This window comes from Pecten maximus, chromosome 4 (assembly GCF_902652985.1).
Source record: "Pecten maximus chromosome 4, xPecMax1.1, whole genome shotgun sequence".
In the NCBI taxonomy this organism is placed as follows: domain Eukaryota; kingdom Metazoa; phylum Mollusca; class Bivalvia; order Pectinida; family Pectinidae; genus Pecten; species Pecten maximus.
Window position 1 is genome coordinate 38,342,382 of NC_047018.1, and position 144,179 is coordinate 38,486,560.

The 144,179-nt window shown below is 37.2% G+C and overlaps 3 protein-coding genes across 5 annotated transcripts; 2 read left to right on the plus strand and 1 right to left on the minus strand.

The window, feature by feature from the left end:
* Positions 1 to 26,558: 26,558 nt before the first annotated feature.
* Positions 26,559 to 51,349, plus strand: LOC117326026 (probable low affinity copper uptake protein 2). 3 transcript variants are annotated; one of them, XM_033882607.1, is made up of 5 exons: positions 26,559 to 26,675; positions 44,328 to 44,385; positions 45,422 to 45,491; positions 47,856 to 47,970; positions 49,695 to 51,349. In XM_033882607.1, exons 2-5 carry the CDS (start codon positions 44,380 to 44,382, stop codon positions 50,005 to 50,007), a joined length of 504 nt encoding a protein of 167 aa, XP_033738498.1. In that variant the 5' UTR covers positions 26,559 to 26,675; positions 44,328 to 44,379; the 3' UTR covers positions 50,008 to 51,349. The 3 variants fall into 3 exon arrangements, with proteins under 3 accessions (XP_033738498.1, XP_033738499.1, XP_033738497.1); XM_033882608.1 differs by lacking the exon at positions 26,559 to 26,675 and adding an exon at positions 29,577 to 29,597; XM_033882606.1 differs by lacking the exon at positions 26,559 to 26,675 and adding an exon at positions 35,880 to 36,117.
* A 6,428-nt stretch (positions 51,350 to 57,777) lies between these two features.
* LOC117326028 lies at positions 57,778 to 101,199 on the minus strand. The gene is made up of 6 exons (XM_033882612.1): positions 100,578 to 101,199; positions 68,961 to 69,034; positions 66,038 to 66,177; positions 65,425 to 65,580; positions 64,425 to 64,498; positions 57,778 to 63,986 (listed from the first exon to the last, which is right to left on the minus strand). Exon 6 carries the CDS (start codon positions 61,534 to 61,536, stop codon positions 59,395 to 59,397), a length of 2,142 nt encoding a protein of 713 aa, XP_033738503.1. The 5' UTR covers positions 61,537 to 63,986; positions 64,425 to 64,498; positions 65,425 to 65,580; positions 66,038 to 66,177; positions 68,961 to 69,034; positions 100,578 to 101,199; the 3' UTR covers positions 57,778 to 59,394.
* Positions 76,253 to 79,004, plus strand: LOC117326029. The gene is made up of 2 exons (XM_033882613.1): positions 76,253 to 77,765; positions 77,918 to 79,004. Exon 1 carries the CDS (start codon positions 76,316 to 76,318, stop codon positions 77,402 to 77,404), a length of 1,089 nt encoding a protein of 362 aa, XP_033738504.1. The 5' UTR covers positions 76,253 to 76,315; the 3' UTR covers positions 77,405 to 77,765; positions 77,918 to 79,004.
* Positions 101,200 to 144,179: the final 42,980 nt, after the last annotated feature.

Consider the following 144,179-nt stretch of genomic DNA (forward strand, 5'->3'; position numbering starts at 1 on the left):
CCAGACTTGGATAATTAGTCTACTGTAATATAGCACTTTAAAACCGACCGACCGATTCAGTTCGAAATTTTACGGGAAGCATAACGCTGAGATATGCGATTATCTCACAACTCAACAAATGTGAATTGTAACGGGGTCCGCTAAAGAAGTTCACAACCCACCATCTCATCTCCAGTCGCTAATGAATTTTAAACAAACCATGATAATGTTCCATTATATAGCATGTACCTTGAAGCAGCAAATTCCATCGAAATCGAATATCTTAAATTCCCACCAATCAGAAACTAAAAAATCCAGAAGTGAACGTCACAGTTGTGTTAACAGTGCCATAATTCACATCCATATCAGGTTTCATCAAAATCGGAAAATATTTGCATTTTGATCAATCAGATGTCTCCAAAAGATCACCATTGCAAACCAAGCTATTCAAAACTGTTGTCATCGCGTAAGGCATCCTTTAAAACCTTTGGTATCAATTGTCATCTAAAGAAGGACAATACATATTTCCAGGAGGTTGACAATGGCGGCAATTTTTAAATCCAGAAACAGAAGGATCAATCGTGTTTGTAGTGTTATAATACACAAACAACCCGTATTTTACCACAATTTGCAAATAATGTTTTTTTCGGTACTAGTTGATTGTTTGATATTCCCACTGGAGTACGCAAAGGCACTCACAATGTAGTCGACCTATTTCAGTCATAATCAAAATTAGTAATATTTAAATTTCGAAACTACAAAACGGATTGCGCCGTTGTGTTTATTGTGTCATATTACACCAAATTACCGATTTAAGTAAAACCGAACAAAATCTGAGATTTCTATTGACAACAATTTTGTGGACAATGTCCGCGTTTGCTTCTTCTTGGACCATGTCTTATTCTTATCCATTCCAGCAATTTTCATTTTAATGCGTCTAACAGAGCAAAAGTTAAATGTTTAAGCCAATCAGAGGTTGTGGTGGCCATCATCGATGGTTTTCTAGAAAAAAAAGCAAGGTTGTTGAAGGTGTCATTGATATTTTTTAAGAAAAGAGACGGAAACCTTTACGGCGGAAAACTGACTTGATGATTAGCAGGGTCAGCAGTGTCTTGATATCACTTCCATAACATATTCTATATTGTTATAGGCGAGCGACCATTTTACTATCACGATGGAAATTTTGTTATTATCAGCATCAGTACTTATTTTTGTTTAATAGATATATTACACGAAACCCAGACAAAAACAGTGTGGCTAGGCAATGTATTATTAAAATATTCCTGCGAGCCGGAAGCTGTTTATGATTCAATATAATCCTGTGTAATATCTGTTATGATTCCTTCTCTGTGTAATGTGTTATTCTGCATTTGATAACGGAAAATTAAAATATGGCGGTAAAATACAACATTTAAATTATGTTGGCATTAGTATAAACAATAAACATAACGAACAGAGAAGGACGACAGAAACCGGAAGTGTTATTTCAACAGGAAATGGGCAGTGGGACGCATGCTGGGTACTTACTGTGATCTTCTCCGCTTCTTCATGCTCTTTTTCTTATGAAAATATCGCGCACCAATTAAGAAAGCATACACAAGGAGTTTGATAAATATTTATTAATAACTATAAAACCGTACAATAAAGGACAGGTGATATTCGTTCAGGTGTTTATATAAATCGGCCATACTTACACATACATACCTTTCAGCTTTCTTCTTTTCGTCATTCAAAACAACTTTTATCGTAGAAAATTAAAGTATAGGAAAGATGGAAAATGGAAAATCAACAATAATGAGATCTATACATGTGTCCGTTACACGGAAAGAAAACGTATTTTTATTTCCGAAAATCTAGATAATATATTGATAACTTTATCTATCTCCTACTTGATAAAGTATAAATGGTTACTTGTTCTGTTTAAACACGTCAATGCCAAAGCATGCAGTGATGCGTGTTTGCTTAATTGTTAAACTTCATTGAAAAAAACATTAATTTGCTTTGACTCCAGATAGGAAGCAGCAGTTGAAAAATATACCACATTGATGTTTCAGCCTGAACATGTAACGGAAATATGTACACATTTGGTGGACAGTGGAGACATGCAGGGAGACTCACGTTTTTCCGGACTTGATATAAGTGTTTTCATATCCATCTTTTTGAATAAAAAGTAAGAAAATTCTTGTACTACAATATGTTTAGATATCAGAAATGGATATTGAGGGTTGTTATGCCTGCGTCAAACTATCATTGTATTTATAAACCACTACTAATAACTATTAACTATTACTATATCTATCAACTATAACCATAACTTTTAACTATTACTATACCTATCAACTATTACTATACCTATCAACTATAACCATAACTTTTAACTATTACTATACCTATCAACTATAACTATAACTATCAACTATTACTATAACTGTCAACTATTACTATCAACTATAACTTTAACTATCAACTATAACCATAACTATCAACTATTACTATAACTATCAACTATAACCATAACTATCAACTATTACCATAACTATCCACTATAACCATAACTATCAACTACTACAATAACTATCAACTACATACTCATAACTATCAACGATTACTATAAATATCGACTTTAACCATAACTATCAACTATAACCATAACTATCAACTATTACTACAACTATAAAATATTACTATAACTACCAACTATAAACATAACTATCCGCTCTAACCGTAACTATCAACTATAACCATAACTATCAACTATAACCATAACTATCAACTATAACCATAACTATCAACTATAACTATAACTATCAACTATAAAGATAACTATCAACTATTATTATAACTATCAACTACATACTCATAACTATCAACGATTACTATAAATATCGACTTTAACCATAACTATCAACTATAAAGATAACTATCAACTATAACTATAACTATCAACTATAAAGATAACTATCAACTATAAACATAACTATCCGCTCTAACCGTAACTATCAACTATAACCATAACTATCAACTATAACTATAACTATCAACTATAACCATAACTATCAACTATTATTATAACTATCCACTATAACCTTAACTATCAACTATAAAGATAACTATCAACTATTACTATAACTATCAACTATTACTATAACTACCAACTATAACCATAAATATCCACTATAACCATAACTATCCACTATAAAGATAACTATCCACTATAACCATAACTATCCACTATAAACATAACTATCAACTATTATTATAACTATCCACTATAACCATAACTATCAACCATAAAGATAACTATCCACTATAACCATAACTATCAACTATTACTATAACTATCAACTATAACAATAACTATCAACTATTTCTATAAATATCGACTATAACCATAACTATCAACTACATAACCATAACTATCAACTATTACTTCAACTGTCAACTATAGCTATCAACTATAATCATAACTATCAACTATAAACATAACTATCAACTATTACTATAACTATCAACTATAACCATAACCATCAACGATTACTATAACTGTCAACTATTACTATAACTGTCAACTATAAACATAACTATCAACTATAACCATAACTATCAACTATTACTATAACTGTCAACTATTACTATGACTATCAACTATAACCATAACTATCAACTATAACCATAACTATCAACTATAACCATAACTATCAACTATAAACATAACTATCAACTATAACCATAACTATCAACGATTACTATAACTATCAACTATTACTATGACTATCAACTATAACCATAACTATCAACTATAACCATAACTATCAACTATAATCATAACTATCAACTATAAACATAACTATCAACTATAACCATAACTATCAACGATTACTATAACTATCAACTATTACTATAACTATCAACTATAAACATAACTATCAACGATTACTATAACTGTCAACTATTACTATAACTATCAACTATAACCATAACTATCAACTATTACTATAACTGTCAACTATAACTATAACTATAAACTATTACTATAACTGTCAACTATTACTATGACTATCAACTATAACCATAACTATCAACTATAACCATAACTATCCACTATAACCATAACTATCAACTACATACTCATAACTATCAACGATTACTATAAATATCGACTTTAACCATAACTATCAACTATAACCATAACTATCAACTATTACTACAACTATAAAATATTACTATAACTACCAACTATAAACATAACTATCCGCTCTAACCGTAACTATCAACTATTACTATAACTGTCAACAATAACTATCAACTATAACCATAACTATCAACTATAACCATAACTATCAACTATAAAGATAACTATCCACTATAACCATAACTATCAACTATTATTATAACTATCCACTATAACCATAACTATCAACTATAAAGATAACTATCAACTATTACTATAACTATCAACTATTACTATAACTACCAACTATAACCATAAATATCCACTATAACCATAACTATCCACTATAAAGATAACTATCCACTATAACCATAACTATCCACTATAAACATAACTATCAACTATTATTATAACTATCCACTATAACCATAACTATCAACCATAAAGATAACTATCCACTATAACCATAACTATCAACTATTACTATAACTATCAACTATAACCATAACTATCAACTATTTCTATAAATATCGACTATAACCATAACTATCAACTACATAACCATAACTATCAACTATTACTTCAACTGTCAACTATAGCTATCAACTATAATCATAACTATCAACTATAAACATAACTATCAACTATTACTATAACTATCAACTATAACCATAACTATCAACGATTACTATAACTGTCAACTATTACTATAACTGTCAACTATAAACATAACTATCAACTATAACCATAACTATCAACTATAACCATAACTATCAACTATTACTATAACTGTCAACTATTACTATAACTATCAACTATAACCATAACTATCAACTATTACTATAACTGTCAACTATAACTATAACTATAAACTATTACTATAACTGTCAACTATTACTATGACTATCAACTATAACCATAACTATCAACTATTACTATAACTGTCAACTATTACTATAACTGTCAACTATTACTATGACTATCAACTATAACCATAACTATCAACTATTACTATAACTGTCAACTATTACTATAACTATCAACTATTACTATAACTGTCAACTATTACTATAACTGTCAACTATAAACATAACTATCAACTATAACCATAACTATCAACTATTACTATAACTATCAACTATTACTATAACTGTCAACTATTACTATAACTATCAACTATTACTATAACTGTCAACTATTACTATAACTGTCAACTATAAACATAACTATCAACTATAACCATAACTATCAACTATAACCATAACTATCAACTATTACTATAACTGTCAACTATTACTATAACTATCAACTATAACCATAACTATCAACTATTACTATAACTGTCAACTATAACTATAACTATAAACTATTACTATAACTGTCAACTATTACTATGACTATCAACTATAACCATAACTATCAACTATTACTATAACTGTCAACTATTACTATAACTATCAACTATAACCATAACTATCAACGATTACTATAACTATCAACTATTACTATAAATATCAACTATAACCATAACTATCACCTATTACTATAACTATCAACTATAACCATAACTATCAACTATTACTATAACTATCAACTATAACCATAACTATAAATTATTACTATAACTGTCAACTATAAACATAACTATCAACTATTACTATAACTGTCAACTATTACTATGACTATCAACTATAACCATAACTATCAACTATAACTATAACTGTCAACTATTACTATAACTATCAACTATAACTATAACTGTCAACTATTACTATAACTATCAACTATAACCATAACTATCAACTATTACTTCAACTGTCAACTATTACTATAAATATCAACTATAACCATAACTATCAACTATTACTATGACTATCAACTATAACCATAACTATCAACTATAACCATAACTATCAACTATTACTATAACTATCAACTATAACCATAACTATAAATTATTACTATAACTATAAACTATTACTATAACTGTCAACTATTACTATAACTGTCAACTATTACTATAACTATCAACTATAACCATAACTATCAACGATTACTATAACTATCAACTATAACCATAACTATCAACTATAACTATAACTATCAACTATTACTATAACTGTCAACTATTACTATAACTATCAACTATAACCATAACTATCAACTATTACTATAACTATCAACTATAACCATAACTATCAACTATAACTATAACTATAAACTATTACTATAACTGTCAACTATTACTATGACTATCAACTATAACCATAACTATCAACTATTACTATAACTGTCAACTATTACTATAACTATCAACTATAACCATAACTATCAACGATTACTATAACTATCAACTATTACTATAAATATCAACTATAACCATAACTATCACCTATTACTATAACTATCAACTATAACCATAACTATAAATTATTACTATAACTGTCAACTATAAACATAACTATCAACTATTACTATAACTGTCAACTATTACTATGACTATCAACTATAACCATAACTATCAACTATAACTATAACTGTCAACTATTACTATAACTATCAACTATAACTATAACTGTCAACTATTACTATAACTATCAACTATAACCATAACTATCAACTATTACTTCAACTGTCAACTATTACTATAAATATCAACTATAACCATAACTATCAACGATTACTATAACTATCAACTATAACCATAACTATCAACTATTACTATAACTATCAACTATTACTATAAATATCAACTATAACCATAACTATCACCTATTACTATAACTGTCAACTACTACCATAACTATCAACTATTACTATAACTGTCAACTATAAACATAACTATCCACTATAACCGTAACTATAAACTATTACCTTAACTGTCAGCTATAATTATTAAAGAGGCTTACCCGCAGACGGACCGGTAAACGGCACATCTCCGATCACTAAATAAACTTCAGTACACGTTTCTATGTGACAAAATTAGAGGCTTTCCGACTTTATTTCTTGAAAACAATTACAGAATATGTATTTAAAAGACGTTTTAAAACTCAACCTGAGAGGGAAATGTATGGAATATAACGGCAAATCTTCTTTGTAAATCTCCGCTGCCGTTGAAGTTATCACTGTGCGGCACTGTGCACGTGCTTGTTTCTTTGATGTGTCAATCAAATTAGACTCCACTTTATAGCGGGGACTTATTGCGGGTTGCGATTTAATAAATAATATTTAAAAAATGAGGTTTTAATATCACTTTTCAGCGTTTTATAAGGAAAATAAAATGAAAAACTCAACAATTCAAACAATATGTCATGTGTAAAAAATCTTTTTCTATTAGCCAATTTTTCTGATCTCTCTGCGGGCAAGCCTCTTTAACTATAACCACATCTATCAACTATTACTATAACTGTCAGCTATAATTATCAACTATAACCATAACTATCAACTATTACTATAACTGTCAGTTATAATTATCAACTATAACCATAACTATCAACTATTACTATAACTATCAACTCTAATTATCAACTATAACCATAACTATCAACTATTACTATAACTGTCAACTACAACTATCGACTATAACTATAACTATCAACTATAACCGTAACTATCAACTATAACTATAACTATCAACTATAACTATAACTGTCAACTATAACCATAACTATCACCTATTACTATAACTATCAACTATTACTATAACTGTCAGCTATAACCATAACTATCACCTATAACTACAACTATCAACTATTACTATAACTGTCAACTATAACCATAACTATCACCTATTACTATAACTATCAACTATTACTATAACTGTCAACTATAACCATAACTATAACCTATAACTATAACTATCAACTATAACTATAACTGTCAACTATAACCATAACTATCACCTATTACTATAACTATCAACTATTACTATAACTGTCAGCTATAACCATAACTATCAACTATAACTATAACTATCAACTATTACTATAACTGTCAACTATAACCATAACTATCACCTATAACTATAACTATCAACTATTACTATAACTGTCAACTATAACCATAACTATCACCTATTACTATAACTATCAACTATTACTATAACTGTCAGCTATAACCATAACTATCAACTATAACTATAACTATCAACTATTACTATAACTGTCAACTATAACCATAACTATCACCTATAACTATAACTATCAACTATTACTATAACTGTCAACTATAACCATAACTATCACCTATTACTACAACTATCAACTATTACTATAACTGTCAACTATAACCATAACTATAACCTATAACTATAACTATCAACTATTACTATAACTGTCAACTATAACCATAACTATCACCTATTACTATAACTATCAACTATTACTATAACTTTCAACTATTACTATAACTATCAACTATTACTATAACTGTCAACTATTACTATAACTGTCAACTATAGCTATCAACTATAACCATAACTATCAACTATAAACATAACTATCCACTATAACCGTAACTATCAACTATTACTATAACTACCACTATAACTATCCACTCCATAAGCTCCATGTACATGTAACCCCCTCGTCGAATGTATCGCGCGCCCAGGAAAAACCGGAGATAATCCCCGGAAACCTGTATCCGACATGGCTGGAATCGATTATCTCCGACTGCGATATATTCTCCGGGCCGACACAGGGACCAGTGTAAAACAACGAAAATCAAACACTTGACTGCTGCTAGAGAATGACCAGTGTAAGTACGTCCCCTAATTGTATATATAACCGTAGTCTATAACCGCACATACACTACACTGCTATACCTCAGAAACTTGTTTGTTTGTTTTTGTTTAACGTCCTATTAACAGCCAGGGTCATTTAAGGACGTGCCAGGTTTGGAGGTGGAGGAAAGCCGGAGTACCCGGAGAAAAACCACCGGCCTACGGTCAGTACCTGGCAACTGCCCCACGTAAGTTTCGAACTCGCAACCCAGAGGTGAAGGGCTAGTGTTAAAGTGTCGGGACACCTTAACCACTCGGCCACCGCGGCCCCTACCACAGAAACGCGGGGATATTTAATTAATCAACTTTTGATATAACTATATTAACTTTTTCCATAACTATCAACTATAACTATAACTATTTACTGTTATAGTTAAAATATTACTATCAACTATAAATATTAATCAATTCTTAATATACATTTAATTATCAACTATTACTGTAACTATTCACTGTTATATTTTAACTATTACTTTAAATATTTACTATAACCATAACTATCAACTATTACTATAACTTTCATCTATTACTATTTCTATTTACCGTTATGATTAAAATATGACTATAACTATTAATAATTACTATTACTATCAGCTATCACTATAACTATCAGCTATCGCTATAACTATTACATATTGCTATATGAAGAAAATAGCAGATCGAATTATTAAGTTGAATACGTTTTATAAAACTTCTATAACCCGATATCCATATAAAGACATACAGTGTGATCCCCATACCCTACCCCATCCCTTATACACTGGCAAACGACAGTTAAGATCTAATTGACATGATCAGATATCATACACTGTTTACCTAAAATTCGTTTTTGAACATTTACTTTCATATTTACCTGTTTAATTAGAAATTTCTTCAAGTCCGGGCGACCGCATCCGTCGATGGACGTGAACAGCACGAGCAAGTGCGCGTTGTGATCATGTCAGGTCACGCGTTTGTCGACCCACCTGGACGCTGTTCTTTTATTTGGACAAAGCGATTCGTCTGCTTTTAATACAATATTTCAGGCATATATTTTGACGGACCTGCAGATATCACATTGAAAGCCTCTGTCAAGGTTCGTCCGAAATAACAAAAAAAAAAATTTAAAAAATGGTCCGTTCTTATTTCATAAACGGACAACTCTAGCCAAACTGGTTCAATCGTTTGAACCGCAAAAAGGAAAACGGCCCAACATACCTGTACATTGTACCCGTTTACCCGACGACTGACGCGAATAGATGCCCACCAGCGAGACCATGGCGATATCGTTAAAAATGCTACATTTACCCCTTATATTTTTTATTCTATAATAAATAAACCATAAGCCAAAAATATTGTAAAGGTCAAATGACATTCTACCGTATTGCCGCAAACATTTTTATCACTTGATAAAAATAAGATGCATTGTAAGAGGAACTCACTAGCTCGTTGTATCTCACAAACTTACAAAATAATTAGAAACGAGATATACAGCGTGTTCCATTTAGCGGAACGTTCCGGTTGTGCCAACTAGGAACGGGTTCGCTAAATGGTACATGACGTTCCAATCACGTTCTGCGCACGCGAAATCCAACATGGCGGACATAATAATGATTGCGTCAGCGTCCTATACGTTTTTGTCGTTTTTCAACGAGGACGATGACGATACTGTAGAAACAGCAGCGGCGGTTTGTAATATAAGAAACGAACGTACCCGAATTTCTTTTTATGTACTGACCATTGTCAAATAGTATGATGAACAGGAGTTTCATTATCATTTCCGAATGACCAGGAGTTGTTTGAATTTCATTTTTTTTTTTTAATTTCATTTTCTTTTTAAATTTCATTTTTTTTTTATTTATAAATCTGCTGGCATGATAAATGCTGCAATCAAGCATATTCAAAGTTTCAAAATTTCAACAAAGATGTACAGCCAGAATAATATGCGATTAACTAACAAATAAATTATTATCACTATAGACTTCCGACCCTATCAGACACTATCCAGCATATCTGATTGTCCCTGGATGTTTTGAAATCTTAATAGATCTTATTCATGGCACTGGTAAAGTGCCGGTCTATCATGAGCAGGGCCGCAGACCGTTTCGATGTCACTGTCAGTAGTATCGCCAGGACTAAGGCGCGAGTCATCATCGCCTTAATGGAATATGATGAAGGAGTTCATCGTCTGGCCAACTGGTAAATAACACACAATCTATCTTTTACGATGCCATCTACTTTCACTTTTGAACTTGATAGAATATAATACAGTCAGACTTCGTTAACTCGTACTCGGATAACTCGAATACCCCGTTCAACTCGAAGTCTTACTCCGGTTCCGGCAAAAATCCTTTTTCTTAGTAATAAAAACTCTGATAATTCGAAAAACTCGGTTATTCCGAAGTAAAATATTGGTCGCGATATTATAAAACCTATGTAAAATGTACCGGTTATCCCGAAGTTGAAAACATCATTTTCAATTTTAAACAAAATGTGTCAACAAAATACTCATCGTACGTCTTGGTTAAATTGTTTACAATTTCGTGCACGGGAAATATCCAGTTTTTGTTTTGTTTTGTTATTAAATTACCTTTAACATATCTATTTTTACTGTAAAACCCGTCTTTATTAAGATCCAACAGTATTGATGTTGACAAACAGAACTTACATAATCCCTTTGATGATTAAAGCAGTGCGATAATTATACCCAAGTTACACCCAAGCTGGCGCCTCTGTACATCTGCCTAGCTATATAGGTTACCATGTGCGTTCAGGCGGAACTATCCGACACACCTGAAATCACAACTATGGCCGGGTAACGTGTGAATTAATTCCAGGACTTCGTTTCTGATCGAACTATGATAAACTGTGCATTTCCTGCTGCTACTGCACTTGTCAACACGTGATCTGTGCCGATACATTTGTGTATGTATTATTTGCCGCAGACTTCGTATATTGTTTTTTTTATGATTTTTAACGATAATATAATTTTTGTACCACGACAGAAATTATTTAAATAGATTTTAAAGTGATGAAATTTTGTGTTAATCTTCTCGTCTTTCACTCACTTAGAAATGGCATGTCGGACACGACTCCCAATCACAAATATACTGACTTACTGGATTTCAAAACGATATGATAGTATTGTATCATATATAATTTACTTTTTAGAAATGTCGTGTCTAGCATAAATAATAAATACGATTTTTTATAATTAGTATTTGGAATCAAATAGGCGTGTTTCTGTTAAGGATGCGTTTTTATGCAGAGATGTAAATGATTTTTATAGATATAATATACCAACACGTCTACCTTGAAACTCGGTTAACTGAAAGACTCGGATAACTCGAAGTTTTTCACGATCCCGACGACTTCGAGTTAACGAGGTTTGACTGTAGTTTAAAATGGTCATTTAAATCTACTTACGCGGCACAACGCCGCAAAATAGGCCACAGTACATAGTCCTCGTCCTCCTATGCCGTTTCAGTCAATTCAAAACAATGCGGGTTGAAAGTTCACAAGAGCGATAACTCCTGCAGGTGCATTCGATCGACACAATATTACTAGGTAAACCTTGTCACATTCAAATTCGATGTAGCTATTAACAATTCCAGTTTAATTACCGGCAAGTGTTTCGACAGACTTTTTTTTTAATCATCTGGATATCAGCAAAATCGTTAAGGAAGAAAATGATAGTAAATACAATAATAGAACATTCTGTTGTAAACGGTCTAATATTGTTTTTTAAGACTGGCCAAATCCAAAGACTCGCCCCCTTTCTTCAAATATCTGGTTTCATATTTCAATATACAATATCATTATTTAATTTACTAAATGTTAGTTTGATCAGAAATAAAACTATCAACAAGTCATTCCTAAATGCCTCAGAGTAAAAAGAAATGGTTTTGGCTAATGATCATTCCAACGGTGATTACAAAAACGTTATACATAAACGTTTATGTAGGTGTTGAACATCACTGCTCCAACATTGTGATTGGAAGTTTCTGATAGATACAGAAGCATCGCCAAACATGTCGAGAAGTAAAAAGTATTAATAAGCCATGATATTTAGAGATCTGAGGTATGTTTGTCTTCTCCCCTTAAAAATACCTTTCATTATATTTCACATTTAAATTAAATTTCAAGGAACTCGACGACAGAAGGTCCAGGAAAAGTTCAAGAGGAAACATGTTTTATTTTAGAAATGCTTAATTTAAATAGACAGAAATATTGGTCCATTAGTACACGTGTATATGTATAGTCAGACTACCTTTGGAGGCAGAGGAGTAAGATCTATTCTCTGACCCGTGCTTTAGCCCTGGACAGGACTGACCAGTACAGCATATATGCATGTACAGATGCATGTATGTATGTATGTATGTATGTATGATATATACACTTTAATGAAGTATCCACCAAAGAAGAGAAAAAAAATTAATTTTATTACCCCTATTATCAATGAAGCCAGATTATTTCTAATCTGCCATCAATCTGTACAAAGGGACGAAATGTACCGAAACATGTTTTATTTTAGAAATGCTTAATCTAAATAGACAGAAATATTGATCCATTAGTACACGTGTATATGTATAGTCAGACTACCTTGGAGTCAGAGTAACAACATCTATGCTCTATCTCCGAATAAAACTGCATTCATTTATACGTGTGTCCAGACCTTTCATTTTCAACACCACATCATTCATCTATAAGGTGAATGCTTTTCCCGGAGATGTTGGTGCCATTGACGGGACGCACATTTCCATAGCTGAGCCAAGTATTCATAAAACCTCTTACTTCAACAGCAAAAAAAATCTATAGTGCTACAGGTACAATAACATTTTTTTAAAATAATGCTTTATTCATACCAGATTAAAAGAACTTTCTTTCAGTTCGGCGTTTACGTATCTTTTTTTCTAATCAAAAGTTGCTTGGGTATTCATTTTCAACGAGGTTCAATGATACGAACATGTTTTTAACCCAAATACATAAAAGAAATGAAACATGAACACCTGCTTTTAATGTACATTTTATATCTGTACAGACAGTGGTTGACCATATAGGATGGCCAGGCTCTGTACATGACGCCAGGGTTTACAAGACAGGCGCGGTTGGACCCAATGAGGATTCAATGTAACTTGGAAATTACCGTTAACATTGCATCTTTGACCCATATATATATACGTATCAGTATATCTACTGTTCTGTGTGGCAAGTGCGTATGCGTGTTTTGGGTAGCCACACGCATCCATGTCGCACGCACGGCGGGCCGTCCTAAAACTGTGCCTTTGCTGTTAATAGGACGTTAAACAAAATAAACCAAACCAAACTGTTCGGTGTACTTGTGTCGGCTTGTGTCAAGATGAAGAAGTGGACTGCTTCGAAAATGTCAACTTTAATTTATACATGAATAGGGCACAAGTAATATAAAATAAGATAAATTTTCTTTGATAATTTTACTTTTATGCCAAAATTATATGTGATGTTTTACAATAAACAGGATATGAATGAATTTAAAATGTTATACCAATATCAATATGTCTACAGCAATCATACATGGTACCAAGTTTACAAATGCAATTGTATTGTGACAAGACTCGCTAAACTGGTAATTTAAGACACAATATGTTAATACCAAATATGTGTATGTTTTTTCGTATAAAAAAATGCCACAATTTCCATTTTTTGGCACCAACCAATGTAAGTGGTTTGAAATTCTCCATTTCTTACAGGTATAACTTACATTAAAACCAAGCAAAAGACCAGTTGGTTGCTATCTACAACGTTAGCCTAGTTAACGTTAACGTCAAGGTGTTGAACGAAACCGTCTGCGCAGGAACGTCGTCTACTCGATATCAAATCAATAACTTATGGATACGTTTAGGCATTTTTGATTCATTTGACACACAGTGCACTGAAAGTATTATAAATTTTGATCATTATTTTCACACGCTTTCATTTCTCCCGTGTTTGTTGACAAAAAACGCACTTCGCCCGGATATAGCCTAAAGAATAGAGGCGTAAAATCCGGCAAAATAATAACGATTTACGTCGTTGAGTTCGCCATGAAAGCTGAGAATACCTTAAATATTATGCAACATGTACTAATGCAAATTCATCGTTTTCTGTTGAAATTCGACTCAAAGATCTTTCAACGGCGGCCATATTGGTTCCAACATGGAACCCTCAAATGAAACGTGCCAGACGAACCGGTTCGTTCCAGCGGAACGTCGCATTCCATTTACCGGAACGGCCGGTTCGAACTGGAACAACTGGAACGTTCCGCTAAATGGAACACGCTGATAGACATATTAAAAAACGATAAATGTACATACATGTATGTCTAGGTCTACCTTTGATTAGATGAATGCAATCACAGGGACTCGGCACAATGTCCAACCCACGTTATATATATATGTAGAGTATAAGGGTTTTAGGTTGGAAATTCGTGCCAAGTCCCTGTGGTTGAAATCAGTGCTAGTAAATATCTACGTATAATAGAATATAAAAGATTTATCTACATGTACGTTCTGTGACAATATCTCACAGAAGCAAGCATACGCGAACATATAGCGGATGGTTTCGCTATATCTCATTGTCGCGTTCGCGGCAGTGCGACAATGCGACGAGAAAACAATTAATTAATGTTCCTTTGCTTAACTCTCTGTTCACGTTTTTCTGTCGTTGTTGTAGAAAAAATATTTTGTCTTCCTTTTTACTTTTCTCTCACAACCGCTTCAGGAATGAAAACTTAAGATTACGAAAGCCTATTGATAGGAAAGCATATTATATTTAGAAAAAAAAAAAAAACATTTTCAAAATATTCCTAATAGGGTTTCGTTATTACTCTTGATTTTGATAATTATCATGTTCCTATGACATTAGATTTGTGTATGTTCAATTTATTTTTCTTCGTGCTTGTGTCCTGTAACGAGAAAGCTCAAATACTAAATTTTATCAGCTAATATGATATTTATGATATATTTTGGCCAAAGTGTAGTATTCATTTGTAGTTTGAACCAAACAGCATATTTGTATTTATCTGATTGCATCCAGTACGATTATCAGTGTTTCCGATACTGTTAGGAACAATAGTGACAATTAAAATATTTTGGAAATGTTTGTTCCTTTAGTAATTAATTGAACAAATATTCAAAAGGACGAACAGCTGCTGATGTTACAAGTACAGAAAATGATAACCATATATTAAAGTCTTTGTTTGTTCAATATCTTTAGATTGACGTGATTAATTCATTGGATGAGTTTGAGTTTTAATGAATTCACATTTCTATACAGGTGCGCTGAAACGACAGGGGAGATAACTCCCCCTAAAAAAAAAAAAAAAACAACAATTATTGTTTTAATATTTCTATTTCCATGCTAAGATCATATTTTATTTTTCATTAATGTAAAATTATCATCTATTAATGCTGAAAAGGTTATTTGATTTCATTAATGACATTTATTTTTTTCAAGAAATGTTGTAATTAAATATTTTGGCGAAATAAAAATACCCAAAATAAAAAGTCTTACTTGCAGGTAAACTTTCTCAATTACACTGGAACATCTCCGTGTATATCTACAGAGAACTGTACTAGCTTTATCCACATTTTCAAATAGTTTTTTTTTTAAATTACATGTTTTCTAAAGAGTCTAGATTTTGAGAAAACTAGCATGGAAAGCTATTGATTTAAACATATTTTATTTGCAAATACATCATGTATACAAATGGGATCAGACACAAGTTTAAAACTTATAATCCGTCTTCTCCCGTAAAACATAAACGATTAAATATGCATATGACCCCAAAATAATAATCATTTGGCAACAGATAGTGGTGCAAAGATCACTCCTGTTAATTTTTAGTTATAAGCAATTTCAAAAACTGGTGCATTTTCAATTTCAACAAATCTTATTGATATAGAAAGAAAGGCAATATGATTAGACATCAGGCATAGCCTATCTAAGTCTTCTCTTTAGTAACAACAGGTGGTAAGAAATACAGACAAATATGATGTATATGTACACATTGATATGACAAATTGACTTAAGGGGAAGTAGCTCCTTTAAGTTGTTAGACTTATTCAATGTTGTTAAGGAGAGTAACCCCTTTGGCTAATGGTACTTAATTTTAAATACTGGACTATTATGTTATCAGTGAATAATTCAAAGCAATAAGATATTAATATTCATATAAATATACTGTTAAACATAAATATTTGGTGATATTGAATTTATCTCCCAAACTGGTTCATTTTACCTTCCTGAAGATAACATTTATTCAACCATTAACAATACTATGTCCAGTTTCTTCTTTCCTGCAACACGAAGTCTCGGTCCAATATGGGCCACCTCACCTAGCCTGCAGTTGCGATCTAAGGAGCAATGAATTCTGGGAGGGATTAAAGAGAGCGAGGACAGCGGCAGATACACGTATAATTCTAGTTCTACATCAAATTATTCATTGGATAATTCAATCGACAGGTTTATTTTTCACACATTTGCAATTTTCAAACCAAAACAAGATGTTTCTAAATATCTCATCATTTTGTTACTTCGATTTAGTTAAACGATAAAAACCATCAAAATTTCAAAATGATATTATAAATTGATTCCTTAAAGGGAACAACCAACCAATTGAAAAAATATATTTTTGAAACAGCCCCTGTGTATAGAACGTTGAGCCAAGGATAAAATGTCTGGCAGCCACTGATTGGCCAGTATGTTATGAAGTGAGAAAATAGATATGTAGCCTGATAGGTAACTATCAATAAGAAATGTTGATATAAATTTCTTAAGTCCGATTGGTTTTTTTCCCAAAAGTTCACGTCATAATAGTAAACAGGTAAACATTTAAGATTTATGAGAATTTTTACTGCGAAATTCACCTATTTTCAAAATGGCTACCCTGGAGAAAATTTGAGCTGAAGGACCCAACTTTTTTTTTTGATTAGGTGTTATATCAGACCCTAAACTTTTGTTATAAACCATAATCGTCATATTCAATTCAAGAATTTGAATGAAATAATCCAAAACGTTAACACTAAGGTCTATGGGAAAACAATTGGTTGGTTGGTCTCTTAAACATATACCCGATTCTCTTCTCGGATATAAGAGAGACAACTCTTACATACTGGTATACGGTACATACAAAGTATCCGTGGTAACGCCACATGCAATTGTATTGTGATGTTGTGTGTAAGTACTTGAATATTAAAAAAATATATTGTTTAAACTAACAGAAATGCACTTAAATTCCACTCGATACCCATTGGGTAACAATCTCTCTCGCTCGCTCCTCCCCTGGATTGAAGGCTCAGATACCGCCACCATGAGGATGTAAGATGATCCTTTGATATACTCGGACTTGGTACATTTGTACGTGTACTTGTCTCTCCTTTGCAATCCTTAAAACAAATATCAGCTTTGTAGTTATTTGTCAGATAACTTATTGTCCTGAGTTTCCTCTGACCCCTGACACCAAAATTGGACATTCTGACTGATAAATATCTGGTGTAGTTATCTACATGTATCTGTCAGAATGTCCAAGTCTGGTGTCAGGGCCAGAGGAAACTCGGGCTAGTGTTTCTATGTACACCAATCTAATAGTGAATGTAACACCAGGAGTATCGAGGATGTCATTTAGGAGAGGAATTGATATAAACTTATAGCTTGTTTTCCAAACCTACTGATAGATGTAAGTGTATTGTAATGTAGTGTGTTAGTGTATAAAAAAAAAAACCATAACATTAATTGTATCATCAATACAAATTTTAAAACACCATGATTTTTTCGTTAATTTTAATAGGACATTGTGTAAGATCGGGATCAACTGTCGTATTTAGAAGGGTAATAAGGTAGTATTTGCTTATATGGAGATTTTTCCTATTTTCATCTTTCGCTATGGTGAATGTTAATTTTTCATGTATTGTATAAGTCGCCATACAGATAAAGTCATGAGAGTACCTGCACACGTGATCGACAGAGTCAATGAACTACTTATTACTTCAAGATATAATTTCATTGATATACAAATGTACTAATATCTTAAAGTTGTTCTGGTAAACGGCAGTACACGTTTTTGTTTGGTCTGCAAGTCAATTGTTTTTGTTTAAATCAAATATTGCGTTCCGGTGAAATAAAGGAAGGAATATGTAGCGAGGTCAACACACTCATCAAACTTGGAAAATAAATTGCCTGGATATAATTTCAAAAGCTCTTATAATGATGGATGGTATGGTCGCCCTACATTTCAACCCCGTGGTACGTTAAATTTAAATTCAAACAAATAATATTCGCATTGATTATATTCAGTATATCCGAAATGAGAATGCAGACAAAAAATTTAGATACTCAACATAAAGAGCAGAGCTTAAATGAAGAGTGCCGAATCCACTGTAAAATAAAACGACCATAAACCATGAATACCTTATTAAGACAATTCAATGCTTAACTATCAGGCAACCAAATTTTGAAGAAAAAAACAACAACAACAAAAAAACAAACAAAAAAACCAAAAAAAACCCGGTTTTACATTCTCTGTTAATGCAAGGCTTACTGTTATGGTATCAGGAGGCAGTACTTAAATGTAGTATGTGCCTATACATTTCTTTTTGTGTTTCCGAGATATTAAATCCAAATGTGATTACTACCTGTCATTGTATAACTTAGGATATAATTAGTTTAAACGATATTTTATTCAATATTTACATGTCATATATATGATACATAATAATAAAAGGATTCAGAAAAAAGTATGAAAATACTTATTTAAATCTGTCTCCTTAAATAATAGATTGGCGGGTGACAACACTGTATAGCCATTTATTAGTCAAATAGTATAACTTAAAAACAAAACTATTGATGAGAGAGAGAGTGAGAGAGAGATATAGAGGAGGGAAGAGAGAGAGAGAGGGGGGGGGGAGGGGGAGGGGAGAGAGAGATAATTATAATTATTATTTCTCATTCAATTATAATCTCCTTAATTACAAATTGTCCAAACTGGTTTATCTTATTTAGACACTTTTGTTCAAATATTCATTTTAACGGTTTGGGTTCTCTCGCACGGTACATTTTGTTGTTGTTGTTGTTGTTGGTAGTGGTTGTTGTTGTTGTTGTTGTGGTGGTGGTGGTGGTGGTGGTGGTGGTGGTGGTAGTGGTTGCTGTTGTTGTTGGTAGTGGTTGTTGTTGTTGGTAGTGGTTGTTGTTGTTGGTGGTGGTGGTTGTTGTTGGTGGTGGTCTTCATCTTCCTTGAACAACCGTTATACTTTAAGATATTCTTCGTAATTCCGGATTTGCGTGTCACAGCATTCCAATCTCCGAAAAGGAGATAGGAAATCTAAACCGCAACCCTTGGGATATAATGATAACTTATAAAAAGGAAAACTCCACAAGATAATTGAAATCTAGTGCGAAGTCTCACCTAGGACACGGTAGCTAAGAGCGACTGGCAATATCTTAATGGACATTTTATCCGATGCCGATGGCCATCGTTGGTCAGGTAAGTGTCACTTGATCATTCCCGACACGAGAGCTCGTGGTACAAGTACTTCCTGTTCACGGATGACTAGGTAACTTTAAAACATTAATTCCAAACTAGTAAGGTTAACGTCCTTTCTTTTAGTTAATTGACTTTCTTTTTATTGTTTTCCCCACTAATCTCTTTGGGTTTTTTTTGGTCCCACCTAAACGTTAAATTCTTACTACATTAGCCAAAACACATCTCCCGTCAATGAGGACTAAGATTATTTTTCCGGATGAAGTTACATTAGTTTGACAATATTACATATACAGTATAGATTGACATTAGCATTAGCAATTCGCGGTTAAATCACTTACATCATGGACATAATCGTGAAAAGCAACATATGAAAACCAATACGTATAGATAATCACATGAAATCCAAACAGAAACTTGCATATAAAATATTAATCTTCAAAATGTATGATATAGTAGGGGTCTGAGTACTGTGGAAAGGACAAAGCTGGCAACTCCGCCACGAGCGAAACGGTACCCCTACCTCACTTCAATCGACTAAAAACACATCTATTCTTACTGACACGGCGCACATTCATCTTAAATCTACTGTGTCACTAACAACGAATTTATACGTAAAACACACACTTTTCCGTAAAAACATCGCCAAATCCCTCCTTCAGAACACCATTTTGCAAATTCCTCCCTCAGACTGGCCAGATTCCTCATTTACATACGGAGTTGAACAGTCATGCGGTTATATTCTCGAGACGTCTCCGTGTGCATTTTCACGTCAGTTGACAACCCAAATATTGTCCTGAAAACGGTTAGACTGTTGAAGAGTTTCGTCAAACTAACGATGATAATACATGTTATATAATTCTTGATAATTCATTTACTTTAAAGTTACTCAGGAAAAGCAAACGAAGTCTGAGTGCCCACTTCGCAATCACATGTAGACACAGGCCCTTCATACAGTGTACATACACTGTACTTTCAAATGTGATTATCGAATAATTGAGGATGACTTCTAGACGCATAGTTAAAATATTCTTTGTATTATTGTCTATTCTCGTAGTTTTTCTCCCATGTTTATCTCCTGTATAACACATATTATGTAAGTTATTGATGAAATTTCTTATTAAGTTGATTAAATTTATTATAAGCATGTATAAATTATATATATATGTATATATACGACTTCCACTATGATCATGTCAGGATATCAGGCCGACCATCACTGCGCCATTGAAACGTTCTTTTTAGAACGCCGATGTGGCGCAGCGGTATAAGATTCGGGTATTTCTGGCTAGGCGACTGGGTGCCGTAGATCGTGAGTTCGAGACCTGGTCAGACCACGAGTCATACAGTTGTCTTCCTTCGTCAGTGGTGTTACTATATATACATATGAAAGTCTCCAATTACCGGTTGTGCTCATCGGCTTGTAAGATCCAGCACTACTCTAATAAACTTGCTGTAGGACTTACAGAAAAAAAAAAAAACAAAAAAAAAAAAAAAAAAAAAAACTGAATATTGAAAATGAGAAGAATGGGAATACCTCCAGAGAGTATTTTTCAAGAATTTTAAAGCATTTAATAAAAGTTTTAAATACTTGTCATCTAACTAAAAAAGGTAGAAGTCTAATTATTGAAATTATTAGTCATAGCAAATAAAAATTAACCGGTTGTATAACACTGATTTTCACACTATAGTCAATTATCAATTCTTACGGTATGTGAAATGTCACAGACCTCTGAGCTAGTCTGCTATTTTGTATGGTCAAGTCAGAGGCCACCGGTTATTAACTTAAAGGTAGAGTTTAACATACATATATGACAAGTCAAGCGTGAAAACAAAATATTAATAAACAACTCTCAGTAATTACCCCGTCTGAACCTGGCGAACACATTTATAGTTCTAAGCAGGATATCAGCGATGTAGCTACCATATTGGTGTTTTGGATGTAAAAATTCGCATTGAGTGATGCGGTAGGTTAAAGATGAGCGTTACCTTTAGACGGATGTGATCGTATTTTATAGTAGATTGAAGTGAGGTGGGGTGCCGTCTCGCACGAGGAAGAGTCGCCTCCCTTGTCCTTTCAGCATTCCAAGACCCCTGCCATGCCTGTGGAAATCCCCACTCCGACAAGACGTGAACAATTACTGAGCACAGAGCGGAAAGGACTGACGCATATTTTATTTCGAATTAGCGTGTGTAAAATACGAGGGCTGATTGATATGTTGTGAGCCTCAAATTGAAGGATTTGAATTTTGCCGGACATATTGTATTACTTTTTTTTTTACATAATCCCCTTCAGTATCTTTATACTTTTGCCAGCGGTGTTTAAGGGCCTCAATACCACTTCTATAGAACTTCTTTTCTTGGCTGTTCAGAAAGTCATCTAACGATGCATGACGTCATCATCGGACTGAAAGTGGGTGCCTAAAATAGCGGTTTTCAGTTTTGGAAATAGATGAAAGACTGATGGAGCGAGATCAGGTACAAATGAGGCCGGTGCTCAATCAATTTAAAGCCACGATCGTGAATGGCAGCAATGGAAATGACAGACTTGTAAACAGGAGCATTGTCCTGATGGAATAACACACCTTTATTGAGCTTTCCGCGGCGCTCAAGTTTAATATTTTCCCGTACCTTCCTCAGAAGTGAATCATATATAGTATGTGCCAATGATTTTTTGTCCCTTTTGGAGAAATTCTATCTGCAGAATACCATCTGCATCCTAGAAAACCGAGGCCATAACCTTCCCAGCTGATGGAACAATGTCTGCCTTCGTTGGCGCGGGAGAGCCAGGGTGCTTCAATTGATTCGATTGTTGTTTGGCCCCTGGGTAAAATAATGGACCCATGTATCATCCATAGTGACCAATCTCTGAAGAAAGTTGGCATGATCTTCCTCAATAAGGTTAAGATTAACACGCGATAATGTGCGCCTGGTGTGCTTCTGATCAACTGTCAAAAGTCTTGGTACCCGTCGGGCCGAAATCTTTCTCATTGCAAGATCCTCGGTCATCATGTACCTGTGAAATGCCAACTCTACTGGCTATATTTCTTTCTGTGACTCGTCTGTCAGTCATAACAACATCATGAACTTTATTGACCATTTCTTGGCTTGCAACATTGACAGGCCTTCCCGTACGGGGGGTCATCCTCAAGGCTCTGTCGGCCGTGCTTAAATTCCGCTATCCACCTTTTCACTGCAGCATATGAAGGGGCATCTTTCCCTAGTGTTGCTACCATATCATTACGATTTATTATTGATATCCTTAGGTATTAAACCTTTTTTATGCAAATATTGGATCACTGCTCTTTCACCGATTTGTCCATTTTGCAAAAGTCGCTTGTCTTGTTTTCTTTAGAGTGCTACCTCGTCGATATAAACTAACCAAATGAGACCAGTCCTTAGGTACACGGCCTCATATAGTCAGAGAATAGTAGGACTTAAAAATAACTTCTTTAGTACCTCCTTCAATACGAGGCTCACAACATATCAATCAACCCTCTTATGTGCAGCCGATTCATATTTCACCTGAAGTAAGTAATTAGACTGCCATTGTTGTTTTTTTTTCTTTATATTTTCCTATCTAACGCTTTTTAAAGAAATAAGATTGAAATATAAATGCAGTCGCTTTAACGATGGCTTATTTTCTTTTTTTTTCAATGAACTTTTTTATCTTTCTTTTGATAAGTCTCAGAATTAAACCTTTGCAACCTCATGAAGACAATAAACTACAATTCAAATCCCAGAAGATAATGGGGGACCGGGATTGGCGATAACAAACTTCATCTGTCACAACCCGAGTTAAGCTGTCTATACAAAACACACCGACTGTGACAAAGTGCATCGCTTGATAATCAGGAAGTAGTTAAGTTACAATTCTGACGCGATATCGAGATGATGTGTACACGTATGGTGACCCATACTGCATACCTACACATTTTCGCGGCGGTTTCATTTTCGTGTTTATCGCAAGATGATTCTACTGTGTAAATTCAACAATGTAGCAAAAGTTCCAGTTTAATATATACATATATATATAGATATATTGCAAACGTGCAGACAAAATAATTGTATTGAATACATAAATAACCGGAGATAGAAGTCACGTACTTTGTTTGTACGATCCTCAGTAGATATTGTAATTTTGTGGAATGAACATTTAATGCACAATATGCTGAGCGGAGCGCGGTGGAAGTTTTAAAATGCTTTGTAATCCAAAATGATCGCTTTGGCATAGTAACTAATTGTATATATTTCCATACGATAAAATTTGTTTAAACGGAATGAAAGCAAATGTTAATAAAGATAATGGCATTTTTGTCCAAAGTAGGAAAATAGTTTACGTGGTGGGATCTGGAGTGTGACTATTGAGTTGTATTTATCAAAAAATAATTTGATGTCATACAGTACAAAGCATCTTTGTGTAAATCGTATTAGATACAAATCGATGAACAAAGCTAACATTTCCGGTATTGTATGTCAGCTTCCTCAGGTTGTTTGTTTAGTATAATGTTGTAATTACTTTTAAGTCTTACTCGTGGCAAACTATAAAAATTAATCTCGGTAAAATATCTGTACTCTGGGGTAGATTCATGGATACTTTTATATGTTGATAAATTTGAGAACAATGACAGCACACTGGGGACCCTATTTATTTGGCCTTTTGTACAATTGGGTCAAACTGATCATATTTCGACAGTATACATTTAAGGATTGATTGTCAATTTTGTTGCTTGCATGGACTGATGAAGGGAAGTGAACCTCGTGCAAATGAAGTGAACTGCGAAGCAGTTCATGTACCATTTGCACGAGGTTCACTTCCCTTCATCAGTCCATGAAATTGACAATCAATCCTTATATTTACGTTAACCAAATTAAAAACTTCGCCACCAGATTGCAAAATTCGGTCACAACGGTGTGACGTAAGTATGTCATTTTGTAACATTGTTATACTTATCGTACATGTGTGCACAGTAGTGGAACAGCAGACAGTCAGCTATTCTAGTCGCCAAGGCAACACAAAATATAGTCCATACACGTTTTGATTATTACGATGTTGATACACATAAATACGATATGTTCAAGGTAAAATATTCATTTATAACAAATATTTATGATATTGTATAATAAAAACTATATACCCATATAGATACGAATTTAAAGTGCAGTGTTGACAGTATAGTATGTGTGTGATTTGGTCACTCGAGACACAGGGACTCGGTTAAAAAAATGAGCACAAGTTTAACGTGACGACAGCTGTTCAGTGAAATATCACAACATTAAAAACAGAGTTTTTATACTCTCTAAAGCCTTGAAAAATGGATTTTGTAAGGTTTTATAATTTGAGTGAATGTTGGATTTTTAGTCTTTCGATTATTTATAGATGTCATATGTTACTCAAAATTTAACGCCGAACCCCTGTGACCGTATGTGATGCAGTCTAGCCTAATAGCCGGGATATGCAGAGCTCCAGAAAAAGTGTAACAATGTGGATTTTAGTCGCAGGTTAGCTGATGATGTACATTGTGCTCTTGAAATATTGGATTTCATTGTCGTACTGGCGTTTTGGGATGTAAATCCTGATAATAGTAAGTAAAGAAACATTGATTTGAAAATCGCGGTATTCGACAGCTGGAAACTTGTGTCCTCCATATGTTTAGATTGAGTCAAATTACGACAATAATGTGTCCCTGTGCTCGATATAGCATACTGCTGCTACAGTTTGTTTTGTGTTGTTAAATAGTGTTAAAATTGAGGTTTATTTTCTGTGACCACTAAAATGGTATCAAGCATGGCATTCGAGATACAGCTAACGTTAGACCTACTGCGCTACGTAGGTCATGAGCTCGGTGCTATCGGGAGTGTCAGTGTTCTGTCATATCCTGTTTTCTAAACTGTCTGCATTATACTGGAATTTTTATTAGCATATATACGTTTATAACAATGTTACATAATTCACAAAATGAAAGTGCATTCAAGTCTGAGGCGGTACAGAACTCGATCGCCATTGTAAACTCAGTGAATGTATTCACACGCCGGCAAGAAAGTGATTCGTCTCTCAGAACAGAAGCACACGACCCATAATCTTCAACGGGAAATGAAGTGATCTGAGTTTACTATGTTCATTGAGGCGGAGCGAAGTTTAAATGTAAATATATATAAGTAAATGTTTTCGTGACCTGATTGTCTCTTGAAGCGAGGACCCATTGTATATTGTGAAGGTTGAACTAAGCATTTCACGGATAGAGGAATGCTGGATATAAACAGTCTTATAGGTATGTATACATTTTATATATAATTACAAATCTAAAAAATATGTTCGTATCTTATACTGTTACTAATCGTTACTGTCATTGTAAAGACGAAAAGCCATTGATATTCTCAGACTGTATTTCTCATCTGATGATGTCGAAAGAGTGTTTTTCTAATCATATCAAAATATCACTTACTCAACGTATTAATCATTTAGTTGGTATATATCGTTGTATGTTTATTGATAGGTACGTCAGCTTTCTCTAAGGGCATTGTGTCTCCATTGTTAAGCCATTTACGTGTTTGTGTGTGAGGAATTTGCTTTACAAGGGGCGTAGCCGAGAAACATTTGTAACACGTCCTACATTGCAGCTTCCATTTTATTCTCCAAACTAGACATAGAAACAACTTATGTTGAAGGACACACGTTATGTAATATAGTAAGCAAATATACAGAAATGACTGATTCCGGGTATCAAATGTGGTAAATAATAGATATACATGACAGAAAAGTAGAACATAATGGGGATATTATTGTGAACATTACACATTGTCGTAAATTAACGCCAACAAAGTTGTTTCATAATTGTATTTAAACCTTCACGTGATAGCAACACATTTATTCACTTCTTTTCCACACCTTTCAAATCTGATGCCTTACATAATTTCTTTTGTTGACTCTTATTCAGTTAAAGCCTGCATCGATGATGTTTTTTTTTCTAGTCACGTACAACATATGATAGTTGACGTTTTTACTTATGTCTCTGAAAAATCAATGCATTTTGTATTTGGATATATTTGATTTGACAATGCTGACTTTAATCCGAGAGTCGTTTGGTGTGTTACCTTCATACACAAGTAATTTATAACATTTTCCAAGATATTTTATCATCCTGCCATCATTTATATATCATATAATCCCGGATTTCTCTTTTAATACAATTAGGCAAAAATACATCTTATCTTCCTTATTGGTTGATTTTGACAAGTGGATAATTCTAAACACAATGATGGATCAACCATTGACAACGTCCTTTTTCTACCGGCGCCAACTCATGCCTATAGACAATCATTCAGAATCAGTTTGGTAGAAAAGTAGACACAAATACTACTTTGTGGTGATTCGTTTTAATAACAACATCTGCATCTGGTAGTTTTACAAAATGGTAATATTTGCTTTTTTTCAGTCTTTTGTCAGTCGTCGTATGTCATAAGTCGTGCATTTTTAAACAATTTGTATTTTTAATTTCTTCTCAATAATCATTAAGCCCAGGGTCATGATATTGGTCCAATATAATGCTGGGGTAAATGGCTACCACGTTTGTTCTAATGCATATTCTTGATCTACGTTCATAGAAGTCAAATGTGTTAAACTATTTAGATAACTTTATCAATAGCTAATATGTCTAGCAATGTTCAGGTTTGTTTAATTTATATTGTTTAACGTCTTACCAACAGCTAAGGTCAGTTAAGGACGGTCTCGCCTGTGTGCGGGAGATATGCGTGTAGAGTATGCGTGAGTCTCAGGACAGTTGCGGTATGTTCGTGTTTGTCTCCTTGTGATAACGTGACATTGATGCCAACTTGAATGTGCCACTTGAACGAAGCATATTGCTGAACATACCCAGTAGGGTACCTCATCCGGTCACAATATACTGACAACGGGCGAACAAGTCGTCCCAGTCCTAAAATCCTGAGCGCGAAGCAGGAGCAGAAACTACCATTTTAGAGACTGTATGCTAGGTATATCTCTGCCAGGGGACAGAACTATAAGTTTTCTTCACAGGGGCTTACGCTGAACTGAAGGACAGCATTGAGGCAGTGTCAAGGAAGACATTAGGAAGAAGCAAATTGTAAGAAAGAAGAGAAAGCGTAATATATTAAATTTAGTCGCTGCTTGTGATCATTCATTGGGCCAACAGGTTCAATTGTTACGCCCTACCCTCAAGGCAAACAATGGTAACGGTATAAGGTTAAGGCCATCGGGGATGAAAGACTGCCATGTTTGTTCAAATGAATTACTTTGATCTACTTTCAAGTCCAAAGGGTTAATATTTGCTGAAATATTTAAGTCTTCCCAATAACCCAGAGGCATAAGGTTATGATATTTGGCCAGTAGCATGTTACATGATTGGGTTGAATGTTTGTTCAAATAAATAACCTTAGCCTACTTTCAAGGTCACAGTGTTCAAAAGCGTTAAAATATTTGAATAACTCTACGTCATATAACCAAGAAGCCGATGGAAATTATATGAGGCCAATAACATCCTTGTATGTAGGGATTTCAAGTTTGTTCAAATAAAATTACCTTGACCTATTTTCAAGATAGAATGGTACAAGATGTTTAAATGTCTTCATGATGCTAACGAATGACTACGATATATATATATACAAACCTTGATCTTCTTTCAAGTTCATAAGGGCAAGATATGTTAAATCTCTGTTTGAAAGGAAAATATCATATATCAGTTTAACTATCAAAACTCAGGTGACCCATAAAGTCCACGGGATCTTGTTGGTGTGATGTTACATAACACCAGTGTTTATAATACTTGTATTGCTTCAGTCAGAATATATGTATTTCAAAACACCATTAACGATGCGTTCTGTCTGATCAGTAACAGGTACTTGTTGGAAACATAATGATCTTATTATTATATAAATGGAACATGATGCAGTCAATTACAGAAATCCTAACCGTTATTAGATCTTCTTCAATTCTGTATTCCCTCATACACACTGGGGTATGTTTTACTAAATCTATCTCGTAACATCTCAGATAATATCCCTTATCTTTGTAATCTATTGAGTTCGCAACATGTGTAAACTGCGCAGGTATATGCACTGCAGGTCTCTGATTCATACGAACCCGGGTTCAACTACCCAGCCATTAATTATACAGCACGCTACCAACCTAATGGATTCACCCCGCAGCTTGTCAACAGGTAAATGGCGTCTGTAGTGTGCAATTTCTGCATGTGAGGTAGGATGTGTGATATAACTTTTGTATTATTGAATTATATTCTTTTTCTTTATTCCAAAATGACAATATACGGTTTCTACAGAAGCAGGTTGATAACGAATAACGACGAGATTTACGGCTGCCGTCATTACTCGTTGTATTCGGCTGTGTGATATGGAAACGGATAGTTTTGATCATGCACCCAAGTGAGCCGTGTGTATCGTTTTCACAATATCGGTTAAACATTTATTTTGGATGTCACTATATACCGTCTGGGGAACTTATCAAACCGAGACTAGTGCTGTTACTCTAGTTTTGTAAAGGTCAAGATTGTAAACTGGAAGAGTCAAAATGGTTTCCCTCAATAACATATTTTGTGAATTATCTTAATGAGTATAGTTTCTCACTCACCTGGACTGATTTTTACAGACATATAGCTTTTGTTTCATTTGATTGGCTATCTAAAATTAACGATCCAATCAACGTTGATATAACAAATGATTAAACAATGGGCATGGCCTAGTAACAGGATAATCTATAGATATGAACAGGTAAGTTTGTTTCCTACGTCAGTTTTGATCGTTATGAAGTTGAAGTGTTGACATGTCGCATTTTTAAGCTACCCACTAGAGACGTGTTATCCGACTAACTGTAATCTGACCATTTTCCCGATGTTGCAAGAAGCCTACTACTGACAGTTCAACGACACGATATATATTAAATAATGCACCAAAACAAAAACATTATCTGTGTGTCGATTGAGAATATCCTAATCGACATATCTTGAGCGGTTTGTCGACAATAACAATTTTCCAGAAATTTGGTCGTTTCACTAGGCTGGTGAGTTGCTAACATTAATTCTATATTGGGTGTATTGACAGACGAGGCGAGTACATGTGACTTTATCTAATGGCGTTCTGTATCGGTACTGGAACAGTACTTCTCTGCGTCTGGTGTTATTATTCCTCTGCCAGTGAAACACGAGATAATACAGGTTTTTCTCAATCCGTCTTGTACATACATGTGTATGTTCGTACGTAACGCCATAGTTTATCAGTGCTTAACGAATTTCTTGAGGGATTTCGGTCAAATTTGTCACGTGACAACGGACCAAAATATCTAGGATAAGTTCGAGCTGCAGGGATTTTGGGTCAAGGTCAAGGTCAAGAAATCCTGGACAATGAATACTCGAATAAACTTAAAATGTCGAGGACCTGCCCAGGATTACACGAGTGAACTTTATATGTCGAGGATCGGGACCGGTACTCGAGTAAACCTTGTATTACAATGACAGGCCTTTGAATACCTAGCAAATCTGTATCGCTATCAAACCCCTTTCAATCAAGCTTAGACCATTATTAGCATATTAGTGATAGCAAGCTCAGCTAAAGTTGAGTGTATGTCGTTATTTACATGGATGAAGAAAACATAGCTACTAGTGTCGGCAGAAATTAAACTGGCCTAACCACGTTTTCCTCATTTCGTGCCATTTTTTGGGGGTCAAAATATTTGTGTTTTGTGCTACTAATAGCTTTCAACTTCTATTATGTGCATTTGCTACATCAATTTAGTGTGATAGGAGAAGTATCTTGTAAGTAGACTGGATGTCAGGATAGGGGAGCTGGACTTTTGTATTGATTGTTCATTGACATGTGATAATTTAATGATTATTTGAATTGAATTGAATTGAATTGAATTAATTCGAATTGAATTGGATTGAATTGAGTTGAATTGAATTGGATTGAATTGCTAGAACATACGAGTAGAAAAACACGACTGAGGAAGTGGATCGATCGGAATATGATGGACAGGTACAGTAAATCTAAGTTACATTAGATTCCGGCTGATATTGCCATTTCTCTAAGTGAAACTTTACTAATAGAAGTTTTATATAACACTTTGATTTGAGATTTTGTGTTGCACTTCTAAAATGCTTATTGTTTGAGACCTATTAACATTTAGCCATAACATTTAAAACACATTTGCATAATATTATAAATCTATGTTATGCTAATCATATGAAAGCCCTGGAGAGGCATTTCTATTTCAGAACGAATTTGCTAGCGTTACTACTGATTTTTTTTATTCTTTGTTATTAATCAATAGTTTAATCTTGTTTGTAAAAAGCCTTTTTATTGGTTTAGATATTTATGTTATCAGTCCATAATGTAAACAAAACCGTTTGTAACGTCGCGTTTGATTGGCTGATACAGTAGCGTAATAATTTCTAAAAGGAAAGAGTTTGTTAGTAAAAGTATATTTCCACAGGGATCGTGTAGTGTAGATTACGTCATAAGGATTAACCTGAATATATTTTTTTATGTTATGGAGCTGGAACACACAAAACAACGGCGTGTACTCTTATCATCAACCGCTTATGAAGAGTAAAATCCGTTGTTTGTATTAGTATGATATTTTCAATAGTATCATATTAACAAATAATCAGTGCAAAATAGCTTTATTTACCAGCAGTAGCAACTTATTAAAAAAAGTAAATGAATGAATAAATTATTAACCGTGTTCGTAGGAAACCTTAACACCTTTTTACGGTAATTCCCAAATAACAAATAAATTATCACAATAATGATAATAAATAAATAATAAAAAGTAAGGAATATGTAATGATTACTAAGTGTTAACTTGGGGTTTCTCTCCAGGGCTTCCATACGATTGAGAAGTTTGTGATTTTGGGACAGTATTTGTTTTACCTTGCCACTTGTCCTATTCTATATTATGCCCTGTATGTGTCTGTAATCCCCTTATCGAATGTGGATGTACCGATCTGTTTGTGAATGTCTGTGTGTGTCTCCTCTGTTTGCCCATAAACTCCGGGACGTGAAATCTCATCCCCATTGTTTCCCCACACAGGTTTACCTGGTATCTTGTAAACTCAAATTCCTTGACATGATGTTTTTTTTTGCCCGAGGCTTTTTAACAGAAAGACCTGTGTTAACCAGTCAGACGATATGTCGGTCGATCGTTGGGTACTTGTTAATCCTTTTACTATTTTATTGTGGAGATTTTAGCACAAAGGGATTTTCTTCGTTTCTATATCAATATACGCTATTTTCCAGGGGGAATGACGACTTTGACTAGTTTTGATACTTTTCATTTGCAGCAGTTGTGTTTAAAAAAATCTCTATGATGATATACATGTATGTACAATGATGCACAGCCCGAAACTCACTGTGACAATAACCTGATGTCCGTATATATGAATATATGAATAAACTGCAAAAATATATGACAATGCATACATCATGTGTGAGATAATTCTACCCAGCTCTTCATCAATATTGTTTTAACCAATCAATATAAAAATATGTTACGTCATACGTTATCCTAAATGCCAGCATAGGTAAGAATATTTATGCTTCATAGCAGGAATGGCCATTTTGTGAGGTATATAGATATACAATACTACGAAAACAGGTTCAAAAATAATCTGGAATTAAGTACAATGTATCACATAATAATATTTTTTACACTTTGTGATTGGATAAAATAGTGTCATTGATTCCCGATAAAGTCATGTTGACCGGCCGCGCAAAAATCTTGTTGATTGGATGTAGCTAAAAATAGATTAATCACGAATTACTTGCCCTTGGTATTGTCCAACAGTGTCAAGTATCGTGCATGCTTTTGAAACATGACAAGCAATATTTTTGACAGTTAGAATATGAAATTATCATAAGATTTAGTGTATTGAATATATTTATATGTATTAATTTACTTTTGATCGTTTAAAAGATATAATCAAAAATACAAATACTGCACATAGCAGTCTTCAAGTGTTGCTTGCATTCATTGAGTGATTATTAAATATCAAAACAGTCGTTTTGTGGTAAAATTATTGTAGTCTTTTGATTTCGGTTGATGCATGGTTTTATCAACCAGAAAATATCAACCTCGGATTATTTTATTTTCAGGTTAATACAACCATGTATCGACCGTATCAAGAGGCTATAATTGTCTTATGTCAGATATGATCCAATTTTCCTCAATTCTCTTCTAAAACATGTCTAAAACATGGTCACGTGGAGGTCAATATTTTGTGACATCGACCTGATGTTTCTTTTTTAGAAACACCGAATCAATGTGGCATTTATGATGCCATAATCATTGTGACGTTTTGCAAACAAGTCTCATATCTGATATAAAAGATAGTGACCTTTGATGTGGTCTTAATATGGTGTATACCGACCTGGTAGAATCTAAAATATTAACTAAGCAAATGTTTCATTCTACCAGGTAAGTATAACACCATATTAACATCACTAAAGGTCAATAATTGATAAGTGTATAACAATAGAAAGGTACATGTTCATAAAATATTTGTTGAAATGAGTGCGTGAAAAAATAAAGTCTGTAAATATAAGTGGAGGGTTTGTGTGTGTAAATATTAATATCAATGAATAATATGGTTACATACGTACGTAATATACAGACGATCGCTCCATTAAATCTCATGTTGATCAATACTGTGATAACATAAGGTTATTTTAGCCGCCCACCTTCATTGAAATCCAAGGATTACCTTCACTGTTTAGCTTCACTCTGCGTTTAGGTTAAGCAAGCATAAAATGCATTAAGATTGATATATTTTATGTACAATTGTATAAGTAGATTATTCTCGATTTTTTTCATTTAGCTGCCTTTTAGTTATTTTCGAGGTTCCTTTTTACGGTTTATGCAATGTATATATAGACAATGACTTGACATACGTAATAATTAACCAGTGATGCAGTAATTAACCAGTTATATGGACAAGCTGCTGTATTTGAACAATAGGAAAAGATGAGTTTTCAAAACAAGATATTGATCGTTATAAAGAGATGCTATAGAGAATATAATGAGCTAAGTAAGTCATCATGACACAATGTTAAGTGGTTTGGATGAAAATCTAGGTCATCATAACGATAAATTCGTTCAAAAGGGCGAAGCAAATATGATTTTTTCTCAATTAACAAGAAAACTAAAAACACATCATCTGACTTGTTGCAGGATAATGATATGTATAGGCGTGTGATTTCTAACTTTAAGATCAAGGGAATATATTCTTTTTTGTGGAGACCCAACGAATAAATGCTAGGGGTATTGATCCAGCTGATAGCGAGTATACATATCTCCTTAAGTAAGCAATTTAACTCTGTGATTATGTCAATTATCATACCTCAATGGAAAGTAGACTAACCTATAGCAAATTGCTTTTACCTTTTTATTGGGCGGGTCTACTTTCCAATGAAGGGTTCCCAGACGGTTCTTTTCTTGGATGTATTATACATACAATCATTTTACAAACATTATCATCCATCACACATCTCTACCTGTACTTGAAATACATATTATGTATTAAGGGGCTTGACGATCGCTTCCAACTACAAAGCCATAAACTGTTAACGTTGTTCTCCCTTGATTTTTTGAATTTTTGATAGTAATCAACATCTAAAATCAGCTGGGTTTATCAGTAAGTTTGAGCTATAAATGATATCACATTTTTTTAACACGTAGTTAAACATCTGGGTTAAAATATAAAAAAAAATACATGTGTTAGTTTTCATTTGTATTTCCTAAATTGCAATGTCCGCAATTTTGTTATATCATATTATATTATATCATATTATATTATATTATAAAGGAGCATTAATATGACCTTTCATAAGATCAAAAGAACCAAAAAATAAGATAATAACATTGAGGTCCCAATTTTACCAAATCCGCTGCACATGTACATAGGAAAACAGTATTTTGTCTTCAACATTTGTTTTTTGTTCTTATCTCAATAGTACTTATCACATGTATATTAAGGGTAAAAGAAATTAGTTGTAAAATATAGATATCGTCTTATTTCTCAAGTATATATCTCTATCATGCTTTAATAAATGTTTACCAATATTGACATAGGATAGCGTTTTCTGCTTTTATAATCATACATGTATATTATTTATAATATTAATCAATGATATAATTTAACATTTCAAAAAAAATATGAATTGCATAATTTATATTTCACAATTTGCACCCGTCTGATTCTAATCTATATCCGTTTAGCACTGTACAGAAACGATTTCATTTTGTATACGTAATAGTATATATAGGAAATCAACAATCCACACTTACTTTAAGTAAATATTTAGTTCACCATAAGAAACGGACAGAAATTTTACTTAAGTTTCCCTTATTTGCCGTGTTAACTACTCACACATTCATTCATTCATTTTCTTGTATAGAAGTACACATCGTAATACATCTTCAGGATTTAATATTTATATATACATTCTAAGAATGCAAACGACATCAAGTGAAATGTCGATTTCTGTAGCTGGCTTTAAAATGTATATTTCATACGTGATTAGGTGTCACAGGTTGGCGATACCGGATTTAAGTGTTTTTTTCTACGTCTCTTGTCGTTGTGACTCTTTAACTACATCTGCCAGAGCTTATACAGTGAGCACGCACGCCATCGCATTGGATGTTAGGTCACCTGAATTCATTGTTAGAAGGTAAGGATTTCTCGCATTGCTATTATTTTAGTTAATCACTGCTTGATTATTTTCAATTTATTCTATCATAAGGTTGTAAGTATCGACGGTTTTACTACCTGTAGTTAACACGGAGCGTTACAGAATTCAGAATGATGACTTTTGTCAAATACATAAAATTCCTGTTCTTTTACGAACTCTAATTTATTTATTAAGAATACTGTATATTTCCATTACAGAATTCAGAACGATAACTTTTATCAAATAAATCAAAATTATTTTCTTCTCAGGACGATTATTCATTCATAAGGAATTCTGTATATGTTCGTACCCGGACCACTGTGTAAGTGCATAGATGAGAACACATTAGCCGCTTGCTTCTCGATATACGGGATTGTGTGTTAGGTGCCCTATTCTACACGACACTTTCCCATGCACAAGTCATGTCACATTCTAGGCCCCATGTGTTCAATTGGGTCACATACGGCTTGCTTATCTATTGTGAATGAATGTTGCCAAATTAAATGAAAGTGATTTGGATATTTACTAGAAAACGAACGTGTTTGGAATATCTATTAAATCGGATGTGACAAAAGTATCTATAAAGCAAACGAATATTTACTGAAACCAATGTAACTTTATTATCTGTTGAAGCGGATCTGGCCCCATAGGCTACTGGAAATGAGGATAAATTTTTTTTATCTGTTGGAAATGAATTGGCTGGATTATTTACTGAAAACGGCAGTTACTTGATGATCCATTGACAAAGAATGTTACAGGATCATTTACTGAAAGCGGAAGTGATTTGATTACCTACTAAGAACGACTGGATTATGTACTGAATAGAACATAGCTGGGATTATTGCATTTATTTATTGGAATTTATTAACTGATAAAGGGGTTGATTGATCGTTGACGATTCACTGTGGTTATCTGCTGTTAGTTTCCTGTTTACCTCCTTGAACATGGTTATTTATTCATTGTTATTTGTTATTTCCTATTTTATTTGTTTATTTTTGCAGTGTGTGTGGGTAGGCAACTCTTTAGTAGTTTCTAATCACCTGTTGTTCAGAAATATTTTACTAAAATCATTACATCTTTGCAAACTATTTGTATTAGATATCACATTGAAGTAGTTTTAAGATTAATTTAAGTTTTACGAATTAAGAATGGTCATAGATATTTAATGATTGAAAATGAATATGGGAAAATAACTACATGAGAAGCAAAACGTTTAATAGAGAAATATTTTCAACGATTACATAATAAAGATAAGAAAGTTTATAAAGTGCGGCATTTTTGTAGAAATTGTGTTATGTAAATAGGTACATGCGTTTACTTACATCCATATGTACTTGTTTACCTAAACGCAACACAATATCAATACACGAAAAGTGGAAATTAATAGTTTAACAATACGAATAACTTTGCTGACGAATAGTCTCGTTTCTCAGCGTCTTTTCCCGCGCTATGTTGGTTGACAGAATATGATGTCATTTTTATACAATCCAAAGTTGCATTTAATAATAAAGGTTTTTCGTGCTTCTTAAACTCCGTGTAGTTGCATGTTGACTTCATTTTACTACATATATACAGATGTATACCCAAAGATATAGTAATGGTCTGAATAAATTTCAGACAGACCAAATTGTGTAACGTTTAAAAGCACTTGATCAGTTCAATGTTGTGCGTGGGTTTTTTCGGTAGAAAAAAAAATGCAAAAAATATGTTTCTGTGATGTGTACTTATGTAGGTAATGCATAAACCGTGTCTTCTCTGACCTACAAATCTAGTTATGTATAACAAAGTATGTATAGTGATCATGTTTGAATTATGTGAATGAAAAATTGAACCATAAATTTGACCGCGTATGACTATATCCGATATAATGACAAATATATCATATTTACATTTAAACATCAAAATATTAGTTGATTTTATCAGAATGTTTTAATACTAATGTGATATTCATTCTACACACGGCATTGTATTTTGGTGATAAATTCCCAAGCAGGATCCCATCTTAAACACATGGCACATCAAACGACAATTTATCCGAATCCAGGTAATAAAAATTCCGTCACGTGACACAGAGTATGGCTGATGACTACGCCATACAGCAGTAACATCTGTACTAGGATTATAGTCCCCAACACACTCCGGCTATTGATATAAACTTATATGTAGGTGTTGATACAACGAAAACCAGGTATTTTCGAACACCTGCATACGTTTGTTTGTTTTCTACTGTAAATATAGACGTTCAATGTATTTGATAAGTAAACTATGTATTTATAATGAAAATGAAACACATTTGTGTTATATGAGTAAAGTTCTCTTCAACGTTCGTTTGACATTCATATTTGTTTTTCATCTCACAGTTTGATTCACGTAAGATCATATATTTAAAGTTAGAGCTATATAACACTATACAAAGTGAGGATTATATCTACCACTAGACTCAGGGTGGTAACGTACCACTATATAGTGAGGATTATATCTACCACTAGATTCAGGGTGGTAATATACCACTATATAGTGAGGATTATAATCTAACACTAGACTCAGGGTGGTAATATACCACTATATAGTGAGGATTATAACCTACCACTAGATTCAGGGTGGTAATATACCACTATATAGTGAGGATTATAATCTACCACTAGACTCAGGGTGGTAATATACCACTATATAGTGAGGATTATAACCTACCACTAGATTCAGGGTGGTAATGTACCACTATATATAGTGAGGATTATAATCTACCACTAGACTCAGCTAGGGTGATAATATACCACTATATAGTGAGGATTATATCTACCACTAGACTCAGGGTGGTAATGTACCACTATATAGTGAGGATTATAATCTACCACTAGACTCAGGGTGGTAATATACCACTATATAGTGAGGATTATATCTACCACTAGATTCAGGGTGGTAATATACCACTATATAGTGAGGATTATATCTACCACTAGATTCAGGGTGGTAATATACCACTATATAGTGAGGATTATATCTACCACAAGACTCAGCTAGGGTGATAATATACCACTATATAGTGAGGATTATAATCTACCACTAGACTCAGGGTGATAATATACCACTATATAGTGAGGATTATATCTACCACTAGACTCAGGGTGATAATATACCACTATATAGTGAGGATTATATCTACCACTGGACTCAGGGTGGTAATATAACACTATATAGTGAGGATTATATCTACCACTAGACTCAGGGTGGTAATATACCACTATATAGTGAGGATTATATCTACCACTAGATTCAGGGTGGTAATATACCACTATATAGTGAGGATTATATCTACCACTAGACTCAGGGTGGTAATATACCACTATATAGTGAGGATTATATCTACCACTAGACTCAGGGTGGTAATATACCACTATATAGTGAGGATTATAATCTACCACTAGACTCAGGGTGATAATATACCACTATATAGTGAGGATTATATCTACCACTAGACTCAGGGTGGTAATATACCACTATATAGTGAGGATTATAATCTACCACTAGACTCAGGGTGATAATATACCACTATATAGTGAGGATTATATCTACCACTAGACTCAGGGTGGTAATGTACCACTATATAGTGAGGATTATATCTACCACTAGATTCAGGGTGGTAATATACCACTATATAGTGAGGATTATAATCTACCACTAGACTCAGGGTGGTAATATACCACTATATAGTGAGGATTATATCTACCACAAGACTCAGCTAGGGTGATAATATACCACTATATAGTGAGGATTGTAACCTACCACTGGACTCAAGGTGGTAAAATACCACAAGATAGTGAGGATTGTAACCTACCACTGGACTCAAGGTGGTAAAATACCACAAGATAGTGAGGATTTAAATCTACCACTAGACTCAGTTAGAGTGGTAATATACCACAATATAGTGAGGATTATAATCTACCACTGGACTCAGGGTGGTAATATACCACAATATAGTGAGGATTATAATCTACCACTAGACTCAGGGTGGTAATATACCACTATATAGTGAGGATTATAATCTACCACTAGATTCAGGGTGGTAATATACCACTATATAGTGAGGATTATAATCTACCACTAGACTCCGGGTGGTAATATACCACTATATAGTGAGGATTATAATCTACCACTAGACTCAGGGTGGTAATATACCACTATATAGTGAGGATTATAATCTACCACTAGACTCAGGGTGATAATATACCACTATATAGTGAGGATTATATCTACCACTAGACTCAGGGTGGTAATATACCACTATATAGTGAGGATTATAATCTACCACTAGACTCAGGGTGATAATATACCACTATATAGTGAGGATTATATCTACCACTAGACTCAGGGTGGTAATATACCACTATATAGTGAGGATTATAATCTACCACTAGACTCAGGGTGGTAATATACCACTATATAGTGAGGATTATATCTACCACTAGACTCAGCTAGGGTGATAATATACCACTATATAGTGAGGATTATAATCTACCACTAGACTCAGGGTGATAATATACCACTATATAGTGAGGATTATAATCTACCACTAGACTCAGGATGGTAATATACCACTATATAGTGAGGATTATAATCTACCACTAGATTCAGGGTGGTAATATAACACTATATAGTGAGGATTATATCTACCACTAGACTCAGGGTGGTAATATACCACTATATAGTGAGGATTATAATCTACCACTAGACTCAGGGTGGTAATATACCACTATATAGTGAGGATTATAATCTACCACTAGACTCAGGGTGGTAATATACCACTATATAGTGAGGATTATAACCTACCACTAGACTCAGGGTGGTAATATACCACTATATAGTGAGGATTATAATCTACCACTAGACTCAGGGTGGTAATATACCACTATATAGTGAGGAATATAATCTACCACTAGACTCAGGGTGGTAATATACCACTATATAGTAAGGATTATAACCTACCACTAGACTCAGGGTGGTAATATACCACTATATAGTGAGGATTATAATCTACCACTAGACTCAGGGTGGTAATATACCACTATATAGTGAGGATTATAATCTACCACTAGATTCAGGGTGGTAATATAACACTATATAGTGAGGATTATATCTACCACTAGACTCAGGGTGGTAATATACCACTATATAGTGAGGATTATAATCTACCACTAGACTCAGGGTGGTAATATACCACTATATAGTGAGGATTATAATCTGCCACTAGATTCAGGGTGGTAATATACCACTATATAGTGAGGATTATATCTACCACTAGATTCAGGGTGGTAATATACCACTATATAGTGAGGATTATAATCTACCACTAGACTCAGGGTGGTAATATACCACTATATAGTGAGGATTTAAATCTACCACTGGACTTAAGGTGGTAATATACCACTATATAGTGAGGATTATATCTACCACTAGACTCAGGGTGGTAATATACCACTATATAGTGAGGATTGTAACCTACCACTGGACTCAAGGTGGTAATATACCACAAGATAGTGAGGATTATATCTACCACTAGACTCAGGGTGATAATATACCACTATATAGTGAGGATTATAATCTACCACTAGACTCAGGGTGGTAATATACCACTATATAGTGAGGATTTAAATCTACCACTAGACTCAGTTAGAGTGGTAATATACCACAATATAGTGAGGATTATAATCTACCACTAGACTCAGGGTGGTAATATACCACAAGATAGTGAGGATTATATCTACCACTAGATTCAGGGTGGTAATATACCACTATATAGTGAGGATTATAATCTACCACTAGACTCATGGTGGTAATATACCACTATATAGTGAGGATTATAATCTACCACTAGACTCAGGGTGGTAATATACCACTATATAGTGAGGATTATAATCTACCACTAGATTCAGGGTGGTAATATACCACTATATAGTGAGGATTATATCTACCACTAGACTCAGGGTGGTAATATACCACTATATAGTGAGGATTGTAACCTACCACTAGACTCAGGGTGATAATATACCACTATATAGTGAGGATTATAATCTACCACTAGACTCAGGGTGGTAATATACCACTATATAGTGAGGATTGTAACCTACCACTAGACTCAGGGTGGTAATATACCACTATATAGTGAGGATTATAATCTACCACTAGATTCAGGGTGGTAATATACCACTATATAGTGAGGATTATAATCTACCACTAGACTCAGGGTGATAATATACCACTATGCATAGTGAGCATTGTACTCTACCACCAGAATATAATATCTATATAAGGAAAGAGTTTTGACAAATAAGTAAGTTATCATGAGGATTTCTACCAATTACAATTATATAATTGTCTATTTGACAGTTTGTTTGTCTTTTCTTATTTTCGTTGAAATTTCTTTCTACTAAAATGTTATATAAACTCCTCGCGGGAGTATATTTTACCTGTTTAATATGTTTTACACGTGACGCTCTGTGGTGGTTTCTCATTTAATCCCGGATTCTGTTCTATTAAAAGGTATGCGATACATTTTCAGATGCAATTTTGTTTAAATTCATATAAAAAAAAACCGGGGTACTATGATATCATGGTGGGAGATCAAATTGAGTTTGATATAATATATACGTGTTCTGTATGCTAACTAGCGGTGTGTGTTGTGTCTTGCAATACCAAATACGGGATTTTTAGGTTACCATGTTTAGACCCTATGTTTCACAGGTTGTGTTTACTGAGAGTTTCTTGTCTTATACGGAAATATAGCCAAAAAAATGTATTATGCATTTCACATATTGAACTATAAGGGGATATCAATTTCCATTTAAGTAGGAGAAACTCTGGTGCAGTGCCATGCGGCACCTTACGTACCATCACCGCATTTGTCATTATCATTCATCTGAGGGATCTACATTATCAAGTAGAAATGTATATACCGGTTTTTTTCTGTTTAAATATATTCACATTACGTTCAGTTTCAATATTTACCTGTGCTCGTTGAAGGTATGCACACTCCTCTCAGAACAAACGTTCTATTGTTAGCAAGGGCCACACTGCTGCAAATTGTTTAGGCAAACAGGAAGATATACTGATAGGCTGTCTGTGTACCAATCTTTTGGGTTTGTGTTATACATAATTAAATTTCCTTAATAACTTCTGAGAATAAATAACTGATGTGCGATTGCATAGGTACCACAAAAATCTCTTAATAAAAAGACTGAACTATACCAGCAGGAAGTATCTGATTATGGAAGATTTATTAAAGCCAGATTCGTCTTAAACATGACCTCAGTATATCAAAGGGAGGGGTGGTGGAATCCGACCTCAAATGTGATTTTGACAAACAGTGATCGAATTCGTGCTTCAAACTTTGTCCTTCTTACTTTATTTCTTTTCTCTCAGATATGAAGGACTATTATTACACAGCATCAGTGTTTCTTCAATGTCATGGCAGTGTACAGTAAAATTGCCCAATTCTGAAAAATAAGGCACATATTTTAGATGTGTAAACATAACCATTAACTCTATATATGATCTATGCAAAAGTATAAAAATTTGTAATCTATACAACATTTGCAATTTTTATTACAGCTGTAAAGGATCACTAAGCTTGAAATTAAACATCTCTATCCCTAAGACAGAATTAATCTTGTTTGACATATGTTCATCATAAAGGATTTTTTTGCTAGCTTTCCTCGTCTGCTACACAGAACTTTTTGCTGTAAATAAAACTAAATTTCCAGTGTAAACACACTTTCGGGAAATCTGGAAATTTATAATTTCGAACCCATTTTTTAAAACAAATGTGAAGCCTGTATATACTACTTTACAATAAATGACACCACAGACTATTCTCTATCGGCCGATTTTTGCCATATTTAATTTCAAGGCAACCTACAGGGACAATTCACATCTTAGCTGTATAACGAACGTGGCAATTTCAATTTATATACTGTGAATTTTGCATTTTTTTGACGGTAACAACCCTGCTTTCCTCACCTACGGTATTGCCATTCTGCTACATGTACAATTGATTCTATTGCACAGGCTATATAGTAAAATTATGATCGGTACATTATGTATATCGTGTTTGAGAAAATAGTATTATGTTACATAAATGTCTAAACGCAGTTTTTTTTAATTGTTTTCATTTGTTTTGTGCGTTCTTTTTATGTCTGTGTGTTATTCATACACAGGTGTTGATGCCTTTTGATGCCGTGACGTAGATGATCAGCCACTTACTTCAGGATGAAGGTACGTATGTAATGTCCATAACAAGTACTTCAACTAAAAGGGGGAAATGTTAGCATTTATTTATATGACTATATCATCCTATTTAGCTGCTGTACTCCCACTTTTATGTATGTTGCACAAAGAAAGGACACTTTATCACTTTAGCAACGTTGTTGCTGAAGTAGAAGACACTTTCTGTACGGAACATCTGGTGGCTTTCCCCTTGTACTTTATACTTTCTTCGATTTTGAGTTAGAATTATAGTTTCGTTATCATATCTGAATTATCTGTTGTTTTAATTATGTTAATTTTCTATATGCTACATAATAAATATGGCTACTTTAAACAACAAATTATCAATTGTTTGATGATGGCAGAATAAAACACAAGGTTTAGAGCAATATGATAAATAGAAATTATACGCCACAAGTTTGTGAGGATAAATTAGCATGTTTTGTGTCAGCGGCTGTTCTTTTCACAATATATGTTAGGGTGTAAGGATATCACCTAAAGGGAAATGCCGCTTATTAGTATGCAAAACATTTCGGAAATGTGTCGAAATATTGCATTTTTTCAAATCATAACGAATTATAGTCAGCTTATGATTTTCGGAGCATTAAATGGATAGAAATTTATATAAAATGAATTATCACAAAAACAATGCAAGTGTTAACCAATCAAATCCTATTGAACAACGTGATTTAAAATTAGTCCAAGCCAAAGGTCATCGTGTCAACCAATCAATACGCATTTAGAGATGATTACACGTTTGGTTTCAACTGAATGTTATTCGATATTTGTTATGATTATACCATGCCTTCAGAATCTAATAACACTCACCAATGGTGGTAGAAAATCCTTATCGTCTTTGCCTCTATCTCTAGTATTTATGTATCTTCATTTCACTGAAAGTCTCTCCGCCAGGTATGTTTTCTCGTATTTCTGTTTACATCTATCTTGTTTTCGATGTTTTTATTACCTTAATTTCCATTAGATCTGTATATATAGCTTTATTTTGATTTTCGTTATTTTTATGACTTTGTTTCTTGTTGTCCAGATGACAATGTCAACCAACACCAGTGGGGAGACGGTGATCCTGAGGATCTGGGACACTGGTACTATTCCAGGTATACTTCACATGTAACGTCATAACCACGTCATAACCACGTCATACGCATCTAACAAATGTGGCTATCTCTCTCTCACGATGTTATATGGGGGACATATATTTCCACACTGAAGAAACACAATTGGCCATACAAGGTTCTACTAAAATCTTTCAATGTTGTAAAAAACAAAACCAAAACAACAAGATAAATTCAATATAACTATTCATATAGAATTTTTCAGTAGCACAGAAAGGAGGGGTGGTAATTTAAACTTTTCTGCGGCAGTCAGTGATAAGGCTGATATTTTGCAGGAAGATACTTCAAGGTTAGCTACATATGGTATGCCATTCAAAACTTCAGAAATTTCATGGGTCTAAGCTCAAAGGATATAAATGCAAGTTTCATTTTTTTCGGGCTGATGCAAATCTAATATTGGTGTATAATGATACTTTCTTAAAGTATCTGTTAAATAGGTATCATTTTTAGAAACACAAATTGACAAAAAATGAAACAAGGTAGCAATGATCCTTGGAGGGTGATGCTGTGAGTACATACCCAATGATCTGATCAACCCGACCTAAAGCCCGACAATAAGTTTAGTTGTACTTGTGTTCAATTTTATCGGGGTATTGTCACTTGCTCCATCGATGGGCACATTTAACATTGGAATAGATGTAGTTCTGGCATATTTTCTGCTTGGGTAAAATATTACATAATTATTTGGTCAGTAATACTTTCAGTGTCTACTGAAAAGATCTTATTGGAAGGGAAATGCGTTACACAATACACCACGCCCTTCTTAATGGTACATGGCAAGTGGGGTTCTCTTATCATAAAACTCGTCTAGACACAGAGGTTGTTTGTATGTCTTATGCAGCAAAAATATCCTAGTTTCGATTGCAGCTCTTAATCATTTTTAAACGATACGAAAATAATATATGTTTTGCTCAAACGTTATTTATAAATACATATATTTTAAAATGTATATATACCTGCCGCCAAAGCAGAATAAGAAAAAGACTCTCTTAACCTTGAGTATCTTGCTACTCGGAACAATACAAACACTATGTTGTCTTGATGGTAGTGCTGTGGGTGGGCTTGTATTGAATTTTACTCTCGGATGTTGAAATTGCGGTCGCAACCTCGGAGTCGTATTCTTAATATTTAAATGAGCTATCACTCTTTCCTGACTTCCACATCCAAGTTTCACGATTCCTACCGAACGTCTGCCCAACACATATTCAGTAACAATTATAAATGACATCCGTCCCATTTGTGTATGCTCCATGTGACAAATGTTGTAAATTAATTCTAAATTAACGTCTGCAGTTTCACGTAATCAGATGCGTAGAATGTGAATATATAGAGGTTACACAACGAGTGGTTGTTGGATATGGAATTTATTTCACACGAGTGAGTTATTTTTTCAAAGTTACAAAAGACACGAGCTTTAGCGAGTGTTTTTTGCAACTTTTAAAAAATAACTTACGAGTGTGAAATAAATTCCATATCCAACAATCACGAGTCGTGTGACCTGTTTCTACCACAATAATATCGGCTTGAATCAAAGGGAAACGTGGCCAAGTATAATTTCGCGTATGCAAATAAAGTGTACCGGTGACGTCCGGGACCCGGTGATGTGACGTCATTAGATTATTGATGACGTCAATAACAATTGCAGCTTGGGTCAAAGTCCCACCGTGTTAGCCAATCAAAATGCGTACAGAGTTTATACCACGTGTGGTATAAACAGATTGTTAATCAACAGCTGTAATGATTAACTGATGGTCTGAGAGTTGAATAACACAGGGTATTGTGGTAGAAATTGTATTAAATGCTTCCTTGGTATCCTTACTTATTTACTGTTCTGAAATCATTAATTTTGAATAGCGGTGAAAGTTTTTTCGTTTGATTTAATCACAATTTAAAATTCAAAGTTGTGTACACTGAACACTATATATATACTGTACATAAAAAGTTGGGCAGGGCTCTGTTTATACTTTCGTGTTAAGTATGTACGCCAACTTCATAACGTTTAAAATATGTGTGCTTCATGGAATAATGAACAACAATAGCAGACACATAGATATAAGTATAAATATTTCCATGGAGCGTGTATATTATTTGGGCTGTTTCTAAATTATGAAATTTAAAATCAGATAACCTTAACTATCTGTTATAAACATTGATTTCTGTTTATCTTCTACAGGTGTTGATTTTGTTTGAGTATGGTCATTAGGCCACGATTTAAGTGTACATTTCTAGGTCTGATTCTTACGTCACGATTTATGCGTAGATTTCCAGATCTGGCTCCTACGTCATGATTTACATGTACATTTCCATTTCTGGTTCTTACGTCACGATTTACATGTACATTTCCAGGTCTGGTGTGTGCGATGTTGGTGTCTGTTATCCTATCAGTCCTGCTGGAGTATATCCACGTTATAATGAAATTCACATTAGAGCAAAACGGTGCCGACAAACCAGTCAAATACAGGTAAGACTTGTTTAGTTGAGTACAGGTATGTTATCCATGTCTACATCTGAAAGACATGAATAAATTTATAATTTACCCCAACTCAATAAAGTTTTAGGCAGCCACCAAGTCCCATAGTAACGATGGAACGATATGTCTGTCCTGTTAATTTGTTTTACGTAACGAATCAATACGTTTTTATTACATCTATGAAACACTATGTACATAAATATATCAAATTAAAGTAAAGAATAAGTACGCCATATTTAAAGGGAATAAAGAGTTATGGGCACGTCATATTTACATAGGGTAAAGAATGGGCACGTCATATGTACATGGAGTAATGAATAAGTACGTCATATGTACATGGAGTAATGAATGAGTACGTCATATGTACATGGAGTAATGAATGAGTACGTCATATTAACGTGAAGTAATGAATGAGTACGTCATATTTACTTAAAGTGATGAATGAGTACGTCATATGTACATGGAGTAATGCATGAGTACGTCATATGTACATGGAGTAATGAATGAGTACGTCATATGTACGTGAAGTAATGAATGAGTACGTCATATTAACGTGAAGTAATGAATGAGTACGTCATATTTACGTAAAGTGATGAATGAGTACGTCATATGTACATGGAGTAATGAATGAGTACGTCATATTTACGTAAAGTAATGAATGAGTACGTCATATGTACATGGAGTAATGAATGAGTACGTCATATTTACGTGAAGTAATGAATGAGTACGTCATATTAACGTGAAGTAATGAATGAGTACGTCATATTTACGTGAAGTGATGAATGAGTACGTCATATTTACGTAAAGTGATGAATGAGTACGTAATACTAACGTGGAGTAATGAATGAGTACGTCATATTTACGTGAAGAAATGAATTAGTACGTCATATTTACGTAAAGTGATGAATGAGTACGTCATGTTTACGTGAAGTAATGAATGAGTACGTCATATGTACATGGAGTAATGAATGAGTACGTCATATGTACGTGGAGTTATGAATAAGTACGTCATATGTACATGGAGTAATGAATGAGTACGTCATATTAACGTGAAGAAATGAATGAGTACGTCATATTTACGTGAAGTAATGAATGAGTACGTCATATGTACATGGAGTAATGAATGAGTACGTCATATGTACATGGAGTAATGAATGAGTACGTCATATGTACATGGAGTAATGAATGAGTACGTCATATGTACATGGAGTAATGAATGATTACGTCATATTAACGTGAAGTAATGAATGAGTACGTCATATGTACATGGAGTAATGAATGAGTACGTCATATGTACATGGAGTAATGAATGAGTACGTCGTATTTACGTGAAGTAATGAATGAGTACGTCATATGCACATGGAGTAATGAATGAGTACGTCATATTTATGTAGAGTAATGAACGAGAACAATGTACGCCATATGTACATGGAGTACCGTGAGTTCGTCATATTTTCATCTAGTAGAAACGAAGTACAACATATCGCATATTTAACATAGTAATACTGTAAGCAGACGATGCATTTACACGAATGTTACTACAAGAAGCGACGTAAATGAAGCCTTGGTAGGTTGGGTTGGATAGGGATGTCAAATATCACAATTGCAAAACATGGAAGTATAATTAACTTATTTTTGCCTTCTGTTCCTTTTAGAATATAACACTCTACACGTATTCAATAATTGTATCATGTTCTTAAATTTGATTTTAACAGAAAGGAAAGGTCGGCTATCTGTAGTGACTCCATGAAGACACAGATAATCGTCACAATATACCACGTGGTGCGGGTCGCCGTTGGCTACTGTTTGATGTTGTTTGTGATGACTTTTAATGTCTGGATTTACACGGCCGTGGTTTTAGGTTCTGGGACTGGATTTTATCTTTCGCATACGTTCCCATGTACGGGTGATGCACCTACAAAGGACTGCGAAGCAGATTCGCCTATCCCGCTGTCAGTGCGACACGAGGATGATATAGACCTACACCTTCAGGAAGAGGAAACCTTATATGTACGGACGACACGATGATTGGAGTGTCAAATAACAATGGACAGGTTTAAGAGATATTTCGTGTTACAGGTTTCTGTGACCGACATAAGTGTGGGTCTAGCGTACGAAGTGAATCCCGTCATCTTTCAGGGCGATAAAAGGCGCAACATTATAGGTCTGTAAACCGCAGTAAGTGTGTATTTAGATGAAGGCCTAATATGTACATTAACCAGACAACACCTTTTCGATAAAAACATTTGATTTCGAAAATATTCCTACAGTTGGGATCGTCCGAAATTAAGAGGAACTTATCTACAGGACAATTTGTACTAGTGTATATCCTACGTTAGCTCTACTTGCGATATCATTGAAATATTTAAATAAAACATTGATATGGTCGAAGAGAAAATGGCCACACCTACAGGTTGAGCAATGACAGAATGGTTCATTGACTGGTTGTCACGCATGAAAATAAGAGGGAGGAGTAGTTAAAATGTATGCGTTAACGACCAAAATGCATGAACTTCATCAATCTCAACATTTATGATATTTCTGTTTCTCACTGCCTCCTTATCATCATTAATAATCAAGCTTTGACATTGTTATTACTTGTGTCTGCATGCCTCAGCTTTATTTGGGTGACGGTAATTACTGATTATCACTTACATTTATTTCTAATCTGATGGATATTGTCAATTCAATAACATGGCAACTACGTCTTACCTTCAGAGTATACCAAATAAATAGCAATCCTCGGGATGAGAATCTTTAATGTCCCTATCTCGGCCGAGCCTCGGTTTAGACAATTAAGAATCTCACGCCATTGGTTAAGACTTCCTCTCACACCCTAATTGGATTACGTATAGTGCTCAAAATACTTGAAATAGCCACCCCCTTATGCTCACAAGTGTCTAAAGCAGGAAGTACGAGCATTTGTCTGACCAGATTTGACTTTATAAAAGCATAAACATCGATTCTCTGTTGACCTTGAAATGCAAATGGCGGCTGCTCCATTGCAGCAGAGTAGTGTTTTATAGGCTTGTGATATATTACTGGGTTAACAAGGATCTAAACATACCGGATAGCTGAGGTCAGTTATCATTAAAGGACAATAGTAATATTACATTTATTAGCATAGTGTGTAGAGTAAATGATACCGATTAGACGTAACGATTGGTTGTTCTACTTCCGGTCACCTGGTAATTTACTTATCGGTATCAAACGAGAAAGAGGTTATATTACTGCCGTCTGGAAGAGCTGTGTAAATTGTACAGTTTTGTTTTTTACGTTATTTGTGTTTTATCATATTTGTTACTGAAATGTGGAACATATTTATTGAAATCGCTTCAGAGGTACAAATAAAATGACGAATACAACACAATGTAGGTATTTGTTTTTAATATTGAGAACGAGAACTGACCTATACGAGTCCTTGGTTAAGATAAACGCCCATGAAGCAAATGATGCAGCCGTGATGAATTGAAAACTTCACTGTGTATCTACATAACTGAATCATGGGTCGTCGTAACTTTTGTGATGAACTGAAACACTATCTTAAGTGTATATAGAATCTACACAAAAGCTAAGATATTCACGCAATGCACATATATATACCTTTATGGCCTTCTATGATTAAATCATTAACTGACGTCCTTAACTTCCTATACAACTTGTATATTTTGTTTTGAAATTCAGTAAATATCATTGAAATATTGTTTATTGTCTTTTGTCTGTTAACTTCTGATGAATATATCAATAGTTGACTAAAATGCAATAATTTGGTTTGGTTTGTATTGTTTAACGTCCCACCAAACGCTAATACATTTACGGAGGCAGTGGTATGTTCCCCTTTTGACAGAGCGAAACTAATGTCGACCTGATACTTATATTTCATGATCACTGAAGTATACTAACGAAGACATCCAGCAGGACACCTCACCCGGTCATATCATACTGACAACAGGCGAACTATTCCTTCCACTTTCAAAATGATCAGAGCGTTGAGTAGTAGCTTCTACCATTTTTAAGCCGCTGGTATGTCTCCGTCAGGGGCCAAAACCCAAAGCCTTTCTCCAAGGGACGCACTTTCAACTATAGGCCAAATGTGAGGCAGCGACCAGGGAGGCATTAGGAAGAAGAAAGATGCTCAGAAAGAAAAAAATATCCCGAATTTAGTCGCCTTGTAGGATAATGCAATGTGGATAGCAGATACGATTCTTACGCCCTACCTGCAGGATGGTCCATATATAATAGGACTATGGGGATGTTGCTGAACCTCAGTTTTGCTCACTTTTACCAAATTACAGGCACATTAATTCAGGAACTTATCTCTCCATTTTCTGTTAGCCCGTTGAAGGAATTGTACTTCTGTTGAACCTGTCCATTTATCGTTTAGGTAGATTCGTGGTGATAGAAGTTCCGTCAGTAATTTACATCACTATTGTTTAGCCACAGATGAAGTCGGACCACTTGCTTCCAACAGAATGAATCATATATCCTTATATCCTATTGTGATATATGTCCCTCTGTCATATTCTAGTAGACCACGTACACTCCTGTCCCATTTACTGTGTCGGTCAATAAGTACAAGTAAAGTCATTGGTCACCTTCTCTTGATAATTCGAGATCACTGCTTTTAGACGTTGCTTAGAATCGCATACCTCAACGTTCTAGTGACAAGACAAACTCCTCACTGAAGGGTTTGTTGATCTTTCGTGTTGCCTTTATTTCGTTATTTTATCTTAGTTTTGTCTTGTGTGCCTTTTGTACAATCATTTAAGATTACAGGTGGTAGACAGTGCTGTTAGACACTTTGACGTTTTAAATTATTTGAATAGTGACAAAATATACACATGTACTTAAAGTTCTTTTGAAATCCAACAACGAAAATTATGAATTTGAGGGTCAAAAAAACATTGTCTATACTTCTTTATATCCAAGTATGTTCCAAAAAGAGAATTATATTATGTATCCGAAGTACATGTATCTTCGATAACCTCGTTGCTTTCGCTAATGAATTATGTAAAATGTGTACAATGGACCTTCATGGTTAGTAAATAATCTAATTATATGCTATTTGTGTTAAAATTAACCACCGTTTGAACAAACAACAAACACATAGGGATTTTAAGTAAAACGATAGAATTTTAATATAGACTTTGTATCTAATATGAACGGTAGGCTTTGAGTAATGGTTGACACTGGGTTGTAGAGCGGGATCTGTTTGGTCATGTGGAACAGGGGCACGTGACAAACAGACATCGGGTATGGCAGGCCGTGTACTGACACGACCGGTGATTGGGTAAAGCTTTGGCCAAGATGTGGAATCCATGAGGGGATTTAAACTTCGTCAGGAGGATACATTAATCAGTCGATAAAGATGTGAAATACGACGGTAAACTCTACACAGTTGTTGTAATAAACTACACAGTTGTTGTTATAAACTACACAGTTGTTGTTACAAACTATGATCTTTGACAGACAGGTGCTCAAACGTCATCAACATTGTCACCTTCTTATCGGATGGGTAGAAAAATATATTTAAAAAATGTACATTTATAACATATAGGATTTGACAAAAGTTCTCCCCGGGGTCAAGGAGAAGCACCAAACACCGGTGTAACATGGGTCCAGTAATGCTGAATGTTCATGATAGTTAACAACGATGATTCATGAGTGAAGATAAGTCTATGAAAATAGAAAATGTCAAGCAGAAAAGTCTAATTAATGCAATATATTAACCTTATACGAGTGATAACATGGTAATATAAAAAACGAAACTGGTGTAGAATTGAAAAAGTACAATGTTTACATGATAAAATAATTATAGGTTTTATATTCTCAGAGCTGTACAAATATTCTTTAGGTAGTTATTTCCCACTACACCGGTAGACACATCCGTGATTACGTATCGTCACAGATAAGGCGGAGACTTTTAGTAGTGCACTTAGTCAAGCTAACGAACAACAGGGTTTAAACATTTGTGGATGTATGTATAAAATTGAAAAAGACTTTTGTAAACTTTTTATAAATATACTTCATGCGAAACAACTTTCAAGTACATGCAAAATAATGATTACAATACCACATTATCCCATAACTCACTTATCAAAACATTCCGAAAAATTAAGACAACCACTGGAATATCATGGTGTTTGTGCTGAGTGATGGGCTACTTTGGGTACATCAACTTTAAATCTCATCAACTGACGGTGCGATGTGGCATAAATCAACCATAACACACACAGTCATTTCTTGATTATTATATCTATCACTAATGTAATCAACAAGTATGTCTGTCACTAATGTAATCAACATGTAAGTCTGTCATTGATGTAATCAACATGTATGTCTGTCACTAATGTAATCAACATGTAAGTCTGTCATTGATGATGTAATCAACAAGTATGTCTGTCACTAATGTAATCAACATGTAAGTCTGTCATTGATGTAATCAACATGTAAGTCTGTCACTGATGATGTAATCAACATGTATGTCTGTCACTGATGATGCAATCAACATGTAAGTCTGTTACTGATGTAATCAACATGTAAGTCTGTCACTGATGTTATCAATATGTAAGTCTGTCATTGATGTAATCAACATGTGAGTCTGTTACTGATGTAATCAACATGTAAGTCTGTTACTGATGTAATCAAAATGTAAGTCTGTCACTGATGTAATCAACATGTATGTCTGTCATTGATGTAATCAACATGTAAGTCTGTCACTGATGTAATCAACATGTTGGTCTGTCATTGATGTAATCAACATGTAAGTCTGTCATTGATGTAATCAACATGTAAGTCTGACACTGATGTAATCAACATGTAGGTCTGTCACTAATGATGTAATCAACATGTACGTCTGTCATTGATGTAATCAACATGTATGTCCGTCACTAATGTAATCAACATGTACGTCTGTCACTGATGTAATCAACATGTAAGTCTGTCATTGATGTAATCAACATGTAAGTCTGTCATTGATGTAATCAACATGTATGTCTGTCACTAATGTAATCAACATGTAAGTCTGTCATTGATGTAATCAACATGTAAGTCTGTCACTAATGTAATCAACATGTACGTCTGTCACTGATGTAATCAACATGTATGTCTGTCACTGATGTAATCAACATGTACGTCTGTCACTGATGTAATCAACATGTACGTCTGTCATTGATGTAATCAACATGTATGTCTGTCACTGATGTAATCAACATGTACGTCTGTCACTAATGTAATCAACATGTACGTCTGTCATTGATGTAATCAACATGTATGTCTGTCACTAATGTAATCAACATGTAAGTCTGTCACTGATGTAATCAACATGTAAGTCTGTCACTGATGTAATCAACATGTAAGTCTGTCATTGATGTAATGAACATGTATGTCTGTCATTGATGTAATCAACATGTATGTCTGACATTGGTGTAATCAACATGTAAGTCTGTCACTAATGCAATCAACATGTAAGTCTGTCAATGATGTAATCAACATGTACGTCTGTCACTGATGTAATCAACATGTAAGTCTGACACTGATGTTATCAACATGTAAGTCTGTCACTGATGTAATCAACATGTATGTCTGTCACTGATGTAATCAACATGTAAGTCTGTTAATGATGTTATCAACATGTAAGTCTGTCATTCATGTAATCAATATGTATGTCTGTCACTGATGTAATCAACATGTAAGTCTGTTACTGATGTAATCAACATGTAAGTCTGTCACTGATGTAATCAACATGTAAATCTGTCACTGATGTAATCAACATGTAAGTCTGTCATTGATGTAATCAACATGTAAGTCTGTCACTGATGTAATCAACATGTAAATCTGTCATTGATGATGTAATCAACATGTAAGTCTGTCACTAATGTAATCAACATGTAAGTCTGTCACTGATGTAATCAACATGTACGTCTGTCATTGATGTAATCAACATGTATGTCCGTCACTAATGTAATGAACATGTAAGTCTGTCACTGATGTAATCAACATGTACGTCTGTCATTGATGTAATCAACATGTATGTCCGTCACTAATGTAATCAACATGTACGTCTGTCACTGATGTAATCAACATGTACGTCTGTCACTGATGTAATCAACATGTAAGTCTGTCACTGATGTAATCAACATGTAAATCTGTCACTGATGTAATCAACATGTATGTCTGTCACTGATGTAATCAACATTTAAGTCTGACACTGATGTAATCAACATGTATGTCTGTCATTGATGTAATCAACATGTATGTCTGACACTGATGTAATCAACATGTATGTCTGTTACTGATGTAATCAACATGTAAGTCTGTCACTGATGTAATCAATATGTAAGTCTGTCACTGATGTAATCAACATGTAAGTCTGTCACTGATGCAATCAACATGTCTGTCACTGATGTAATCAACATGTAAGTCTATCACTGATGTAATCAACATATATGTCTGTCATTGATGTGAATGTGTGTCACTTGCGTAGACCTGTAAGAAGGTTTTGCCAACATGTCTATCCGCCATGTTGAATAGTTTAACAATTTGATTATGAACACATATTTAATTAAATGTTAACCATGATATCGGATCGCACTTTAAAATACAATAACATTAAGAAACCTCTCGCGATTGAGCAATAAATTAATTGATTATAATGACAACGGGTTACCTGATATCTGAAATAACCTCATTAGATTTGGATGCGTATAGAGTGAGGAAAGGTGACTTTAATTTAATCAGCTAAACAATGATTGAGTAAGACCAACAAATATGGAAACAACTGAAGCAATCCAACCAGTAAATAAAATGGAAAGGCTGATTAATTTGGAGATAAATTATTTATAGAAAGTACTGCAAACGTAAACACTTATATTATAGTGCTTTTCGCTCTTGAAGGATTGCGCTAAATTAAGATTGCGTTTATAACCACAATTTATGTGTTTTTCCTACATAAAATATGAGAATGCCCTAATTATTCATTGCGCTGATTTGTTATAATTTGGAAATGAGCGAAAATTTCGGTGCGCCATAATTAATACGGTTACATTATTGCTAATAATTATCTATAATTTGATGGTTGCAAATAGTTGACCTTCATATAATATATGTATAGTTCACCATCAAATTCCTATTTGGTGGAATCGAAAAATCATTTGGTACATGGAATGTAGGTGTGGCTGTTGTGGACATGCACGTAGATATTCCTAGAAAGACGGGTGATACCACGTGACAAATACTACCATACAACGCCGGTTAAAGATGTACACCTCTGTGATGTCAAAAAATTCCAGTATGACATTTTTATTCTCCTATACATATTTTTGAAAGGGGAAGGGGGAGGGAGGGTGTTGGTTGGTTGGTTAATGTGGTTAATGGCATAGCAGAAAATGCAATAATAAGAATTATATGTCCGCGTGCTTGTTTTTGTGTTATGACCGGTTTGACATAACATGTGATTTTAAGTGAATTTTGCTGTTTTGGCCTTTCATATAATATCTTCCATATATATTGTCAGATGTGTAGGGATGTTTGCAGAACTGACCAAAATAGTATTTTCTTTTAAATGATGGAAGTGAAATTTCTTTAACCTGTTCATTTAACTCTAAGTAGTCATTGTAGTTACATCTGACGATTATTTTTTCACTATTTTTTGCAGATTTCCATGAAACGTTCTTCAATTAAACTTTTTAAAAACATATTAGCAGATCAAAAGAAAACAAATTAAACTTCCTAAAAAAAGTTATAAAAATGGGAGGTCCGTGTGCTCCCCCCCCCCCCCCCCCCCCCCCCCCCCCCCCCCCCCCCCCTCCTTTCCATTATTTTTGTGTTTTGTTTTTGTCTCATTGTAATGAACATCACAATGATTAACAGCAAAATGAGCTTGCTACAATTAAAAATGGCCACACACTGATCATTACAGTGATACATTTTTAGTTTAAAAAATGTGAAATTTGGGCATTTCATGAAGGGCAAGAAATACACATTTTCAAAATGGCTGCCGAATTGGTTATCTATTAAAATTCTTGTGGAAAAAGTACTCTTAATAACAGACATCTAGATTTATGACACATTTTCCCTCCAGATTCCTGTTTTCTTATAAGATTGGCCACATTTTGGTAAATATTGCAAAAAAACAAAACAAAAAAAAACTTACACAAGATCGAAACGAGACTTGAACGTGAAACGAGACTTGAACGTGATTGCAACTACAGAGGAGTACATCCTTAACATCATATTTCACATCAGCTATACAGACATTTTCAGCACTTACAACATCTGTTCCATCTATAATTAATAACACATTTAGGAAAAGCAATATTGATTCTACTTCGAACGATAATTTTCATAAAAATCATTATTCTAAACGTAATATGTTGCCCGAGGGAAGCGTATATTCTATTTTAATAACGACTATAATTTCAGCAACATGACGGTGTACTGAATGTTCGTTCACTGTGTCAGAGTGGACAGGGGAAGCCTCCACGTACAGCCAGTGTGAAGGGAGGTTACTCCATTATCAGTATAAGGGGTGGTAACTCATTAATATTGCGTGTTTGAGAGAAGGTAACTCTCCCGGCACTGTCAACATGAGGGGAAGTTAATATCCAGATTTTTTTCTGTTTGGCAATTTAAAATTTACTCAAAGTACCACGTGCCATGGTCATGAACGTGTGAAGTTAGAGCATTTCAAGATGGCGACGATGTCAGACACGAGAAGGTCTAGCCTTGACCTCGGACAACAATAATTATGCTCTATGTTTACTTTAATCATGGCACATATCTGTATAATTCATACTATTTCTGGCTTTTTAAATTGCTAACCGTAAAAGAATGCAAAAAGCCAAGTCATTGTCTATTTCCTCTTGATTGTCATAGGTGTCATCTTGAAATCCATCGACCGAGCATTGCAGTGGTCAGAAAGGGAGTAAGTAACTCTCCACATGCTGTCAATGTGAGGGGAGACATCCTTCTACACATGATTAGATTCCTAGTAGTGTTATACGCGTCACGATAAAATCAAGTGATGAAGGAAATTTGAATTGGCACGAAAAATAAGATATATACATATAATTTGACTAAAATAGTTTCGATTGGTAATTGATTATCAAATATCTTGTATATAATGTAACGTCACCTCAACATCAACATAAAAAGATCTACTCTTCTGTAAATAAAGATATGGTTTAACAAACAGTATAACAGATAATCATACGAACGTATGAAATCATTAATGTGAAGCCCTCTTAAATATACCCCGACTTCTGTGGAAAATCAAGAGGCGTCACAGTCAATGGTATGAACAACAATAATATCAAAGTTCGCCGCATCGTGACATCACTCAGAACAGATATACCTAATGTAGGTTGTTCCTATGGTGATGCGGGTGTAGATTATGTGGTGATAGCTATACTGACACTACCCATCAGCAGCGGTACACACCTCCTCTTCTGGTAGGTTGATTACTGGAATGTCATGAACTGAAACTGTCAGTGATTGTCTCCCGACGGCCTCCCTTGAAGCCTGTTTCATCGACCAGCACTCCTCTTCCGCCTCTCGTATCTTATCATAGTCCTCTTCTTCTATGCTGTCCTGAGGCGACAGACGACGAGCTGAACTCGCGCTGCTGTCGCTGCCCAGGCTCGTGCTTCTTAGTTCCGGTGTCAGCCGATTACGACGACGTTCTTCAAAGTATATTGGATCTGTATGTTTTCTCTGTAACCTGTGGCGCGTAAACCGCGGAGAGCGGTGCCGACTCGACCGACTTGATTCTAGTGAAGGGTCGTATCGAACAAATTCTTGAAAGACTTTGTACGTTTTCTGATCGACACTGAAATCTCGCATCATGATTCTCTCCTTCGGTTCCCGATGTGACTTAAAGAAACGAGAGAACAGTGACGACTTACTTGGTGTATGTGTTTCTTCGAAACTGTCACCAGACGGTTGGTCTGATCTCGAGTCCGTCTCTGGCTCATTGATGCTCTCATAAATATGCACAATCTGTCTCTCCCGGCTGTACTCCCTCCGCTTTTTTGACGCGGTCTTTCCGTTTCTCCTCTCAAAGTATTTTGACCGCCGACCGTACGGCTCTTTTGACGTTCCTGCCTCCGGAAGTGAGTAGGAATGCGTATAGATGCGCGCAGATGGCTCAGGACAGTCAACTTCCTCTAGCACTTCGATTTCACTAGTACTGTGAGTCCGTTTGATATATGGAGATTGTGTCTCCAACGATTTGTACCCACTATCCGCCTTCATCTGTATTAATTTGTGGTTTTGGCTCTCTGTAGTGCTGTCTGTGTTATCTGTTGTAGACTCGAACGATGTTGTCGTCACTTCCGGTCTACTTGTGTCTGACACATCACCGTCTGTGTCTACAGTCTCTATACTATCAAAACTATTATCGGCACTCGCGTTTGGTGGTTTTCGTTGCAGTCTCTTTGCTAGAATGTTTTTATAGTTTTGTCTCCTGTTTTCATAATGAGAAGGATGTAACTGATGACAGCCGGAGATTTGGGGGCAGTCGCCACTGTGGGGACTACAGCGTTTCTCAACACACTCCGCATATGGCACCGACTCGGTATTTGATTCAAAAGATGTGGTGTATGAATTAGGCACTTCTCCGTCTGGAGACTGATCCGGTGACGTCATGTCCTCCATACGAATTGTATCACTGCATTCTTCCTCCTCTTCGAACGTTGTCCTCAGGTTCCACAGCTCGCGATACTTTTGTGTGCCGTTTAATGTGTCCGTATCATCACTGTCCACTCGTATAGAGTCCAGTTCACTGTACATATCCATCTGGTCCAGCTGGTCTTCGTTCAGGATTTCGATACTTCCCGTATCGTTGTACCGGACTTTGCATGTGTCCGGGGAATTTAGTTCCGATATCACGTCGAAGTCCGTGTTATAAAATGGTCCTTTGAATTCTGTGATTTTTAACACATCGTAATCAACAATATCCTCAAAGCTTTTCACTTTCCGTTCATTCACTCTCTCAAATATTCTATTGGTGTCAAGGCTATGTGAATGGGAGCGCACTCTCTTTTCGCGCTCAACTTTAGGAACAGACGAGGCGCCAAATCCGAGCGAATGACGCCTGCTCTCATTATTACTTAGACATACTCCACTACTACTGTTAATACTGCCACCACTACCAAAACTTCCGTGACGGCCCCCACTACCAATGCTTCCGAGACGTCCCCCACTACCAATACTTCCAGGACGTCCCCCACTACCAATACTTCCAGGACGTCCGCCGCTACCACTACTTCCTAGACGACCCCCACTGCTACTATTTCCAATACGGCCTCCACTGCCATCACTTCCAACACTCTTACCACTGCGGCCACTGCCACCACTGCCGTTCCTTGCACGCGCATTGTAATGTATTTCCACCGCCACTTCTCGATGCAGAGGTGCAGAATCAGTTGGTGAAGGAGAGTCACCAAGGGACATAACTGCAGACGTGGATATAAATGGTTCTGGTTTTGGACTTCCGATATATTCATCTTCCATGTAGAAATCTGAATGCCGTCTGTCTGGTGTAGTTGGGCTGCTCATCTCCTGCCCCTGGAAAGGCGGGCCCAGGGAACACTGTTTCCGGATATTTTTGTCTATCCGGGACCTTTTCAAGTGATGAAAATCTCCCTCTGTATACCTATAATAAAAATGACCAGCGGTTGATATATTTTTGTTGATAAAGTAGCCAAACTTTACGCAAGAACCGCTGTACCATATACTTCACACAACAAATGAATAGATTAATCATATTTTTTTAAAACTGTCGTGTTAATGGCTGTAACCGCTAAAGAAAGTAAAGCATATTGTTCTTATTCTAAATTGTAATTTTCAAAATAACTTAGATTTGGATTCTTTGCATGCAATTTATTATTGTCGAACAAAAACTATTGTATTGATCGTATTGAATGGGTAGGTTTCTCAACATTAACTTGCAATACGTTACATTACAATATATATCAACACGCAACATATTGATGGATAGCCATAATATACAGAAAGGACACGTCACTTCCGGTTCTGGTAGGGAGGTACATTCAAACTGCTGGCAGACAACATGCATGGGAACATGGGCATATCGCGTCACGTGACCGGATATGGAAAAACATACCCAGAACAAAGAGATGTTTACATATTGACAGAGACTTATCCGGGTACCCATTTTATATTTTTCAAAATTATTTTTCCTTTGAGAAATCTCTACTTAAATCCATTCATCGGAGTTCTCTTCCCTAGAAATAACATTTTGAATATCGAAAGTATCACATTCCAATTTAAGATATCTACATTTCATTATTTCATTATTTCATAGCGATAGATTGTTTCACAATACCAAGTTCGGGACAACAAACACTGGTAATTTGACTGTATAATTGTGGAAATTATCATCTATATCAGACCCTTATAGTAACACCAAACATACAGATAGAACAGACAGATGGGGAAATGTGTTACCATAGTTACACCAAACACAGATAGAAAAGACAGATGGGGATATGTGTTACCATAGTAACACCAAACATACAGATAGAACAGACCGATGGGTAAATGTGTTACCATAGTAACACCAAACATAGAGATAGAACAGACAGATAGGGAAATGCGTTACCATAGTAACACCAAACACAGAGATAGAACAGACAAATGGGGAAAATGTTTTACCATAGTAACACCAAACATAGAGATAGAACAGACAGATGGGGAAATGTTTTACCATAGTAACACCAAACACAGAGATAGAACAGACAAATGGGGAAAATGTTTTACCATAGTAACACCAAACATAGAGATAGAACAGACAGATGGGGAAATGTTTTACCATAGTAACACCAAACATAGAGATAGAACAGACAGATAGGGAAATGCGTTACCATAGTAACACCAAACACAGAGATAGAACAGACAGATGGGGGGAATGTGTTACCATAGTAACACCAAACACAGAGATAGAACAGACAGATGGGGAAATGTGTTACCATAGAAACACTAAACACAGAGATAGAACAGACAGATGGGCAACTGTTTTGTCACCATAGTAACATCAAACACAGAGATAGAACAGAGAGACGGGCAACTGTTGTGTCACCATAGTAACATCAAACAGAGATAAAACAGAGACGGTCAATTGCTGTGTCATCATAGTAACATCAAACAGAGATAAAACAGACAGATGGGCAACTGTTGTCACTATAGTAACATCAGAGATAAAACAGAGAGACGGGCAACTGTTGTGTCACCATAGTGACACCAAACACTGAGATAGAACAGACAGATGGGCAACTGTTGTGTTTCCGTGGTAACACCAAACACATAGAACTGACAGAGGGGCAACTGTTGTATTACCGTGGTAACACAAAACACATAGAACTTACGTCACCATAGTAATACAGAGGAGACAGAAACAAGACAGATGATATGTTGTTACCATAGTAACACGGATGAGACAGAAACAAGAAAGGTGATATGTTGTTACCACAGTAACACGGATGAGACAAACAAGAAAGGTGATATGTTGTTACCATAGTAACACGGATGAGACAGAAACAAGAACGGTGATATGTTGTTACCATAGTAATACAGATGTGGCAGAAACAAGAGAGGGGTGATCTGTTGCTACCATAGTAACACGGAGAAGACAGAAACGGCTAATGAGGTGATGTATTGGGTTCCGAAAGTATCAGAAACAGGTTGCTTCACGCCAATTATATCAATCATTAAGGGAAAAACTCATGTCATTGATGACTTAGTACTTCTTCTTAATGAAGAGCTATTTAATAGGGAAGCATAAACGGATCAAAGGTTAAAAATGACACAGTTCCTCGTGCAATGTTGAGCAGTTTGAGCGGACCTTCTTCCCTGATGGAGGTGAAATGGCGTCTTGGTCAGATGTTCGAGCTGAAACGATACTCGCCTCCCCGTTCTATCCGCGGGGGTGTCCTCGGGTAAGTGTTGAAGTACGTGTTCGCTCTCTTCTGTACCTTCATGGTAGCTCACTGTCGACAAAAATGGGATTTGAATGTCATTCTCGTACTCAAAATCAAAATAAAGTAGATAATAGGGACATTATTATCGTAACCCAGCTCAAATCGAGACAAAATATTGAAGACAAAAGGGGAATAAGACATTGTTTTCTGGTATGATAAACACATTATTCCTCGGCGACAAACGCCAAATCAGTCTTGATCAATTCCGAGTAATTTCTCGCTCTCAAAATATTGAATTATTCATAGAAAAAACAAAACATAAAAATGTAGAATTGCGACCAGGAACTTTTCTAATTTTTAAGTGACTTTGTCGATTTATACATGATCAAAATTTGTATAGTTTAATTTGTAAAAGATATGTTTATAAAGTTCCTTATTAAGACACGTTCTTCAGAACAGGTATAGTCCGTCGGAGACCATCAGAGACCTACAATTAATTACAGGTACCTTTATCAAAGTCCGATTTGAGCTTCGTTGTTTCATCTATATCTTCCACATCAGCAGGAAACCTCTCCACGCTTCTGAAATACATGTCAAAATGGAATTATCCAGGGACTTACTAGATACAATGAAACAAATAACAGAAGAGCGCAGAATGAAATTAATCAATTCAGTATTTTTTTTGTTTTTTGTTTGTTTGTTTGTTATTTATTATTATTTATTTTTCTTACTTAAAGGGCCATTCCTTTGTTCGAATATCACAAACGTGCAAAATTTCTATTTAAAAAAACTATGCCCGGAATGAGGATAATATGAGCTTTTGTGCCTACCAGTAATGAAAGTAACGCCAAAATGTAAAGACAAATGACGTTTCGTACACAAATACCGCCAGTCTTTGCGGTAATCAATGATACTTCGGGTTGAATTGAGTTTCTTTTTACGATTCAATACTTGAAGCATTTTGGTTTCACTTGAGAGTCAAACTACCATATTCGTTTAAAGATTATAACTTTAACTGTTTGGGAAAAAAACATATTTCCCACTAAGTTTCATTTTGGCGACATCAACTTTATTCAAACGAAGGAATGTCCCTTTAATTAGATATAAGCATAGAAATTCTTGATGTCAGTGCCCATTAATTTTTCAAGAAAGTTGATAAAATTACAATGTTTAAATATATTAACACTGTGGAATGAATATCCCTATCATGCTTGTTAATGGTGAAATAAGTATTCAGCATTTTTGTGAATCGTTATTCTTGTCATTGATGAAATAGCTATTGTATGGTATGAAGTTCAGATAGCATGACAGGATTGTGCTTCAGAAATACATGTATATGTATTGGGTTCATACAACAAAACAATTATTGACTTTTTGTAGATTAAAATGAGTATTTGTCAGCCTTCGGAAGACGGTTTTCCCTCGGCCTTAGATCACGTTTCTCAGGTTGACAAATCCTCATATTAACTTACTAAAAGCCAATACCTGTAAAATGTATCCCTCCTACCTGGTGTCGTACGTTTTACGGGGGCTGATGGGTATGCCTTCCATCGATCCCGTACTAGGTTCTGAGAAGACATCCGAGTTAATGGTTTCATATCGCTGTAGTGGTTTAAAGCGTCTGTCTCTGTCAGACGCTTGTCTGCTGTCACTTGTACTTTGTCTATGACGAAATAATCATGTTTTTATACAACACATATGTTAACCTGCAGTGGCATTCCCAGTAAGGCACCTTAACAGGTAAGATATCATTTAATGATGTTAAATTGCTGACAACGTAGACGACTGCCACTAACGACATACAAACGGATGCAATAACATAACACAAACAATGAATACAGAAATAACAGCGTAAGAAATGATCACAAAAAAAAAAAAACCGGAAGATTACGTAACAAATATAAAGGCTTTGGACTTATCATTTAAGATAACAAGCTTTTTAGATGGTGGTAACAGAAAATTGCTTAAAGAGCCTAGTCTTGTTTTCAATCACTCATAAATACCCTTTGTCGAAGATGAAACACCTTAATGCATTATTGTCAGAAAATGCAGAAAATGCACCAAATGCTACTCCCTCTAGGACGCCATGTTTAACAACAACGAAATCTGCAGACACCTACCTTCCCAACCCTTTATCTTTCTTCAGACAAAACTTGCAGAAGAGAATAACGGCGATGACGATGACGAGTCCTCCAACGAACCCGGCCACGAGGATACCCACGGTAACGTAAGGTGACACAGCCTGGCCAGGAATGTCGCCCTGGTAACACAAACGTCACAAGGATCGGGATCATCATATGTTTATTACAAACAAGGCATCAATCAATTTGTCTTTATCCGTAAAAACAATTTATTAACTTCTCCAGAAACAAACATGTTTGTCTCCGAAGTGGCGTTGTACTGAAAATAAACATTTTTTTCTGGTAATCTAGTACTCCTATACGTATATGAGGTCTTATTCCACCTGATTACATTGGTGGATATTGCGACCTCATATCCCATCAGCGTGTTTTTCTTGTAGCTGCCAGCGCCCTCATTCTGGGGCGCGACAAAAAAGTGTCATAAACCATCTAAAACGATAATTCATGTTAACAAATATGTGTACGCTTACTTGTTGATGAAGTATCAATCCATTTATGCACAAACTGTTGATGGACACCTCTTAAATATAATTATATCCACAATAATTCACTTGCAACCTACTGTGTTGCTGTTCCGGTTATTATAAAATACGGAATACAAATGAAACGGATAGCGTAACGTAATATTTTCACAGCGTTTCGTTTGTTTCGTCTATTTCAACTCCAGATTTGGATAAACCGTAAATAACCTCGAGAGGTCACAATCAAAACAAGTATGGCGGTATATACAAATGGGACCTACGCTTAAACGACAAAAGAGGCTAATCATCACTGATCTTTAATATAGATATGGACACACGTTGTGTATTTATGATAGATAAATAGAATAAAGTAAGTCAGATCATATGAAATGTGAGTAAAGATAACTTTTAAACGACTTTAATTAGGTGGGTCACAGCAACAGGTTTTATGTGCGGTGGTGATTAGAGGTTACATGACAGCCTGTCAAAAGTTTCCTGTCGTGTACATGTAAACCTCTAATATTATTGGAGTAGTAATCTAGAAACTGAAACACATTTTAAGGTTCATGGCATAAACAGCTAAAACTGAACAAGTATTTTTTGTTTGTTTGTTTGTTTTGGCTTTACAGTTGATATATACAATTGTATAGTCTCTGGTGTATTAAATGTCATTTTTCTATGAAAACATGGCGACTGTAACCAAACATTTCGAGAGAAGCTTGAGAATTCAGTATTTGGTTATATACATGTACAGCAAGTGTTGTCCCCCTTGACATATTGAACGGAGTTCGCTGGAAACTGTGTTGTACCATAAATATTATAGCCATGGTTTTCAATACATTTAATATGTGTGGTATAAATAACATACTAACATCTGTTCCCTTGAAGTTAATTTGTCATGTCCTCGTGTCAACCAAATCATCCACAAACATTGTTGCTCGGAAACTATTGATATACAAATAGCATTCGCTTCCTCTATTTAATCCAACCAATAAATTGTCAAGTTTTATGAAATTCTCATGTAATCATTTGAGTTAATTAGACTACATCAATTCCAATTCCAATTTATTATTCCGGAAAAAACGATTATAGCCACGATCCAGGATTCAAAAATATTTCCAATCAATTTATTGATATTACAATGTATACATATATTTACTGTCCTATAACGATACATGACACTTTGTCAATATTCAGTACCCTGACACAACCGTATGGTGGACTGTCATTTGTAATAGTAGAATCGTGTTGGCAAGTTGTTCAAACAAAGAGATAACAGAGGAATTGGAATCGGCGCCAACCATTGGATAATCTTTATTTGTTCTATGTAAGACTGACCTTTTCTCTACTTTTTACATATTTCCTCCTTTCCTCTTAACCTTTTGAAGACAAGAGAACTTATGCACGTGAATCTCAGAAAGATCCATGGAAAACTCTCTGTTAAATAGCAACAACAAACTTTTCCTAATACTAAGGACCGAGGGAACCTGCAAATCAAAGTTTGAGAAATACATGTCGGCCATTTTGTTTTCCTGATCAGACTCAATGTTGACCTAGAGACTTTGGAAAACCTACATAAAACTATCAGGTTTGAGAAATATCATCCAAGTAATGCTCCAGAAATAACACCAAGAAAGATCGTTTACGGACGGACGGCCGGACCGACGAACGGCCAAGGTCGACTAGTGGGGTGCAGTGTTTCGTCTGTCAACTTTGGGGTGCACGGCACAAGTCGATCAGAATTTTAAAATCTGTTTTTATTTCCGTTCATTCCGTCGCTAAATAAGCACATGCGCAGTGAGATTTAATGTTGATTGATGGGTAAAAAAAACAACTTTAAAATTCGTCTCCTATAGGCGACGAAGATATTTTGACGCAATGAATCGGTAAATGCACCCCACAAGGATGTTGAGTGAGTACGGATGGACGACGGATCACGGACGGACAATTTGAACTGCCCACCAACTGTAGTGGAATGGTGTGGTTAGAACGCCGGTGCCTATCACAAAAAATAAAGATATATTGATATGTTTTAAACAGAGATACAATTCTTTTAAAAATCAAATCGAAACAGTTTTTCAGAATATATATCAATCTGTATTTAGCATGCATTAACTTGGCTAGTCATATACCTGGCAGACGTAGAATTTGTCAGATTTCAAACACCAAACCTCGCGTGACCATCCGGATGTCATGATAACTGTATTACCATGAGAACGGCGTCAGTGCACAGGCTTAAAACCTGATTAAAATGCACACAAATATATAGTTATTGAGCTGTCACCGTATGGACTTTTATATAACCGTTATGATTTATACATCTTTGCACGCCGAACATATCATGTTACGTTATTGCGCGCAGCTTGATGTTTGTCTGTAAAATGGTGTCATTTATTACGACTATAAACTCTATATTGAGACAGCTCAGTGGAAAAACGTACGTTAAATGGTGGCATGAGAGTCGAACCCGGCATGGCGCGGACATTTGGCTGATCTAGGCTGGTAACATGGTGATCTGAAAATATAGATTAACATCACAGTAACACATATATTATATATGTATTATATATTAACGTCAGATTAACACGGGGGCACACTGTATGTAAATAGTAACATCATTGTATTATATAGTAACATCACAGTAACACATATATTATATATGTATTATATAGTAACATCACAGTAACACAGATATACACTGTATGTAAATAGGTACACTACTGTATTATATAGTAACATCACAGTAACACAGGGGTATACTGTATGTAAATAGTAACACTACTGTATTATATAGTAACATCACAGTAACACTACTGTATTATGTAGTAACATCACAGTAACACTACTGTATGTAAATAGTAACACTACTGTATTATATAGTAACATCACAGTAACACAGGGGTATACTGTATGTAAATATGTATGTAACGTTCCCCGGTTCACAAAATTGCTAGGTATGTGTGTGAGAAAGATCGTTGTTGGCGTTTAACATATCGTATGGAATCAGAGAGTATTTGAAGAAAGTTGTCTGCTTGTGGTGAACATGCCGAGTGTTGTACGAGAGGGAAATTATCATCATTCTACTTTGAAGAATAATTGTCAGCGGGAATCTGCGTTATTCCCTTATCTATTAGATCATATGCTATCTATCCATACCTATGTTACCTTTATAATTCGCCATTTATCGGCACAGTTCATAGTTTTCTGTAATTTATCTCGATGTAGATTGTTGTCAACATGCTGTTCTCCGGTGCGTTGCTTGTGCGCATGTCTGCGGCCGGAAGTCGTCATTTATATGATTAACCAATCAAATAATTGTCCCGACACGTGAATTTATTCGCGGGACACTATCCCGATTTCGGGACTTCTAGACTAAAAACATCAGTCACGTCTCAGCAGCCAGAGAGATCGGTAGGTTTATTTAAGGTTCAGAACCGCTAACCAGGTTCGAGCGTGACTCACTCTCTATTTTTCCTAGGGAACAATTCCTATCGTCTGTCATGTAAGGTAGAACTATATTTAACAGGGATTCCCCTGATTTACGTCATTTACATTATCTAGGTCAATTTTACGCACGTCTGTTTACATTTACTATCGTAGTGACTTAGTGCTTTTACAAGTGTAAAGCGGTATTATTGAATGTGTTACATAAGTGAATTCAAGTTTATACTGAAATATATTTAATCTGAGTAAGGTGACATATCTATAGAAGTGAGTTTGGGAGACTATTCATTGGGTGAACGATAATTCATTGTATCAATTTATTACTATCATTCACGTTGGTCTGTGGTGTTTACAGTCAGCATATAATCATCTGTATGTTAATAAATACTTTATTGAACTGTTTATTCTGGCCTTTGTTGTAACTGTCACTGAGTGGTGCAATAATATAAGAATCGGTAAGAGCCTTGACTACCAGAGGCAGAAGATTAACTCCGCTAACCAGGAGTTGAATTCTGGTACCAAGAGTTGTGGTCCGTTAACCAGGACCTTTTGAATACCCTTGAACACATTATTGAAAGGAGTTGAAGTCTATCAGACCGGTAGACCCGACCACGTTACAATTGGTGGCAGCGGTGGCAGATCCAGGAGAAAACCAGTTAGATTTTTGTAAATCCACTCAGTGATAGTTTTGCCAGAATATTTTCAGTTTATTTAAAAAAAAATTGAGTAAAAATGACTAAGAGTTCTAAAAAGAGGAAGGCTGAGGTAGACCGTAGGAAAAATAGAGACAGTAGGGATGATTTAGGACAGAAACCAAAAGATAACTTAGCAAATTTAGATAATATGGGAAATAGTGAGGGGGAAGTTAGTGAAGTTAGAGAAGATAAAAGGGTTAGGAGAAAACCTGTAAGATATAGGAATGAATCAGAGGAGAGTATACCAGACATTCAGTGTATAGAAAGTCAATCAGACTCCGAGGACGAGGGTAGACCAGGCCCAGTGGGTGAGAAAGTTATGATAACAGAAGAGACCTTTGCTAAGGTAATCGAGAATCAAAACGATGCCATGTCCTTATTATTAGAGAAATTAGAGACCATGACAAACAGGCAAGACAAATTTGAGAACATGTACCTACAGTTACTTACAAAGGTGCCAGAGGTTGACAACACACAAAATCTAAGACCTCCAGTAAACCAGCAGGCAGAGCGACCAGAAAACCAAGAGGGAGAGAACCTCAGGAACCATGAGGCGAGTCAGGCATCTAATAGTAAGGAACACTGTCTAGGGGAACCTGTAGTAAACCATGAGAGGAGGAATTACTCAAACCAGGCAGATCAGAATGATAATCAATGTCATGGATACAGCTCGAGACCAGAGTTTGATAGTTATGCACAGGTTAACCAGTCAGGTAATAGGCAGATGGGAAACATGAGGTACCACTATCAGGAATCAGAAACCGATTGGGATTATCAAACTGAGGAACCTGGAAGGGAAGTGAGTATGGCTCCTCGAGGAGATGACCCACAATTGCAAAATCCTGTAAGATATAGAGGACATAACACAGGCAGGACAGCAGAGGCTAAGCCAACATTTGCCAAACCAGATATCTATGACGGTAAGACCAGTTGGACAGAATACCTGGCACATTTCAACCTGGTGTCAAAGATCAACAGGTGGTCAACTGATGCGAAGGCATTGAGGCTCGCTTCATGTATGACAGGACCCGCTCGTAGTATATTAGGGGACCTAAAGGAAGAACACTTAACTGATTTTGACCTGCTCGTACCAGTACTCACAGCCAAGTTTGAGCCCAAGAACCAGAGTGAGATGTACAGAGCACAGGTTGAGGCGAGGATACGAAAAATCAAAGAACCATTGGTAACCTTAGCACAAGATATCAAGCGGTTAGTCAGATTAGGATACCCGACTGCACCAGCCGAGATCAGGGATAATTTAGGGTATAAATACTTTCGTAATGCATTGAATGATCAAGAGATGGAATGGGCCATATGTCAAGGCAGTGGAGAGAACATTGATGAAGCGCTGAACCTGGCACTTAAATATGAGGCTTTCAAGATGGGACGTAATAAAGGGCGAGTGGAAAAGGTGAATCTCAGACAATGTACCATGGTGGAGGACGAGGAAACCCTTCCTGAGGTAACACAGAGACCAACTTCACCAAGAGAGAATGGAGAACAGATGGAAAACCTACTGAGAAGGGTAGAAGTTATAGAGAAGAAAGGCCAGAGTGGAGGCAAGCAGCAGAAGAATACCCAAAACCAAGGCGACAAGACCTGCTACCTGTGCAAGAAGCCGGGACACAGAGCAGTAGACTGTAGAGGGAACAAAACCTGTTTTAACTGCCAGAGAAAGGGACATTTTGCTAGGGATTGTAGAAGTACTTTTAATCAGGGAGAAGACTTCAGAACACGAGGTCAAGGATACAGTCAAGACCAAGGCTACCATAGTCAAGGTCGAGGATACAGTCAAGGTCAAGGTTACCATAGTCAAGGTCAAGGTTACAGCCAAAGTCAGACTTACCAAGGTCAAGGTCAAAACTACCAAGGTCAAGAACAATCAAATGACAGAAACAGAGAGACAAAGACCTTTCCTTTAAACCAGTAGTGGCTGAGTCAGAGGGTCATGTCTCAGCCGAGGGGAATGAGGGCGTCAGGGGACCCAACAATATATTTGAAATAACTGGAAAAGGGACTAGTCAAGATGGGTTGTTTGTATGGGCAAAACTTTATAAGAAATCAGTTGACTGTCTTATAGACACAGGGGCCACAATATCTGTGCTACATAGTCGAGTATATAGGAGTCTGCCAGAGACCATAAGGCCAGTATTGGAAAAAGACTGCGGAAAATTAAGAATGGCAGATGGAGAGCTTGTAACTCCTATGGGGATGGCAACTTTTCCACTGAGGATTGAAGGCGACCTACTGCCATGTAAAATGATAGTGGCGGACATAGAGGTACCAGTAGTATTGGGGTATGACTTCCTGAAGAAGCAGAATAGCGAGATAAAGATTGGCAAAGGAGCCGTCATCTTTAAAGGACGGGAGGTACCCTGTCACCTGGAGAGCCAGAGGTCCAACACAGTATTTCGAATAAGAATGGCAGAGAAAGTGGTGATACCAGCTGCAGCTGAGGCTATAGTTCCTGCAGAGATAGTTGGGGATTTCCCAATCGAGAAGGACGCAATAATAGAGAATGGTAGTAGATTTTTGATAGGCAAAGGAATATTAGTAGGTAGATGTATCTTTGATACTTCGAAAACCATTATCCCGGTACGGGTGATGAACATGACCAATGAATCCCAAGTTATACCTAAAAGGGCAATGACAGCCAGGTGTGAAACCATTCGACCAGAACAGGTAGAGATCTTTAATGATGGGGAGACGTCATTACCAGAGGATAAAATAAGGAATATAAAGCAGCAAAGGGGGGAAGATGAACATGATACCAATGATATTCCTGCTCACGTAGAACCAGTGATGAGAGGCTGTAAGTCAACCCTGAATGAGGAGCAACTGAAAGGTGTTGCTAGACTACTGAAGAGCCACAGTAAGGTGTTTGCGAAGAATAAAGATGACTTAGGCAAGACAGGAATAGTAAAGCACAAGATAAAGACAGGGGATGCTCCACCTATCAAACAAGCTCCAAGAAGAATACCTCTAGCCAAGAGAGCAGATGCTGAAGAAGAGATACAGAGGATGTTGAAAGCCGGCGTGATCACACCATCAAAGTCACCATGGGCTAGTGGAATCGTATTGGTCAAAAAGGCAGATGACTCGTGGCGGTTCTGCGTCGATTATCGGAAGTTAAATGAAGTAACCGTAAAGGACTCCTATCCCTTACCACGGATAGACGATTCGTTAGACACACTTAGAGGTTCCAGTTGGTTCTCTGTACTAGACTTACAGAGTGGCTATTGGCAGGTGGAAGTTGATCCTTTAGATCGGGAAAAGACTGCGTTCGTAACTACCAGCGGGTTGTACGAATTTCAATCCATGCCATTTGGACTCTGTAATGCGGCAGCCACGTTTGAACGTCTAATGGAGTGTATACTTCGGAAGGAACAATGGCACTCATGTTTGATATATGTTGATGACATCATAATATTTGCAGACACCTTCGAACAACATTTGGAGCGACTTGATACGATACTGGAAAAGATTGAACAAGCTGGCTTGAAAATTTCACCTAGGAAATGTAATTTGTTTCAAAAGGAAGTAAAGTTTCTAGGTCACATGGTCAAGGAGGAAGGAATCTCACCAGATCCTGCAAAGACTGAAATGGTTGATACCTGGCCAAAACCAAAATGTGTCAAGGAAGTACGTAGCTTCCTGGGAACCGTCAGCTATTACCGAAAATTTATCAAGGGATTTGCTTCTATAGCCAAGCCATTGAATAGGCTTACCGAGAAAGAGGTCAAATTTGAATGGACGGAGGAATGTCACCACGCATTTACACAACTAAAGAGGGCACTTGTTACCTCCCCTGTTCTTGTATACCCAAATGCGGAGAAGTCGTACGTGTTAGACACAGATGCTAGTGGATTTGGTATTGGAGGAGTGTTATCGCAGATACAGGAAGATGGTGAACATCCTATATGTTATTTCAGCCGTACCTTGTCGAGAACAGAAAGGCAATATTGCGTGACCAGGAGAGAGCTGTTAGCGGTGGTTGACTCGGTCAAACACTTCCATCACTACCTGTATGGGGCAGAGTTCCTGGTACGTACTGACCATGGGGCACTAAATTGGATAAGGAGGTTCAAGAACCCAGAAGGACAATTAGCTAGGTGGCTGGAAGTGTTAGACACCTATAACTATCAAATCCAACACAGACCTGGGAGGGTACACGCTAATGCTGATGGGTTGTCACGGAGAACCTGTGGGAACTGTAGATTCTGTAAGAAGTTACCTGAGGATGAATCAAATATGGGGGAAGAAGACAAAGATGCGAAACCATATGAGGAAGGGGGAATCAACATAAGGAAAATGAGCGTGGTCCAACCCGTGGATTGGTTTCAAGGTCATACCGCACAAGAGTGGGTGGAAAGACAGAAAACTGACCCAGCTCTTAAGCACATGTGGGAGTGGAAAAGGAGTGGAAAACGTCCAACATGGCAGGAAGTATCCTCAATGGCAAGAGAAGTCAAGTGTTATTGGTCTCAATGGAACCGGATAGAGTTAAGGGAAGGAATACTGTATAGAATTTGGGTAACAGAAGGCACAGGAGAGGAAGTTTGGCAGGCTATAGTACCTAAAGTATGGATTCGAGAGGTGATGCAGAGTCTCCACAAGGGAGTTGGAGCAGGACACCTAGGCCTAACCAAGACACTTGCCCGTGTTAGGGACCGATTTTACTGGGCTGGCATAACTCAGATGATACGGCGGTATATTGATAGTTGTACAGAATGTCAAGCTCGTAAACAACCCAGAAGGAGCAGCCGTGGAAAAATGAACCAGTACAGGGTAGGGGCACCAATGGAGAGAATAGCCTTAGATATCATGGTCAACTTCCCGGAATCTCCAAAAGGAAATCGCTACGTATTAGTTGTGACTGACTACTTCACCCGTTGGGCGGAAGCATACCCGTTACCAAACCAAGAGGCCTCGACCGTGGCAAATGTATTGGTAAAGGAGTTTATATCCAGATTTGGAGTCCCACGTCAAATACACTCAGACCAAGGCCGACAGTTTGAATCCAATCTGTTTAGGGAACTATGTCAAAAGCTCGGAATGGAGAAGACCAGAACCACACCTTACCACCCCCAGGGGGATGGCCTAGTCGAACGTCTAAACAGAACTATAGAAGACATGTTGAGTAAAGTTATCAGTAGGGGTCAAAAGGATTGGGAAGAACTACTTCCATTAGTGATGTATGCATATCGATCGTCTGTACAGGAAAGTACTGGGGAAAGTCCAGCCATGATGATGTTAGGACGAGAGGTAGAGCTCCCTGTCGATTTGTTGTATGGGAGACCACCACATGATAGTACCGACCAGCAACCAACTACTACGGCATATGTTGAAGATATGTTGAACCGCATGTGGAAGGTTCACGACCATGCGCGAGACAAGATGAGGGTGACGAGTGACAGACAAAAACAATATTACGACCTCAAGTCCTCAGATAAGACATATGTAGAGGGAGATGTAGTATGGGTGTATGAAAACAAACAGTATGGGGGAACCAGAAAACTAGCCAGACCATGGGAGGGACCTTATACTATAACGAAGAAGTTATCGAACGTGGTGTACTGCATAAGAAAGGGACCTCAAGCCAAAACCAGAGTTGTAAACATTAGAAGATTAAAACCCTACCGGGGGGAAACGAAAAGATGGTTTGTGTCAGGATCAGACAGAGTATTGAGACCGTAAACACCATTAGGACCATAGTGCATGATAACCAAAGAGTACGGTTAGGTAAAGATGAATTTCATATATGTTGCAGAGACATAATGTTCCGGTACAATCAACATGAGTACGCCTGCGAAAATGTCCTGTACCAGTGCGAGGAGTGTGGGAGAAGATTTCATACCCAGCAGAAACTAAACCACCATCGTAGAAATGATCATGGTCCCAGAATCAGATGTACCGAGTGCAGTTATACTACCACTCAGGCGCGGCGCCATCGCATGAGGGACCACATGAGGATCCATCAGCGGGAGAGACAGAATAGACCTAGTCCCCGACCTATTTTAAAGTCAACGGTGCAATTTCCACCACCCGTGAAGACTGAGCACACCCCACCCCAACAGCGCCTTCTACAACAAAGTAACTCCCCGCAAATTTCACCCCTGATGTCAGAGTGGGAGGGATCTCCACAGGTTACCCTTGGTGAGGAGGTGGAGCTACATGAGACCCTCGCAGAGGCCATGGGGTGGACCCATTACAACAGTGTGGATCAGGACAGTGCAAGAAAGGAGACCCCAGACAAGAAGGCAAGTGTGGAGGAGACATCCCTGCCATCTGGATTACCCACCATGCCGGAATCAGCCAGCCTATCAAAGGAGATGACCCCGCCACCCTTGTCGGAAGCAACCTGCGAGAGGAGTAAGTCACCATTACAGCCGAGGATAACCGAGACAACAGCTGCAAGTACGGGAGGAATCACAGAGACCATCACGAGAACGGAGGGCATTCCAACGGAGACTCTGGATAATTTAGCAGAGGATCCGCGTTTCTTCTTCCTGGGAGCGCCTAGCACCATTTTACAGGGGAACACAGCCCAACTAATGAGGAGAACCCGTATGGCCGCCAGGAGGAAGGGACAGCTGAGAAGACATTTCGTCCCGTTGGGATACCTCAGTGTGAGAAGAGAGGAAGTTGCCACCCTACCTGATGGGACAACATACCGGCTTATAGACTACTGGACGCGGGATCCTGAGTGTAAGAGAACGAGAGAGTGTTCCACCCAGACAGAGTGAGGTATGAGTGTAGGTATGTATATGTGTTGAAAGACTAGGACGTGTGTATTTAGTGAGAAAGAGAGAGACGAGGATCAGGAAATATTGAGAATTTTAGGGTTGAAGTAGGAATTGTATATATATAGTTGTTATTGATTAGATGCATGTATCTACAGTATGTAGTGGAATGTAAGAGATTGGGGTGGATGAAAGTTGAGTGTTAAGAGCCTGTGCTACCAGTAGTGTACATATGTAAATATTTATGTAAATAACTTGTATATTCAACTTATTCAATACTTATGTAGAAATAATGTGTTAGTACACTTGTTACATGTATATATTTATAATTGTGCGCTATGATCAAGTGATGATAAGTATTCAGGTACTTATCGTAGTGTACATATGTAAACATTTATGTAAATAACTGGTACATTCAACTTATTCAATACTTATGTAGAAATAATGTGTTAGTACACTTGTTACATGTATATATTTATAATTGTGCGCTATGATCAAGTGATGATAAGTATTCAGGTACTTATACCTGTATCATTATAGAAGTGAAGATGTTATTACTAGTCAAAGTTAATATTAGTTATCTATAGTTCAGCTAAAAGCTTTGTTATTTAAACTGTATGATTTATGTTTGTTCAAATGGAGGTTATAATTACCGCATTGTATTTAAATTATAAAGTGTTATGTCCGGGGCGGACATTTAAGTGCGTTGGGGGTATTGTAACGTTCCCCGGTTCACAAAATTGCTAGGTATGTGTGTGAGAAAGATCGTTGTTGGCGTTTAACATATCGTATGGAATCAGAGAGTATTTGAAGAAAGTTGTCTGCTTGTGGTGAACATGCCGAGTGTTGTACGAGAGGGAAATTATCATCATTCTACTTTGAAGAATAATTGTCAGCGGGAATCTGCGTTATTCCCTTATCTATTAGATCATATGCTATCTATCCATACCTATGTTACCTTTATAATTCGCCATTTATCGGCACAGTTCATAGTTTTCTGTAATTTATCTCGATGTAGATTGTTGTCAACATGCTGTTCTCCGGTGCGTTGCTTGTGCGCATGTCTGCGGCCGGAAGTCGTCATTTATATGATTAACCAATCAAATAATTGTCCCGACACGTGAATTTATTCGCGGGACACTATCCCGATTTCGGGACTTCTAGACTAAAAACATCAGTCACGTCTCAGCAGCCAGAGAGATCGGTAGGTTTATTTAAGGTTCAGAACCGCTAACCAGGTTCGAGCGTGACTCACTCTCTATTTTTCCTAGGGAACAATTCCTATCGTCTGTCATGTAAGGTAGAACTATATTTAACAGGGATTCCCCTGATTTACGTCATTTACATTATCTAGGTCAATTTTACGCACGTCTGTTTACATTTACTATCGTAGTGACTTAGTGCTTTTACAAGTGTAAAGCGGTATTATTGAATGTGTTACATAAGTGAATTCAAGTTTATACTGAAATATATTTAATCTGAGTAAGGTGACATATCTATAGAAGTGAGTTTGGGAGACTATTCATTGGGTGAACGATAATTCATTGTATCAATTTATTACTATCATTCACGTTGGTCTGTGGTGTTTACAGTCAGCATATAATCATCTGTATGTTAATAAATACTTTAGTGAACTGTTTATTCTGGCCTTTGTTGTAACTGTCACTGAGTGGTGCAATAATATAAGAATCGGTAAGAGCCTTGACTACCAGAGGCAGAAGATTAACTCCGCTAACCAGGAGTTGAATTCTGGTACCAAGAGTTGTGGTCCGTTAACCAGGACCTTTTGAATACCCTTGAACACATTATTGAAAGGAGTTGAAGTCTATCAGACCGGTAGACCCGCCCACGTTACATGTACATCATTGTATTATATAGTAACATCGCAGTAACACATATATTATATATGTATTATATAGTAACATCACAGTAACACAGATATACACTGTATGTAAATAGTAACACCATTGTATTATGTAGTAACATCACATTAACACAGATATACACTGTAAATAGTAACATTATTTAAGGATTAACATCAATTTTTTTTTCTGTTATACAGTCATAACAGAAAAAAACTGGAGTGTACTCTAAATAAACCGCGAAGCGGTTTATGAAGAGAGTACACTCCAGTTTTTTTTATGTTATGACTGTATAACAGAAAAAAATAATTAATGTTAATTCTTATAATTTAATTTCGTCTTATACACACCAAGATATTTCACTTTCTTTGGCGAACTCTTTTCTGTGATAAATTATTACGCAACGTCATCAGCCAATCAAAAATGACGTTACATTTTGCAACGTCAAAAATTTTGTTATGGAGGTATAACAAAATTATTTCAGCCAATGAAAATGCGTGTTTCATACAAAATTAAATTATTATAGTATACAGTAACATCTCAGTAACACTACTGTATTATATAGTAACTTCAGAGTTACACAATGGTATGAATGAAATACCATTACGTTTACCCGGTGTTATATATAAACTGTATAAAGTGACATCATAGTAATAAGGTAGTATGTACATTGTATATATAGTAACCATGGTAATGAGGTGATATGTACAATGTATATATAGTAACCATGGTAATTAGGTGATATGTACAATGTATATATAGTAACCATGGTAATGAGGTGATACGTACATTGTATACTAATATATGGTAACCATGATAATGAGGTGATATGTACAATGTATATATAGTAACCATGGTAATGAGGTGATATGTACAATGTATGTATAATAACCATGGTAATGAGGTGATATGTACAATATATATATAGTAACGATGGTAATGAGGTGATATGTACAATATATATATAGTAACCATGGTAATGAGGTGATATGTACAATGTATATATAGTAACCATGGTAATAAGGTGATATGTACAATGTATATATAGTAACCATGGTAATGACGTGGTATGTACAATGTATATATAGTAACCATGGTAATGAGGTGATATGTACAATGTATATATAGTACCCATGGTAATGAGGTGATATGTACAATGTATATATAGTACCCATGGTAATGAGGTGATATGTACATTGTATATATAGTAACCATGGTAATGATGTGATATGTACAATGTGTATATGGTTGCCATGGTAATGAGGTGGTACGTACAATGTTTGTGTAGTAACCATGGTAATGAGGTGATATGTACAATGTATATATAGTACCCATGGTAATGAGGTGATATGTACAATGTATATATAGTACCCATGGTAATGAGGTGATATGTACATTGTATATATAGTAACCATGGTAATGATGTGATATGTACAATGTGTATATGGTTGCCAGGGTAATAAGGTGATATGTATTTTATTGATATAGTAACCTTGGTAATAAGGTGGTATGTACAGTGTATATAGTAATCAAGATAACAAGATAATATGTACAATTGTATGTAGTAACCATTGTAACAAGATGGTATGTACACTGTATACAGTAATACTTTACCTTCTTTTATATATACTTACACGACCCTTTCAATATATACAAGTAAGTTATACATTACAACATTAGAATAAAACTGTAATCATTATATATATATATATATATATATATATATATATACACACATTTAAAAATAGTATCCCTAGTTGTGCCCACGTACATATCTATGTACAATATTATATACTATCAAAATCTGCAACATTTACGCAAATGTGCATATAGCTGAATCTCATGTCAACTGTGGAACATGGGAGGGTCACTAGGGTCTCGTCAGCGCCGAGACGAGAATATGTATGTAAAACAAGCATCTCAACGACATCGATTTTCAGAGGGCTGGAAAGGTAAACAACCGATGTTGTATGTGAACGTGATATCATGTATTAATACTTCATCAGTCTCCATGTTTTATTTCCCGTCCCAAGTTGAGGAAATATCGACTTTTGCACAATAGCTTTTATATTTGCTAACATATTTGAGAGCATATTGAACAAAATATATGCTAAATTGGGAATGCACAAAAGCTCCTGGATGAGAATGATAAAAGAGGAATTTAGTGACGAGTACAAGTAAACAGTGACTTGTATAGCGATCTCTAATCGTCGACCTAGGACAAATCCGTGTATAGTGAACTTTAAATTGAGACCCTTGAACAGTCGCATTACACTAATGTTGTCACTTCCGACTGGCAATGTCCTTTGATGATTTTAATTTTTGATAAGTACACATATAATATCTCCTATGGTGATCGTATTGGCAACAAAAGAAACTGCACGTGCGCTTTGTCTAATGGTAGTTATGATTTTAGTTAAAAGTGCAAGATGTTATAGCTAGGTAATCCATCTTAGATCAATAACGATTGAACAAGGCATTGTAATGGTCATTTATATATAATTTTTTTTAAACTAAATCGGACCCATTTCTGTCTACTGGCAGTCTGGCACTGGGTATTATTTAATGATAAAATCCAAAACCGGAAAAGAAGTTCATATTTGCGTTGTTGACTTGTTTACCTGTACTGAGCGCCGCCCATCAAATTCAACTCAACTTCACTCTTAGATGGTTAATTTAAATCTTGTCACTGGGTTGGTTCCTAAAAAATACTTTTTTTTTTAATCCAGCCTCACTCTCATTAAATTAAGTCTTCCGAAAGCATAACTTTCCGAACGGACTCCACTTCCAGAAAGAACACAACTTTCATTGACATTTTCTTCCGAAAGCATAACTTTCCGAACGGACTCCACTTCCAGAAAGAACACAACTTTCATTGACATTTATACCAAATACTCCATACTCCGTGTTGTCAAAACCAAACTATGGTTAAGGTCTTTAAGATATTTAAATATGTTTTGCTGACTTGACCTTGCTAATCTGGTCCTTGCCAGCTGAAAACTTTTACTGATGCAACATTTCATCCATACGAACAAAGAGATGTTTTGTATTAAATCTTTTCGTATTTAATTAGCGAGTGGTCAAAAATAAGCCAAAGGCGTGATTTCCAAGGGGGCCTAAGAACTGATATAATATCGTGTCTGTGCTTATACTACTTAATTTGTTTCCTACAATGGAGAAAAATAACCCATTTAATTCCATGTGCGTTATCGTCCTACCCCTTCTGTCCTTAATACATATGTAAAGATATGATGCTCATTTTACTCTGCTCAACTTCCATGGCAGTTTCACGTCAAATTAGGTTACAATTTGTGAGATGTCTTTTTTAAATATTTAATTTTTCTTATTTTCATTATTGGGTCCAGCCCCCTGGCCCCGGCGAGGGTCTGTATTTCTCGGAAATGTGAGAAACGGGCCGGCCTGTGCTGTCGTGGTTGTGTTCTTGGGCAAGAAACTTTACCTCAATTGCTGTGCATGGCATACAACAGGCCTCCCGTATGTTGTTCAGTGAGGTAGTCGCCAACTACTACAAGGGTATCCGCCTCAAGATGACCGTGGAAGCTCATGGGGCGATAAACCAAGCAAACAAACAAATCTCTACAGACAGGAATTGTTCTTCTTGTCCTGAATGGCTAATCGGTTCTATCCTCTAAATCCAGGTACCAACGTCATCCAAATGACTACTGGACGCTCAGTAAATATAACTTGCTCTTACTGGTGTAAGTATAATTGACAGGGAGATGTGTTATATAAAGATGCCTGGAACGTGCCATTTCAGGGAGATAACACTATACAGTTGACCCAGTCGAGCAGGCACCATCCACAACAAGAGGCCCATGGGCCTTAACGGTCATCTGACAAACACTTACACTTACAGCAGGGACACACCCCTCAATCCAGCATTATTACCATAAATCATTTATCGCAGCCAGTTATGTTTTAGATCAAATTTGGTTTTTATCCATTTAGCTTGTCCAGGAAGAGCAGCATCATAAAGCAAAATTTTAGCCAAGTTCCCATTTTTGGGGCATGCCCCTCTGTCCCAATGGGTCAGACAAGACTCATTTATATCAATTAGGATTGCCTTTCCCCAATGTTTCATGCTAAATATAGTTGTAATCAATTAAGGCATTAAGGAGGAATTGCATTTTAAAGAAATGTTTAACCTAAGCGCTCCTTTTGCCCCATCTTTTTTTCCCCAGGGGTCAAACCTGTCTCATTAAAAAATATGCTTGCCGTCACCTTATGTTTCACATCAAATAAGGTTGTAATCCACCAAAAGGTTAGGGAGGATTAGGATTTAACAGCAAATATTCACCAAAGTTCCCCTTTTGGGGCCCTGCCCCTCAGGCCCCAGGGGTCACACTAGCCTCGTTTATATAAAATATGACCACCCTTCCCAAAGGATGTTTCACACCATATTTCGTATTAATCCACCCAAGGGTTAGAGAGAAGTAGGATTTATAGCAAAAATTCACCAAAGTTCCTCTTTTGGGGCCCCGCCCCTCTGGCCCTAGGGGTCAAACCAGCCTCATTTATATAAAATATGATTGTCCTCCTCCAATGATGTTTCACACCAAATTTGGTAATAATTCACTATGGGGGTTAGGAGGAGTAGTATTGTAAAGCAAAATTTCATCAAAGTTCCCCGTTTGGGGCCCTGCCCTTCTGGCCCCAGGGGCCACACCAGCCTAATTTATATAAAATATGACCACCTTCCCCCAATGATGTTTCACACCACATCTTGTTGAAATCCACCAAAGGGTTAAGGAGGAGTAGGATTTTATAGCAAAATTTCATCAAAGTTCCCCTTTTGGGGCCCCGCACCTCTGGCCCCAGGGGCCACACCAGCCTCATTTATATAAAATATGACCACCCTCTCCCAATGAAGTTTCACACAATATCTGGTTGAAATCTACCAAAGGGTTAAGGACGAGTAGGATTTTATAGCAAAATTTCATCAAAGTTCCCTTTTTTGGGCCCGTCACTCTGGCCCCAGGGCTCACACCAGCCTCATTTATATAAAATATGACCACCCTCCCCCAATGATGTTTCACACCAAATTTAGTTGTAATCCACCAAAGGGTAAAGGAGGAGTAGGATTTTATAGCAAATATCCACCAAAGTTCCCTATTTAGGGCCCGCGCGGCCCCTCTGGCCCTAGGGGTCAGACCAGCCTCGTTTATATAAAATATGATTGTCCTCCTCCAACGATGTTCCACACCAAATTTTGTAATAATCTACTTTTGGGTTTTGGAGGAGTAGTATTTTAAAGCAAAATTTCATCAAAGTTGCCCTTTTGGGGCCCCGCATCTCTGGCCCCAGGGGTCACACTAGCCTCATTTATATAAAATATGACCACCCTCCCCAAATGATTTTTCACAACATATCTGGTTGAAATCTACTAAAGGGTTAAGGAGGAGTAGGATTTTATAGCAAAATTTCATAAAAGTTCCCCTTTTGGGGCCCCGCCCCTCAGGCCCCAGGGGTCACACTAGCCTCATTTATATAAAATATGACCGCCCTCCCCAAATGATGTTTCACAACATATCTGGTTGAAATCCACTAAAGGGTTAAGGAGGAGTAGGATTTTATAGCAAAATTTCATCAAAGTTCCCCATTTGGGGCCCCGCCCCTCAGGCCCCAGGGGTCACACTAGCCTCATTTATATAAAATATGATCACCCTCCCCAAATGATGTTTCACACAATATCTGGTTGAAATCCACCAAAGGGTTAAGGAGGAGTAGGATTTTATAGCAAAATTTCATCAAAGTTCCCCTTTTGGGGCCCCGCCCCTCAGGCCCCAGGGGTCACACCAACTTCATTTATATAAAATATGACCGCCCTCCCCCAATGATGTTTCCAACCAAATTTAGTTGTAATCCACCCAAGGGTAAAGGAGGAGTAGGATTTTATAGCAATATTCACCTAAGTTCCCTTTTTGGGGCCCCGCCCTTCTGGCCCCAGGGGTCAGACCAGCCTCATTTATATAAAATATGATTGCCCTCCCCCAATGATGCTTCAAACCAAATTTGGAAGTAATCCACCCAAGCGTTAAGGAGGAGTAGCGTTTTGAAAGAAAAAGTTTACGGACGGCGCACGGCGCACGGCGGACGGCGGACGACGACGGACGAAGCACGATGACTATAGGTCATCCTGACCCTTTGGGTCAGATGACCTAAAAACCTAGATGTGTTGTAAAGATGTCAAGCAGTTACGGCCAACTTTATGGTGACGTATTGTATACAGTATGAACGTAATACAGGGTCTTCAAAGCGACACATATCCCAGCACATGAGTGTCAAATTTGTCTTGGCGAACTGCTTCTTAAGAAATATAACGTGCCACAACATTAGACTCATTTCTCAGCACCCGAGTGTCAATGTGTCTTGGAGAAAACTGTTTCTATGGTAACCTTATGTATACCTATATGAAAGCACGCGGTCTCCAGTGCGAAACATTTACCAGCACACAGCGTGTCGATGCGTCTTGTAGGTCTGTTTCTATGGCGCCAAGGCGACACGCGACTATCTTGGTATGCGGCAAGTCACACGCTATTGATTTTTCATTCATGAAATTGTAAATTATAGGTGGACACGCGAGTGAGCTCTTGCCACTAGACTTCGACGTGCAATAGTGTAGGTCTTGAAAATAGATCCTAAAGAAGGGTTGTCGTGGACTCGTCTGTATAACATCCGACCAATGAAACCACAAAACAGCAAACGTATACACATGTATAACCGATACAACTCACGTGTGTCCACGTATGTGATGAATAAGATGCTTTTCAACGATAGAGGGAGGGGTAGGGGGTGGGGGTTACATCATTGTGTTTTTTTAATATAGGGTCGGTGACGGGTTTGTGGATCAACGAGTTGTTTAATATACGGTGTCGGTGAAGGGTTTATACGAGGTATAAATGATATATGTAATATGGTTTTCGATGAAAGGTATGTTTGAAATATATAAATGGTCGATTATTTTAAAGATGTTGCACTGTTTTTTTTCTTCTTTTTTGACTAGTTGTAATTAATGTGAAAATTCCTTATAGACATATCTTTGTACAATAACGATCCACACATAATTGGTTTAGTATACAAATAATTATCATATGTTAATTAATGTCTTTTCATTGGTCAAGGGTCACTTTTGCCACTGTGGGGTCAAGTGCACCCGTGCTAAATACATAGTTCCTGATTGGTCGAGGGCTCAGCCCAGCCCCTCAAACATTAAGGTAATCCCCACTATGGAATTAATTCCAGGGCGTTTATGACGCCATCTTTGAAAACTTTCTAAATTGTTGTGATTCATTTTTATGATGTAGGCATATTCAGTTTCAGAATTATTTTTGAAAGGACATCCGTCCAACCACCCCTGCAATCCTCCTTTTACATGTATGTGTGGATCATAAGTTAATCACTATTCTTTGGTGCTGTTTTTTAGTATATTAGTATTGTAATTTTTATTCATGCTGATCAGACTTTTTCAATTTATATTCTGTTGTCTGATGAATGGTTGAATTATTTGTATAACACTTGTAAGCGGAGTCATTTTGCCAATATCTGCCGGGCGCAGGTTTCGTTTTTAAAGGTTTTTCCTGAAGTGCATGATGATCTAAAAATAGGGGTTTAGTTAATCTGTAATTTTAGAACTTTTGACGCGTACTTATTTCTCGCTCATCTTTGCTAAAAAATTATGATTGAATACTAAAATATATGAAATGTATATGTTAAAAGTTTCTGTTGATAAACGGCTGCCCCCTTTATCAAGGGGTATGTCAAAAGATTGTACAGCCATTCAGGTTGTTTGGCATTTTATATTCGAGGAATGGACCAGTAAGTGTACTAGATGCAGACGTAGTAAGTTCATATTGTATAGTCTTAATCTGTAGCAAGACAAAACTACCCATTTAATATGAAATAAAATGTGAAAAGAATAGAAATATCCAATACTACATCGAGTGTCGAGGGTATTTCGTCCTTGTTTACATAGGCAGTACAATGTAGGATTGTCCGTCGACGACAATTGCCGGGATTATGATATAGAGGTACTGGCTTAGCTTGGGGAGGGACTAGTAACTGTACTGGGAGGGGTGAACAATACTTAGTCTAGACAAATTAACAAACCAAGAGTTACTTCCTGTATACTTATCTGGGAATTAATTAGAGAGAGAGAGTGGGTGAGAGGAGATAAAGAGGGTTAGGGAGAGAGAGGAGTGAGAAAGGGGAGTTGGGGAGAGGAGAGAATGGGAGTAAGGGGAGGGTGAGAGAGAGAGAGAGAGAGTGGGTGAGAGGAGATAAAGAGGGTTAGGGAGAGAGAGGAGTGAGAAAGGGGAGTTGGGGAGAGGAGAGAATGGGAGTAAGGGGAGGGTGAGAGAGAGAGAGAGAGAGAGTGGTGAGAGGAGATAAAGAGGGTTTAGGGGAGAGAGGAGTGAGAAAGGGGAGGTTGGGTGAGAGGAGAGAAATGGAGTAAGGGGAGGGTGAAGAGAGGAAGAGAGAGAGAGTGGGGAGAGGAGATAAAGAGGGTTAGGAGAGAAGGAGTGAGAAAGGGAGTTGGGAGAGACGAGAATGGGAGTAAGGGGGGTGAGAGAGAGAGAGAGAGAGTGGGTGAGAGGAGATAAAGAGGGTTAGGGAGAGAGAGGAGTGAGAAAGGGGAGTGGGGGAGAGGAGAGAATGGGAGTAAGGGGAGGGTGAGAGAGAGAGAGAGAGAGTGGGTGAGAGGAGATAAAGAGGGTTAGGGGAGAGGGGGGTGAGACAGGGGAGTGGGGGAGGACGGCGAAGTGGGAGTAGGTGGCGGGTGGAGAGACGAGGAGGAGAGGGGTGACGAGCTGGATGGAGATACAAGAGGGTTAGGGAGAGAGAGGAGTGCAAGGGAGTTGGGGACGCAGACGAGAATGGGCGTAAGGGGAGGGTGAGATGACGAGAGAGGTGGGTGGCGTGAGAGGAGATCAAGAGGTTAGGGAGAGACGAGGAGTGAGCCAGGGGTTGGGGAGAGGAGAGAATGGGTAGCGAGGGGCGGTGAGAAGAGAGATGCGAGAGTGGGTGAGAGGAGTCACACGAGGGTTGGCGAGAGGGAGTGAGAAAGGGGAGTTGGGAGAGACTGAGAATGGGAGTCAAGGGGACGTGTTAGTGAGAGAGAGAGAGAGTGGGTCTAGGCGGCATCAAAGGGTGTGGAGAGAGAGGAGTGAGAAAGGGGAGTCGGGGAGAGGAGATAAAGAGGGTTAGGGAGAGAGAGGAGTGAGAAAGGGGAGTTGGGGAGAGGAGAGAATGGGAGTAAGGGGAGGGTGAGAGAGAGGAGAGACGAGGTGGGTTGAGAGGAGATTAAGAGGTTGGGAGAGCGGAGTGAGAATGGTCTTGGGAGAGGAGGATGGTAGTAAGGGGTGGGTGAGAGAGGAGCGAGAGAGTGGTGTTGGATGTTGGAGGAGTAAAGAGGGTTAGGAGGAGAGGAGTGAGAAAGGGGAGTTGGGGAGAGCGGGGAATGGGCGTAAGGGAGGGTGAGAGAGGAGGAGAGAGTGGTGTAGAGGGATAAAGGGGTTAGGGAGAGAGAGGCGTGGGCAAGGGGATTGGGGAGAGGAGAATGGAGTAGGGGAGGGTGAGAGAGATGAGAGAGAGAGAGAGAGAGAGAGAGAGAGAGAGTGGGTGAGAGGAGATAAAGAGGGTTAGGGAGAGAGAGGAGTGAGAAAGGGGAGTTGGGGAGAGGAGAGAATGGGAGTAAGGGGAGGGTGAGAGAGAGAGAGAGAGAGTGGGTGAGAGGAGATAAAGAGGGTTAGGGAGAGAGAGGAGTGAGAAAGGGGAGTTGGGGAGAGGAGAGAATGGGAGTAAGGGAAGGGTGAGAGAGAGAGAGTAAAGTAATCAAGAGAGACGGAGAGAGAGAGGGAGGAAGGAAGTGGAAGAGGGGTTAGTGAGAGAAGATCGAGAAAGGGAGAGGAGAGTGGGGGGGGGGGGGGGGGGGGGGGGGGTTATAGCTAACTAGAATGAACTGCCTCCCTACTCTACAAGTATGACCAAGGACAGGCATGCGGAAATGTAACCTGCTGTCATGTTACAGAAGAAGACTGACCATCAGCATGAATTGTGACGACCACACAAAGAATATATTTATCGACCTTCTCTTACTCTTGTACATGTACGTTTTGTATATATAATTGTAGATTATATTGTAGTAGAAAAATATCTGGTATTTCTGCGGATGTTTAATTCATATATACATGTACTAGTGTAAAAATTAGGCTAAAGGCCGACACAGGTTAGAGTTGCTTAAATTTCGTGTTTGTACGTATATTCAATGTAAGTAAAAAAACTATCAACCACGAGAAAGACTAAACGTAAGCCATTCGGAATACCATTGATGGATAGGTTTGATTGCTTACTGAAGACATGCATTGGCGGAGAGGCTTGTTGACTGTTTCCGCAAATTATGAATGGACAGATAAAGACTTGTTGAATGGCAACGAGAACGAGACTACAACTGATCAGCATCAGAACACGATCGGAATGGAATGTGGGGGAGTGATGTGTGTCGGACACACTCTGTCCGAGTAAGGTCACCGACCTGTCCTGGTCGATACAGAGACACGCAGAGGTCAGTAAGGCTTCCGTAGCCACAGGTAGGACTACTTGCGTTCGGAGTAACGCTGGAAATCTATGAAAAAAATAACGGAGGCTCATTTACAACGTTGGAACTAGAGGAATATTTGAAAATGGAATCTAGTTGAAAATCATTCAACCAACCGTTGAAAGCGAATCTTGTACTAAACAAACGCAACATAAAAGTGCTATCTCGAATACACAGATGTCTCTAAAAGTGAACCCATCCTTGAATTTTTGACTGTTGACACGAGGATATACAAAGGGACATCTAATATCTCCACATTTTAACTACAAGTACCTCTGCTGAGATTTGACAGACTTACATACAGTCAACACAGAAATGGAATCAAGAATATTGAGACACCACACTTCATAAATTACTAATATAGATATCAATTTTTCAAATAATCTAGATCGAACCTGTTTCAATATCTACCATTTTGAAACGGAATCAAGGATAACATGAGACCTTTCAGCGTGAAGTATCCAAAACCCCTAAGGTTCAATATTGAACGTCAGACTATTATAACGTTTTCCTTGTTAATCTATTTTATTTTTTAAACTGATATCTGTTCAATACTCAACATGGAAAATGGATCTCAGAATATATTGACGTTCTTTGCTCTTAAATTATTCAATGTATTCAGTGTTGCCAATAGACCCAATAATATCCATATATATTCATCCCTTTAGCAATAGTATAGTTGTAGGGAGGGAATGTCCATCGTTTTCCCACGTGATTCCTTTGGGAGCGGCCTAGCCCCAGGACAAATACGATAGCATATAATTGGGATTATCTCTTCATGCTCATCAGAGTTCAGGTTATGCTTCTATTCTAATATGTTGTTGAGCTCAACCTAAACTCTGTGTTCCATGCAGCTCTAAATTAAGAGTGGCAGTCTAGTACCCGGGCCGCGGGGTTGTTCAATTAAGGATTGCACATCGGTTTTATTCTCAACAAATTAGTTTTTAATAACTGGTTGTAGCGAAAGGTCGTAACCTTTATTACCCCTAAAATTGTCACAAATTTCCTCCCTCTGGATGATAAATATACTTTATGTTTCCCTGTGTTTGATAATAATTGTTTACTTATCCCGTTCCACTATGATACAACATCAAGCATCCATTCCTTCTAATAAGTAGTTTTATTGTAGCAGATACTACCCGAGTTGCGATTGGTCCTTCTCGACCGACAATCGACCAATCAGAGGTAGCGAGAGACTGTAAGGAACACAGTAAAACCCCTCTGTTGATTATCCGGACACTGTGGCACAGCTTTCATCATGCATGCACTAACTAGGTTCCCCAAGGTATCCAGATAGACTGTACCAGCTTGGATTATTACCCTTTTTAATTGGTGCATGCTGGATATATGGGGTCTTCTCCTCTGTGCCCCACCCCGAAAACAAATATCCATATATATCCTCGGCAGTTACGTCGCCCCGGGTGGGACGAGGCGTGGTACTTCTTGCTACGAGTTACGTGGTATTTCTTTATAAAGCATATATTCCGTTCGAGACACAATCTAGGAATATCAGGAGCATGTGACACAATATATTGCAGGATTTATAGGTACATTTGTATCTCCACATTATACTCACTGACTTGCAATTGGTTACCCACCCGATAATACATATCGACATACAGTTGGCCAAGTCAGTGCATTCCATGCTGAGATAAGGAACCAAGAATGAGCTACATTAGTAATATATTCTAAGTACTAACTGACTTAAATAGGCAACCACGTGATCCAGAGCCAGTCCCTAAATAGAGAACCACGTGATCTCGAACCAGTCTCTAAAATAGACAACCACGTGATCCAGAGCCAGTCCCTAAATAGAGAACCACGTGATCACGAACCAGTCTTTTAAATTAGACAACCGCATGATTTCAAACGAATCCCTTAAATAGACAGCCACGTAATTTCGAACCAATCCCTAAAATAGACAACCACGTGATCTCGAACCAGTCACTAAAATAGACATCCACGTTATCACGAACCAGCCTCTAAAATTAGACAACCGTGTGATTCCAAAACAATCACTTAAATAGACAACCACGTGATTTCCAACAAGTCCCTAAAATAGACAACCACGTGACCCCGAAATCCCTAAAATAGACAACCATACGTAACAGTGACGTGTTCTATGATACTGTATAGACCCGGACCAATACCGTGTCATAAATCACCAGCTATACCGCGGAGTCTGTCTCCTCTTTGGTGCCAGAAGTTTTATGTCGGGGACGCTATTGATTTTGATTATGTAACACTGACTATAACTGCCAAGGTGCGGATGCTGACGTAATCATTTACAGACAGAGTGACGTCATATATACAAAGTGAAATTTTCGATGCAAGTCCATATACATAATATAGATATAGATATAAATGCAATATGAAAATTGAAGTTCAATCTTCTGTTGCTTGCATGTCAGAAGACCATTGTTATCAATTTATTTTGCATTAATGACAATTGAACTTTATACCGTAAACATATAGGTTTAAAACCCATCGTTTAGCACATTTAAACATAAATCCACAAGATGTAATATCTACAGTGAAACAACGGCATTACCCCAACTTACAAGTATTTTTGTTCAATTTCTGCTATAAATGAAATTAATGCCTGGATTACCTAGATACCATAAGTTTTGGTACCTGTAAGACGTTTAAACGTTACTTAGATACCGTAAGTTTTGTTACCTGTATGACGTTTACACGTTACCTGGATTCCGGAAGTTGTGTTAACTGTATGTTAAACGTTACCTAGTGTTACCTGTATAACGTTTACACGTTACCTAGATTCCGTAAATTATGTTACCTGTATGACGTTTACACGTTTACCTAGAGTTACCTGTATGACGTTTACACGTTACCTAGAGTTACCTGTATGACGTTTGCATGTTACTTGTACACAGTTCTAGTATATCTTTACCTACGTATTATGACATCATTACTCTTACATGTACTTACTTGGTACTCGGTAAAACTTGGTATACCTGATGCCGTTTCTCTGTAATGAAGGCAGTGTGTGGAGGTTTAATGGTCTTATTTAATCTTACAGCCTTGCCAATTCTTTGTCCCATTTAACAGACAGCAGACGTATTAATTTGTGGGAGGTAACTATCGTGTTGTAGAGTTGACTCGCCTTCATCCCCCGCATTTCTCATTCTCCCACATACATCATCGATTGGCAGCGATAAACGGATTGATAGCATGTACTGTGATTGTGTGAGCATCGTCTTGCAGCAATGACGTCACAGATTAACGGTGACTGATTCAGCTTTGAATCGTTAAGCGAGATCTAAATATATTTGTTTTGCTAAATCTCCGCTTCATAACTGATCTAATATCGAATCAAGGATAATCACTTAACAGAATAGTATAAACCCTCTAAATAATGTAATCCATTGTGACGTCATACTTCACTAATGGAATTGCGCTATGTTAATCTAATGTAAGTAAGTGTCCTCTCATTTTTGGTGAGGTCTGGGGATGTCCATGTGATGGAATGCCTTTCTGTACTAAACTTCAGATATATTGAAACCTGCCTTACTTGCAACTAATTTTAACGACATCCTGTAATATACAGAGAAACCTGACTTTGTTGACACCTGACTTTAACGACATCCAGTAATATACAGTGAAACTTGACTTTGTTGACCACTGATTTTAACGACATCCTGTAATATACAGTGAAACCTGACTTTACTGACCACTGACTTTAACGACATCCTGTAATGTACAGAGAAACCTGACTTTACTGACCACTGACTTTAACGACATCCTGAAATATACAGAGAAACCTGACTTTACTGACCATTGACTTTAATGACATCCTGTAATATACAGAGAAACCTGACTTTACTGACCACTGACTTTAACGGCATCCTGTAATATACAGAGAAACCTGACTTTACTGACCACTGACTTTAACGGCATCCTGTAATATACAGAGAAACCTGACTTTACTGACCACTGACTTTAACGGCATCCTGTAATATACAGAGAAACCTGACTTTGTTGACCACTGATTTTAACGGCATCCTGTAATATACAGAGAAACCTGACTTTACTGACCATTGACTTTAATGACATCCTGAAATATACAGAGAAACCTGACTTTACTGACCACTGACTAACGACATCCTGTAATATAAAGTGAAAGCTGAATTAACTGACACTTGACTTTAACAAAATCCTATTATATGAAGTAAAACCTGACTTTACCGACCACTGACTTTAACGACATCCTGTAATATACAGTGAAACCTGACTTTACAGACCACTGACTTTAACAACATCCTGTAACATCCGTAATCTAACAAAAGAAAAGAAAAACTCCACATTATCGTCCCTTGTCTCATGGATCTCTGTTTTTGATATTAACGTCGGTGACCTTCGGTTGATCGCCCTCAAAGTCACTCTTTCCTAGGGGTTTTCACAGAAAAACCTGTCTTTGAAATGTCATCACAATTAACCGAGAAATACAGCCACTAGATGTATCACCAAAAGTGTGGAAATGGAATGACATTATTAACATTTAAGTGTCCTTGACCTTTCTTTGTACATTATCGGGTAATTAACCAATCAGAGGCGGTTTCGCCATTTGTAACTTGTTACTTTGACCGACTTCATAGATATTCTAACGTGTCCATGTTAAACATGGGACTTCAACATCTGTCTAGAAAGGCAGCTATAAGGATCGCAAACAATTAAGAGTTTGACATTTAATCTATGTTCCTCAAACAAGCACCAGTGATATATTGACCTTTGGTTTATTTAAGCTTCCGGATATAGACTGACCCCCTGTCTCTAGAATATCAAAATTATTAATAAAATTGAGCTTTATGATTTTGGTCTCTTGCATATATCTGATTCTAAATTTCAAACCAGGGGGAGATAATCTAGTATTAGTAATTAGCTTGGTAATTCTTAACAAAAAGAAACAACAAAACAAACAAAAACAAAACAAACAATAGGATCTGGTGGCCAGTCTATATCTACCTTAAGGCATGCCCGAAGTTGAAAAACAAAATATAAATTTTAAGCCTTTAAAACCTTACATAAACATGCAGAGATATTACAATAAGCAGACAGACAGACGGACGAAAATGTGCAATTGGTCCCCTCACCACAAACCAATATTCGTATATAGCGGCGCTGGGCCTCAGCCTACATGCTTAAACGCTGCCCAGACCAGGAGCTGTTCTATACAGTGTACAAGGCAGACCTAGTTTTAAAGGTTTTCTATTTTGGTTTGTATAACTTATGTTTTCAAAGGAAACTAATTCCAAGTGGTGTGATTCCGACACTTTCCGCGCCGTAGCGCCACACCATCAATTCCCGGGCAATTAAACAATGTGAAAGGTGAGCGGTGCCCGAGAACACACCCGCATCAGTTATGCCTTAACTTATTGAAGCTGCTGAATTATTCACACGCAATAGACAAGTTTGCCAAATGTTCTCTATACATGCTCATAACTCCAAATTTCCGCACCACGTGGTTACCAATCCATCTGTTTATACTGGTAACCACGTGACCACTTTCCTTTGGTTAACACAACCAACACACCGGCTTAATTGTACCACGTGATCTCTTTAAAATGCAGGGTGATCAAACTGGTGATCGCATGATCTCTCATATTAGCACATGGCAGCTCACGTATATGTATGTATATATATGTGTGTATAATATATAGACATGTATATATTAATTGCATCACTTATGTTGTTGTTATATATATACTATTGTTTACAAACCTGACATACAATTGTACCTGTAATTAGCCCGAGTTTCCTCTGACCCTGATACCGTTTCAGGGCCAGAGGAAGCTCGAGCTAACCTGTGCTGTAACAGACACATATTATTTAAACTACAAACAATAAACACAGGTTTGACACTGCGTGATTCTATAACTAATATCATAATTACCTCAACTATCTTGCCATTCTTCTCCAAGTGACATGTATCACCCATGTGATTATTACATCATCGACCCAAACTTATATTTGGAAAGTTTGAAGAACGGAAGTGTGTACATTGATGAATTAACGTCTCAACTCCTCTAACATTATATAGACTTATGCAGAATAACATCACAGGTGGGCAGTGTTTCTCGCTGGCTACCACACAAACAGACGGGGAGCACAAGTTACCAATTTTTATAGACCTATATTTAGCTTAAAGAATCCAGCGATAACGAGATATGATAACAAGCATTAGAGGGAGTCTGATGGTAAAAAGTGGTACAGAATCGGCGTACAAAGATGCTGCATACTTGATAGACACGTGATGCTATAATACACTTTAAGATTATACAAAGTGAATGTCAATACTCAAAAAAATATATCACTTATGTATATCACAATATATATGATATTACGACTCAACGATACAATATACAAATTAACCTGCTACCACGATATTGTATGCTTATTATCAACCTGATACCACGATATCATACTTGATTCCACGAGATTATATATTATAATAACCTGATACAACGCTATAGCATACGTATCTGCTACCATGACTTATACTATATGCATTTGCCAACCTGATATCACGATATTATACTAGCCTGATACCACGATACAATTTATTATATTATCCAGATACCACGATATCATACTAGCTTGAAACCATTATATCATTTATAACATGAACACGATACCACGATATTATATACATTATCTTAGCATACTTAATTATACACACTACACATTACACTTCACCCATACCCGGATGTTATACCTACATTGAACCACATTATGCTGAGTGGATGGGAAATCGAGATACACTAACCATCATAAACATACTGGTATTCTGAATGGCACAATACTATATATACTCTGTACAGATACCACAATACTATATATACTCTATACAGATACCACAATACTATATATACTCTGTACAGATATCACAATACTATATATACTCTATACAGATACCACAATACTATATATACTCTGTACAGATACCACAATACTATATATACTCTGTACAGATATCACAATACTATATATACTCTGTACAGATACCAAAACACTATATATACTCTGTACCGATACCAGAATACTATATATACACTGTACAGATACCACAATACTATATATATTCTGTACAGATACCACAATACTATATATACTCTGTACAGATATCACAATACTATATATACTCTGTACAGATACCACAATACTATATATACTCTGTACAGATACCACAATGCTATATATACTCTATACAGATATCACAATACTATATATACTCTGTACAGATACCACAATACTATATATACTCTGTACTGATACCACAATACTATATATACTCTGTACAGATACCACAATACTATATATACTCTGTACAGATACCACAATGCTATATATACTCTGTACGGATACCAAAATACTATATATACTCTGTACAGATACCACAATGCTATATATACTCTGTACGGATACCAAAATACTATATATACTCTGTACTGATACCACAATACTATATATACTATGTACAGATACCACAATACTATATACTCTGTACTGATACCACAAAACTATATATACTCTGTACAGATACCACAATACTATATATACTCTGTATAGATACCACAATACTATATATACTCTGTACAGATACCACAATACTATATATACTCTGTATAGATACCACAATACTATATATACTCTGTACAGATACCACAATACTATATATACTCTGTACAGATACCACAATACTATATATACTCTGTACAGATACCACAATACTATATATACTCTGTACAGATACCACAATACTATATATACTCTGTACAGATACCACAATACTATATATACTCTGTACAGATACCACAATACTATATATAACTCTGTACAGATACCACAATACTATATATACTCTGTACAGATACCACAATACTATATATACTCTGTACAGATACCACAATACTATATATACTCTGTACAGATACCACAATACTATATATACTCTGTACAGATACCACAATACTATATATACTCTGTACAGATACCACAATACTATATATACTCTGTATAGATACCACAATACTATATATACTCTGTACAGATACCACAATACTATATATACTCTGTACAGATACCACAATACTATATATACTCTGTACAGATACCACAATACTATATATACTCTGTACAGATACCACAATACTATATATACTCTGTACAGATACCACAATACTATATATACTCTGTACAGATACCACAATACTATATATACTCTGTACAGATACCACAATACTATATATACTCTGTACAGATACCACAATACTATATATACTCTGTACAGATACCACAATACTATATATACTCTGTACAGATACCACAATACTATATACTCTGTACAGATACCACAATACTATATATACTCTGTACAGATACCACAATACTATATATACTCTGTACAGATACCACAATACTATATATACTCTGTACAGATACCACAATACTATATATACTCTGTACAGATACCACAATACTATATATACTCTGTACAGATACCACAATACTATATATACTCTGTACAGATACCACAATACTATATATACTCTGTACAGATACCACAATACTATATATACTCTGTACAGATACCACAATACTATATATACTCTGTACAGATACCACAATACTATATATACTCTGTACAGATACCACAATACTATATATACTCTGTACAGATACCACAATACTATATATACTCTGTACAGATACCACAATACTATATATACTCTGTACAGATACCACAATACTATATATACTCTGTACAGATACCACAATACTATATATACTCTGTATAGATACCACAATACTATATATACTCTGTACAGATACCACAATACTATATACTCTGTACAGATACCACAATACTATATATACTCTGTACAGATACCACAATACTATATATACTGTACAGATACCACAATACTATATATACTCTGTATAGATACCACAATACTATATATACTCTGTATAGATACCACAATACTATATATACTCTGTACAGATACCACAATACTATATATACACTGTACAGATACCACAATACTATATACTCTGTACAGATACCACAATACTATATATACTCTGTATAGATACCACAATACTATATATACTCTGTACAGATACCACAATACTATATATACTCTGTACAGATACCACAATACTATATATACTCTGTACAGATACCACAATACTATATATACTCTGTACAGATACCACAATACTATATATACTGTACAGATACCACAATACTATATATACTCTGTACAGATACCACAATACTATATATACTCTGTACAGATACCACAATACTATATATACTCTGTACAGATACCACAATACTATATATACTCTGTACAGATACCACAATACTATATATACTCTATACAGATACCACAATACTATATACTCTGTACAGATACCACAATACTATATATACTCTATACAGATACCACAATACTATATATACTCTGTATAGATACCACAATTACTATATATACTCTGTATAGATACCACAATACTATATACTCTGACAGATACCAACAATACTATATATACTCTGTACAGATACCACAATACTATATATACTCTGTATAGATACCACAATACTCTATATACTCTGTACTAGATACCACAATACTATATATACTCTAGTACAGATACCCACAATACTATATATACTCTGTACAGATACCACAATACTATATATACTCTGTACAGATACCACAATACTATATATACTCTGTACAGATACCACAATACTATATATACTCTGTACAGATACCACAATACTATATATACTCTGTACAGATATCACAATACTATATATACTCTATACAGATACCACAATACTATATATACTCTGTACAGATACCACAATACTATATACTCTGTACAGATACCACAATACTATATATACTCTGTACAGATACCACAATACTATATATACTCTGTACAGATACCACAATACTATATATACTCTATACAGATACCACAATACTATATATACTGTGTATAGATACCACAATACTATATATACTCTATACAGATACCACACTACTATATATACTCTATACAGATACCACAATACTATATATACTCTGTACAGATACCACAATACTATATATACTCTGTACAGATACCACAATACTATATATACTCTGTACAGATACCACAATACTATATATACTCTATACAGATACCACAATACTATATATACTCTATACAGATACCACACTACTATATATACTCTGTACAGATACCATAATACTATATATACTATGTAAAGATATCACAATACTACATGTTATAGACTGTGTACAGTTACCACAATACTATATATACTCTGTATAGATACCACAATACTATATATACTCTGTACAGATACCACAATACTATATATACTATGTAAAGATATCACAATACTACATGTTATAGACTATGTACAGATACCACAATAGTATATATACTCTGTACAGCTGATACCATAATACTATAATGTATACTTTATACAGATACCACTTTTCCATTGTGAAATGATACGATACTTAGATGTGATGACCAATTGTTGATCGTACAATACATCATACATATGTACGTTATACACAAGGAAACCCTACGATATCAATCATATGTTTCCGGTGTGTACTGAGAAAATGTGTACTACGTCACCACGACTTACCTAGCGTAACGTCTTCGAGCGAACCACGGTCCTCTACCACAGCGTTCGCCTGTCAGTCAGTGTGTCAATCACATTAGCAGAAGTCGACGTAATTTGTGTTAAATCTGTACATTTCCTACACTGCATACGTATATACTCCGCGCCAGACTGCCATGGTTTGTCCTACACAAGCACCAGCCTCTCAAATCAATACTTATACTACAATAACAGTCGACACTGAATCTAGTATGTTTCACTTTACCTTGTTAATGCCAAGGCATGTGTGAGAGTACGTGCTGATGTACGTGATGAGACGTATCCCATGGTCAATTAGTCGCACGCGCACCACTTATATTTCTTGGTGACACTCCTGTCTGAGCTATCCGTGGCCATGTTGTAGCAGAAAAGTCCCCACCGCCAAGTGACGAGATGGTTAGAGGTCCGTTCACATGTCGGCAGCTTTCAATGGGAAGAGTTTGTCATTGATGAAAATTATTCCGGGCCCAGAGCGAGGTGCTTACGTCATGGCGGTGACGGTGTGTTTACATGTATCGTGAGACCTCCCGATCGATCGGGGCCCAGGTAAACACATCACTAGCAATAGCTAGTTGTATGCTGCGTCTCCACCATCACAACTCTGCCACCAAACTGTCACCACCAAACCTAATAAAGACGAAAAACATGACCGTGAAATACATTTGAACGTTGTCACATGACAATTGAGGGCATGTTTGGCGGGAAGGAAGTCACATGATCAATTCGGGGAATATTTAAAATCAAAGTGGTCACATGATCATAATGTCGGGGAAATGTTATCACATGGTCATGCATCCAGTTCGACCGGGATATGATCACACCATTATTTATAGCCTGTATTAACGGAAGGTGGTCAATATGGATAATTGTTAGCACGCTAGACACAACCTGTTAAATATCGTCTTATCAGAATGTCGGTCCAATAACCACTGTAATCGGGTAACTGTTACTCCAAAGCAACACTGTAATCAATTAGCCAACCTAATATAACGCTGATTGAGTCTATTATTACCACAGCGCAGCAGTTCGATTGTAATATTAGTACAGTAATAGCCACACATTGGCTAGGTCTGACGGAACAGTGAGGTACAGGGTATATAAGGTGTGCTGTGGGTCTGGTATAGCTATTGACAGTGTAATGAGATGGACGTTAGTAGTTCTAGTGTATATATCTAATGATAGTGTAATGTGTACGTGGAATGCAGGTTAATATGAAGTTTAGCTCCAAGATGATATGTAACATAAATGCAGGTTAACATGTCATTTAGCTGCAGGTTCTGTAATATTAGATATCGTAAGATTTTCCACAATTATTTTTGGCTAAAACATCGTCACGTGGAGGTTAATAACTTAACCTGATTGACGACATACACATTGTGGCATCACAATGTCCCAGTGTAAATTTCTCGTTATCAAGACAATCCCACCTTTTTGCAAAGAAGTTTCATGCGTAATAGCAAATTTAAACACCTCCGATTCGGTTAACATGGTGTTATGCTGACCTAATAAAATCTAAAATATTAACATTTGTTAAACATCATATTGACCTCATCAAAGGTCCATAATTAATAAGCGAAGCAAACATGTAGTTTAGCTGCAGGTTAAATGTAGTTAAGTTGCAGGTTAATATGTAGTTAAGTTGCAGGTTAATATGTAGTTAAGTTGCAGGTTAATATGTAGTGCAGTTGCAGGTTTATATGCAGTTAAGCTTGATGTTAACATGAAATGTAATTGAAAGTTAGTATGTAGCATAATTGCAGGTTAATAGGTGGTTTAGCTTCAAGTTAACATGAAGGTAGCTGAAGGTTAATATGTAGTTAGTTACACACTGTAGAACAGAACCAGTAAAGTTACAGGTATATAGTAAGAAACGGCCTTGGAGAGAAAAGGAGGATCAAGAAGACGTCTAGAACAGATACAGGAACTGCAGTCTAGAAGTTACACAGATAATGAGATACAAGAAATGTTGTGTTGTTTCGATGAAACAAGCGATGAATGGTAAAGATCAGGGAGGAAAAAAGAGCATAAAATCCAAAGGGACTTGGCACGATTTAGTTTGGTTTTTATATGTATAACATCCTACCAACAGCTAAGGTCATTTAAGGACGGCCTCCCGTGTGTGCGACAGGCATGCGTGTGGTGAGTGCATATGTGTGTTTTGGGAGGCTGCGGTATGTTCGTGTTAAGTCTTCTTGTGATAGTTCGTAACTTTTGCCGGTTTATAGTGCTTCCCGAATGAAGCATACTGCCGAAGACACCCAGCAGGACCCCCCCATCCGGTCACATTATACTGACAACGGGCAAACCAGTCGCTCCACTCCCGAAATGCTGAGCGCTAATTAGCAGGAGTAGCAACTATCATTTTTCAAGACACTGGTATGTCTCGGCTAGGGGACAGAACCCAAAGCCTTCCTCACAGGGGCGAACACTCAATTAAAGGCCAAAAGTGAGGCTCTGTCAAGGAAGACATCGGGAAGAGGAAAGTTGTGAAGAAAGAGAAAAGATAAGATCCCAAATTCAGTTGCCTCTTACGATCATGCGATGGGGGCAGCAAGTACGCCCTAACTGCAGACTTGGCGCGAGTTCCTTACCTACGTGTCATATACATTGTATATATATTTATATATACATCATAGTTTTCAATAATACATATATTTAATGTGGACCAAATCCAACTGTTCTCCGGTATTCTTCTCTCAGAAGTAGGGACATACTCAAACTAGAGAGAAAAAAAATCACAATATATAAAAACATCACAAGGGAAAGTCACAATGTAATCGTCAGATAGTGATGAAGATAACGTCTAGTGTTACATCTCCCGTACGGTACACGACTCGACGCAACAAGAAAACGTTATGTTGTAAAACTAGCAGGAACCAACACCAACGGCGTGTGCATGGCACGATTATCAAATGGATAACGAGATCAGTGTCAAAAAGGAATATCCACTTCATCAAGATATTATCAGAATTACTACATCGGGGATAACTAGAGAAGAAAGTATAGGGGAGGAGTATCAAAGGAATTAACAAACGGTGGAATGGTGGTCTCTAATGATCAAATGGTAAACTGTATCAGTATAGGTACCTTACGTAACGAGGCGGAAATATCGGGTTAGATGTTAACATACACCAATAAAATCTCTAGGAATTTATTCATGGAGATAAATTTAAAAAAAAAAAAAAAAAACAAACGGAAATTACAGGAGAGAAAAGGTTAAAATACCTCATACATGCATAAGAGGATAAATGTTTTCTAGTAGAATTTTCTATGTATGAATTAGGTCAGGAGTATAACTTATTACCTTTTTACTAGTGAATTATTAAGAAATGTTAATGCATTGTTGTTGACTGCAGTGGAAAGATAGTTTCGCCATTTTTGAATGTTACTTTGTACAGCCAAGCACCAATACTAAATTTAGAAACACAAACAAAAAGATATTACCGGCAAAAGGCAAAATAATTAAGCCGTAATTCTAACTCTAAATCGATAAACGAGGGCAAAATATTAGCAAAAGTGTAGATTTACATGGAGACCTTTGAAATAGTACAAAGATAATACGACCAGGTGTTCCGGGAGAGTAATTGTCAGAAACGAAAAAACGGGAGCAAAACCGTACACAATATACAATATACCATCGTTAATACCCGGCATACAAACTAGGTCAAATTAATTAAGTCATATTCTCAAAATAAGAACTAGGGTGGTGAAACATTCCCTTCCGGTAATACATTGATAAACATTTAAGGTTAAAGGTCAAATCAACTTAGGAAAATAATAGGAAGAAACACACGTTAAAAATACTTCAACTAATTCGTTCGAGTTCAAAATGGAAATGCAACGACCTCACAAAAATACATATTCCTTTGAATAGAATAATTGTATTACACCTATTGAAATGGCCGTTCCACTCCAATGGTTACATTTTGGAAGAAAATGCCTTCTTTTAGAATAATAGTGTAAAAATGTAAATATTGCTAATGAGCTGTCTTGATTTGGAGTTTTAAGACGTGATAATTGACACAGCTTTGCAGACAAACATATCACATTACTCTATATGATGGATACTCGCAAAGCTGTACCATTTATAATGACTATACAATTCCGTATCCAATCAGTTAAATGTTCAATACTAGTACAGCGAGGTCCTTAATATAACTATCGGCCCACGGGGTACATTGTCCATCGCGGAATTGAAAAGGGATATTGAATGGAACTATTGAAATATCACCAAAATGTAGCTCAAACATAAAATATTATGTAAATCTAAGTCAAACATATAATACAATGTAAATCTAGGTCAAACACAAAATACTTACATTAATCTAGGTCAAGCACAAAATATATACATTAATCTAGCTCAAACATAAAATATTATGTAAATCTATGTCAAACATATAATATTATGCAAATCTAGGTCAAACACAAAATACTTACATTAATCTAGGTCAAAGATCAAATACGACATACATTTGTAAGTTTAGGTCGAACACAAAATACGACATAAATCTAGGTCAAACACAAAATACTACATAAATCTAAGTCAAACATAAAATACTACATAAATTTAGGTCAAACTCAAAACACTTACATCAATCTAGGTTACGCATAAAATACCCACATCAATCTGGGCCAAACATAATATACTTACATCAATCTAGTTCAAAAATAAAATACTACTTAAATCTAGGTCGAATACAAAGAATATTGCGTTCTCGTAATATATGCCAGGGTAACGAAAAGGATTTAAAATGTAGCACATAATTTACTGACTGTTGAATGAATTATAAAATATAGTAAAATGGTTCTATTATTCGTACAGGAAATACATGTAAGATAGATATTTAGTGAACTCGACTTTGTATGGGAAAGCACTATTGTAAGTAAGAAAACAGTCCTAAATAAGGAAACTCTCCAATGTTTACACACGGATTTTTAGTTAGCTGCTCCTGCAGCCTTTAACTATATATATTACATTATCAGGGTTCATATGAGTTAGCTCGCATCATACATCTGCATATTTGATATTGGGTCTGATGTAGATTGGATAATAACACTTCTGAGAATACCGACATAATAGCGAGCCATAATTCTAACTCAGTTTTGATAAAAGGAAGGCAGAATACGAACAAGAAATATAGACTTGCATGGAGACTTTTGAAAAAGTACAAGGATAATCAGACCATGCGTTCCGAAGTAGTAAACGTTTTCTGCTTCATCGACAACACCCGACATACAAATATAGGCCAAACCCTTGTTAAGCCACATTCTCAAATGAGACGTAGGGTGAAGACAACAGAATCACGAGGCATATCCATATCGCACAAACAAATGAAATATTTGCGAATGTGATCGTGGTATCGACCATAAAACTTCCCCATGATTTCCAACAACTTGCATATATTGGAACCTTAAAATAGTTAAAGATATTTTTCAATCAAATAGATTTCAGTAACCTTAGTTTAACTATATTTGTATTCAAAATTCATTCAAATATACATAGATTGTTATAGTTTGGGATCGGAAAACAAGCTTAAAGCTTATTTCAATAACCTTAAATATATTGTTTTTAATGCCTATTAATTCATGTTTGAAATACAATGTATGTTGATTATATTAAACATCACTTAGTTTTTGGTGTATATTATTGTTACTATTAAGATATTCTTTTCTATCAGCCATAGTTCTTGTGTCATTTTACATAAGTATTATATATGTAATCTTTTATATCCTTCCTTGGCCTACATCTAATCATTCGGATTATATTTATTGTTGAATTAAATAGTACGGCAGTCGTTCCTACCGTTTTACAATCTGTTTGTGATATACATATCTCCAATTTTTCACAACCTTCATCTTCAAAATTCAATCATTCAATTCATCGTTGCAAAATGTTAGCTGTTTAACATCCTGCAATGACCATTATAATTAGAGGAAGCACGGATGTATTATATATTTTCTTGACAAGGTTCCTTTACATTTTTTTCTCTATATATTGCCAGTCAGTGAGGCAGTCAACGCTTATATTTCTGTGTTAAGAAAGGTTTTGAAGATTTTGATTATTTCAAATTTTGTTCAAAACCTTTCGCAGTTAACAAATGAATTTTTTTCAAATACAGTGTTTTAAGTTGAGTTTATAAGTCGTTATTATATATGAGATACAACAAGGACACACGAACCTTGACATGCGGTCTAATGTCCACTACTGGTCAGTTTTTGTATACCACCGGACCGTGAGTTCGTTTCGTGTAGAATGAGATGACCTACAAAGCATGTCACTGGAATTTCCACGCGGGTCCCTATCCCTTAAAATATGAAACAGAAACGAACTGGAATCAAATAGGCCACAATTGTTTCAGATCTCAAATTTTAATATGCGTTATGTACTTCGCATTGATTAAAACAAATAACAAGCTTCGGATGTGCTTCCTTTATGTAATTAAGCAAACAATGAATAACACTTTTTAAGAATCTAAAGTGGAAATAATGTTGAGAAAAGAAGATAATTGTTTGAGTGTATCTGCGTTATCAAGGGACTAGATACAGTACACCCAAAATGAATTATACTGAAGAAGAAGAAGAAGAAGAAGAAGAAGAAGAAGAAGAACAACAACAACAACAACGGCAATAACAACAACTCAAAATATTAAGAGGTGTAAAAGCCCCATAATTCAATTTCTTTGATATTTTTTTTTCAATATTAGAATTCAAAGGAACTCCAAGCAGGTGTTTATATTGTTAAATGCACCCCAACTCAAATAAGTTTATCTACCCGGGCGTATAACGTTCAGTAGTTGATACGGCGTGAATGTCATGATTCTATCGTTGACGTCGCGTGGCATTATATTTGTTCAAAGTCAGTTATTTTTCTCTATTTTTCTACGGTTATCTACATGATTTAATAATACAGTTGTACATGGTAAAATAATTGGCGTTACGATAGGTCTTATCCAGAAAGAGTAACAATCTTGATGTCATATAATTTATGGAAACAACAGACTATTGTTTAAAGCGTATTCACAGTAGCACAGGCAAGATAAGAGAAAAAAAGCTTCTTCAAATTGAAAATAATGATAACAATAGCCTAATATTTTATGCAGTTTTGTTTCCCATGTCCCATTTGTTTCATGATTCACCATGACCTACTTTGTGCCGGTCATGACCTTCTTTGTGCATGACCTACTTTGTGCCGGCGATTACCTACTTTGTGCGGGTCATGACCTACTTAGTGCATGTACTATTTGCCGACCATGACTTACTTTGTACCGGCCGTAAGCTACTATGTGCATGACCTACTTTGTGCCGACCATGACCTACTTTATGCCGTCGGGAGGCCAACAGACTGCCATATCTGCGTGTATTAACCATGATACATAAGTATATCAGGTAAATGATAGGTAACCCACGCATACGACTATTAAATATACAATCCTCTATTTATTTTTCAGCTTCGACTACTTGGAGAGTCCAAGGATTTAGGTGTCTTCATTACATAAAAATCGAAAAGCGCGTTATATATCAGACAATGGAAGCGTAGTCTTTCACGTGATTGTGTGATGTCAGATTGCTGATTGGTCGTTACAATAAGATAGACCCTTCTGACTGAAGCATGATTCTAGAAGTGACGTCATTGAGTGTACTGCATGCCGCCATGTTCTGTCTGTTGTCATCTCTAGATCTGTAATCTATTACATCAGAGCCGCCAATTTACATCCGTTTGAGCAGACGACAAGTACCGCCAACAGAGACGACCGACTTGTGATTTATTCCCAGTACAGTTCATGGTGACCTGATAGGTGAACGCGTGGTTAAAGGCGCGTGATTTGCACATCAACTCATGCAATCTAATAACATTACTTCCGGTTGAATGTGCATGTATCAAAATGAGGAACTGAGTTTTGGAAATTTAGACACATGGTCGGCCAATGACCAGATAAATTCCCCAGACTATATCGAGTTTCCAGTAATATTGCATATTGGTTCCATGCATTGCAGGAACATACATGTATTTCATGTCAGGATACAAAATATGTTCCATTTGCCATTGAATTCTTTATATTAGAAACTTACATTTTTGTTCGAGCTAAACATGGTATTCGAATTTTCAGTGTTCGAGATGACGAGGTGTAGGTGTATGTACTTACATAATCACAATGACCTTTCCAGATGGTTTGGGACTTGTATCTTCTTTTAAGGAAATCATCAATTGCATCAATAAACATCTTGTTTATGGTAAATTTCGTACTTTATCCTGTAATATATCAAACGTGTTTATCCACCATATATCGTTTCTTGTTACAGTTAATGAGAAAGATGTTATTAGACCCACACACTGATGTAAAAAGGTTTGTGTGAGATATGTTTGTGTTGTGTAGGTTGGTGAGTGCTTGTGGACAGACGCACACGTCTGTATGGATGTGTCTCGCCCAATCAATACTACACGCCGAACTGCGGGGGTGGCAAACGGAAGTCCAATGTTTTCTTCATCTCGAAATGTTTTCTGGCTTCGACTTACGTCATAAGCGCCGAAGCGATTGAGATGTTTACGGTCTTCAAATTAGAGTCAATGCAGTGTTTGACAGGTGACGGCCTTCAAGCACATGACTTGGGTGTGTATCGCAATGAATAACAAATTCTTGCAAATGTCATCACATTCACTCTATTTCTTGTACCAGTAAAGCTTTTAACACAGGCGTATGTGCTTTCCTAATGTATCACCAAAGGAACATTCACGTACTGCCGTGGGCTTCATAGATCGCTTTTATTTAGCATTTCTATAATACACAATTAATCATAATTTCACAGCAAATTAATTCACAACAAAATATTCAACATTGTCCTTTTTTTCTTTTTGTTTAGACTTTATTTTGTTTATATTGTTAAATAAAGGGCGAAACAATCATCAAACTTCAAGTTTTAAGATAACTCATTGAAATACTCCATTGAATAATGGTCAAACATTACCCTAATGAAATTGTAATGTTTGGTTATGATAAAACAATGTCCATGGATAGATGAGTTATCACCTAATTGTGGTATTATACCTCATATTCATAAGGATGTAAAAAAATTACTATCGTGTTAAGAAACACACGATGAGGTTGCAATACATTTGTCGATTTGGCATTTACATCATAGGGTAGCAGATATGAGAAAAATACTGCAATTGATGGTAAAAGCATGAAACTTAGTCTGAACAAAGTTTATGGTATTAAAAACGGTCTAGAGATAGAGCCATCGACAAAATGTCCTACTTCCGACAAAAATTAAATATGGTTGTACTAACAAAGTTAAATCTTTGAACGTATAATTAATTGTCGTAGTAATCTGCCAACCAAACATCGTCCAAATAGCATTGTTTCTAGTATTTTAGCATCATCTAATCATCTATTAAACGTGAAAGCGCACTAATAAATTATCCCTGGGAGTTTATTTAAGCATTGAACTGTTTTTGTATGGTATTTATGGTCTATTTGAATGCCAGAGCTTTGCAAGCAAACAACATAATGTGCTAGCTCTGGCATTCAAATAGATCATAAATACCATACAAAAACAGTTCAACGCTTGTTTACATTCCTTTTACTTATTTTATTTTTTAAAGACTATAATTCATATTCAAAATTCATAATTCCCGCCTTACCGAGAGTCAGCAGATTTTTTGTCAGTCGTTGGAACAGCCGGAACATGGTCGCGTGCTTTTTGGCAAACAAAATAGTACATGGAAATTTTAAAAAAAAAATCAATTTTGTTAATCATTTTATTATCAACGTAATGCGCAAATGCCCCTTTTTTAACAAATAATGTAGACAAAATAATTAGTCGTTAAACTTAATTATCCTGGATATTGTAGTTCCGGTTCGTGTTGTATTAATACGCTGATAAGTGTATTGCGTGATGGATGGCATTTAAACGTACATCAATGCCAGAACTCTCAAACAGACTATATAGTGACAATGCCTGACAAATGTAAATATTACCGGATATTATATGACCTAGTAATTTATGAACGGAATGCAAGACAAGCATGGCATTCTTACATTACCAGCCTAATGACGACATGTATTGTGTACCTGAATTTAAACAGAGATGCCACGACGCTATGTAACCTCTTTGTCAACCGCTGTTGAGAGATCGATTGTTGACATTCTTTTATCGACTAAGAAACCAATTTGTTTCATAAACAAACCATTATTACGCCTACCTTTAAACGACATATCATGCTGAGGAAGTCTCCAGTGAAATTCAAAATGGACGAATGAGATATGGAATCGTTAAAATCACGATGTATTCGTGACTTCTGAAATGTTAGCGACATGACGGAGATCCCACGTTTTTCTATTAACGAGATTAACTAATGGCGGCCCATAAGGTCACGCACATCTCCCCACCGCCAATAACAAACATACAAGGACAGTATAACCCATCCTAGTCTTACGTCACTTCCGGTTACTAGCATGTTTCCAGGATCCTATAGTTCACTTATTAGAGGTTCAATATGGAAAACATACTCAATTAAATTCGAAGCTTTCAATAATAATGTGTGATATTGTTTTCAAGTCCGACTGTTTAAATATGACACAAACAAACATTGCTTATGTACTCAGTGACCTGCTGCCTCAAAATACAATATTGGACAATTTACGCCATAGGAGTAACACTGGTGATACACAGCATTCTTGTCAAGCGGAATTATGTCACTTCTAGGGTAATGGACGCATTTTTGCGGGGGACAAAAACGACATTAAAGCAAAAAAAATGAACATTACTTTTGTGTTGATTTTATTTTCAGATGATCTAGTTTTTACGGTTTTATACTATCTTCGAAAATAGCGAAAAATAAAAACCCTTCAAAAATGCTGTCAAAACAAATCGAACACAACAAATGTTGTGTCACATGAACTATTTGTGTATACTTTCTTTTGTGTTTTTTCGTGAGTACAAACTTTCGTGGTTATCTCAAGAAACAATGATATAACAATAATACATACTTCAATATGTGTTAGTATTTATATTCGTGGTTCTATAGCAACCACGAAAACAGCAAAATTTATTTTATACACAACGAAGGTTCCATGTTATAGAGTATGATAAAAATAAATGTATTTCGATCAAAAAATAATTCTCCCAAAAGGAAATTGAATAATAACACCAAACAAAATCGGAAGGATAAGTTTTTATGTGACAGCAGTCCACTGTCCAGGGGCCAATTCGATTTGCAATCTTCTCCTTCTAGAATATAACTTTCGGTCACTCGATTTGTAGCTCTTCTGCTTCTGGAAGATATTCTGCCTCTTCCGTCTCGAAGCTGGAAGATTTATCTTTAAAAGATGGCGGCGACCATGTTTAATTACAAGTGCGACATGCGAAGTGATGAGTTTCAATAGAGAAGGATTTATGGCACATACTTGCACATGTTTGTGTTACAGTGTTTGACAAAACTTAAAAACTTGTTTGTTTTGGGTTATGTTCTTCCAGTTCACTCGATTTACATATAACGGAATGCGATCTTCTGAGAAGGCTTCTCTTCCGAGAAGGGTGCAAATCGAGTTGGCCTCGGGTGTCTCTATAAGACACCAGAACGAGGTGAAAATAAGACTAAGACGACCAAGTCAGTGGTTGATTGATCACAGGAAGGAAGTTTATCAACCAAAGTGTTTATCAATGGAAGTTCGTTATTGATCACAGGAAGGAAGTTTATCAACAAAATTGTTTATCAATGGAAGTACGTTATTTATTAGAGGAAGGAAGTTTATCAACAAAATTGTTTATCAATGGAAGTACGGTATTTATTAGAGGAAGGAAGTTTTTCAACAAAATTGTTTATCAATGGAAGTACGTTATTGATCACACCAGGAAGGAAGTTTATCAACAAAAGTGTTTATCAATGGAAGTACGTTATTGATCAGAGAAAGGAAGTTTATCAACAAAATTGTTTATCAATGGAAGTACGTTATTTATTAGAGGAAGGAAGTTTATCAACAAAATTGTTTATCAATGGAAGTACGGTATTTATTAGAGGAAGGAAGTTTTTCAACAAAATTGTTTATCAATGGAAGTACGTTATTGATCACACCAGGAAGGAAGTTTATCAACAAAAGTGTTTATCAATGGAAGTACGTTATTGATCATAGAAATAGAGGTTACACAACGAGTGGTTGTTGGATATGGAATTTATTTCACACGAGTAAGTTATTTTTTTAAAGTTACAAAAGACACGAGCTTTAGCGAATGTTTTTTGCAACTTTTAAAAAATAACTTACGAGTGTGAAATAAATTCCATATCCAACAATTTCGAGTCGTGTGACCTGTTTCTACCACAGTAATATCGGCTTGAATCAAAGGGAAACGTGGTCAAGTATAATTTCGCGAATGCAAATAAAGTGTACCGGTGACGTCCGGGACACGGTGATGTGACGTCATTAGATTATTGATGACGTCAATAACAATTGCAGCTTGTGTCAAAGTTCACCGTGTTAGCCAATCGAAAAGCGTACAGAGTTTATACCACGTGTGGTATAAACAGATTGTTAATCAACAGCTGTAATGATTAACTGATGGTCTGAGAGTTGAATAACACGGGGTATTGTGGTAGAAAGGAAGTTTATCAACAAATGTGTTTATCAATGGAAGTACGTTATTGATCACATCAGGAAGGAAGTTTATCAACAAAAGTGTTTATCAATGGAAGTGCGTTATTGATCACATCAGGAAGGAAGTTTATCAACAAAAGTGTTTATCAATGGAAGTACGTTATTGATCACATTAGGAAGGAAGTTTATCAACAAAAGTGTGTATCAATGGAAGTACGTTATTGATCAGAGGAAGGAAGTTTATCAACAAAAGTGTTTATCAATGGAAGTACGTTATTGATCACAAGAAATAAAGTATTTATCAACAGAAACATTTCATTGATTAATTGAAGTGTGCTTTTAACCAATGGGAGGGAAAATATAACCTTATTTTCCTATTCGAGCACGAGGCTTTCTTCAGTAGTCTGTCGTACGAAATGACGAAAATGACAATCACAACAGACGTATGCTGCCTTACTTTTTATCTTGTATGTCGTAAATAACAACTGTTACAGATAGTGTATATAATAACTGACGTATTTGAACGAATATAAATATGAATTCCGTCTTTAAAGTTCTCGAACATATTTTAACGGTAATCTTATTTTCGCTGTGCGATTGCGTTAAATTATGACTTCGGTAATTACATCTTCTGTATAATACACATTCATCATAGCACTAATCTTTCAAGATTGGATGACGTGGTAAAAACTGTGTACGCAGAAATAAATATATATATAAATATAGTAATATGTCATTCTCTGTATTATCCTGAAGGTAAAGCTCGGCCTGAATAAGTCATGTTGACTTGTTTTAATAAGTGTTTTCCTTGGTCATAAGCGTTCTTAAATGACCATAACTGTTCATAGAACGTTAAACATTACAAAACCAAAACAAAACTTGGCCATACTGTCAATGACGAACAATTTAAATCGACCTGTTGGACATAACAAATTAACACAAGGGAACAGGTCCGGTTTGCAAATACTGTTGATATAACCTACGTTTATCAGTCATAAAACACTATTGCAACATCTTTTGTTTCTGTTTTACTTACCTCGTAAACAGACTCATCCAGACATGTAAGTACCCCTCATGTTACAGACGTTATTGACTTAGGAATAGACAAAGGATCTGATGACATGTCTATCAGCTGTCAGAATGTCAAGAAGACGTTGGAACTCGATATTTATCAATCGCATCTTCCATGATGGATCTTGCGGGCGACTATCAGTAAATAAAGGTCGAAAAACACACCGATCGAAGAAGGCCTTCGTGATCAATTATGGCTAGCTAAGTACATTCTTATGTCATTCAATATTTGCAGTTCTCGATCCGCCTACCATTCACAGCTTGTTCTACTGGAGTACGTACAGCAGATACGAATACGGGAGAAATGTGTCCGGAATACAGAAGACATGGTTGCTGCTGCTTTGGACGAGAATTTGAGAAAGGAAAAATTACATTTTAGGAACATATACGGTCACATTTGCTGCAGCTTTGTAGGTTGCTGAGGATCATGGGAAAGTTTTGTATGGTCGACATCATAATTTCATTTGTAAATATTCTGTTTCCCTATGCGATATGAAGTAAGACGTGTTTGATGCTTGTTGATATACCAAATGGTTCAGTTGTCACCACATGAACTCTCATTTGAAAGAGTGACTCAACCTAGATCTGTATGATGGGTGTCGCCGTGACCTAGATCTGTATGGTGGGTGTCGCCGTGACCTAGATCTGTATGGTGGGTGACGTCGTGACCTAGATCTGTATGATGGGTGACGTCGTGACCTAGATCTGTATGATGGGTGACGTCGTGACCTAGATCCTCCGAAAATAAAACCAACACAGAAAAGTATGTTCCGTTTAATATCATTCGTGAAAAATGCGTCTTTTTCGCATTTTCGATAAACCGTAAAAAATAACTATCGGGGAAAAAACCTCTTTTAATGAAAGTAATTGAAATATGACAGTTAAAACACAATCAACTACATCATATAAATATAGGTAATCGTTCCCTAATATCCTTATAATATTAATAATATTATAAGAAAGTAAGTAAAAATAATCCATTCCCAGTTGAGTCGATATTTGAAGAAATGTGATGGACTCGATGTCAAGTCCACCCACGATTATAGATCTCGCTGGCTAATGACTGAATAATACAATCAATTTTATGCTCGGTAAATCAGAGTTTTTGTCAACTGTCTTCCCTACGTGTAGAAGCCCACGACACTGTTCAGTTTTGCATGCTTATTCAACAATAAGATCATATCTGTTCATTTTAAATCAAAAGCAATCCTTTGAAAAAAAATACGTCAAGTAAACTGCTTCTACCTGGGAATCGAAATTGGTCTGATAATTAAATCTCCAGGGACATGATTCTAGTACCATACAGTGGGTAGGGTTGTCTCCAAATGGTCTAAGAGTATCAAAGCCCCCACAGGAGGATAGGCAATAGATCAGTTTTATAAGGTTATACACACGAAGCAAAGGGTCCGAAAAAACGTTGTTAGCTTAAATGACACGAAATTTTCTATCAATTCATATATATATCTATATATATATATATCATCGAAATCATCGAAGCTGACTATACATTTGTTTCGGGATTTCTCAAAATTTATTTTCCACGACAGGCCGATCCCTGGTTACAGATCAAACCGGCTCATAACTCAGTTCATCAGTATCGTGGCTGCTTAGGATACAACTTCTTGTAAAGGTTATCAAGTGCACAAGTACTTTCCCCTACCCATATCTACCACGCTTTAATTAAGAACATCTATTCTACTGACTTTTCATACTGAAGCATGAGAGGAAATTTCGGTAATCTTTCAGGCCTACGACAGAGCGTAGTCACTTCTATATAATTATCATACTATGTAACTGAATCTATACAATATTCTATAAAAATTGTAAACTTTATTTATTTTACAACATTTGCGAAAAAAGTAATACCAACTTATATTAATAACGCTTGTTGGCCCGGAGGGAAGCGCGCGAGGGGTCTACTGTGGGAGGAAACCGGAGTACCCCGTGGTCCACGTGGTCGGGCAAGTGACCTCATAACTTTTCACGTCCGATCAGGGAATCGAACCCCGGCCGCCTAGGTGAAAGGCAAGTCTATTTTACTAACCAACCTTATCACAGTGTGTCAGATATAGGTAGGACATTTCTCTAGCTCGGGGCTGTGACAACGAAATCTGAGTACGAGGATGCGCGGTATCTAATTTACTAGACAGCTATACATTATTTTAGACCTACGTTATCCGGTGCAATTTTATTTGTATATGCTGAAGGCGTGATGTGGACTTGACAGGACATATTCATACGCCACCCACGTTCATTTGTTTACAGAGTTCGCCTTAAAATTATATTGGAGAAAAATTAGCTGCTTTCTTGAGTGTGTAACAATGCAATCAGAGTGAGATTGTTAAATGATCAAAACTCGGCAGAGCCTTGAATGGATCACTGACTGCATATTTTGTCATGCCTTTTAGGTACAGAGTATCTTTTATTGCGACACCTACCCATCATATCAGAAGTTGACAGAAAGTTACGATTGTGACACAGATAGTCACACCACACTGTCACACAGATAATAACACCACACCGTCACACAGATAATTACACCACACTGTCACACAGATAATTACACCACACTGTCACACAGATAATTACACCACACCGTCACACAGATAGTTACACCACACCGTCACACAGATAATTACACCACACTGTCACACAGATAATTACACCACACCGTCACACAGATAATTACATCACACCGTCACACAGATAGTTACACCACACCGTCACACAGATAATTACACCACACTGTCACACAGATAATTACACCACACTGTCACACAGATGATTACACCACACTGTCACACAGATAATCACACCACACTGTCACACAGATAATTACACCACACTGTCACACAGATAATTACACCACACTGTCACACAGATAATTACACCACACTGTCACACAGATAATTACACCACACTGTCACACAGATAATTACACCACACTGTCACACAGATAGTTACACCACACTGTCACACAGATAATTACACCACACTGTCACACAGATAATTACACCACACTGTCACACAGATAATTACACCACACTGTCACACAGATAATCACACCACACTGTCACACAGATAATTACACCACACTGTCACACAGATAATTACACCACACTGTCACACAGATAATTACACCACACTGTCACACAGATAATTACACCACACTGTCACACAGATAATTACACCACACTGTCACATAGATAATTACACCACACTGTCACACAGATAATTACACCACACTGTCACATAGATAATTACACCACACCGTCACACAGATAATTACACCACACTGTCACAAAGATAATTACACCACACTGACACAGATAGTTACACCACACTGTCACACAGATAATTACACCACACTGTCACATAGATAATTACACCACACTGTCACACAGATAATTACACCACATTGTCACATAGATAATTACACCACACTGACACAGATAATTACACCACATTGTCACATAGATAATTACACCACACTGACACAGATAATTACACCACACTGACACAGATAATTACACCACACTGTTACATAGATAATTACACTACACCGTCACACAGATAGTTACACCACACTGACACAGATAATTACACCACACTGTCACACAGATAGTCACACCACACCGTCACATAGATAATTACACCACACTGTCACACAGATAATTACACCACACTGTCACACAGATAATTACACCACACTGACACAGATAATTACACCACACTGTCACACAGATAATTACACCACACTGACACAGATAATTACACCACACTGTCACACAGATAATTACAATACACCGTCACACAGATAATTACACCACACTGTCACAGATAATTATACCACACTGTTACATAGATAATTACACCACACTGTCACAGATAATTATACCACACTGTTACATAGATAATTACACCACACTGTCACAGATAATTACACCACACTGTCATAGATAATTACACCACACCGTCACAGATAATTACACCACACTGTCACACAGATAATTACACCACACTGTCACACAGATAATTACACCACACTGTCACACAGATAATTACACCACACTGTCACACAGATAATTACACCACACTGTCACACAGATAATTACACCACACTGTCACACAGATAATTACACCACACTGTCACACAGATAATTACATCACATTGTCACACAGATAATTACACCACACCGTCACATAGATAATTACACCACACTGTCACATAGATAATTACACCACACCGTCACACAGATAATAACACCACACTGTCACACAGATAATTACACCACACTGTCACACAGATAATTACACCACACTGTCACACAGATAATTACACCACACTCTCACACAGATAATTACACCACACTCTCACACAGATAATTACACCACACTGTCACACAGATAATTACACCACACTGTCACACAGATAATTACACCACACTGTCACAGATAATTACACCACACTGTCACACAGATAATTACACCACACTGACACACAGATAATTACACCACACTGTCACAGATAATTACACCACACTGTCACACAGATAATTACACCACACTGACACACAGATAATTACACCACACTGTCACAGATAATTACACCACACTGTCACACAGATAATCACACCACCCTGTCACACAGATAATCACTCCACACTGTCACACAGATAATCACTCCACACTGTCACATAGATAACTACACCACACTGTCACATAGATAACTACACCACAATGTGACATGGACAAGATAATTAGATTGCATGCATAGCTCACCTATATGTTTCAGTCATACTTTTCCCAGTTTGGGATCTGCTACTCAGTACCAATCACGGCATCCAAACAGTTATTTACTTAAGATTCAATACAAATCTAGTTGACAAGCGTTCAAAAGTACTTCAAAGGATTTCAAATCCTTTCAATCCTACAGAAAAAGAAGGATTTTAAATAATTTATTATTATTCCCCTATTAGGCTCCGTCCCTCAAGCCCCTTAGGGAGTTAGACTGACATTCGATAAAAAAATTGGTTACCCCTTACCCAAGGATGCTTCATACCAAATTTTTTCCAAATCCATTCAGCCGTTCATGAAAAGTAGCGATTTTTAGAAAAAAATGACGGACGACGGACGCTGCGCCACGGTACAAGCTCACCTTGTCCTAGTTCTTGCCAGGTGAGCTAATAATTACAGGATACGGACACTTAGTTACGCCTGTTATTCACGGATATTGATAAGACGGTATCTAGGTCAGTGTGTCATATTGATGTCTACCCGACAGTAAATACACAACAATTTACAGTCTCCGTGTTTGATAGAACAGTAATGGACTGAATTCCGTTTGCATGTAGATGTCCTTCTAAACGTGCATTTGACACGATATATAAAGTCATTGACGATTAAAATGTAGAAACCGAACTCATGATGTTGCGGTAAAACCATGGAAAGGGATACTTTATCTATTGCTGAACTGTACGTTATATAAAAAGGGGGTTGTCACACAACTATACCATGTATCAGGAAAGCAAGATAGTTAATCGATTAATATAACTAAGTATCTCATAAAAGATAGCCGTCTACCCATATATTGTAATGGATATCTGATGGCGGCATAATGGCACTGGTGTTTTATATACCGTCGGATGTTATCAGATATAGCACCACAATATCCACGACAAGGAAGTGATGCTGAGCACTATAAACTTGATCTCTTTTACAATAATTGCGAATCAAGTTATATCAACATAAACTAATCATTATTGTTGGTCTGAATTGACGCGCGCGAGGGGTCTTACTGTGGGAGGAAACCGGAATTCACGTGGTGGGGAAGGTGAAACCAATAGCTTTTCAATGTCCAATCAGAGGATCGAACCCAGGTCGTCTAGGTGGAAGGCGATTGGGTTACAACTGCTGATGTATCTACCCCAGTTGGAATCACATGTCCCAAGAAAAAGGGCCACTGTTTATTATTCTATTGGTATAGAGGTTCATACCGAGTCAAGCAGAATATGAACGCTGATCAATTGAATATTTTTTTTGCAATTGTAGATTCGAAAACAAATTCAAAGTAAGATACATGTACATCATACAGCTTATTCGTCCTTCTAGAACTCCTCAGTGATGTTAGGGACATCATACAGCTTATTCGTCCTCTAGGACTTGTCAATGATGTTAGGGACATCATACAGCTGTTCCGTCCTTCTAGGACTCGTCAGTGATACTAGGGACATCATACAGCTGTTCCGTCCTTCTAGGACTCGTCAGTGATACTAGGGACATCATACAGCTGTTCCGTCCTTCTAGGACTCGTCAGTGATGCTAGAGACATCATACAGCTGTTCCGTCCTTCTAGGACTCGTCAGTGATACTAGGGACATCATACAGCTTATTCGTCCTCGAACTCGTCAGTGATGGGAGGGCCTAAAGTGATTATTATAAAAGGCGACCAATACTCGAAATGAGTCGAAAGAAATGTCAAAATCTGGATTGGGAGGTGCAACAACCATAGCACCACCTATTAGACCATTCAGGGGCGGTAACTGACCAATGTTGGCCATATTCTTATACATTCAATTTTTATAATGTTTAATATTAAATATCAAAAGAACGGTAAGTACATTATTTAAATGAATTAAAACGTGATAAGCAGGCTGTGATAAACCTCGGGGACCAAACCGTCCATCCTTCTAAAGAGTTTTGCCGAAGATTATCACATGCTGGCCAGAGCAAATTAATAAGTAAGATGATGACAATTATAAAGATCAATTATTGAGACAATCCACACATCGAGACATAAAGTTATTGGGAGTCAAATAACCGCGAAAAACAAAATCCATAACTTCTTTTCAAAATGACCTATATAGCCTCTATATTCTGTTTAGTTCATATACGACAAACAGTTTAATGTTTATGTGTGGAGATTCTGTGAAAAGTGCATGATATGTACCTTGTCATATTTATCGGGAAATCTTTCTGGTTATAACAAGCATGAATGCCAGTTCGGATTAAATCTAACACTGATGTTTAATAACCAGATTTAATTCGCAGACAGCACATTTCTCTTAATAGATTTGAAAACCAGGCTTTCCCGATGGCCAATCGACAGTAACACTTGTATATTTCCTCGGTTCTGGATTAAAATAGTTGTTTCTTATACCATATGTCTATATTTTCTGATATTCTAAATACCTTTGTCATTTCAATTCGCCACAAAGACACGTCTGTCTTGTAGAGATGGTAATCCCAGCTCTAACGATCTCCCAGTGTATGGTTTGTGGCGGAGTGATATAATTGTTTTAATAGCTCGTATACTTTCGAAAGCATATCATAATTAAATCTATAACCATACTGGAAATTTCTACAACGTTTTGTAAGTGAGGTCTGAACAGAGTTCTGATCCAGTTTTGGGAGAAACCCTTATCTGTGTAACGGAAAGTCCATCTGATGATCCGTCGGCTTTTCAATAGATTTTTAACGTATGCATTTAATGCGAGTGTTCCATGATAGTGTCTGCGACATAAATTCCTTCCTGTATACAGTTGATGACTGGCCGATATCCATCGACTTCCTTTTTACATTCATCTTCAGTGCTGTTACCAAGATGTAGATATATATGAGTAAAATTGAGTTGCCAATCATTCAGCAATCCTGGTTGCTGATAAAGGATTGGAAGCGATCAATGTCTTTATAATTGTCCATGAATGTGGACAGCCCAGTATCATCAGCAAACATACTTGTAGTGTTATGAAGTACGCCTCAGAGGTTGAATACAGTACACTGTCCTTCCCTCTTCCAGTAGTCAGTATTCTTCCGTGTTTTCCTTCCTTTTTTGTTTTACCTTCGTTTATGTACGTGGGTGGATTGTGTACAGACATTTTGCGGTTTTCTGTTTTTCTTTATTTCAGATTTCTGAATGTTTGTTATTTTATATATATTTTTTTATACATATATATTCTTCCTAACCTTTTTCGATGATAAAGGCAATTTTGTAAGATGTTTTTAATTTGTTAAACTTTTGACAAGGGAAGTTGTCATGTAGATTTTTTTCCTTCGAATTTCTTCCATCTATTATGTGTTCTGGCTTTTCGTAGTACAGAGTTATCTGCTCTTGTGAGCAGGAATTGTTTGTTACGTCTTCTGTTTTTGAGAGTAACGTCACGTGAGAAAACGATGTAATTTTCGACTTCCGATAATTCCACATTTCGAAAAGACGGAATACTTTCGAGTTCGGAATTTGAAGACGGATTGGATATTGGTCCTGATGTCACCTGCATTTCCTACCCACATCCTCTACTGGTTAGTTTATTCAATGCATACCTCGGTTATGTTATTAATTACTATTGGGTAACTGACAGATGGAAGCAGACTTCGGAGATCTTCGCCAACGATGTCTAGATTGAAGTTATACGATGTATTACTGACCTCGAGTCATCAAGAATCGTTTTCCATTGTTCGTTGCTGTTGAATTTTCCTTTAAAGTATCTCATTTTCCTTCCATTTTGACTCCTTTATTATTTGTCTTTCATGCCGATTGACCCACTTATCAGTCCGCATTAGATAATGAGTTGATGTAGGTTTGATGACAATAAGATTAAAAGCGTTTCAGGTCATCGATTTCTCTTACTTCAGATCGAACTTTCTTCGATATCAATTCCTTGGTGTTGTTGAATATACCTCATTTTTTTTCCAAGACAGCAATTTCGTTTTTTGTTTTTGTGATCAATATCCGTGCCAATCCCACCAATGTAGTCTGCTGTGATAGTTTGTGTCGCATCGGATTTTATTTCTGACATCAAGGTCAGCTTTGTATTTATTTACATGATGTGGGTGGTCATGTGGCACTGCGGTAACACAATTTCTAGGCTGTCGGGTTTCAATGCCCCGATCGGACGTCACGTGCCCGACCACATGGGGGTTTATTTCAGGTACATTCCGGTTTCCCTCCCACATTAAGACCCTTACATCTTCAGTTGTTTGACAATGTTGGAAAATGAATAAAGTTTACATACAGGAAAGTCACATTTAGAACAGTCAAGTGGTTGAAATGGGTCTAACTTTGATTGCAGAACCCTTCAACCTTCTCTCCCGAACGGGACCCATATCTAAATAGACTGATTTTTTAAAATATAGAATGTATTAATTCTTCTTTAAATATTTCTAAATTGGACTATAACCTTATATTATACGCCCATAAAGTCCGAATTGAGAGTTTTTACTTCATGGTTCAGCTGAACACAGGTTTATCCCACGGAAGGTGGATGACTTTTCTTCAGATTCCATATCGACGCGTGAAATGGTATCGGATGTCGAGGACTGAACGCTGCTGTAGCATTTTTGTTGCTTTTAATGGCATCAATTTTAGTCTCCCGTGTATGTTTCAGGTTGTTGGCATAAATAATTGATGCAATTGTCTGAATTAGTCAGAGCAAATGATCCCTTTCATATATGAATGAATTCGATTTGACCGGATGCATGAGTGCTATTTCATATTTACACTTTCTATATTCCATGGGGCAGTTAATTTAACTTCATACGATAGATAGGCCATACATTCCGCGTGCTCCCTTGACTGTAACGTTCGTAATTTTGCTGTTCACACCAGCAGGTGAAAAGTTAGAAAACAAAATCACGAGTCATATTCTATTGTTGTAAAGGTCCATCATAATCATTTCGCCATTCGTATACACAATAGTGTTTCAGATAGCATTAATTCGAGATGTGCATCAGTCATTGACATCAAGTTGTATGTTTTAACAAACTGTGAGTCAAACAATGGGAGGGGAAAATAGACATAAAATAGACATTCGGACTTGTCGAAGTCTTGCTGAAACCGAATTTATTTTCGTGTCGATTAATTTTCACGATCTCGCTCCCACTGGCCGCGACGTATGTCCGTGAAGGACGGAGTATACAATGTGCATACCCAGTAAGATGTCTCTCGACAATACAATTTCGCGATTTTCCTTAATCGCGAACACCGCGAATATGAATCGCTCGCGAATACCTTTTGGTTTGCAGTATACTAGATGTTCCGAGTAAGCAGATGGGCAGAAATTAAAATACAATATGGTTAAAGTCCTCAAAGAAGTCACTAGTGATAATGTGACGTAACCCGGATTTGACCTAGATTTTTATGGCGGGTGTCGTCGTGACCTAGATTTGTATGGCGGGTGTCGTTGTGACCTGAATTTGTATTGCGAGTGTCGTTGTGACCTAGATTTGCATGGCGGGTGTCGTCGTGACCTAGATTTGTATGGCGGATGTCGTCAGGACCTAGATTTGTATGGCGTGTGTCGTTGTGACCTAGATTTGCATGGCGGGTGTCGTCGTGACCTAGATGTGTATGGCGGATGTCGTCGTGATCTAGATTTGTATGGCGTGTGTCTTCGATGAAGCACAAGACACTTCCATCCGGAACATCAGGGCCCGTATTCATGAAACTTACCCATGCTCAAATAAGCATTTTGTGCTAAGTTTTTTTATCAGGTCATATTCTCCGTTTACCAGGGTCTCAATAAAGACCTATATTTTCGTTCATATTTTAACTTAGATTGTCGATTTTGAGTTAGAACTACGGTTTCGTTATTATGTCGGTATTCTTTGCTGTCATAGGACGCGGGTATGAATATATGCAAATAAATTAAAAATAATAAAGTTATATACAATTTTGTATGTATTTACATGTCGGAAGAATTTTAAGAAACTTTATGGTTTTATTGCAAAAGTGTATGAGACGGAATGGATATACATAATTCTATTTAAAAGTAATATATTAAGTTGCTCGTAACATTATCTCCCCCTATATCGGTGAATCACATAACCCATATAATTATCAGCGTTATTTTTAGTTATATATATATATAATTCTTCACATGTAATATGTAATTATTTGTTGTAGTGTTTTAATATATAGAAATATTCCATTTCGCATTACAAAGACGCAATGACATGAGTAATTTAATTACGTATAGAATATCAATGCATAGTCAATTAAATGTGTAGTTTTTGTATTTATCAAGATATTTAATACAGTATTTGCAAATGTAGCAATACCGGGTTATGTTATGACACGCACAGACCAAAAAACGTACAAAAAAAGAACAATCGAAGTTGCAATGATCCCGAAAACGCATCCAATACGAATGCTGAGTCAATGCTCGGACTCCAGAGAATTACTTCAGAAATAGGGAAAAAAAGAACTTTTCATTTCTTCGTCCCATGGCCAATCTAATGCTGAATATGATATATACACTCTATCAATACAATGAGTCATGCAATGGATTTATTCAGAATCATACTATAGAAATATGATATATAAAGACTTATCGGGAGATATTTACCAAGTGTAGAATATCCGCCATTGTAGACCGGCCAGGGAATCATCGATAACAGAAATTACACAAAGAGCATTATTCAAAGGAAGTCTACTTGCAAATTCAGACCAAAGAAATGACGTGTATTCACCAATTCGTGGAAATATACGTAACAGAGAAGACCAATATAATAACGTATTTAAACTAAAACGTCCATAGAACGGGGACAAAATACGGACACAAAAATACATATTTGTATAGCGACACTTTAAAATGTACAAAGATAATAGGACTAGGCGTTTCCTAAGGTTAAGCGTCTTCTGCTAATCACATTTTCAAAGTGAGAACTAGGCTCTTATATATAAACTCTTTGTTACATTTGCTACGTAGCGCCACATCTAATAAGAGAATATTTTTTATCTGATCAATATAATAGATATGTACGGAAGGAGTGCTGGCGTATGGATCTTGGCAATCATTTCCGTAATAACATATCTTTAGACGACTATTAGGAAAGCTATTTGCAACATCTCCGCGTTATATCATTTCGAAAATAATGGAGAATATTTCAATTGAATAGGAACGATGAAAGCTGGAGTGGAGTAATAGGGCGTCGGCAAGGACATCAGCCAGAGATAGAGACATGTGAGGGCAGTGTATCAGGGAGACAGGTGGAGCAGTGTATCGGGGAGACAGGTGGAGCAGTGTATCGGGAGACAGGTGGGAAAGTGTATCAGGGAGACAGGTGGGGCAGTGTATCGGGGAGACAGGTGGGGGAGTGTATCAGGGAGACAGGTAGGGCAGTGTATCAGGGAGACAGGTGGGAGAGTGTATCAGGGAGACAGGTGGGGCAGTGTATCAGGGAGGAAGGTGGGGCAGTGTATCGGGAAGACAGGTGGGAGAGTGAATCGGGGAGACAGGTGGGGCAGTGTATCGGGGAGACAGGTGGGAGAGTGTATCGGGGAGACAGGTAGGGCAGTGTATCAGGGAGACAGGTGGGAGAGTGTATCGGGGAGAGAGGTGGGGACAGTGTATCAGGGAGACAGGTGGGGCAGTGTATCGGGGAGACAGGTGGGGCAGTGTATCGGGGAGACAGGTGGGGGAGTGTATCAGGGAGACAGGTAGGGCAGTGTATCAGGGAGACAGGTGGGGCAGTGTATCAGGGAGACAGGTGGAGCAGGGTATCGGGGAGACAGGTGGGGGAGTGTATCAGGGAGACAGGTGGGGGCAGTGTATCGGGGAGACAGATGGGGCAGTGTATCGGGGAGACAGGTGGGGGTACTGTATCAGGGAGACAGGTGGGGCAGTGTATCGGGGAGACAGGTGGAGCAGTGTATCGGGGAGACAGGTGGGAAAGAGTATCAGGGAGACAGGTGGGGCAGTGTATCGGGGAGACAGGTGGGGGAGTGTATCAGGGAGACAGGTAGGGTAGTGTATCAGGGAGACAGGTGGGAGAGTGTATCAGGGAGACAGGTGGGGCAGTGTATCGGGGAGACAGGTGGAGCAGTGTATCGGGGAGACAGGTGGAGCAGTGTATCGGGGAGACAGGTGGTGCAGTGTATCAGGGAGACAGGTGGTGCAGTGTATCGGGGAGACAGGTGGGGGAGTGTATCAGGGAGACAGGTAGGGCAGTGTATCAGGGAGACAGGTGGGAGAGTGTATCAGGGAGACAGGTGGGGCAGTGTATCAGGGAGGAAGGTGGGGCAGTGTATCGGGAAGACAGGTGGGATAGTGTATCGGGGATACAGTCGGGGCAGTGTATCGGGGAGACAGGTGGGAGAGTGTATCGGGGAAACAGGTAGGGCAGTGTATCAGGGAGACAGGTGGGAGAGTGTATCGGGGAGAGAGGTGGGGACAGTGTATCAGGGAGACAGGTGGGGCAGTGTATCGGGGAGATAGGTGGGGCAGTGTATCGGGGAGACAGGTGGGGCAGTATATCGGGGAGACAGGTGGGAGAGTGTATCGGGGAGACAGGCGGGACAGTGTATCAGGTAGACAGGTGGGGCAGTGTATCAGGTAGACAGGTGGGGACAGTGTATCAGGGAGACAGGTGGGGCAGTGTATCAGGGAGACAGGCGGGACAGTGTATCAGGTAGACAGGTGGGGCAGTGTATCACGGACACAGATGGGGGTAGTGTATCAGGGAGACAGGTCGGGGCAGTGTATCAGGGAGACAGGTGGGGCAGTGTATCAGGGACACAGATGGGGGCAGTGTATCAGAGAGACAGGTGGGGGCAGTGTATCAGGGGGACAGGTGGGGACAGTGTATCAAGGAGACAGGTGGGGACAGTGTATCAGGGAGACAGGTGGTAACAGTGTATCAGGACCAGTGGACACGAAGAGTACAGATGAGGCCTGGCGAGATGTTTAAAATATGGCGAAGACTCCTTCAGACTTTCGTGCTGTGCCGCTCTTTCTTTCTCATTGGTAGATTGTACACATGTAAGTGCATCATTCATTCAAGTGTTGACTCTGAAATGTTATCCAAAAGTAAGTTTTCCGGCAGATAGCAGCACTGTAACTTCATTTAACTTTAACTACGACCTCTTTGCTGTATTATTGTCTTTTCTACTACAGTAAAACGTGTTTTTTCACTAACAACACAGGATTCGAGGAAATATATCGCTATATCCTGTGTTGTACGTGTACGATTGTAGAATTTGTAAGGTTGAGCCAAATGCGGGAATTTACGTTGTAATAGGTAGAGATATCTTATCAAGTCTGTTTGTCCTAAGAAAGTTTTACTGCATTTTCAATATTGATGATAGGGCTGATGAATTATTATTACGACACCAATGTCCCTCGGTTTCATTCAATGCTGCCTTACTCATATACATAAAACATTATTTAGTTGGTGTTGCTAAAATGATCCATATTCCGTATGCGTTTACAAGACATCCATTTTCTGTTTAATGATTGCAGTACAAAGATCAAAGGGATGTGACTGTATATCTTAAAAGAGACTTTGCAATATACATGAAAATCAATGTCGTAGATACCTGTATTCTGAAAATATTGATTGAACTGGGTTCTATCGGCACTCTAACCTTGGTGTGACAATCAAGTGATTCAATTGTTCTTTATCAAATATAGCATTATGTGGATTTGTATTGCGGACCTTTTTTTATTGATATAACCAAGGCCGGAGTGACGAATGTTGACAACAAAAACAACAGCAAATCCTCTTTGACGTCAATGATTTAGTTGCTTAACCAAGCAATCGCTAATATCTTCAGTAGTGTTAAAAGTAATTTGTATCTTTCAGTATAGCTTCAAAAAAAGCCAGTCAGCACCTTACTAACTCGATACCGTTGTCTTGATTTTGTTGTGTTTTTTTTCACAATTAAACAAGAGTACGTAAGTAACTGAGTATCAACAACACAGGGTCTCTAAGACTGAACAGGCCTGACCAGGGTTGCCAGGTCATTCTGGGAGATTATCACTCTCAAGCCTAGCAATCTCTTTCCTAATATCACTACCGAGAAACGCAATCAAGAATGAAGCAGAGATCAGACCATTGGCTGCCCACTGACGTCACGCGACGACCCAGCGTAGGCCGCGTGACTGATCACGAATCAGCATGCGAGACCAGCCAACCGACTATCACCGCAAAACAAGTAGGGGGGATAAACAGCAATGTATTGGAAGCTAATTCGGTTGTTTTCCAGTCAATACTAAATGAGTACTTAAAGGTAACAAATGCATACGATAATATTATTCCAGATTTAACATTACCGATATAGTATCGTGATTATTGCAGGTTTCGAATTTTACATGACAGGTTAATTCATCTCATGTAAATAAAAGGAAGTACCACACTGTCATATCCGGTGTCAGTACCACACTGTCACATCCTGTGTCAGTACCACACTGTCACATCCCGTGTCAGTACCACACTGATCGATCCTGTGTCAGTACCACACAGTCACATCCTGTGTCAGTACCACACTGTCACATCCTGTGTCAGTACCACACTGTCATATCCAGTGTCAGTACCACACTGATAGATCCTGTGTCAGTACCACACAGTCACATCCTGTGTCAGTACCACACTGTCACATCCTGTGTCAGTACCACACTGTCATATCCGGTGTCAGTACCACACTGTCACATCCTGTGTCAGTACCACACTGTCACATCCCGTGTCAGTACCACACTGATAGATCCTGTGTCAGTACCACACAGTCACATCCTGTGTCAGTGCCACACTGTCACATCCCGTGTCAGTACCACACTGTCACATCCAGTATCAGTACCACACTGTCACATCCTGTGTCAGTACCACACTGTCATATCCTGTGTCAGTACCACACTGTCACATCCTGTGTCAGTACCACACTGATAGATCCTGTGTCAGTACCACACAGTCACACCCCGTGTCAGTACCACACTGTCACCTCCTGTTTAAGTACCACACTGTCACATCCCGTGTCAGTACCACACTGTCACATCCCGTGTCAGTACCACACTGTCACATCCTGTGTCAGTACCACACTGTCATATCGTGTGTCAGTACCACACTGTCACATCCCGTGTCAATACCACACTGTCACATCCCGTGTCAGTACCACACTGTCACATCCTGTGTCAGTACCACATTGTCATATCCTGTGTCAGTACCATACTGTCACATCCCGTGTCAGTACCACACTGTCACATCCTGTTTAAGTACCACACTGTCACATCCTGTTTAAGTACCACACTGTCACCTCCTATGTCGGTAATTACACTGTCACATATAGTGTCACATACACAAACATTACTTCAACACGAAATCTTTACATTACAAAAGTCCGAAATCTACATTATACACAGTTAAATCTTGATATTCCATCGACGCCTTTTGTCATCTAGGGCCATATTTAGTGGGGAGGAAAGACATAACAAAATCGCATTATAGATCGTCGAAATAAAAAGTGGGTTAGAATAATAAAAACAATAACGAATAGAGGTCTAGATGATGTGGACAATGCGGTATATAAAATTTAAAAGGGCTAAAGAAGGTAAAAAGGACATCAGAAGTTATAGAACATAGATCGATAGCTAAATAGCGCCTTCATATCCACGGAACTGGAAAGAGTTTCATAGCCGAAACTCGAAAGGAAGTTATCATGGATGTGATTAAGATCGGAACATTCATTTTTATATTCCACATACACGAAATACTTACATAACACAAAAACTGAAATACTTACATCAAATACACTAAATCTTTACACAACACAAACACTGAGATCCTTACATTCAACAAACATTGAAATCAGTATAAAATGTATTACACAAACGCTGAAATTCCTGCATTACACAAACACAGAAATGTTTACATTACACAAACATTTAAATCCTTACTTAACACAAACGCTGAAATCTTTACTTTACACAAACACAGAAATCCTTACATTACACAAACATTCAAATCCTTACTTTACACAAACACTGAAATCCTTACATTACACAAACGCTGTATTAATTACATTCAACAAACATTGAAATCCGTATACAATGTATTACACAAACATTGAAATCCTTACAACACACAAACATTAAAATCCTTACATCACACAAACATAGAAATCTTTACATTATACAAACACTGAAATCCTTACATTACGCAACGTGAAATCCTTACATTACACAAACGCTGAAATCCCTGCATTACACAAGCACTAAAATCCTTACATAATACAAACGGTGAAATCCTTACATTACGCAACGTGAAATCCTTACATTACACAAACGCTGAAATCCCTGCATTACACAAGCACTAAAATCCTTACATAATACAAACGGTGAAATCCTTACATTACGCAACATGAAATCCTTACATTACACAAACGCTGAAATCCTTACATTACACAAACACAGAAATCTTTTCATTACACAAACGGCGAAATCCTTACATTACACAAACGCTGAAATCCCTGCATTACACAAGCACTGAAATCCTTACATAACACAAACGGTGAAATCCTTACATTACGCAAACGCTGAAATCCCTCCATTACACAAACACAGAAATCCTTACATTACACAAACGCTGAAATCCCTGCATTACACAAGCACTGAAATCCTTACATAACACAAACGGTGAAATCCTTATATTATGCAAACATTGAAATCCTTACATTACACAAACGCTTAAATCCTTACATCACACAAACACAGAAATCCTTACATTACACCAACGCTGAAATCCTTACATTACGCAACATGAAATCCTGACATTACACAAACACTGAAATCCTTACATTACACAAACGCTGAAATCCTTACATCACACAAACGGTGAAATCCTTAGATTACACAAACGGTGAAATCCTTAGATTACACAAACATTGAAATCCTTACTTTACACAAACATTGAAATCCTTACTTTACACAAACAGAAATCCTTACATTACACAAACACTGAATTATTTACATTCAACAAACATTGAAATCCGTATACAATGTATTACACAAACACAGAAATCCTTACAACACACAACCATTGAAATTCTTACATTACACAAACACTGAAATCCTTACTACATTACGCAACGTGAAATTCTTACATTACATAAACGCTGAAATCCCTGCATTACACAAACACATAAATCTTTTCATTACACAAACGGCGGAATCCTTACATTACACAAACGCTGAAATCCCTGCATTACACAAGCACTGAAATCCTTACATTCAACAAACATTAAAATCCTTACTTTACACAAACACTGAAATCCTTACATTACGCAACGTGAAATCCTTTCATTACACAAACGCTGATATCCCTGCATTACACAAACGGTGAAATCCTTTCATTACAGAAACGCTGAAATCCTTATATTACACAAACATTCAAATCTTTACTTTACACAAACAGAAATCCTTACATTACACAAACGGTGAAATCTTCACTTTACACAAACACTGAAATCCTTACATTACACAAACATTCAAATCCTTACTTTACCAAAACACTGAAATCCTTACTTAACGCAAACAGAAATTCTTACATTACACAAACACTGAAATCCTTATATTACGCAAACATTGAAATCCTTACATTACACAAACAGAAATCCTTACATCACACAAACACAAAAATCCTTACATCACACAAACACAGAAATACTTACATTACGCAACATGGAATCCTGACATTACACAAACACTGAAATCCTTACATTACACAAACATAAAATTTTACATTACACAAAAACTGAAATCCTTACTTTACACAAACAGAAATCCTTACATTATCGCCATCACTATCGAAGTTACTATATATGTCACCCTAAATACGTTGGACATCAGAATTCATGTTCATACATCCACTGGGCCTACTTTCTCGTAATGCATAGCCAAGAAGCATATGAGAATGGATTTAGATGTTGGATATACATAATAATGCTATTGAATTGGAAAATGCATCTAGACTCCCGTCAGATCAGCATAGCACAACGGTTGGACGGATACAGAGACAGAGCACCATACAGATTATATTACTAGATATGCCAGCAACCATGTCTGCTGTTAAGTCAAACATTTCTATTGATATCAGTAAAAGAAAGCTGGTAGATTATTCAGGGGAAATTCAAATGTTTTACCAATTAGTTTGACAAGCATATGACGTCATCATTCTTCCTAATATTACTATTATCATGATTCTCCATATGTAAGAACTCACCTGTCTTTCATAGAGATATGTCTGGTAAGTCCGGGCCGCTTGTCACATAATTACTAGAAACCATCTACAACTCCGTCTTCATTGTGCACTACCATGTACCAGAATGTTCATTTTTGTCCAGACATTTATCTTTCGAACACCATCCAAGTAGCCATCTTTGAAGCCTCACGTGCGTTCACTTCTCAGCATCTGTCAACGATAGCAGACGACTTCGACTACAAGTGTCGTTAAATTATCTCCCCTTCATGGTTATATTACCAGGTAGGATATAATTGAAAACTAGTGGCGCCCTCTGAAAATGCCGTTGTTACGTTGGATCTTAGCCAAACGTCAGGCATGTAGGCTTTCAGTGCCACGAAGGCTGTGACATTAGGGCGACAGACAGCCAAACGAATGTCGTACATCCTCGTATTGATTGACATACTTGTTGGCTTGTGTCACTACGAGTGGAATATATAACTGTTGAAAACAGTTGTAAATATAAAGAGATAGTTGACAGAAAAATAACGCCATTCTAAATCACAGTAACATACTACATAACACAGTCACACACCGTGATATATCATCCTACTGTAACAGTCACACACCGTGATATACCATCCTATTGTAACAGTCACACACCGTGATATACCGTCCTACTGTAACAGTCACACACCGTGATATACCATCCTACTGTAACAGTCACACACCGTGATATACCATCCTACTGTAACACAGTCACACACCATGATATACCATCCTACTGTAACACAGTCACACACCGTGATATACCATCCTACTGTAACACAGTCACACACCGTGATATACCATCCTACTGTAACACAGTCACACACCGTGATATACCATCCTACTGTAACACAGTCACACACCGTGATATACCATCCTACTGTAACACAGTCACACACCGTGATATACCATCCTACTGTAACACAGTCACACACCGTGATATACCATCCTACTGTAACACAGTCACACACCGTGATATACCATACTACTGTAACAGTCACACACCGTGATATACCATCCTACTGTAACAGTCACACACCGCGATATACCATCCTCCTGTAACAGTCACACACCGTGATATACCATCCTACTGTAACAGTCACACACCGTGATATACCATCCTACAGTAACACAGTCACACACCGTGATATACCATCCTACTGTAACACAGTCACACACCGTGATATACCATCCTACTGTAACAGTCACACACCGTGATATACCATTCTACTGTAACAGTCACACACCGTGATATACCATCCTACTGTAACAGTCACACACCGTGATATACCATCCTACTGTAACACAGTCACACACCGTGATATACCATCCTACTGTATCAGTCACACACCGTGATATACCATCCTACTGTAACACAGTCACACACCGTGATATACCATCCTACTGTAACACAGTCACACACCATGATATACCATCCTACTGTAACACAGTCACACACCGTGATATACCATCCTACTGTAACAGTCACACACCGTGATATACCATCCTACTGTAACAGTCACACACCGTGATATACCATCCTACTGTAACATAGTCACACATCGTGATATACCATCCTACTGTAACAGTCACACGCCGTGATATACCATCCTACTGTAACAGTCACACGCCGTGATATACCATCCTACTGTAACACAGTCACACACCGTGATATACCATCCTACTGTAACAGTCACACACCATGATATACCATTCTACTGTAACACAGTCACACACCGTGATATACCATCCTACTGTAACACAGTCACACACCGTGATATACCATCCTACTGTAACACAGTCACACACCGTGATATACCATCCTACTGTAACACAGTCACACACCGTGATATACCATCCTACTGTAACAGTCACACACCGTGATATACCATCCTACTGTAACACAGTCACACACCGTGATATACCATCCTACTGTAACACAGTCACACACCGTGATATACCATCCTACTGTAACAGTCACACACCGTGATATACCATCCTACTGTAACAGTCACACACCGTGATATACCATCCTACTGTAACACAGTCACACACCGTGATATATCATCCTACTGTAACAGTCACACACCGTGATATATCATCCTACTGTAACAGTCACACACCGTGATATACCATCCTACTGTAACAGTCACACACCGTGATATACCATCCTACTGTAACAGTCACACACCGTGATATATCATCCTACTGTAACAGTCACACACCGTGATATACCATCCTACTGTAACGCAGTCACATACCGTGATATACCATCCTACTGTAACAGTCACACACCGTGATATACCATCCTACTGTAACACAGTCACACACCGTGATATACCATCCTACTGTAACAGTCACACACCGTGATATACCATCCTACTGTAACAGTCACACACCGTGATATACCATCCTACTGTAACAGTCACACACCGCGATATACCATCCTACTGTAACAGTCACACACCGTGATATACCATCCTACTGTAACAGTCACACACCGTGATATACCATCCTACTGTAACACAGTCACACACCGTGATATACCATCCTACTGTAACAGTCACACACCATGATATACCATCCTACTGTAACAGTCACACACCGTGATATACCATCCTACTGTAACAGTCACACACCGTGATATACCATCCTACTGTAACAGTCACACACCGTGATATACCATCCTACTGTAACAGTCACACACCGTGATATACCATCCTACTGTAACACAGTCACACACCGTGATATACCATCCTACTGTAACACAGTCACACACCGTGATATACCATCCTACTGTAACAGTCACACACCATGATATACCATCCTACTGTAACACAGTCACACACCGTGATATACCATCCTATTGTAACAGACACACACCGTGATATACCATCCTACTGTAACACAGTCACACACCGTGATATACCATCCTACTGTAACAGTCACACACCGTGATATACCATCCTACTGTAACAGTCACACACCGTGATATACCATCCTACTGTAACAGTCACACACCGTGATATACCATCCTACTGTAACAGTCACACACCGTGATATACCATCCTACTGTAACAGTCACACACCGTGATATACCATCCTACTGTAACAGTCACACACCGTGATATACCATCCTACTGTAACAGTCATATACCGTGATATACCATCCTACTGTAACAGTCACACACCGTGATATATCATCCTACTGTAACAGTCACACACCGTGATATACCATCCTACTGTAACACAGTCACACACCGTGATATACCATCCTACTGTAACAGTCACACACCGTGATATATCATCCTACTGTAACAGTCACACACCATGATATAACATCCTACTGTAACACAGTCACACACCGTGATATACCATCCTACTGTAACACAGTCACACACCGTGATATACCATCCTACTGTAACACAGTCACACACCGTGATATACCATCCTACTGTAACAGTCACACACCGTGATATACCATCCTACTGTAACACAGTCACACACCGTGATATACCATCCTACTGTAACACAGTCACACACCGTGATATACCATCCTACTGTAACACAGTCACACACCGTGATATACCATCCTACTGTAACACAGTCACACACCGTGATATACCATCCTACTGTAACACAGTCACACACCGTGATATACCATCCTACTGTAACAGTCACACACCGTGATATACCATTCTACTGTAACAGTCACACACCGTGATATACCATCCTACTGTAACAGTCACACACCGTGATATACCATCCTACTGTAACACAGTCACACACCGTGATATACCATCCTACTGTAACAGTCACACACCGTGATATACCATCCTACTGTAACACAGTCACACACCGTGATATACCATCCTACTGTAACACAGTCACACACCATGATATACCATCCTACTGTAACACAGTCACACACCGTGATATACCATCCTACTGTAACAGTCACACACCGTGATATACCATCCTACTGTAACAGTCACACACCGTGATATACCATCCTACTGTAACATAGTCACACATCGTGATATACCATCCTACTGTAACAGTCACACGCCGTGATATACCATCCTACTGTAACAGTCACACGCCGTGATATACCATCCTACTGTAACACAGTCACACACCGTGATATACCATCCTACTGTAACAGTCACACACCATGATATACCATTCTACTGTAACACAGTCACACACCGTGATATACCATCCTACTGTAACACAGTCACACACCGTGATATACCATCCTACTGTAACACAGTCACACACCGTGATATACCATCCTACTGTAACACAGTCACACACCGTGATATACCATCCTACTGTAACAGTCACACACCGTGATATACCATCCTACTGTAACACAGTCACACACCGTGATATACCATCCTACTGTAACACAGTCACACACCGTGATATACCATCCTACTGTAACACAGTCACACACCGTGATATACCATCCTACTGTAACACAGTCACACACCGTGATATACCATCCTACTGTAACAGTCACACACCGTGATATACCATCCTACTGTAACAGTCACACACCGTGATATACCATCCTACTGTAACACAGTCACACACCGTGATATATCATCCTACTGTAACAGTCACACACCGTGATATATCATCCTACTGTAACAGTCACACACCGTGATATACCATCCTACTGTAACAGTCACACACCGTGATATACCATCCTACTGTAACAGTCACACACCGTGATATATCATCCTACTGTAACAGTCACACACCGTGATATACCATCCTACTGTAACGCAGTCACATACCGTGATATACCATCCTACTGTAACAGTCACACACCGTGATATACCATCCTACTGTAACACAGTCACACACCGTGATATACCATCCTACTGTAACAGTCACACACCGTGATATACCATCCTACTGTAACAGTCACACACCGTGATATACCATCCTACTGTAACAGTCACACACCGCGATATACCATCCTACTGTAACAGTCACACACCGTGATATACCATCCTACTGTAACAGTCACACACCGTGATATACCATCCTACTGTAACACAGTCACACACCGTGATATACCATCCTACTGTAACAGTCACACACCATGATATACCATCCTACTGTAACAGTCACACACCGTGATATACCATCCTACTGTAACAGTCACACACCGTGATATACCATCCTACTGTAACAGTCACACACCGTGATATACCATCCTACTGTAACAGTCACACACCGTGATATACCATCCTACTGTAACACAGTCACACACCGTGATATACCATCCTACTGTAACACAGTCACACACCGTGATATACCATCCTACTGTAACAGTCACACACCATGATATACCATCCTACTGTAACACAGTCACACACCGTGATATACCATCCTATTGTAACAGACACACACCGTGATATACCATCCTACTGTAACACAGTCACACACCGTGATATACCATCCTACTGTAACAGTCACACACCGTGATATACCATCCTACTGTAACAGTCACACACCGTGATATACCATCCTACTGTAACAGTCACACACCGTGATATACCATCCTACTGTAACAGTCACACACCGTGATATACCATCCTACTGTAACAGTCACACACCGTGATATACCATCCTACTGTAACAGTCACACACCGTGATATACCATCCTACTGTAACAGTCATATACCGTGATATACCATCCTACTGTAACAGTCACACACCGTGATATATCATCCTACTGTAACAGTCACACACCGTGATATACCATCCTACTGTAACACAGTCACACACCGTGATATACCATCCTACTGTAACAGTCACACACCGTGATATATCATCCTACTGTAACAGTCACACACCATGATATAACATCCTACTGTAACAGTCACACACCGTGATATAACATCCTACTGTAACAGTCACACACCATGATATACCATCCTACTGTAACACAGTCACACACCGTGATATACCATCATACTGTAACAGTCACACACCGTGATATACCATCCTACTGTAACAGTCACACACCGTGATATACCATTCTACTGTAACAGTCACACACCGTGATATACCATCCTACTGTATCAGTCACACACCGTGATATACCATCCTACTGTAACACAGTCACACACCGTGATATAACATCCTACTGTAACAGTCACACGCCGTGATATACCATCCTACTGTAACAGACACACACCGTGATATACCATCCTACTGTAACACAGTCACATACCGTGATATACCATCCTACTGTAACAGACACACACCGTGATATACCATCCTACTGTAACAGTCACACACCGTGATATACCATCCTACTGTAACACAGTCACACACCGTGATATACCATCCTACTGTAACACAGTCACACACCGTGATATACCATCCTACTGTAACAGTCACACACCGTGATATACCATCCTACTGTAACAGTCACACACCGTGATATAACATCCTACTGTAACAGTCACACACCATGATATACCATCCTACTGTAACACAGTCACACACCGTGATATACCATCATACTGTAACAGTCACACACCGTGATATACCATCCTACTGTAACAGTCACACACCGTGATATACCATTCTACTGTAACAGTCACACACCGTGATATACCATCCTACTGTATCAGTCACACACCGTGATATACCATCCTACTGTAACACAGTCACACACCGTGATATAACATCCTACTGTAACAGTCACACGCCGTGATATACCATCCTACTGTAACAGACACACACCGTGATATACCATCCTACTGTAACACAGTCACACACCGTGATATACCATCCTAATGTAACAGACACACACCGTGATATACCATCCTACTGTAACAGTCACACACCGTGATATACCATCCTACTGTAACACAGTCACACACCGTGATATACCATCCTACTGTAACAGTCACACACCGTGATATACCATTCCTACTGTAACACAGTCACACACCGTGATATACCATCCTACTGTAACACAGTCACACACCGTGATATACCATCCTACTGTAACACAGTCACACACCGTGATATACACTGTACCATCCTACTGTAACACTCACACACCGTGATATACCATCCTACTGTAACAGTCACACACCGTGATATACCATCCTACTGTAACAGTCACACACCGTGATATACCATCCTACTGTAACACAGTCACACACCGTGATATACCATCCTACTGTAACAGTCACACACCGTGATATACCATCCTACTGTAACAGTCACACACCGTGATATACCATCCTACTGTAACAGTCACACACCGTGATATACCATCCTACTGTAACACAGTCACACACCGTGATATACCATCCTACTGTAACACAGTCACACACCGTGATATACCATCCTACTGTAACAGTCACACACCGTGATGTATCAAAGTCACACACCGTGATATACCATCCTACTGTAACAGTCACACACCGTGATATACCATCATACTGTCACACACCATGATATACCATCCTACTGTAACACAGTCACACACCGTGATATACCATCCTACTGTAACACAGTCACACACCGTGATATACCATCCTACTGTAACAGTCACACACCGTGATATATCAAAGTCACACACCGTGATATACCATCCTACTGTAACAGTCACACACCGTGATATACCATCCTACTGTAACAGTCACACACCATGATATACCATCCTACTGTAACACAGTCACACACCGTGATATACCATCCTACTGTAACAGTCACACACCGTGATATACCATCCTACTGTAACAGTCACACACCATGATATACCATCCTACTGTAACACAGTCACACACCGTGATATACCATCCTACTGTAACAGTCACACACCGTGATATACCATCCTACTGTAACAGTCACACACCGTGATATACCATCCTACTGTAACAGTCACACACCGTGATATACCATCCTACTGTAACACAGTTACACACCGTGATATACCATCCTACTGTAACACAGTCACACACCGTGATATACCATCCTACTGTAACACAGTCACACACCGTGATATACCATCCTACTGTAACACAGTCACACACCGTGATATACCATCCTACTGTAACAGTCACACACCGTGATATACCATCCTACTGTAACAGTCACACACCGTGATATACCATCCTACTGTAACAGTCACACACCGTGATATACCATCCTACTGTAACAGTCACACACCGTGATATACCATCCTACTGTAACAGTCACACACCGTGATATACCATCCTACTGTAACAGTCACACACCGTGATATACCATCCTACTGTAACAGTCACACACCGTGATATACCATCCTGCTGTAACAGTCACACACCGTGATATACCATCCTACTGTAACACAGTCACACACCGTGATATGCCATCCTACTGTAACAGTCACACACCGTGATATACCACCCTACTGTAACACAGTCACACACCGTGATATGCCATCCTACTGTAACAGTCACACACCGTGATATACCATCCTACTGTAACACAGTCACACACCGTGATATACCATCCTACTGTAACAGTCACACACCGTGATATACCATCCTACTGTAACACAGTCACACACCGTGATATACCATCCTACTGTAACAGTCACACACCGTGATATACCATCCTACTGTAACAGACACACACCGTGATATACCATCCTACTGTAACAGTCACACACCGTGATATACCATCCTACTGTAAGTCACACACCGTGATATACCATCCTACTGTAACAGTCACACACCGTGATATACCATCCTTCTGTAACAGTCACACACCGTGATATACCATCCTACTGTAACAGTCACACACCGTGATATACCATCCTACTGTAACAGTCACACACCGTGATATACCATCCTACTGTAACAGTCACACACCGTGATATATCCATCCTACTGTAACAGTCACACACCGTGATATATCCATCCTACTGTAACAGTCACACACCGTGATATACCATCCTACTGTAACACAGTCACACACCGTGATATACCATCCTACTGTAACAGTCACACACCGTGATATACCACCCTACTGTAACAGTCACACACCGTGATATACCATCCTACTGTAACAGTCACACACCGTGATATACCATCCTACTGTAACACAGTCACACACCGTGATATACCATCCTACTGTAACAGTCACACACCGTGATATACCATCCTACTGTAACAGTCACACACCGTGATATACCATCCTACTGTAACACAGTCACACACCGTGATATACCATCCTACTGTAAGTCACACACCGTGATATACCATCCTACTGTAACACAGTCACACACCGTGATATACCATCCTACTGTAACAGTCACACACCGTGATATACCATCCTACTGTAACAGTCACACACCGTGATATACCATCCTACTGTAACAGTCACACACCATGATATACCATCCTACTGTAACAGTCACACACCGTGATATACCATCCTACTGTAACACAGTCATACACCGTGATATACCATCCTACTGTAACACAGTCACACACCGTGATATACCATCCTACTGTAACAGTCACACACCGTGATATACCATCCTACTGTAACAGTCACACACCGTGATATACCATCCTACTGTAACAGTCACACACCGTGATATACCATCCTAGTGTAACACAGTCACACACCGTGATATACCATCCTACTGTAACAGTCACACACCGTGATATACCATCCTACTGTATCAGTCACACACCGTGATATACCATCCTACTGTAGCAGTCACACACCGTGATATACCATCCTACTGTAACAGTCACACACCGTGATATACCATCCTACTGTAACACAGTCATACACCGTGATATACCATCCTACTGTAACAGTCACACACCGTGATATACCATCCTACTGTAACAGTCACACACCGTGATATACCATCCTACTGTAACACAGGCACACACCGTGATATACCATCCTACTGTAACAGTCACACACCGTGATATACCATCCTACTGTAACACAGTCACACACCGTGATATACCATCCTACTGTAACAGTCACACACCGTGATATACCATCCTACTGTAACAGTCACACACCGTGATATACCATCCTACTGTAACAGTCATATACCGTGATATACCATCCTACTGTAACACATTCACACACCGTGATATACCATCCTACTGTAACAGTCACACACCGTGATATACCATCCTACTGTAACAGTCACACACCATGATATACCATCCTACTGTAACAGTCACACACCGTGATATGCCATCCTACTGTAACAGTCAAACACCGTGATATACCATCCTACTGTAACAGTCACACACCGTGATATACCATCCTACTGTAACACAGTCACACACCGTGATATACCATCCTACTGTAACAGTCACACACCGTGATATACCATCCTACTGTAACAGTCACACACCGTGATATACCATCCTACTGTAACACAGACACACACCGTGATATACCATCCTACTGTTATAGTCACACACCGTGATATACCATCCTACTGTAACAGTCACACACCGTGATATACCATCCTACTGTAACAGTCACACACCGTGATATACCATCCTACTGTAACAGTCACACACCGTGATATACCATCCTACTGTAACAGTCACACACCGTGATATACCATCCTACTGTAACAGTCACACACCGTGATATACCATCCTACTGTAACAGTCACACACCGTGATATACCATCCTACTGTAACAGTCACACACCGTGATATACCATCCTACTGTAACACAGACACACACCGTGATATACCATCCTACTGTTATAGTCACACACCGTGATATACCATCCTACTGTAACAGTCACACACCGTGATATACCATCCTACTGTAACAGTCACACACCGTGATATACCATCCTACTGTAACAGTCACACACCGTGATTTACCATCCTACTGTAACACAGTCACACAC

Bases quoted from the DNA above. Each gene is read 5' to 3' on its own strand.
- LOC117326026 (XM_033882607.1), top strand. The intron at 45,492-47,855 runs GTATACTTCACA...GTACATTTCCAG, and splicing joins GGACACTGGTACTATTCCAG to GTCTGGTGTGTGCGATGTTG. The intron at 47,971-49,694 runs GTAAGACTTGTT...TGATTTTAACAG, and splicing joins GACAAACCAGTCAAATACAG to AAAGGAAAGGTCGGCTATCT.
- LOC117326028 (XM_033882612.1), bottom strand. From the start codon at position 61,536: ATGAGCAGCCCAACTACACCAGACAGACGGCATTCAGATTTCTACATG.
- LOC117326029 (XM_033882613.1), top strand. From the start codon at position 76,316: ATGGTTTGTGTCAGGATCAGACAGAGTATTGAGACCGTAAACACCATT.